The sequence below is a fragment of the Rhipicephalus sanguineus genome, chromosome 1 (genome assembly GCF_013339695.2).
Source record: "Rhipicephalus sanguineus isolate Rsan-2018 chromosome 1, BIME_Rsan_1.4, whole genome shotgun sequence".
NCBI classification, from domain to species: domain Eukaryota; kingdom Metazoa; phylum Arthropoda; class Arachnida; order Ixodida; family Ixodidae; genus Rhipicephalus; species Rhipicephalus sanguineus.
In genome coordinates this window covers 219,519,734-219,657,272 of record NC_051176.1, presented here as the reverse complement: position 1 = coordinate 219,657,272, position 137,539 = coordinate 219,519,734, and the positions used below count along the sequence as shown (strand labels likewise).

Sequence of the window (137,539 nt, the reverse complement as noted above, 5' to 3'; positions counted from 1 at the left end):
CCGAGTACTTTTATGTAATAGCAAATGCCTGCAATTTTTATTCGTGAGCATCATATAAAGAAATGAAAATTCATGTCATTCAACCAAATATATTCATTGAGCATCAACCAAAGGAGCACGAACACGTGCAAGCAGTGAAAGAAAAAAAGCAAGTGGCTTTTTCTTTCACTGCTTGTGCATGTGCTTGTGCCTTTTTACCTTTTATCGACATGTAGAAACTCGTCCAGCAACTAGTTACGATAGACTTGCAAGACCTTATGCAGCAAATGGCATGTTACTGTAAGAGTTCGTACGCAGTAACTGTCATGGAATCTAAGAGTACGTATGCGATTTGCCCACTGTAGGTACCTCTGCCATGAGCTTGTGTTGCACATCTGCATTTATGATTACTGTTTTGCAAGGTATAAGAAGCAGCAGACTGCTCTGCTCTGACAGTTCATTGAAAAAAGTAACATATTTTGTGCATATTGAGCCCTACTGATGTGGATGTGTATTCCTGGAACTAGCCTTATGCATACAGTGAAATCTCAGTGATACGATCACGGCTCACGACTTTTAGGGTGATGTGAATTTTTCGTTAGTCCCGGCGAAGGCCCATTGGCCTGCAATGTAATGGAGTACGGTTGCTGCGAACCGATTTTCACCCAGCGACGTTTGTTACGAACATACGCTACCGACCAGGCACGAAGAAGTGCTGTCTGCATGTCACGGAAGACGCGCCGAGCACGTGCGAGCGCGGGAACTCAAGCGTCGGCATGCATGCGCACCGCCAAATCGTCAGAATCGCGGTGTAAGACAACCTTTATTAAAGGTGGACGAGGACTGAAAGAAGGCGAGGACGGTCTTGGCGAAGGAGTCAGGCCTCACAATGTCAACATGCGCAACCGTTGAGGTCACACTTGTGCAGGCACGGTCGTAAATCTCCCCCAAAAAAACGTTCCGAACACCTACGCGATTACAAAATCAGAACACAGGACCGTGGTTCTGTAATTTTGTGGCCTTAGCCCATCACGTCAACGCGCTTTACTTGTTGCTTCGCTGCAGTACTCTGGTGCCATGCAAAAAAGCATACTAAAATTTGGAAGGGGCTACTGCTGTTGCGGGTCATAACGCACCTGGTTTATTAATTACATACGCGCGTACAGACTATATTTACGAGTGCTGGTATGATTGCCGACATCTAAAAACTTAACTGACAATCATTCAGGGTTTTTCCTGACGTTGCTGCGGTCCTGCAAAACAATAGAGTCTTTTAGCAAGTTACGGAAATACGGTACGCAAATACGGTAAGGCAGCACGGTACCGCTCCTCCTTTCCCGGTCGTTGAGCGGCCAAAGCACAACCAGCGGGAAAGGAGGAACGCTACCGTACTGCCTTACCGTATTTGCGTACCGTATTTCCGTAACTTGCTAAAAGACTCTATTAAGTGAAAATGTATGCCAGCTTTCTTTTGTCGCATGCTAATTTTCCATGCTTTCTGGTGATACGAATTTTGGGTGATACGAATATTTTTGGTGGTCCCGTGAGATTCGTATCACCGAGGTTTCACAATATACAGTTGAAACTCTACTTAATGAAGTTTTGACCATCCTCAAATTATTTCATTACATGGAGAAATTTGTAAAATCTAGGAATGTTTTTTTTGGTTCGAAATGTAAAATTGTAACATAGTGACAATCGAAAGCTACCATGGCACTTTATTTGCCACAAACACACACCTGCACGTGCGAGTAGTACGCGAGGGCAGCCCGGACATGGTGCCTCCCATACCCGGCCGATACAGACAAGGTAGACAGTCACGTGAAGCTATGATAAGCTGCTGATCTGCAAAGATGGAGAGAACGATTGCAGTGGTTGTACAAGCAGGCAGAGCAAGAATGTTGCAAGGAGATGATCAGTGTCATCTGTTGCATGAACCATTAAATAACGGAAGCAACCACCGTGTTCTTGTGGGAGCATTTACAGGAACAACAAATCACTATCGCCCTTAGCGTCATTTGGTACGCAAGAGAACTACCTTAAGTTCGTTGTTCCGTGCATTGGTGCAGCGTGCAGGCTCATCAAAATAAAACTAGGACCATGACTATGGCAGCTAGATGTTTCAACGTGATAACAGTACAGCGTACGGCCAAAGAAAAAAACCCGTCTGTGTCAAAATTGGAAAGAAATCCTTTACTCAATTATTTCAGGAAACATTTCGTTAAATCGGGTTTAGTGCTGTGATAGCTTCATTAATTCGAGTCTATGACAACGTTGAACCCTATGGGTTCCTGCCAGGGAGTAGAAATCTCTTCGTTGGGTCGGAAAATTCGTAAAATCGGGCTTCATTTTATCACGTTTTAAATGTATGGTTGGTTACGCAAAAGCACACACAAGATAAACCTGCCCCCATCCAACTCTTTCTATTCCTTTCTTGGCTTCTGAAGACAGGATCTGACCACCCCATACTCCCATACCCTCCCCGTACCTACCCTCCCCATATCTCATAATTATATCGTGGTTTTGGGACCCCAGAAATTAATTACCCCATGCCCTCCTGTACCTAGGCCCTTAAAAGATAAACCTGTCGCCAACTGAGCCTTTCCATTCCTTGCTTTCATCTGTCTCTTTCTTCTCACAGAAGTTTTCAGAAAAAAGAAAGGGAGGCAGGCAGCTATCACATATCTTTACTGTCCTGATATATACACCAGAATGCCTGGTTTGAGGAGGGAACTCTTATTCATATAACTTTGGTGTGAAATATTTGGTGGACAAAAACTTTATTGAGCACTATAATGCGAGGAGTGGGGACAAGTTCAAGGTTCCAGGCAAAATGTATCATATTTTCATTACACAATGCACAATGAAAAATAGTTTGTCAAAATTCTATGTAATTGCATAAATGTGCAACACTTGATCAAAAAGAAATGTTGATGAGAATGGAGCATAGTAGGGATTGGCTGCTCTCTGATTAACGTTTTGAGAGCCTGTAAAAGCTGTTCGGGCAATCGGCTTGTTTGCGAGGAAAACCCCTAGCGCCCTGTAGGGAGCAGTGGAAGAACTAACGTACATTGAAGCATGTCGAGGCCCAGGTGGGGGGGTGAGGAATCACCTATTGAAACGAAATGGTAGTGGGAGAGCCAGGCTGGATGGGTCATCAAGGAGCACAAACTTGAAGCATTTCAAAGCATCGAAGTAAAACTCATGGTGCCTTCTATAGAGTGGCAGAAAAAACTAATGTATTAGAGTGGAAAAAATTTGTAAGCGGTGCCGGGGTTTGAACCTGGACCCCTGCGCTCTGAAGGCAAGTATCTCGACCACTAGGCTGCGCACCCGCTTTTGTAAAGTGTGAATATATCAGAATGGGGTTGCCATCTTACCACTAGAAAAAAACGGCTCTTTGGGGGGATTGGGGTACTTATACAGATGGCTGAATTTATACTTGGGGGGGGGGGGGGGGGGACAAAAAAAAAATCTCTCCATGTTCGGTCTTTGATGTGCAATGTGATATATTGTAACATTGTTTGCCTTGTCAGAAGGCAAGATAAGGTACATGTACAAAAAAAAAAAAAGGTAACCAACTATCCTGTTGACATAAAAATAAATGCCATCTACATATATTCTGGGAATGTCAAGACCCCGAAATTATTAATAATACGTCATTCACGGCCAGGAGCCAGCTCTCACTTGCAGGTTGATATCGCTAGTCTTTCAGAACAGACGGGATCATTTTCGCAGCTTCAAAGGCGGAGAATTTGCTCTCATGATGCAAGCATGTAACCACTGATGTTGATTTTCCGCTCTATTTGAATGATCGGTATAGCTGGAGGGATCAATTACTTAGAGTTTTTATGGGCACAAGATAGAAATTGGTTGAACATTGCATGAATGCTTTGGTGACTGACGAAAAATATTTAGTATTTTCGAAGTTGCTGAATTTACGCTTATAAAATTTTAAATATAATAATAATCGCGATACGATGGCAAAAAAAAAAGCGGCCAATGACGGCCGGTTTTAGGTGCAGACCGGCAACCGGCCCACTGTCTAAAAAACCGGCCGGGCTGGTCTAAAACCGGGTAGGTGGCAACCCTATATCAGAGCCATACGAATGCCTTGTGAATGCCATATGAATTAATCAAACAATAAAAAAAGGGTCCTATGGTCTTGATATTTTATATAAAGATGGCTCATATTGGCCCTGGAAAAATGTCTTCCCAGCAACATATTAGTGTTTGGAAGTGAAGTTGATTTAAGGGGGTTGGGCATAAGCTTTGTTTTTGTAAGCTGGCTTTTGACATTGTGCGTTGCAGTGCAGCCTACTCATAGCCAGCATCGATGTGTTGCAGTAGACTCTGCACAGTGGTTTGATTGTTGATGGGCACTTTCACAACCTGAGCTTCGATACCAAACTGGCCTCTGCTCTATCACCTCTGTGCACTTTGCTAAAGTTTCGCTGGTCATCCACCTTCACAATGTGGAATGGCTCACAAGATTTTTTTTTAAATGTGTCTTCAAGGGTATATATTTATTGCAGACTTGAAGTCTTGAGCGAATGAATCTTGGCAATAACTTAGCAACAATGTTTCGGATTGACTTGCCTGTTTTCCTCCTCCTCCACCCCTTCTGTCTCTGTCATTGTGCATGGGTGTGTATATATATCAATGGGGATATATCGAAACGCTCTGCCTAAGGTCAAGATATTGTTGAAGGTTAATGAAATCTACATGTTATAATTGGTGTGATAACATGCAGATCATGAAGGTTGGAAAGATCAATGTAAGGATTGTTAAGGTTATCTATTCAGAACTTTTAGAAAAGTTCGTCTGTAGCAGTCACCTTTAGAAAGGTGACTGCTACAGAGGAAATTTTATGCCCACAGTTTGTACAATTTAACATGCCCATGACATATTGGAGCTTAAGCTTTGCCAGTGGACATTAAGTTGCCATACTCCTGTAAACAATGCTAACAGTGCAGTGAGAAAAGTTCAACGAAATTGGTAAAACTTTTTTTTAGCATTTTTATTGTTAATTATTCACTACAATACATCAATGGGCATTGTACAGCGAACAGAACCTTATTGACCTAACCACAGGAGCACTGGACGATCCGCATGTTAAAACATTTGGTGTTGCGAATTAAAAGCGCAATAATTCAAAAATATACTGTCATTGTACTGCCAGTATTCCACTACACACCTGCAATGATATGGCTAATGAATACTAACTTTCCTTGGTTAAAACCCAATTCCAAAAAATATTGGATGCATTTTATGTTTTTCCTTTGCACACGCTCAAAAAGTAACACCAACACCTAACCTATTCAAAAGTGTGGTTGGTCATCTTGCCCTGCCATTAAAGGGACTCTAAAGAGAAACGATGAATTGGTTTAGATTGATAAAGTGTGCTTGGAGAACTCTTGTGTAGTTTATTTCACCACCATAGGTCTATTATTAGAGGAGAAAACCAAGTTCAAAGTTTCATTTTTAAATTTCGCGCCGAACTTTGTAATTCGTGATGTAAAAGATTTCAAAGAGCATTTAACGTATTTTGGCGCCACTGGCTCAACGAAATTTCCACAAGCTCTTTGTTATGTCAAGTCTCTGGCCCTCTCAGAGGACAATGTACTTTGATTTAATCGATTAGGAACTACGCAGGCCCAAGCAGGCGCCGTCAAAAATATGTGACGTCACGTCAAATGGTGCGGGAATTCCAAGGTGGCGTCGCCACCTGTATTTTCTTTTTGCGCGTTTTCTCACTTATTAAACGTCCTCGCGCAGAAAGCGTGGTGTTTTTAGTATCGTGGAAGACTACTTTACTAATGCGAAAAAAAATCGTTTTGCTCTTTAGTGTCCCATTAAGCATTAGTAGCAACTGACTTTTGCCTTTATGGCAGCTATAAAGGGTGGCAATGTATGATGGCATGTTAGAAACCAAGTTCAACCATGGCCGGACTGGAAAGGCATACATGTTCCGTCTTACGGCCTTCGCAATGCGTCTGTTTCCGCCTCCTGCCGTACCACCGTGTTGTAGCTGCGACCCTGCCGTTGTGTTCGTGACTGCAGTCCACGCAAAAGTAGACGCGAGCGTGCGCTTGCGCCCTTCTCGGCAAGCTGCAAGCAAGCAAACAGCAAGCAAAAACGCCTATAACTACAGCAGGGTTGCTGTGCCCCTCGCGGTGAGCAGTAGCGCTAACCGTGGAGATACGCTGCAATTGCGTTCAACTCGATAGCGAAGGCCGTAAGGCGGAACGCGCACGCCTTTCCAGTCCGGCCATGGTGCAACAAAATTTGGACCATACAAAAGGCCTAGTTTAAGATAGTGTAGATACAGAGGAGCCACCTTGTAAAATATGTTTGAAATACAGGAAGAAGCATCATGAAACGCTTACTGGAAAAATTACTTTTTGATATTGAAGCTGCAGAAAATGCTGCCATTTCTGTTGCGAGGAATAATGCATGACGTGGAACCAGTGTTGTAGGCGTTACTAAACAAAAGTAACTAAATACTACATTACTGGTTACACTAACGAAAAAGGAATGCGTTACCACCCTACAATACCTACAAGAAAAGGGTGACACGTTATTGTTACCGTTACAGAAAAGAAGTAACGCACATCTGCCGTTACTTCATGGTCATAAATGTTGATCTGTGCATGTTCGCTGCGGAAGCCCACAATAACAATTTTATAAAGCTCATACTTATATTCCATGTGAAACTACTAGCCCAAACGATGATTTTACCCGACATACTGAGTTAACTGTAATACTTTGCACAAATGTGCCTGTCCTTAGCAATATTATAGTGGCCTAAAGTTGCCTGTAGAGTTACATTCCTAACTCTGTGGCACATGGTGAAGCCGTTTTTCTCAATGTGGCATTAAGCACAAAATGAGATTTCATCGTTGACACTTTCTGCAAAGAAAACATCACTGAACTCTTTTAGAGTAATTCTCGATCACACTGTGCTTCTACTAACAAAGTATATGCGCAAATTTTCTAGCAATAAAGAAATGCAGAAATGACATATTTCCGGAACAGAATTATATTTGCACACAATTGTTTTCTATTTAACCTGTTTAATTACTGCAAAAAATTGCAAATATTTATGTGAAGGTGTCCAGGGTCAGTCTTGCTCACGCAGGAATTCAGTAACCAGAAATGTAGCTGTAGTCACAGATAGAAAGAAGCACATTTATTTTGAAAACAAATTTCATAAAAAGCGCTAGAGTATTGCAGGGACAACTTTCTAATAACTACTTTTTGTTTAATTTAAGTAGCAGCTACTTTTGAAAGCTGTCATCAGACAGCTTGCTTTGCTTCTTATTGAATAAGTCCACATCTATGCTAAATAGGTGCTTGATGGATGCACTAAATGGTACTCCTATTGTCAATGCCTGGCAGGCTGACAGCAGTCTGCTGCTGCAACAAAAGAATGTCGGGGTGAGCTCTGGGTAAGTGGCACCTATGAAATGAAGGAGTTCTGTGTACAACTCCCAGGATAATTGGAATAAAAAGTAACTAGTAACGTGACGCCTTATGTTACCGAAAAATATTAACGTAAGTACGTTACCCATTACAGTTCTGAATTGGCAACATTACTAAGCTACCGAAAAAAAAATAATGCATAACCGGTAACGCCGTTACATCTAACATATTATCACCAACACTGCCTGGGACCTGCCTGGGACCAACACTGCCTGGGACCTGGGAACTGTCCCTCCCATAGAGAGTTTGCATAAGTGCTCTTTAAGCACTTTTCTTCTTAAAGTGCATAAGTATTTACATTAGCCGAGAAAAAGTACTTGTGGTTAGACCGGAAACCAGCCAGCGCGACTGTCTTTCACAGGTCAAGGGCAAGGGCACTGCGGTTCTGTGGGCAGAGCCGACGTCTTTTCTTAGGTTGTAATCGAGCACAGCAAGTAAACTACAAATACCACTTCGCGCCTTTGCCAAGGTTGTGTCGTACTTTATAACAAATTTTGCCAAATTGATGTTCTGTTCCACTTGGCCTTTAACTGTATTGCAAAACCAAGAAGATAGTCATCTTGAGGGTGCTGTTCATCTTAGATTGGCATTCTGCTGAGTATAATATATAGAGAACTTACTGATTACCCTGTATTTGACAGCGAGTATGATTAGCTGGTCTGTATGGTGAACTTAGTGTGTTTTCAGTGCGCATAAATTATTTACATATAAGTTTGTTTTTTTTTCTCTTTGGAAATTGAGTTGGGTGAGTTGGAATGCATCCACTGTGCATCCACTGTGAGTTGGAATGCATCCACTGTGGAAGAAATGCACAAAAAGAAGAACAGCTTTGTACAAAAGCAAGGTCAGACAGGACGCACTCGTGCATCCAGGCCTTCCTTTATTTCATTTTCATTCACCAATCGCACCCTTTATGTTTCCCAATATTTCTTTTTGCAAATTTGTAGGCATTGTATTATGTCTGAAAGTGCTGATTACCCACAAGATAGGTCATTAGCCCCTAATATGCGACTGAGATTTGACATTAGTTAATCTTAACCACACACACATCTTAACCCTCACATCTTAACCCTCTGTGGGGCAGTGGTACTCATATGTCCCACTTTTTTCTTCGCCATGTTCAAATTTTTTAGAACAAAACCACTGAATTGATTGCTTTCAGACTTTTAGTTCGACCGTGTGGATGTTCTAGAAAGCGGTTTTGGTAGTTGTTTTTATGGTATCCACAGGGTGCCAGCACATACCCGTGTTCCAAGTGAACCATTCCGCTTGCACGCGCTGTATTGTTTTTTCATCAGATTTTGGTGCACTCTCCACTCGATTCAGCATGAGTGGTAAGCTCGAAAAGTTTATTTCATACTCATGAGTTCCTAAATGTGCTATTATAGTGATTTTATTTGTTCCTACCCATAGTTTCCTCAAAAATTTGTGCAATGCAAAGTTTACAACCTTTCAGTAATATATTTTCAAAAACGTAGCCAGTCTAACATTGTGTGCAACTGATTGCAGTATCCAATTTTCATTCTGCTTCTCGCAGGGAAGTCTCTTCCAGTGGAGGAAGCAGTTGAGCTTCCTCCACTGACAAAAATTAAGACTGTTGCAGGCATGCCCAGTACTCATATCTGCTGGTCGAGTGCCGTTAACAAGCGGACGTACAGTAGATATTTAGTTGAGTGTTTTTTGTGTGATAGGCGTAGGTATTTGTAGGCTCTGTCCTTTGTGGTATGTAAAGAAGCAGCAAGTTCGCATAAAAAAATAAAAGTACTTTTTTTTCTGAAACGACTGTCTTTCAGTGGTCAGTGGGAAACATATGTCCCACTTTTGCAGATACACTCATAGGGCAGTGGGACAATATGTTGCACTTTTTTCTCGAAAACCCTTGACAATATAGAGCTCAAGTTTTGTACATATTATAATAAGCTGATAGAAATGACAATGCCGCCATCAATAGGTGGCGTGCGTTGTTCATAACATTATGCCCCATAAAGGGTTAAGCAGGTTTTGTAAAAAACAAACAAACAAAAAACAAAGAAAAACACCAGCAAAAAACAAAGAAAAACACCCACTGGTTAGACAGGTGAAGTAGTGTCTAAAATGAAAGCGAAAAAATTTCCCTATAGAACCTTATGCCCAAACTGTGACACTGATGACATTGAAGCAGCATAGTGGATTTTTACTCTCAGCACCACTACTTGTTTATCAAGCCTCTGCTCATACTAAAACTGCCCAAATGGTTATGTAGAAGTGCAGTCTAACTTATGTTTGACTTCAATGCCTTTGTAAACATCACGTGCGAGAACATGCTCATGGTAGTCACTGCAGCAAGTTTTGAGGGTTCAATGATTACTCTAGGAATATAAATTCTAATTATATGAATGTGAAGATAATGCGAGTAAGTTCAGCTGTTCTTATGAGATCACCTATTCAAAACCACGTGTTTCGAGACTCAATATGGAGAGAGAACAGAACTTTATTCCCATGATCGGTGGAGGAAAATATCTGTATGAATAGCTTGACTGTCCCTTTGCCCCTTTGTGGATACAGCAGACTGTGCAGAAGAAGTGTTCTCAAAACAAAGTGACTCCAAGTACAAGTGTCAAGTTTAGATAGATACATGCTTGAGAAAAACTTGACACATGCACGCACACGTACACATGCATATGTGCACACACACACATACGATCCTGATCATATTCCAATAGGTGAATTTAAACCTTGAGAATAAGATTTCATGTTATAGACAGCTGGAGTCAAAAACATAACACTATCTGTGAGAGTCAAATCACAGCACTCTTGACATATAACTCGTAAAATGAGGATGTCACCTATTGTTAAAAAAGCTAAATTAGATTTTAATGTGTGCGTTTTCTAAATGGAGGACTGAAAACTTCATTTACAAAAACAATTTCCTTAGTTTCTTTGCATTCATGCTCATAATACCAATATATTTCTTCGAGAAATTGTTTAGCAAGGTGGGAATGTACTCAAGTGATTGTGTTGCATAAAGGGCTTGTGGCTTGTCCTCTTTTTGTCTGTCCTTGGTAAAATTTTGCACAACCTACAATGGATCATTACCAACTAGTCTGATCAAATTGCATGTTAAGTTGCATACATAGTTGGTGTGGTAAGCATCTACTCTCCAGTATTGTGGATTACATGTGCTGTATTTATTAGCTTTTCGAACTGAAATTTATTAGCCTTTTGACCTTTAGCAAGCCTAGTTTTTTTGTAACGGTTCTACTGGAGAATCGAATGAGTAATGAGCTGGTACTATAACTTAAATAACCTTTCTTTGTAGTTTGCTTGATTGCATGTCTGTGTGGTGGTGGAAATGGTGATCTGTGATTTATTTCACGCAGCTGGGTATGCTCCAAGTCATGCAGCACCTGCCCTTTTTCTGAATTTAGGGATATAAAGGCCCACCCATTGTTTGCTGCTAAACTTTCTACGACTGTAATTTTCAATTGGCATGCAAAATACAGCACTAGCAGCGCAAACATGGTGAGACGTGCTGCTGTTATCGTTTATGCTTTGGTGACTGCTGGATTTTGAAGTTGACATGACAGGCGTGTGGGCGACTTGTAAAGACGGAAGGTAGTCAAGTAATGACACCAAGAAGAGGAAACGCAAGTAGATCACAGAGGCAGTTATTATTCAAGCAAGGTGATAAGAGAGGTGGGCTAATTGGTTTGGATTCATTATGTATTGTGCAACACAGTGTCATACTGTGATGATCAAATCTTCTGGTGTTCCTGTTTCTTTATGCCGTGTCACATGATATAATGAAAAGCTGTTATCGGTTCGACATTGGTATAACTGGCCTCACAAATGGACAAACTTTGTAGTGAACCGGCGTATACAGTGTTCATGGACTGAAACACGTCATCAGAGCAAGTATGTTCATATGAACGAGCAAGTTGAAGCATCAGAACCAGTGGCGGATCCAGGGGGGGGGCGATTGGGCGATCGCCCCCCCCAAAGCTATAAGCCAACCCCCCCCCCCCCCCCCCCCCCCCATCCTGCTTTTCACCTCACCGAAGGCCATTTTTCAGAACGTAGAATTTTTTCAGGCGGTCGCTGTGTCCATCCCAATCCGAGACTAGGGAAGCACCCCTCACACAGCCCAGCGCTTTTGTTAAGAGCGAAACAGGCTTTCTAGAAAAGATTTCTTCTGCGTCCTGCATCTTTCAAATAGGCACCGACGAGCACAAGCCTCAACTATTTTGCTAAAGCAACTGCTGCCTTTATGGAAGCGAGCTAAAGTTTCCTCCCCACTCCCAGGGCCATCAGCTCTTCAGCAAAGCGAGGGGTCTTCAAATTCTCCCATCTTTTTCTCAGAGACAGGAGTCTGTTCTGTGTCATTCAAACTGGCATCTTTCGTCCCACCACGGCCAGGCTAGACTGCACGTGCGCGCTTGAGCGCGCACGTGCAGTCTAGCCCGGCCGTGGTTTCACAAAGCGTGCAGAACAAGTTACCTTTTAGTCAACCTTCAGCGGCTGGTCCAAAAAAAAAAAAAAGAAGGAAGACAGGCAGTGGTGCTGTGAATTATATTCGCCGAAGTACCGAGCAAGCCTCCGAGAGCACGTGCGCGGGGTATAATCGAGCGCGACTCCGAAAGCTCCGTTTGACCGTCCTTAGGCTGCGGAGATAGAAAGGGCATTTTCTGGCAACACGACCGGCCAGAAAAAAAGGCAATGGGGAGGAGGGGGCGGGGTAACAAAGGGAGGCTTACTCCGAAACTACGTTCAAGGAATACTAGAGCTCGCCGTTGTGGGAATACTCATTTATCGAGCAGGTGGCCTGCCCTTCCCTCTTTCACCCTCCTCTTACCAACAACACTGATACGTGTTCCCCAATGTTTAGCGGAAATATGCGAAATTTTAGATAATGAAATGGCACTGAGCAATGCAACTGAGAACAAAAATAATGAGCATTTGGTTACTAACGTGAAGTTTTAAAGTTGGGCAACGCCCTTCTCCCCCCCCCTCCCCCCCCCCCCCCCCCCCCCCAACAACCAACCGCCCCCCCCAAAGCAAGCGCCTGGATCCGCCCCTGATCAGAACTGGTATGTATAACCACTTCATGTTGCTATGAATCTGGCTGCTAAAGTGATGGCTCTGATGTGAGTATACAAGCCAATATTACACCTATGTGACAATGAAAAACTAGAGGCAGTGGAAACGACTACTAAATCCTGAATTAATGCATTTTTTATACCATGAGCACTCTACGTTATGAAGAACTTTATTTAAGACATCTTGAGAAGTGTCACCCCTTAGGGTGACATCGCGGGGCACTCCCACGTGGGGACAGTTAGACCTAGCCTGTACATCGAAAAGAATGTGAGTGTAGAAACCAAAATTTTTTTTTCTGCATAGAAAAAGAAGAATAGCATTGACTTCTATATGTAAACTATTTAGCCTTTATAGTGGGCCTTAGACAAATTTTTAATTGATTTATGTGCAGTCTCACTCTTTTAATATACTGAAGGATCCTTCATCTAAGAATGCAGGAAACTGTACTTTGTTATGTTCAATAGTTATGCCAATATGACTTAAGTCCAAAGACTGGTACGGCGAAAATGGTATTTTTTACTCTGAATTTGTCCATCGGAACTTAAACCTAAGATAAATGATAACACAGAGCATAAGCTGTTTTATGAGATATGACTCGCACCACTATATGATGTGCACAATGCACATTAAACCCACGAATATTGTCTAGAAGGGAGAGCACAAGCTGCTTGAGGCCTGAGTGAGAGTGCCACCTTAAAGGGCCTGGCAACCAAGTACCTGTTTTCTTTAGTGCAACAGAAAGCTTGCCAGTCAGAGTGTCTAATCATGGAGTGGTAATGCAGAAAATACCGTGAAACATCTTTTTATCAGAATTTTTTTATCTGCAGTGCCGACGAAGTCGTACATGCAGCACATGCTGCGAACAGTGGTAGGTGAGCATGACAGTGGTTCGTGTTGGTGCGCTGCTGTTTGCTGCGCATGCACCATGGCTCTACATGGTTTCACTAGTTGCCATGAAGGCAACACCGCTTCTCGGCATCAACTTCTTTTACTTCGTTATAAGCAAAGAATAAAGCAGCGATGCCAATAATATACAGACTGTAATTTTAAGCATGAATTGTGGTGCTCCTAAACAACAGCAGACTACGTACAGCAACCCGAATGATTCATTTGAGCAGTACCAAGGCTTGTCCCCCAGGTGACATGATGCGACATTCAAATACAATTCAAAAATACAAATCGTATTCAAATTGCGGAAAGAATGCTTGATTCTTTCACTGTAATTCACAGTCTTTCCACATCCAGCAGTGTCGTGTGACATGCTCTTGCCATTTATCAGTCCCTGAAGCTGAGACAGTGTATGTACACTATTACACTGAAACATTGTGGCTGTGTAGCAGTGAAGTTTTGCCATGTTTCTTCCACCTCAGAGAAGAAATCAAGCCATTTCTAGCAGAAAAGAGCAAACATGAGTCATTGCTGTCTAACAGTGGGTGAGTTGGGTAATTCACTTTATTGTTGACCTGACAGCTTCTGCAAATAAATTTAATGCAGCGATCCAAAATTGTTCATTAAAGATAATTAGGCAAAATTGAAAACACTAGCCTTCTCGATTTCTTGCATGATTTTATGCAGATGATGAAGCAGACTTGACGTTCTTATTTGCGGTATAAATCTTTCGGGGCCCATAGAAGCAGTTTAGGGAGTTTCTTTAGTGAGCTCAATGAGAGACTGCGGAAAGTGAAAATATTTCACAATCTCTCTATCTGCTGTGCTAGCAGGCTTCCAGAACAGTTTCACCTGCAAGCTTTGACCTGCTAGTCACGTGCTTACTGGAAGAAAAGTAGTGGTAAGAGAATTTTACACAGTTGTACGGAGGCCTCAAGTCTGAGCAGTCGACAAATCTGAAAGAATTTATCGGTGTTATGTTTCTGTTTTCTGCATGGGTGTACCTTGATAAAAAATAATTATTAATGAAGTGCATCAAATCTCTATAGAGCACTAACCTCTTGGAACGAAGAATTGTATCAGTGAAGAGTGACAATTAAATGCTCATGTCACAAACAATAAAATAAGAGAACCCACCACATGTCGACATACTGTTGTCTAGGCAAACACATCCTGCAAGTTTTTTTGTTTTTTTTTTTCGATGACATTATTAGCACATATGAATTTCAAAGCACAGTTTCATTATAACTGTTGTAAGCTTTAGAGGAGGGTTTTAAACATCATTGTTTGAACGAATACTTTGCATTTTGAGCCATTCTCTTGGCATATACAGTTGTGTGCACAATAACCAGAGCAATTATTTGACAATATTCAATTTGACATGTTCTGCTGCTCTGACTATTCTATCCGCATATGGCTACTTCAGCAAGAATTTTTAAAATAAAACACGATTTAATTATTTTGTTTCAGTATTTAGTTATTGAATAGTATAGTCAGAAAATTATGCTTCTGTTCACCAAAGACTCATGTAGACTTCAGCACTAAAAAACCTAGAGATTATTATTAAAATGTGGCCCTTGAGACCTCATAAGAGACCACTGATGTCCTTGGAAAAAAAAAAAACTTTCATAAGCTTATTTCAGAGTGCGAGTTTCTCCTTAAATTGTGCAAAATATTAATTATGGGCACAAGTTTTACACTCTTTGGGAATACATAACAAAATCTTGAAGAGGGCATGAGGGTTTAGCACATTTAGTAAGTTCAAAAGAAGATTGGCGGCAATTAATTTGTGGGTTTGCATGAATTCAAATGGAAAGCTCACTGCATTTAAAGCTTAAGTAAAAAATTTGTTCTCTTTAGGTTTACTTCATGCTTACCTACTCATGCAGAACAGGATCTTGTACCTATGTTTATTATGTTAGTCAGAAAATTATGCTTTGGTTCACCAAACCCTCATGTAGACTTCAGCACTAAAAAACCGAGAGATTATTATTAAAACATGGCCCTTGAGACTTGATAAGAGACCACAGATGTCCTTGGGGAAAAAAAATGTTCATAAGCTTGTTCCAGAGTGCGAGTTTCTCCTTAATTTGTGCAAAATATTAATTATGGGCACAAGCTTTGCTCTCTTTGGGAATACATAACAAAATCTTGAAGAGGGCATGAGGGTTTAGCACATTTAGTAAGTTCAAAAGAAGACTGCATTTGCCCTGCAGACAATGGACAATTGCCCTGCAGTGGGGAACATTTCTGCAGCAGCCTCTAAATGTCTTCCTCTACTATGACAGTGGACAAAAACCGAGAGGCGATGCCCTCAGTAAAGAATTGCCCAGGGCCCTTGAGGTCCTGGGAGTAGACCAGAAAGGCTTGACAATGCTGCAGTGTCCTCCCTTCCTTGATGTTTGGTGGCAGAGAGATCCGCTCCCCTAGGGCAGAGGATGCAGTGCTTTCCAGGATCTGGGAAACTGCGTTCCAACTGTTGGCGAAGAAGGGGCAGCTCCACAGCAAGCAGTGTGTTCTCCCCAGCATGGAAGGATACTGAGGACAATTCTGACATGGAGGACCAGGACCAAGTGACTGCCACCTTGATGCCTGCCACAACTTTTATTCCAATAAGAGATGTGGTGGGGTGTGTGACAAGAAAAGTGTTGCTTCTGCAAATAATTTTCCCTGCAAAAGTCACTGGAGATGGCCCCCTTATTTCATATATTCCATTTTGAATGGAAACTTTAGTCTTTACTCTTGATCAGAAAGAAGTTGCCACTGGTTAGATGGGAATGTTGATGCACTTGAAGATATGGGCATCGGCGGCTGGCTTATCTAAGTGGCCTGACCATTTGTATGTTAGTCCATTACGATACTGACAGGACAATATTCATTAGAGTGTTTTACAAGGAGGGAGTTCTCAATCAAGTTCTTTCCAAAGCTACATTGATTGGCCTTGCAAATGGCTGAGCTCCCAGTCATGGTAAAAATGATAGCATATGTGGATGTCGTATGAATAGGGTCAACTGAAGCCACAGGTCTCCAAGTGTAAGGGCCTGCAGCTGTCAGTGGAAGATAGGCCGCACTTGCGTTTACATTAAAATAAGTAAGGATATTCAATCATTTTAAGAGAGGAGCAGTGATCTCTTCTCTAATGCACTGCACTTTCCTTGGTGTAGCCATAGACCGTAGGCTATTATTCCAGTAAAGAAACGTTGCCACAGTGTGGTTGATTCTGAACAGTTTGGTTCAAATCCTCTGCACTGTTGCAGGCAAAAACTAGGTGGGGTTCTTTGGAAGCATGGCCACTCTAGTTGTACTGCTTCAGATCATGTAAGGGTTGTGTATATATGCTGGAGAGCATTCAAGCTGAAGTATTGCATACATACTTGAGCCAACCACAATGAATGTCAACCAATCTAAATATCGCAGAAGCTTGTCCCTGCACTATCAGTGTATAGTACTATATGTGCACCATGTGTGTCTTCAAGAATACCCTTGCAGTGGTGTATCAACTAGTTCACAAGAGGGGGAGGGTTTCCCTCTCTCTTCATTTAGTACTATATAGATCCTATAGTTGTGTTTAGTTTAAACACATTTGAACGCTTCTTTAACACACATTCAAATTTCCTTGATCAATGTCACTACTGATAAATTATTTGCAATGAAATTTAAGTGACACACTAATAATTAACATATCAATTGCATTTTACACGCTTTAGGGCACATGTTTTTGTCAGAAAGATGAACAAAATCATAAAAAGTGGGGGTGTTTGGAAATTTTACTGTTAAAATGAAATTCATATATATTATGTAAAAAAAAGTAATCATTGAATACCAAATCAAATACAGAATACAAATGGACCTTGACAAAACAAAGATAATTTATAATGGTAAATACTTTGCTTGCTATATTACGAACATTTCGCCGAGGTGTGATGTTTCAGTGGGCTAATGACGTCACACATCACAATCCTAAAGCCATACCTACATTTTTGGTCATGCATTTTGGGTAGGAGGTAAATGTCAACAGCAAAAAGAAGTATCACTGATACGCTTATCACCACCCCACCATATGAAGTATGGTTCTATAGCCGGATACAACTTTAGAAGGCAGCGGCATTTCCTCTTCAAAGCCGGATGAACACAAGCCTGCACCAATGGGCGTGCACTCGGGACTGACGTCATGAGCGGGACGGCCGGTGGCTCTGCCTTCAGAGAATATCGGCGCGTTCATGAGCGGGATCATTTCTTTAGTCGCGTAGGCGATCGGCAGCCGTGCTTCGGTCGTCTGGGCGGGGGCCTCTCCTGCCTTCTTAAGTTGTATCCGACTATAGTAAGTGTGCTTCTGTCATGTCGACAAAGTGACTAGCTTTTAACCTTGACATTCAGATTTATCTAGCGGTTTTTAGATGTGTAGGCGATTTTGTGTTCATTTAAATAAATGAGACTTGTCTAAATTTACAAAAATTTTTTTTCCTTGGTAAAACTTTGTTGTATTGAAATTATGGCACTGCATTATATCGATGAAATGTATTCAATGGGAGCAAGAAACAGTAATGGAAAAAATTTCGATACATCACTAACTTCACCAGATAGAGGCTCTATTGTATAGAAATGAACTAAAGTGCAGTGGATATATTGGGACAATATTTCATCCTTCGGTTTGTAAGTTTGTGCAGGTGTCTGGATAAAAAGTGACTCCAGATTAAGGCACCGACTCAAATTTCTTTCAATTCTGAGGATAGTTGTGCTGTCCCAGTATATCCCAGCTTGTAAAATGTTTTTAACTTTGGCCTGACTCTATATTATTCTCTGCAAAGATTCATCCTGACCAGACCATATTTTGTCAGACTGATGAGTGCACTGGAGTGTGCAGCCGGCAATGCCTGCTTTCACAAGTGGGGGGAAGGCGGGAGGCGGGCAAATGCTCTGCTTGTCTTCCCCAGCAAATACACTCATGCGAGCAGTGCAAGATCAAACTTGCTTTGACAGGATCTGCTCAGTGGTAGCCTCTGCAATGGTGTGCAATGTGTGAAAGCATTGTGCATGCACTGCAAAGACCCTACCACATTTCTTAATGAGGCACAAAAGACAATCTTCACTGCAGAAACAGGGGACACCCTATAAAAATTCATTAAATATGCGACTGCTCTGCTGTAAGAAAACTTCTCCCCAGTTGTTGGACTTGCCAGTGTACAGCTGACAGTGACAACTTTCAAAAGTGGAGGGGGTGAGTGCCCTTACTGCCCCTCGTCCCCCTCTTCCCACAACACTCTTTTGAATTTTGCCTGGACCTTTAGTCAGACTTTCAACTGGTCAGTGCTTGCCTGTTCAAAGTACTATAGCATGGATGAACATCAAATGTCGCAGAACATTTTGCAGTCAGGGAGGCAGTTTGTTTCCTTTCCAGGGTGTCCCGAAAATTCGTTCCAAGTGAATAAGTCTTGTGAACTCATAAATTGCAATATATACAACAATGTAATTACAGTGATTCCACTCTTGCGCCAACTGCGCCAAAGTGCGCCAAATTGTATTTACTGCGCCAACCTGATAATATCGACGAAAATTGCGCCAAACTGCGCCAAAGTCTCGGGTTTGGGGGCGTCTATCACCGGCAATCGCACGGCCGGCGCGTCAGAGCATGTGCAGCTTGATCTTGGGGCTGCCAAAGTCGCAACCATGGACCAAGAATTATTCCGCTGAATAAAGAGCGCTCGCGCGTGCGTCCCGAATAAGCCACGATGCCATGCACGGTGCCGACGCAGCTTCTGTTCTGCAAGTCGGCTCGACAGCAAAACGCGCTCTCCGCAGAGGCTCGTGACGTCTAGGCCTCTCGGTAGCGAGAAAGTGCGACGGCGATTCATCGGCGGACGTCGTCTGTTCTAGAAACGCTGCTGATAGCTCGTTTCAAGCGCCGCATGGCACGTAAGGAAAGCAATGTTCAGTAATAACTACATGTGTGCTGCTAAAATGTCTGTCACTTCTGTTTCCGGACATCGCGGAATGAAATCTGGGATCGCTAGCAGTATATATAAGGAACAATATCGAATTTTCCTTGCTTCGCGTTTATGGAAGAGCACGCGAACGGTGGAAACGCGTTCACACTTTTCCTCAGATATACTTTATCCATGGATCTTCATTCAGAAGAGCTTTTTCGTAATTGCTTATACCAGCACGTCCGAGTTTAATCACTTTGCGGTAAATACCCCCTAAAAGGCCCTGCCCTTTCGAGCTCACGTGCTAGGGTTCCAATTCGAATTTTTTTGCTTGCTTTTTAAAAATGTCATCTCATTAATAAAAGCATATATCCTGGTGGTCGGAGCAGCCGCAAATACGCAGCTGTCAGTAGCGGGCCCGTCGCTGACGGCCCACAGGGAAGCGGCTACCCCATGTTACACGTCCGCCCCTCGCTTTCGGGGGTCAATAGCTGACGGGTAAAAAAAACTCAGTTTCGCTTAAGGGCGAAGCAATGAATGCGATACCAACAAATTGCATTGTTAAACGGAGTAAGGCTAGCAGCTAACTCTTTTGGATTCGATCTCGCGTAACTCAACAAAACACTGGTTTAAGGGAATATGGCCGCTCCAGGAACCGAAGCGTTTTCTTACTCTGAGTTCTCTGAACACGAAGTAAGCGTTGAGAGCACAGCAAGTTTACGAGCGGTCTCCTGATGCCTCGAGATGGCGCGCGCGCAAGCGACAGTGCCCTTCGAACGAGGCTGTCCCCTCCCCCCCCCCCCCCCCCCCCCCCCCCCCCCGCTTCCCTGGCGTCCTTTCATGCTCCTTACGAAAGACGGGCGGGGGTCGTTTCCTCTCTGTTTGATGAGCAATCGACGGCAGGCCCGCACGCGGGAAGATGTTATCTCATGCGCTGCCCGTGCGACGGAGACAGACGGCCGGATAGCTTAATCTCCTCTTCAGCCGCGTTCGTCGCCAGCGCTCGCGAGCTTTTACCCGCGGCTAGAATGCGCGTGGTGATGTTATTAATTTGGTCTTTATACAGAAAATTACGGCAATGGCGACGGCAAAAATCCGCGGAGAGCGTCCATATAATTGTTATCACAATAAACATTTTAAAAAAGTTGAGGAGCCATTTCACTCTGTGAAGTGGATGATAAGCGAAGCTGTTTCGCGCATGGCAAGGAGGTGACATGGTGGAGGACAGTTTGGTATGTAAGGCCAGGTTGTTAACGTTCAATATGCAATATTAATGCGAAAGCATCAGATGCTTTATCAAACACGAAAATTGACCGTCGGTGGCTACAATCGATTGATGCAAAAAATAATCATGTGATAGCGTCATCATCACGTCATAGATCGTCAAAACTTGTGACGTCATCATGGCGTCATATATCGTAGTGTCATGTTATGACGCCATCACGACATCGTCGCTTTACACTGCTTCCGTAATCGGTGCGCCGATCATGGAGCTAGCGCAAAACCAGGTGAGGTGCAGATAGCTTGCAGAGAAGGAGGGGGAGGATCAACCCGTCGATCGAGAAGAAAAAGAACCTGGCTTTCGCCTTGCAGTTTTCTTTTGGGAATGCATTAGGGACAGTGTGGCTCTTTGGTATTGAGGCACTGCTGTACATCACGGCGTTTGTCTACAATGTCTGCTGATAACCACATAGATGTATTTAGAGTGTTATTTCATAAAGTGCAATTTTATTGATCTGGTATTCTGTTTATCTGCTAGTGTCGAAAATAATCGACGAAGAGGTTAATTCAGAACACTCAACTGCATGAGCTGTTATTTTTTAATTAGCGAGCGAAGTATGGAGTTCTCCTGAGGTGATTTTTTTCCATGAGATTTGCAATAAATCGAAATATTTCTAACCTTCATAAGAGCCCCATAGTAATATTCCGGTGCTTGAATGTTATTGCAATATGCTTCTGTAGTGCACTCCAGGATGTAAAATTCGCTGCTCCAGAGTGCTCCCACATGCAAAATTATCTGCTCCAAAGTGCTCCAAAACGAAAATTTTGCTGCTCCAAAAATTGCTCCAAATCAGAAGTCCTCGGTAGCATCACTGTAATTAGCAAAAAAATTAATTTATGAAATTTTGTCAATTAGCCAATTACATACTGTTTTATGGGCAAGTAATACACCTTTTCCTTTAATTACAGTTCATGGTTTAGAATTATTATGTCATATGCTATTTAAAAACACTTTGCATTTCGCTGTTTCCTCATGTCATCAGCATGTGCTGAAATTGTTCAAGTTCTCATATAAAAACACCAAACTATTCATTGTAAGCCACTTTTAACATTCCGGGGTTACTGGGCTATTTAAAAAGAAAACTCAACCACAAATGTCTAAACAGCCTTTGCTTCCCCAGTTTGAGAGCTTTATATACGCCAAAATTGATCAAGGGATAGGAATCTGAATGTATGTGTCCTTTGAATCATCCAGAAATATTTTTTTGGGGAAGAGGGTGCAACCATACTTTGTACGTGTATTTGTATGTGTACGTGTATATATGCACATGCAAAATTGAAAAATTTCCAGGGGTGGTGTGTACACCCCCACCCCCATCACCTCCCCCACCTGGCTATGCCAGCCGGTCCGAGAACTGGCTAACCTCCCTGTCCTTCCATTTTTTCTTTTTGTCCAGTGCTTTAAATACATTACTTACAAGCTTGACCATAGGCGTGCGCATGAGGGTGACAGGAGGGGGGGGGGCAGTCGCCCCCTCAAATAACCTAACAGGGGGGCGCAAAGTCTGCCCCATACTTTTATCAGTTGGATCTGTCCCGTCGTTAAGAGAGAAGGGTTATGGCCATACAGGTTTTTGATAATAATGGTGGCCAAAGGCCGCTGATGTTGCTTTCCAAGAACTGTTCCCATGTTTACTTCAGAAAAGACAGGGTCCAAAGGCAGGCCTTTGTGAGAAGCACGTCATCGCTTTATTTTCATTTTTTTTTTCCCATCCATTATGAAGGATGTTGTCCTTAGGACTCAAGCAACGAGGGGCGGTGGGAGGGGTGCGCTGGGATAAAGCTTTGCCCCTCCCCCACCCCCCTTCCCATAATGGAGAACCCTGCGCACATAGGCGTGCGCAGGGTTCCCCATTATGGGAAGGGGGGCGAAGGTTCATCGCAGCGCACCCCACCCTACTAAGTCAATGTATGGGGCAGATTTCGTGCCCCCCCCCCCTCTTAGGTGACTAGAAGGGTCAATGTACGGGGCAGATTTTGCGCCCCCCTCCCCCTTAGGTGATTAGAGGGGGTGGCCGCCCCCCCTGCCCCTCCTGTGCGCACGCCTATGCCTGCGCATGCCTATGAGCTTGACAGTAAATAGCCAAGACTGTATGGCTTATCGTGTGGCTAATTTATGTTGTGAAAAGGCAACACGATTGAAGAGAGCTTTCACGCTGCAGTGCTAATGAAATCTGTCACAATACAGCGGGAATAGGCACAGAAGATGGCACACAGCTGAGCCAGGCTTACCTGCTGCTCTTGCATGGCTCTGCGGTGCGAATGAGGCAGGCAAACAGACTGGCTCACAGCCTCCGAAATACTAGTGTCAATGAGATCTCAGGCATGCCAGCTACACTAGCCTTTGCGGCATGCCACATCAGAGGTGTCGGCAGGATTTTGTTTTGGGGGTGCAAACCCGTGCTGCACCGTGGTGCAGGAAGGGGCAGGTGTGGCTTAGGGGGAGGGGGCAAGTGTCCTTTTGCACCCCTCTGCCGACGTCCATGTGCTGCATCGAGATGCACTGCCGTTCATAAAAATGCTAGCCACACACTGCATGGACTGGTGCAAGTGAGCGATGCTGGTGTAACCTCAGAGACTGCATTAGTATGATCTCCAAGGCTACGCCTAGCTGTGCAGTGTGCCTCTTGGAGAGCGAAAAGTAATATGATGGTGCAACAGTGAGCTGCTACTCTTCTGTGACTGGAGCACTGCCAAAGAGAATGTTGCTTGCTTCAATATACCAAGATCAATCCACACCAATATGTGACCACACAATTCTAGGCTAGCACAGCCAGTTACGCATCAAATGCAAATGTTCTCAATTCAACAAATCAGAAATTTTGGCTACACTACCTGTTGCTAGTGGAGGATTGATTTCTAAGAAAAGAAACCTTTCTTAGAAACCAATCTTAAAAATATATTCTTTTCTCAGGAAAAATTAGTGTACAAAAACCAGGTGTTAAAATTACTGTGTGTGAATGTGGGACCATGGAAAAAGTGTGCAAATAGCATTTTGACTCTTGCATGACTACTTGGCATCACATCCGAAAGTCAAAAAGCAATGTTTATTTACTTTGGCCTGAATAGTATGTCACATGCATCAGAAAAAAAAAAGAGCACCGCTCAAAATACAGCGGGGATTATTCTTTATTTGTGCAATGAAAAAATGCAGGGACAAAGTATCACTGCATTTTCTCTTCTTGGTACTTGTAGTACAAGTCCTTGCAGTCTTCTTCACTGATGCACTCCCAGCCAGTTTCTTTCACACGGTACACTGCACAAAAATACAGCAGAATTAGTGATATCCCTGGCACTTACCGAGTGGCTGCCTTGGTTTGGACGTGGGCATGAAACTTGGTTTCAGCATATGTTGCAAGAAGAACTTCAACCAAACCCAGACAGAACTTTGACAGGAACTGAAACAGAACCCAAACAGGTTTTCCGAAGAGTACCTGAACCCAAACAGAAAAAAAATAATGTTGGTTGTTGGTCTAGAACAAAGCAGTTCGAAGTTTAAAGGAGTACTGACACGATTTTCAAGTGCAGCAAAACGGACGTTTTTGGTTTCCTTGGCATGTAGTGTTAACGCTCTCCCCACACCGCATCCGGGAAACTCGTATAAATATTTAAGTTTGATTTTAAAGTTTTCATCTCCCAGCATCTGCAAGGCAGCTTCACCGCATGGAGAGCCCTATGACGTTTCAAGTCAGCTCACTTGGTTTGCGAAATCTGGGTTCTGCATGCAGCCTAAATCACAGAAATTGCTGTCGGAGGCACTGGACGACAGTTCACTCATCATGAACCACGTTCGACTGACAGCAAAGGACAGCAGGCGCACATTTCGTGGGTTGCAGTCTGCCCGCGACGTCACGGGCAGACTTGACACGTCACTATGAAGCCGCCCTCTCGAAACCGAAACCAAAACTGCTGGTTGAAAGAAGCGGTATTAAAAATATATGCAATGCATCCCCAGGCACCACAACACTCTTTTTAGGGTTTTCGACACCCGTGCTTTCATTCAGAGCAACAACCCGAAAAATTTTGAAATTCATGTCAGTACTACTTTAAGTGAGAACAGTTATAGCAGTCTATAAGGAAAGTCCCATTCAAATGGCGAGGCTCATCTAAGCGATTCTGGTGCATTCATCTTATTGAACAAATACATGGTCACGTATTAAAAACCTGCTGTTGTGCAAGCACGCCTCGCCTTTATGCAGCCTATCAATTCCCTTTCTTGATGTCGACAAACCAATTTGTTACCTTAACAATCTCAACATGTTTGCATTCCTTCAAAATGATGCACAATGCCGTAGCCTTTAACACAACCAGCACTGCAGTGCACACTTGATGCATGTATGACGTACTGCTCATGTTTTTATCCTTCATTTCTTTAAGACCGTCCAGTTAATCCTGCCGTATTACATGTGGTGTGCATGTATCAAATTATGTAAAGAGTTTTTGCTTGATATATTATGAAACTTTTCCTTTTAATTTCATCGAGCATATTACTTTTTTGGATGGTCGTTTTAAAATGTCGCTCTCTGAACATCCGTACAAACTTATGTTGTTTGGCGCTTCTCAGTGTGATTAAAGGGATACTGAACAAAATTTTCACCGCCGAGATAAATGGCCCAATTGAAAGATTGGGTGCTGAAATTTGTTGAAACAACCTTCATTTCAGCCAGAGACTAGCAGAAAATAATGAATTTAATGCATTTTTTGCAAATTGGCGCGTCTAGCGGCCGCGCCGCGAACTAGAGAGGAAGTGACGCAAAGCTCGGCGGATAATGACTCGCCAACCGTGCTCGCTGCAAAATCGCTTACCAATCGACATCGCAAGCCACCACCCGCTGCCGCGCGTCTCTCTCAAAACGTGTTCTCACGGTCGGGAAGGTGTTCTTGAGAGGAGAGGTGGAGAAAGGGAAGTGGCAGGGCAGGAGAGAGCGTGCCGGTTGCCCCCCTCTTGCTGGAGCATTTGACGTCATGGCCGTCGACAAGCGCAGTGGTGTGCAGCCGCCGCGCTCTCACAATCCACTAAAAATACGGCCAACTGCTCGAAATTACGTGAAATAAATGCTGTTTATAGGAACAGTCGTGTTGTCCGAGTCGAATGCAAGTGTTTTCGTAGCTTTTTCAAATTTTTGTTCAGTATCCGTTTAACAATAGAATGAAACAGGGGAAAGAGAAGGCTCAGGGATGGACACATTGAAGGGCTGCAAACACTTGCCATGGAATGGTCATGTTCACGAGTCTGCCTGCTGTCGCTATTTTCACTAAATTTCACTGATATTAGTTTAACATAGCTGTTTGCAATGTTTGCAATCTGCCAATGGGCTGATTTCTTCCACCTCCTGACAAAACTTGTGGATGTACCATTTGCTCGGCACAGCACGATTAAAAACAAAAAGGAAGTTAAAGGACAACAGACACCCAAATTTCAAACTCGAGATGCTTGTGCTGTTCCATTCTCCTGCATACATAGGTACCCCTGACCATGTATTAAAGGGACACTAAAGGCAAATATTAAGTCGACGTTGATTGTTGAAATAGCATTCCAGAAACCTCGTAGTGTTGTTTCATGCCAAGGAAATGCTTACTTTGAAAGAAAATCACATTTTAGTGGTCCGCACGGCGTTAGCGCACTTCAAATCACCCGCCCGAACGGACCTTCTGACGTAGCAGTTGCCGTGCCCAACGTTGCCCGCCTTCACTGCCCGGCCACCGAAGCTACGGTTTCTTGTGCAACAGCGGCCATCAACCTTGCCAAGACGCTGCCACGGGCCACTCCGAAACTGTATAGTTTGATCACTGTAACGGAGCTTAGCTTGGCCAGCAGCAGCAGTAGAGTAGCAACAGTGCGAAAATGGTGCGAGCCAAGCACACGCAGCAGTACGCAATACCGAAACTACCACTGAGATGCGACTGCATGAGTGAAGCACAGCTCGGCGAAAATAAACTTTTGAACCACTTGTGCCGTTCCCCATGGCAACGCCAAGAGGTTCTTTTTTCCATGATTGAAGCAGAAATGAACAAGCAGCATTTTGTTATGTCTTGTGATGCACGTTTTATTACTAGTGGTTAATTGTACTCGGGACTCATGAAGTCATCGGGATCATTTCCAAAATGACCCACTCGTGGTGCACATCGTGTCCTACATTTATCTTAATTTCTCTATTAGTAGAGCACTGCTGTTGATAGTATGGACGTTTTAGATGTTCTCACACATTGACCTTTCACTCTGACATATTGTTATTTTCCTTTAGTGTCCCTTTAATAATGAACAGAGCCTTGAACATTATTTAATATGGTTTTATGGCAAGTGTCAGTTGGCAGCACCTTGCGACATCGTCATTAGAATGAAGCATTAAGTGGCTGCTTGGGCTTCCTGTGACATTTCGCCTATTGCGCGAGCACTGATGTCATCTCGAACAAACAAGTTTGTGGAACGCATGCAACGCCACCTAGATTGGCACAAGAAAGGGCCTTTGTGCCTCTCCTCCCTTGCTCTGTTGTTGGGCTAATCTTCTGACTGCTTACACCAAACAAGAGGGAGTGCACACTCTTGACTGTGAAGATGGAGCTGTGCAGGTGGATGTGTTGCGTACCATTTTATGGCAGACAGAAATTTCGGCAGCAGGACGTGTCTGGATCACACACTGGCTTATATTGAAGCACCCAAGTTGTTTCCTTCCTTTCACACGCAGGGCTTCCCATTCAAAAAGCACACACTCAACTTCACTGAAGGTTGAAAGCACGTGATTTAGTACTCAAACTTTTAGGAGAACGTAGCAATTTTTAATGGGGCCCTGCAACACTTCTTCAGCATGGTCAGAAAACACTGATGATCAGTAGTTGAGGCTCCTGAGAACATGTGAGCCAAAAATTAACCCTCACCCTACCAAGGTTCTTAGCCAAAAATGACACAAAAAGACTGATTTTTTTTAAATATGCCTATTTTATACTACGCATCTTGAAACTAAAAAAGACACCGCTTTAAAGGCACTTTATTCACAAGATAAAAGCAATATATATATATATATATATATATATATATATATATATATATATATATATATATATATATATTGATGCGTGTATACATGTGGACGATGACGACGACGGGGGGGTTTTAACAGACACCATCTAGTGGGGCTCTGGATGTTTGAAGACGAAGACGACGTTTCTCCTTGTCAGCTGATTTTCAACACAGTGTTTCACTGCCGAAAGGTGTTCTCGTCTTTTCCTCGCGTTGCATCGCGACACTGGTGGAGGTGCTGGACCGCAACCCCGCCTGATGCTCCACACCCCTCCTGGGAGCCGTTCATCCAGACCGGACGCATTGTCACCTATTGCAACTCCCGTGCATCGCTTCAGTCGGAGGTTGCGAGGCCTTGCTCCAGAGCTCACCCCCTCGCAGGAACCTTCTCTCAGGCGCCACTTGCCTCTACCAATGGCCAACGCCAGCCCACAACAGGCGCCCCAAGGCGGCTCTCTTCCAAACCCATCCCAGGTGACGCTCTTTCCACCATTGGTGCCTGATCGCTTTAGTGGCGGTGCCCATGAAGACGTTGGACTGGCTTGAACACTATGAACGTGTTGCCAAGATCAATCAGTGGTCTGATCAGCAAAAGCTCTCCCGCACCTATTTTTACCTTGACGACAGTGCTCCTCGTACTTAGTATGAGAATAGAGAAGCCAGTCTGTCAACATGGAGCGACTTCCGACAGCAGTTTGTTGATACCTTCGCCAACGTCGACCGACGGGACCGTGCTCAGCAGCTATTGGAGCTACGGGTTCAAAAACACAATGAAACCGTTGCGATGTTCGCGGAGGATATGACTCGTCTCTTTCGCAGAGCTAACCCGAACATGATTAATGAAAAGAAATTGAGTGTAAAGGAGCAGCTTTTCGCCGGGCTTCTGCGCAACCCTCCAAATGCCGTGGCTGACTTCATCAAGAAAGCTACGGCTATCGAGCGGGCACTTCATCAACGATGCAGGCAGTATGATCGCATGTCCAGCAGCGCCCCAATCAGTGCCGCCGCCATGACGTTTGAGAATCAAGGTGCCTTGCGCGACCTGATTAGGGAGATTGTTCGAGAGGAACTTCAGAAGTTGCGGACACCAGTAGATGAAACACCCATGGCGTCCGTTGTCGAAGTCGTGCGCGACGAAATCCGGCAAGCATTCTCGACAGCTGACCCTGATGCCGAGCAGCGTCCCATGAGCTACGCCGCCGCTGTTCGACGTCCAGCACTCGCAAAGCCGTCGCTGCCGCCATACCGCCAGCCCCCATCAGCACCTTGGTCACCGCCGCAAGAGGAGACCTTGAGGCGACCACCCGTCTCTCCGTACCGCCAGCCGTCCACAGCCGCGCCATGGGCAGCGTCGCAAGAAGGGATGCTCAGACGTCCACAGCTCCGAAAAACAGACGCATGGCGCACAGTAGACCGGCGACCACTTTGTTTCAACTGCGGAGGTGCAGGCCATATTTCCCACCATTGCTGGCATCGCGGTGATTCCTTTCGACCTCTTCGGCCATGGTTTGACGGCCGACGCGCCACTGACGAATACATACCACGCCTCGACGACGCTTCTTTTTAAGGGCCACCCCGTTCTCATTTTGACGACTGCCGTACCACTGACGCAGAGGCAATGCCTAATCACCAGGCGGGTTTGGGACGTCGATCACGCTCTCCCTCTCCCGCGCATTCGCCTTCTTTGCACCGACGCACCTTCGCGGACATTAATGGAAGGAGGTCACCCAGCCCACGCCGGGGAAACGCCGGGAAAAAAAAAAGGTTGCAGGCCATCAAGACGACAATAAAAATCCCCCATTCCTCCCAGTGCACGACGCCGTAAAGCCGACAAGACGAGAGATCGACGAAGTTGTGACCGCTGAGCTTACTGTTCTTCTTGACGGACAGAGAGTGACAGCCCTAGTTGACACTGGTGTCGGCTTCTCTGTTATAAGCCAGGACCTCGCCGTCCGCCTCAAGAAAGCGAAAATGCCGTGGACGGGCCCTCATATCAGAACAGCAGGCGGCCAGTTACTAATGCCTACTGGAAGATGCATGGCGAGAATTGAGATAGGAGGTTCTCCTTTCGTCGCGTCGCTCGTCATTCTCGCGGCATGCTGCAGAGATCTAATTATTGGCATGGATTTTTTACGAGAATATGGTGCCGTCATCAATATCCCGGACAGATTTATTACGTTCCACAACAGTTCTGGCTTAGTTCATTGTCCAGAGGCGAGACGTAACCCTCTGTGTCTTACTGATGACGATGTGGTCCTCCCTCCTAGGTCATGCACGCTTGTGTTCGTGGCAGGTGATGGCCCGTTTGACGGCGAAGGAGTTGCAGACCAAATAAGCTCGCTCCTCTTTACCCACGGCATCTCTGTCGCACGAGGTATCGTCACTGTCACTGCTGGACACACGGACTTGGTGCTGACCAATTTTAGTCCTGAGCGCCGGCACCTCCCAAAAGGCACGGCCGTCGCCTACTTTGACGAAATCGTGGATGCCGAAGGCTGTTTGTCGGTACTCGACGAAACGCCAATCCTTGATCCAGCACCGGTACTTGACGTTAGCACTACTTTGCCCAATGACGAGCGACGGAGGCTCCTTGAGCTACTAGCGGAATTCCAAGACTGCTTTTCGTCCACATCAAGAGTTGGCCGCACGCCTCTTACCAAGCATCGGATAATTACCGAAGACACTGCGAGACCTATCCACCAGAACCCTTATCATGTGGCTCCAAAGGAACGCGAAGCGATACAACAAGTAGACAGAATGCTTGAAGATGACGTCATTCAGCCATCAAAAAGCCCCTGGGCATCGCCTGTGGTCCTAGTCAAGAAAAAGGACGGCAGCCTTCGCTTTTGCGTGGACTACAGGAAGCTAAATCAGATGACCAAGAAAGATGTGTATCCGCTTCCCCGTATAGATCACTCTCTGGACAGACGTCGACATGCTCGTTACTTTTCTTCAATGGACCTGAGGAGTGGATATTGGCAAATCGAGGTAGACCCGAGAGACCGCGAGAAAACCGCTTTCGTGACGCCAGATGGCTTATATGAATTTAAAGTCTTGCCCTTCGGTTTGTGCTCGGCGCCTGCTACCTTTCAAAGACTCATGGATACCGTGCTTTCTGGGTTGAAGTGGAAAACCTGCTTAGTCTATCTTGACGATGTCATAGTGTTTTCCGCAACATTTAACAAACACCTTGAAAGGCTTGCAGTGGTTTTACGAGCCATACGGTCCGTGGGTCTAACGTTGAAGCCAGAGAAGTGCCACTTTTGCTTTGAAGAACTGCAATTTCTTGGTCATGTCGTCAGTCACGCAGGCGTTCGTCCAGATCCTGAAAAAATTAGAGCCGTAGCACAGTTCCCCGTGCCGTCCGATAAGAAGGCTGTCAGGCGCTTTGTGTTCCTCTGTGCCTATTATCAGCGGTTCATCACGGACTTCGCACGCATTGCGTCACCGTTAACTCGCCTTACGAGAGAAGACGTTGCCTTTGAGTGGAAAGACGAGCAGGAAACTGCTTTTAATGATCTGCGCCAGCGTCTACAAACGCCTCCAGTGCTTGCCCACTTTGACGAGGGAGCCCCTACGATGCTTCACACTGATGCCAGCAATGTAGGTCTGGGAGCTGTGCGTGTGCAACGGCAGGATGACGCGGAAAGAGTAATCGCCTATGCAAGCAGAACGCTAACACGCACAGAGGCTAATTACTCCACGACTGAGAAAAAATGCCTCGCCGTGGTATGGGCGGTTATAAAATTTCGCCCACATTTGTATGGCCGCCCCTTCAAAGTTATTAGCGACCATCATTCTTTGTGCTGGTTAACAAATCTTAAAGATCCTACCGGGCGATTAGCGCGTTGGAGTCTGCGGCTCCAGGAGTTCGATATGACAGTCGTGCACAAGTCGGGGAAGCGACATATGGACGCTGACGGTCTGTCCCAGTCACCGATTGAGTCGGCTGCTCTAACCGATAAGGAGGAAACAGCATTCCTTGGTGTTCTCGACACGTCCACCATTGCACAGCAGCAACGTGACGACCCTGAGTTGCGTGGTCTAATTAATTACCTAGACGGAAGATGTCAGAAAGCACCTAGGGTGTTTGCAAGAGTATTGTCATCGTTTTGCTTACGAGACAGAGTACTCTACAAAAGAAACTTTTCGCCGACCGGATCCACCTATTTGCTCGTCATCCCGGCAGCACTACGCACCGAAATACAGTAGAACCTCGTTGATACGTTTCCGAAAAAAACGCGGAAAATAAACGTACGATCCGGGAAAACGTACGATCCGAATCCAGTAAATATTGAGGCTGACAAGCCCATATTGAGGTGCAAGGGTAAAAAACATTTATTTCTCAAAAAACATGGAGGGACTCTTCGATTTTCGAACTCCTGGCATCTCGCTGGCCGCCAAAGGTCAGCCAGTTAGTTCCGGTCCTGACCGAAAATCACGTCGTGGTCGTCAAGTGTATTGAAACCCCGAGACAACCCGAATATTGCAAAATCGAACTCTGGGACAACCAGAGTAAACGTAAAGAAACGCTACCGCCGTGTCAGCAGACGAAACTTTGCGCCGCATGAGTGTCGGTTCTTTCTGCATTGCCGCTTGGAAATATGGGGCTCGGTTTGCCGAAGAGCAGAAGTGATATTCTCGAGCATACGCATTTGGGATACGATCACGTACGTTCGCAAGATCACGCACGACTCGCCCCGTCCGTGAAGAAAACTGCCGTCCCTCTAAAGGCTTAACAAGCTCAACTCTTCGCAGTGCACGTAACAATCGCGGTACAACACGATATGCGAAATCTCGCGAAAGTGATAAGCGTCCCCGAAAGCGACAGCTGCTCGCGGCTATAGACGTCAGACTCTGGAGTTTCCAAGACGTGTGGCGCCACCTGTCGGAGAAGTATTGAGTAGTGCATAGACCGACTCCCTCGCACAGTTTGCTATGGGACCAGGTGCAACTAGCGAGTGCGAAACAACGATTGAGCTTAATGTCCCGTTTGTTTGCGCATTTAACACACAGAACGAAAGCTGTGAATTGCTCTCCGCTAGTCGGACGCACCACCGTACCGTCGTGAAGTGCTTGCTGGATCACTCGCCAGAACGACGGCGAAAACAGCAGCAGACGAGACCCCTCCGCACGCTACAAAGAAACGCCGCAAAAGACGCACTGTTGCGTTGTGAATTGCCACGGACGTAAAAGACTGAATAACAACGTTCAGTTTTAACGATTTTCATAGTTGTCGTACGAAGAAGAAAGGCGAGGGCGCTGGATATGGGATGTTGCGAGCGTGTTCGGTAAGCGAAGTACCCGCGTTCTCCACAGCCGGTCGCATGAGAAAGTGTGATAATGACTTGCTCTGCTGTTGTTTTGCGTAGCCCTGATGGAGAACCGTGGTAACCTTGACTATGAAGCTCAGCAGAGGCTCTGACCGCGGTGCTTGTCGTGTAACACGAAGTGAGCAGCTAGAGGCAGTCTGAAGACGCGTGATACGCACACCGCAATGAGTTGGTCGTCACAACACATCATCGCGGACGTACGTTTTGAAGGCTCAGAGTTCTGGTTCTAACTATAGCTAACACGTGCGCCATACAAGTAAATCGCTGAATGTTGGTCGTGACCACCTTCAGGTTTGTTTCGCCCGTGTCCTCCGCGGTTGCCGTAGCTATCTCGGAGGCCACGGTTTTGCCTTTGGTTGTACCCCGCGATAGTGGGCGCGCACGTATCCCCATTTGCAGTACACACAAACGGAAGACGACCATCAAGAGACCATTTGAGGATGCGTAATAAAACAGTCCAATGCACAGGAAGCGAGAGATGAATTAACGGAAAATGCAACTGCAAAGGCGAAAATCGCCGGGCCCATTCGTCCCTGATGAACGGAGTTTTGTACCACTGATCGTAAGATGCATAGCTAAGTAAATTGATCGTGTATGTACTTTATCGCTGTGGCATTACGTATATAACCGATTTTAACGCATTTAGGCGCTAGAGAACGGATATCGGAGGGCTTGCCTCGAATTCGATGTCGTGTGATGCTCGCTCGTACTTGCGAGTTGCAGCGCGCGGGAATAACTAAAACTTATTTTGCATTGTACTCGCAGTTCGCTTTGATCAGTTTCCTTTGTTTCGGAAGCGTGGATTGGCGGAAGAAGCTTTCCAGGTCCTTGATTTTCAGGAAACGGCGCCTGGACACCAACGAAAGAGGAGGGATATAGTGTGGCCTATGCACATTCGCTTGCAGGCGGCTCTCTTTGCACTACCCAGTTAGTGCCAGGGCTGCGATGAGGGCGCTGGTGGCGGTGTTTTTCGCAGCGCCGCCTGGGCAGAGTCTGACGTCTATCGCGTACTACGTCGCACACTCGCGCTGATCAGTTTGCGTTCTGTCTTAACTTGAGACATGCGCTGGTATGTTTGCCGCCACTCGTAATCGCACCATCTCACACGGCGGAACGGGCTTTAAAAGATAACGTCCGGCGTAATGGCAACCGAAGGTGAAGTCCCCAAGCGCCCGCGCTGCGATCTGTCGAGTCCTCACAAAGATGGCGGCGAGCGCACATTGTCTCGTTTTGGCGTCTGATAACCAGAAACCTCCCAGATATCTTCCAGAACAAATCTTTTCTGGCAGCTTCTGACGACCCGCTGGTAGACAGAATTGCCCAGCCAGAGAAATACGAACGCCGACTGGAAGTGCGCCGGGCGGAGCAACCCAGAAACGAATGCGCTCCGGGAGAAAAGTGTGGAGGAAATTATCGGCAATATTAACTAGGCACAATGGCGGCGTTGCTATGGTTACGGGTCGCGGCGTGGTGTGCAGCGGTGGCGATGCGGCGGCGGCATGTGCGTTTCCGCGGCAAGCCGTTTGAACATTATGACGGCCAGCGTCGCCGCCTGCCTTCGGGTCGGTGTGTGGTTGACAGAGAGCGGCAATCGAGCAATTCGGACAAAACACGGAGCGATCGAACAATGCGGAAGAGACGTGGAGGGGACAACTGAGCAAAGCAGAGAAATCACGGAGAGGGGGAAAGGTGCTGCGGAGAAGCTGCCGTCGCCGCGCGGCGGCTGTCTGCCACTTCGCGCTTCACAAGTACACGAGAGGGCCCTTTTTGCACACCGGAATGAGAGTTTTTGAGTACAAAACGTATCATACGACCACAGTTTTCCGCGGTGCTGAACGTTGCTGCCGAATAATCATATTTTCCTGGAGCGTATTAACCGGAACGTATTACACACAGCTGTATTGGGTTATTTTTAATTTTCGCGATTTCGAGCGTAGGAGCCGGGAAATCAAACTAAGCGGAAACGTATCAACGAGGTTCTACAGCATGCGACAACGAGGTGACTGCTGGCCACTTAGGATGCACGCGAACATTGGCCAGAGCGCAGCAAAGGTACTACTGGCCACGACTCACCACATCCGTGAAGCACCACGTTCGTACTTGCCTCGACTGCCAGCGACGCAAGTCACCCCCGACTAAGCCAGCTGGCCTCCTGCAACCCGTTCAGGTCCCATGAACACCGTTTGACCAAATTGAAATGGATATTTTGGGTCCACTTCCTACTTCAAGTGCAGGAAACCGCTGGGTTATCGTCGCAACCGACTATCTCATCCGTTATGCCGAAACAAAGGCTATTCAGAGAGGCACAGCAGCGGAGGTTGCACAGTTTTTCATCAAGAACGTTGTGCTGAGGCATGGTGCACCAACTGTTGTGATCACAGACAGAGGAACCGCATTTACAGCAGCTCTTTTGGATCACGTCTTGATGCTGAGTGGAACAATTCATCGTAAGACCACCGCCTACCACCTGCAAACGAACGGGCTAACAGAGCGTCTAAACAAAACGATTGGAGACATGCTTTCAATGTACGTAGATGTTGAACATAAAAATTGGGACGAAATCTTGCCTTATATCACGTTTGCGTACAACACGGCCAAGCAAGAGACGACTCGCATGACTCTGTTCAGCCTCGTTCACGGACGGGAGGTACGGACATGTTAGACGCGATGCTACCGCACGAATGTGACGACACTGACACGAACGCCGATGTGTTTACGCAAGGCGCGGAAGAAGCTAGGCAACTTGCCCGCTTGCGGATCCGCCAGCAACAAGACTACGACGCAGGCCGCTACAATGCTCACTGCAGAACAGTTGTTTACTAAGTCGACGACAGAGTGTGGGTTTGGACGCCGAAACGAGGACTATCCGAAAAGCTGTTAAGGCGATACTTCGGACCATACCGAATATTGCGACGCCTGAGTGATGTCACCTACGAAGTTGTCCCCGACAGTCCCTATTGTACGAGGCGCCGCCAGCACCGTCCTGAAATTGTGCATGTAGTGCGCATGAAGCCATACGTAAGCGAGTGACTGTGCGAGTCCTTTGTTTAAAAAAGAAACTGCATTTCTGATTTGGCATCGGGTCGATGCTCTTTCAGGGAGAGGCAAATGACGCGTGTATACATGTGGATGAATACGACGATGGGGGGTTTTAACGGACACCATCAGTGGGGCTCTGGATGTTTGAAGACGAAGACGACATTTCTCCTTGTCAGCTGATTTTCAACACGGTGTTTCGCTGCCGAAAGGTGTTCTTGTCTTTTCCTCGCGTTGCATCGCGACAATATATATATATATATTTTTTTTGAAAATACCCAGAGGATTGGCTGCACTGCACCAAGGAAAGTGTCCTAACCTCAAGTCTTCGGTGCGGAAAATGTGTCTTTGAAATATAAAAAATGATGCGGGACAAGGGAGCCCGAGGAAAAAAAAAAAAGAAAGAAAGAAAGAAAGCCTTGGACGCACCGGTGGGGGTTTGGTTACATCTATCGGCGTCCACTGCCGATACACTGAGACGCAGTCGTCGTCCAAATCCGGTGACTTACAGAAAATATGCTGCTCTGTCCAGTCGCTGCCCCACTCGCAGGACTGAAATTCTTCATTCTACAAAACTTCGGCGAACAAACGTTTTTCTTTCTACTTTTTTTCTGAGCAGAACTGTTGCTGGCACGCGCACGCTGCTCGCGCACAGAGGAGGACACCATTTTCTAATTCCGGTTACCAGAATCCAGTACTTTCTAGATCAAAATGCATGCTTTGAGCACGTTTTTAAATTTTTTTTACTGCACTATCTGCTCAAGCCAAAGAGAACTAAGCAAAATGAATCAGACTAGCTTAACTGTGGTGCTCCCAAACGCTTCTTTCAGCATGGACGAGCCCAGCTCGTCTTCAGCAGCTCGTTTCAAGCACTGTACGACCTATAATTCGGGCAGTATCTATTAGTAACTGCAGCTAAAATATCTGTCACATCTATCAATTTATGTCTAGACAGAAATCTGCAAAATTTAGAATGTACTAGGCGGTATCACGAATATGTTGCGTCCATAGAAGAGCATGTAAACGATGGCAACACGACGGAAGCGTCATCTGTCGTGCTGCGGCGAAAACCACATTTTCTCCGTGATGATATTGCGCTGCCCTCGCACGCTGCGGCGGCTGTGCAGTTTCTCCTCCTCAAATACTTATTTCTTAGTGTTACGGACACTGGCAACGGCGGCGGCAGACAGCTACGACACCAAAAACGGCTGTTGTGATCTCCTAACAGCTTTTGCTGTAAAACACATCATCAGGCCCAGACCACAATTTAGTTTACTTTGCTTAAGTGCAAACAGTGCTGAGTAATGAAGACACCATGCAAAGTATATGCTCAGTGTCCTTCACAGTCTTTTCAATGCTATGTAGTATTGTAACACAAGAAGTGTTAATGAAACGGGCTTCTTGCATTGCACTTTGTCTGTGGGGAGCACTTGCATTAGCATCTGCACTTTTTCTTGTTTAGATTCCGTGATATTGTCTACACGACCTGCTTTGTGCAAGCGGCGACACTGTGTTTCAATTGCTGAGCACTGTACAGTTCTCACGGATTGAAATGCGACAATATAGGGCTCAGTAATGCACATCTTCGTTTTCAGTTCATGTCGTATCGGCATAGGTAATTTCGGCTCGAACATTTACATCAGAGCCAACATTATTTTTGGTAGCCAGTTTCGTAGCAACATCACGCAGTGATCTCATTAATTGTGCACATCAGTAGTTATACTGAAAGTTTTGATGTCGCATTGCAATCCGTGAGGACTGCACGTTTTAAGAAAACCAACATACTATCTATGATGGAACATGCATACGATGATGTCTAAGTAACACCTGCAGTGTTCACTTCACAAATGTTGCATCCATGTTTCCATGACGCTTACAGCTCAGCTTTCCACGAGATTTTGAGACTGCATTCCACGCTAATGCATTGATCATGTACAAGAAAAGCACTGCTCACCATATTTGGAACAATGCTTCCAGTTTCTATGTCTTACAAGCCCATAAAGGTCACTTCAAAAAGTCAGTACTACTACTTACCGCGTACAATGCCTCCACTAGCAGAGTCCCTGAATGTGGCATGAAAAATGGCTTTGCGACCCAGCTCAAAGGCATCCTCATCTGACATGTCATAGCTGTATCCATTGTCAAGAATACCGTAGGCATAAGTTGACCCGGAGCCGCATGAATACAGACTGCCCGGAAGCCGGTTGCCTTCATTATCCACATAGTAGAGCCCAGGACCCTGCAAACACATAATAGGAAGGTAGGTTTATTATTATTATTACTTTGCAGTGCAAAGTGCACTATCACTTCTCACAACTTCTCCCTATGAACTAAGGAATCGCCACTGCAGCTTCCAGTTCGTGCTCAGGGTATCTACACAGTTGATGTTTGCAGATTCATCAACTTTTTCTGGTTTTCTTGCAAGTGTTTTTGTAAACTTCCCCGAGTGGCACAAATCCGTTTCATTTCAAGACGGGCTGACACAATGATGGTTACTTTCTCCGTTCACATCAGGATGCTCACAATGTAAGGAATGCAGAATATTTGCTCACAGCACTGCCACCCCCAGTCAAACAAAAGAAAGCATACACCAAAACACATGGATAACATCAACCACCTTGCTCTATTATGCCCATAGGTCGGCAAACTCTCTCACGAGTAGACTCACTCAGACTCATATCGAAACGCGGGTCTGAGTCTGAGAGAGTCCGGGTGAGAAAAATTATAGTGAGTCTGAGTCCGAGTGAGTCCGGATGAGGAAAAGTTTGGTGAGTCCGAGTCCGAGTGAGCCCTAAAGGCAAGGCATGTTTCGTGAGTGAGCCTGAGTGTGCTCCACATTTTTTGCCAACCTATGATTATGCCTGCCATACGCTGTCTGTGGGCACATAGTGAAGAGGGCTCCTAGCTTACAGTTTCATTAAACAGGGCTGAAAAATTATCTGCAACTCGCACAGCAATTTGGAAGCATCACAATTTTGGCCACCTTGCAGAATATGTCTACTATGAAAAACAAGGTAACAGTTGGTAAGGCCATCAGTAATCGAAGGGCATTCTCTTTATGCCTAGCACGGTCTTGTCAGTGGAAGCGACTGCTACTCAAGCATGGAGCAAAGAAAAAAATGTATTTGAGCGAGTGTTAGTGACTTTCCCTCTCCTTAAATAAAATTATTTACATTTAGCAAACGGCCCTACTTTTGCACGTGATCCCTGAGGAGATGCAACAACTCATCGATATAAGATATAATGTGTTATACACAGGTTCAATATATTTGGGTTCGACTGTCTAGCTAATTTTCTATGACATAAGCACAAAGTTTCAAGATTTTCCAGACTATTGAAATTTCCCCATAGTTCTGTTTTCCTGGTGAGCTTCATCCGACCAGTCTCCTTTTCTTTTTCCCAGAAAGAATGGGCAATTGGTCGTTATCATGACGCGCTGGCACTGCAAGGAGCATGTGACATGCTGTCTGTGTGTGATCGCTGTGTTGCAGTGACGCACATCTCCGCAGGCACACATCTCAGCTGTACGCGAGGCAGGCCACGCAAACCCTTTTTTTAAGTTTTGCGCTTGCCACAATGAGGTTGGGTTGTTTTACCTATCAATCATCAACATTGCTACGAGGCACTGCATGGTGGCTTCAAAGGAACGTAGTTTCCCTGGGTTTGTGGCAAAACTAGAATCTGCAATTGCCACATACTCCCCCAAAATCAGGCTGGTTCAGGCCACTGCGTCAAATTATCATCAAATTTACATTAGAATATACAGGACAGCAACAATTCTTCGAAATAAGTGGGATTTTAAAATAACAGAGTTGAAACAATCGCTGTTTTACCGTAAAGCTATCAGATCAAGTGTTTTTTTTTTTTATGAACTGACGCGCAGTGACTACACAAGACAATGGTCTTTGAAATATATGTCCACGCACACGTTTACAAACAGCGTGCAAGAAACGAGATGTTAAAGACTGGCTAAGCTCTACTGCACAAGCTGTATGATCACAAAATATGCAACATGTTAATGGTGCTATCTCGAATTACAGATGTCTCAGGAAGGAAAGAAGTGTTAATTTCAAGGGCTCGTTTTCTTTGTTATACACAATATTAATGAGAACTAACAGACAATGTTAGTCTGTTCTCATTAATAGATGTCTCAGGAGAGCTTTGTGAAAGACGAAGTGATGATAGTTTCTGTGCACTATAAACTGCTTTCACCATGGCACTTTCAAGGCCACTTTCACATCTGGAGTGCTCTGTAGAAAGAGCACATAAAACCTCACCTATATTAGTGCAAACAGTTAGATTGAGAAGGCGCTTTTGTGCCTATAATTGTACAAGAAAAAATTTTTTTTGTTAACAGTGATTTGATCTGCTGCAATTCTATCAGAAACCAAGAGCAAGGAGGTGGAAGCCAAGCTTACTTGCAAACATTCTGTCTGCCACATTTCAACGTGGTATCATGTTCTAACACAATGCACACGTGATGTTCTTAAACAATACCAAAAAACATCAAGCAACAAATGTTTTTCTTACCCGTTTGTCCCAGCCACAGATCATGACACCCTAGAAACAAAGGAGGAAAAGGAAACATTTGTGCATATAAAACTGACACAAGAGAATGGTATGTTAAGGCAGTATCTATCCACATTAAAGAGGCCCTAAATCACTTTTTGAAAATAAAGAAGCACTGCCAATCTGTATATGAGGTTAATTTGAACATGTCAGTAAAATACTAAAGTGTTGCAAGCATCAGGGAATTTAAAATGCCATGCCTAAACCTCTTGATCTCCCTCGTAATGTCGTCATCAGCTAAGCAACAAGCAAGCTCAGCAGGTATTGGCCAAGTTCTAGATCAGGGATCTCAAACTCGCCTCAGCGTGCGAGCCGCAGTCACAAAATTTAGTCGGTTGGAGCAGGGGGGAAGAGAGAGAGGCTTGCACAAGACAGTTAACGCTGCCATTTGAAAGAAGGCCTTTTCCTATATCTCCTATATGGGTCATTACTGAAGGGTATTTGTCGTCAGAATTCGAGAAACGTACCGATACAGATTTTCAGAACTACTAAAATCTGGAAACACCGATCCTAAAATAGTTTTTCATGCCTCACGAAAAAAAAAAAAAAAAAAACATGCTTGAGACTCTGACAAGTCACGTCTGTGTATCTCACTGAAATAAAGTGTTAATAATTGTAATAGGCCAGAAAATAATGCGGTTACCATTTAGCAAAGTCCTAAAACTTTACTCCTTGTGAAGCACAAAATAGTGGCTGAAGTTGCAAACACGCTGACCTGATGCCTGACAATGCTTAGCTGCGATGAGAGAAGAAATGCCCATATTAACTTCTTGTGTGGAGGCGATCCTCACGGTTGATCGCAGCTGTTCATCCTCGACCGGACTTGTTCACCTTCAGCAAGGAGAGCAGTTGTTCGCACAAGTAGGTACTTCCGAACATGGCAATGGCTCTAGCAGCCTGTCGACATAGCGCCTGGCCGTGGCAGGCCGAAGGTGAAAGCATGCAGCCCGCAGGCCGAGTGTTTGAGACTCCTGTTCTAGATTGTGAGAACATACTCAGTAATATCGTTATTGCGGATTTTGAGTTAAATAAATGAAAGATACATGTGTGTGATTTCAAAGATGGATTTAATATTTGCTCTTTCTATCTTGATTGAGTGGTCATCCACTTTAACATCGTTTTCTTATACATGCGAGGCTGTGAGGTCGCCATTTTTTACTAGTATGAGTGCTAATTGCTGAAATGGCATCAGTGCTTGAAACATATAACGGCACAGTTTAGGGCACTACGTTGTGCAATAATAATAATAATAATAATAATAATTGTTGGGGTTTTACGTCCCAAAACCACGATATTATGAAAAATGCCGTAGTGGAGGGCTCCAGAAATTTCAACCACCTGGGGTTCTTTAACGTGCACCTAAATCTAAGTACACAGGCCTTAAGCATTTTAGCCTCCATCGAAAATGCGGCCGCTGCGGCAGGGATTTGATCCCGCGACCTTCGGATCAGCAGATGAGCACCATAACCACCAGACCACCGTGGCGGGTCACGTTGTGTAACGATGGGTTTGTTGCTACTAAGGGAAAATTTATATTTCCTGTTTGTTATCATACTGGCAGTATCCCTGCCAATGCACGTGTGTGACAAGCGTTTCCTGTGACCAACAAGCTCCTTAATTTAGACCGCCACATCAGCCCTTCTGATGTGATGTTGACTTGCACGGTTGTAGGCAGTTAAAGGCCAACTCCGGCGATTTTTTGGCCATGTCAAAGTAATGGTGCTTTTATGTTCCTGAGACGCTCCTGTTACGGGCCCGATAGCATAAATACTCGGCAAATTGGAGAATAATTTTAAATAAGCAAAAAAGCGCAACACCGAAACCGAAACCCAACCGAGTGTGCTGTCTACGTATGACGTAGACGTTGTTACGAACGAACCGGAAGTCGTGCAAGGCATGCCGGTCACGCCGGCGCCGATTATGAAAACTGTGACAGCCGGGACAACCAGCGAAGCGCCAGCCAAACCAACGCTGTCTGTCGCCTTGTGCACAGCAGACGCTCGCTGTAGCAACCGAAGCGCCGACGTTAACGGTGCCCTCAACTGCGTCACTTCCGCCGCCTTCCCAATACTGACGTCACAGACGCAATGTTGCCAATAATTGTGGGAAGCCAGGAGGGCGTTTGCAGACAATCTTTAAAATTCATTTGCAAACAATCTGCGTATGTCTCAAGCCTGTAATTTGGCATAAATGACGGAAACATGCAAAGGAACGTACCCAGCGAATTTCATTGAGATCCATCGACCTCGAAAAATCGCCGGAGTTGGCCTTTAAGGGGGCCCTGCACCCCAAATTACACATGTTTTTGTCATCTGTTTGCTTGCTATGGGACTTCATGATCACTGTAGCACCAGTGAAAGCAGCAAAAGCAAAGCGTTTAATATTTTAATTTGTTCCTGAAGTCTGTTTCTGCGATGCCTACAGCATCGTACATAACAAAATCTGAGAATGGAGTGTATGCTGGGGGCTTTGATTGGATGAAAATAAAGGATATACTATAGTGCATGCTTACGATGTAGTTACTATGAGGAATTTAAAAATGGAAACATGTTTTATGCTTGTTGAACCTATGAAAACAACAGAAATTTGTGTTACTATTTCATTTTCTGTGCAAGTGACACAAGGAGAGCTTGTGTCAGTTGCACAGAAAATGAAACAGTAAAATGAAACAAGAACCCACGCTGGACTGTCCGTAATGCTTCGCCGCTTTCAGATAGTGTTTGCGAGCAGATATCTGAACACACCTCAAGCACACAGAGGTGAGCGTGCAGACACGCAACAAGTACTTGAACCCTGCCGTAGTAGTTATTTCTGTCGCGCTGTTGCGCACCAACAGAAAAGCAATAGCGAAGTGCAGGGTAAACACAAAAATCTGTGTTTATTTATGGCAAAGCTCCCCAGTTTTACCGTACGCTCAACCTAACTGCATTATTTGTAGTTTTCAGATGGCAGCATAACGGCCCTCGCAATGACACCTTCAAAAACTGCAGCGGCGGCTTGCAGTAGGAAGGCCACCATGTGCAAAAGGGTTCCGGTAGCACAAGATGTAAGCCACGTTTTCACTGGCCGAGTGAAACGTGAAAGGCTATGAGAATTTCTGCTGTCTGCTCTTATTCTGAATTTGTAACTTTAATAACTTTTATTTGCCTGAGTCAACCTTCAAAATTCTTTCAGCATCCATCTCAGGTCGATACAAGGAAAGCGTTGCAATGCAAAACTTTGCGGGTAAAAGTTTGGATGCACGACCCCTTTAAGACCTGCCTCAGCCTCCCTCTCTCTCTTTTTTTAAATACTGCACGCACAAAGACAACAGACTAAAGCAGCCCATATCCCTGTAAAATCTATGGACTTTGCAATATGCGGGAAAGATGCCAGCAATAGCATTTTTAATAGCATAAACAGAAAGAGTGCGACATAATCTACAGAGGCAAATAAAAAATATTTGTGATGACTTCTGCACTGAACCAATCTTCATAGGCACTCCTTTGATGGTACTTCACTGAAACCACAGCTGCATAATGATGAACAACCAGCAACATCACCTCAATTTCACTGACAAAACACACTATTTCAACATTCATGCTGAGGTAATGCTTAAAGTATGTCTGAGTATCACTATACAAACAAACAAAAAAAGGCAGTATCTATCTTAATTTGCATTGGAAGTTAGTGTATAAAAACAACTTCAAGTAAACATCCAGAGCACTTAACTAACCAGAGAGAGACCCATGCCCTTGTAGTTGTAAAGGATGTTTGCCAGTAGCTTGGACGCAGCTGCCACAGAGATCCGTTCTCGGTTTCTCAGTTCATATATGCTGTAAAAAGGGAAGGCAGAGAGGAGACGAAAATGCAACACAACGGTTCATATTGAAATGCAGCTTACAAGTGAAGTTGGCAATTAAAGAAATATTAAACAAAATAAGAACGCACAATATTAAAGGTAATACCATAAGCAAACGATCACAGATTTCGATCTTTATGGGTAAGAAGCTTCTGGCTTCTTACCCATATGGTTTTATGGGCAAGAATGCTTTCTGGCATCATTTGATCAATGCACACAACACAACACAGCACGAAATGGAAAAATACGGATAGGAAAGGCAACATTGGTGTAATTTGCATGGATGTTGCCTTGTACAAAGAGGAAAAATATGTTACTTTAGCTGATGACATGTGTAGCAGCCATTTGTGCGGTAACAGCATTGTATGAACAACATGTTTCTTCATTGTATGAACAACATGTAAGGTTGACCTGCATTACTATGTGCAGTTGTTCTTATGTGCTTCCATACAATCTGGATGTAACGACTCATAATCTTGTTGTGCAAATACCGCAAGCTAATAGCAATTATAATTGTCTTGTTTTTAATTATACATGTGTGATAAATCACGAAAAACTGCCTAACATAAGCAAGTCAAATAGTAGCACATGCTACTAGTTTCCTCAACACTTCTGATCAATGTACATAGTGCTGCCATTTATTTATGAATGAGAGAGAAAAAGAAGTGTCAAAAAGGTATAAAACCAAACTGTCGGCACATACAGTAAAAAATTAATGTTAACGGGGCAAATTTTAGTTTTGCCCAGTTATCTGAAGGCATTGAATAATAGAAGGCAGTCAGAGTTGCACCTAGTGCACCCCTGACTGCCTTCTATTATTCAGTGCCTTCAGTGCAGGACCAGGTACACACTAGTTCATAAACATCACCAATGGACAAGTGTAGCTTCAGGTGCTTGTCTTCCATACTGCACTCTAACTAGCAAACAAACAAAAATACGTCCTACCGGCACCGTTCAGCAAGAACACGCTGCCAGTAGACACAGTCTGCAGCCCCACCAGCCATGGTTCCCAGCAGGTATTTGTTGATCACAATTATCTTCTTCACGGTCTGCGAGCCTGCACATAGGTAATGATATACAAGAATATTGCTGGAAAGGAATTTAAATCCCTCGTCGGATACAAACATTACAATTACTGTAGGCTGCAAATCGAAGCTGAAATATAGCAATTTTGAACTAAGAAAAATCAGAGACGGAACTATGGTAGTGTCTCTTGGGAATTGTTGACCAACACAGCAACAGTTCAAAACAAAACACCAAGAGTGCTCGAATGGCAAAATTTTTCAATTAAACTGAATATCAGCATTCACTAAATTTAATCAAATTGAATAAGGAATTTCTTGTTCTGGCTTCCACTGACATCACTGAAGCCGCCATGTTGAAGCACCAGCATGGGGGGACGCGAAGTTTGTGATGTCACATTAATGTTATCAAAACATTGCATGCGGGTTCTTCCATTATTTACGCATAGAGGCGTTCTTGCCACGTCGTCATCACGGTGAAACAGGTTAACCGCAACTTGTTTGCCATCAAAGCTGCCATCTTGGAGTACCAGTACGTTCAGAAGCTGTGTCCATGACATCACGTGCAAACTATATCCAAATTGCAAGGAGTTCCTCTGACCAAAGAAAAAAAAAAAAAATTATAGTCTTTTTATACACATGATTCCATTCATAGCTGCACATCTGGTCAACTCAAGAGCTTGTAAATATAAGAAATAACAAGAAGGCGATTACAATAACCTCGTGTACGATAGTAATGGCACTGACAGAATAAAAGAACATCACGTCACTAGTTGGGTGAGGTGGTGTTCCTTTCTTAGCAATACTATTCCACTATAAATTTTTTAACGTCGTGCAGATGTACCCCTGCATTTGATAAATGTCCTCATAAACCCTCAGGTGACACAAAAACCAAAGAATGTACGAAACTACAAGCATACGCGATGCACAGAAGACGCCTATTCTTGCATAAGCACACCATCACTTCGCTTAACCAATAAAAAGTTTCAAAAGGTATCAGTAAGCTCAATTTTCAACCCTTCAACATTCCTGCCCCCATTTCAACCATCAAGTGATGTAACCCTTGACTACCAATGGTAGTGAAGGTTTACATGAGCTCAGTGTGTCTGTAGAGGAAGTTTCTTAGAGTGCGTAGGTAGAGGAAGTTTCCAGCTCCATAGTTTATTGTTCTATAGAGTATGCTGATGGCACCATTACCATATAATGAAAGTTGCAATCTAATGAAAAGGGTGTGGCAACAACGTGTCTAAGTCTGCTTGAACAGCAGTAAATAGTACATATAAAAAGAGGTGACAAGGCTACTCCAAAAGAGTCCACGTCATCATTTTCAGCCTATTTAAGTTCACTGAAGGATGAAATACTCTCCTCATGATCTCCAGTTTATTTAATCTTTCACAAGCTGATTTAATTTTATCCCCGTGAACCTCCTTATTTCATCACTTCATTTGGCTCACTGCCTTCCTCGCCTGCATTTCCCATGCCTTGGTAACCATTCTGCTGCTAAGAAGAATTTTCACATACACTACTCATGTGCATTCTCTACAACATAGAGCATTGCAGAGAGGCCAGAGGAGAAACAGCATCCAGATCCTCTATTGTTTTTTTGAAGTTGTAATGCTTTTTCTTTTCTCTTATGATATTGTCCGTGTATGGTAAACCTGCAATTTTGCTTTTAACCAATCACAGACAGGCATGTGGCGATGTCACTCTTCCGGTATAAATTCCTCTTGCCAGCGTCACTAGTCAACAAAGTGGTGAACCATGATGTAGTGATTTGTTTGTGGGATTAAAGTATTTTATGTTGGTGCTCTGACCTACCCTAAAAGCAGTTATAACCACCAGTCTATGCAACCTGCAACAGAAAGGCTGTTGTTTAAAAAGAATTCAAGAGCCCCTTTAAATGGGGCACGGAAAGAAGTTTAAGAACACAAAACTAAGGAAGAAAAAAAAAAGAGAAAGGAAATGCACTGTGTGTTACAGATTCAGTGAAGTAAATAGAAAGTATTTTTAAAGGGTTACGATCACCCGCACGGTGAAATGAGAAAAGAAATACTTTTTAGGGCATCAGTCCCTGTCAGGAACATTGACACATGCGAACTACCATTGAAGGGCCTAAAAAATTTTAACTATCAGTGAACTGGCATTAATCTAGTTTCACTACAGCCACTAGAAATTGACAGGACAACTGCAACGTAACCATAGTACAGACACTAATGACAAAACGAGTATTGATTAATCGTGCAGCATAATTAGGCTGTCATCAGTGCTCGCACTATGCGACAAAAGTCATGGTTAACGTCGGTGTGTTAAGAGAGGCAACTGCATGCTACAATCGCAAAACAAGCTGGCCGCGTCATGCGTCGCGCTTACCAATGTACTCTCCACCGGTGGCCCGGGAGTCTGCCGCCACAATAACTCCACCCTTGTACTTGAAGGCCAGCGTGGTCGTACCCTTGTCGTAGTGGATCTTGATCTGCTTTCCCGAATCATCTTTCAACAGCGCTGCCATTCCTTCCTTAGGCTGCACATCATACCAGTAACAGCGTCAGCAATGAAAGCAATTTCACACAAGACTTACTCACATTTGCAAACGGAGGCAAGGCCAGCTGTGTGTGGCATTTGAAGTTAGACCCAAAGGCATCGCCAAAAGCAAGAAGGTCTTGCTGATCAAACGATGCTTTGCCAAATCCAGAGCGCAAGTCCACCTTCAGAAATTCTTCGAGGGCCATGATACAACACAAAATACGGGCGGCTGGAAGATTCCCACTAGCATCCACAGGCGCAACCAAAGCAACCCATAATAGTTCTGTGGAGCGCTGCAAGATTGTTGAAATAAAAACACGAAAAGGCTTTGCAATTTTGTGAACCTCACACTTCAATATTATTACAATATTTGACACTTAGCGTATAACACAAGAAGTTTACTTTTTTATAAAATAAGTAAGAAGGATTAGAAAAAAAATTCACTACACGTAATGCAGATGTGGTTGGGTTGATGGCGCTTATGTTCATCGCACAATATGGCCACTTCCACGGAATGAATGCGAGCGATATTTCGCTAATCTGAAACAACTATTCTATTTGGTTATGAAGAATGTTAAACTTTTTTTTAGCAATAGTGTCGTTTGTTTTCGCCTTGTTGCTCGTCCTTTTGCTGGTGGGCATAGGTAAGCACACGGATATTCACGCGTCATAGAGAAAGATGGGCAAACAAAGCGCGTATGCATTTTGGGGCGATGTTTTACTTGGCACTTCGTTATTAAACTTTTGAGGCCATGGTAATATACTATACCTAGTATAACTTTGCTATACTGTACCTAATTTAATTCGTAGAAAAGCTAACATGCACGTCGCTTAATGTTTCTTGCGTCTAGAATTAGATTAATTTTAGATAAGCGCTGTTTCACTCTTCCTTTGTCTGACACTGCTGTCACACGGTGCTCTGCGTATCGCGATTAAGTCAGATCGGGATCAAATTTCTCATAACTGACTGGTTTCCTTCTACACTTTGCGTGAAGGAGCCAATCACGATCAAGCATTGCGATCCGGATCGGGGGCGCAATCGCGGAACGATGCCTTTTCCGATGCCACTTTTCGTGCTTTTCGCGCTTGGTCAGAGCGACGGTCCGTCCGCGTTATCAACGGGATCAGCCAGTCGCGAGTGGTGGATGATAAGAACAGCATAGAATAAGGCATCGCTCTGCGATAGCACCCAGGCAAGGTCGCGATCAAAAGTGGCCGTGTGGCATCGGTGTAATACGGGTGTCCCAATAGCAATCAAATTTCTTGACTGAAATTCGCTCGTTTCCGTATTTTGCACGAATGAGCCAGTCAAGGGCAAGGCGCGCGATCGCAATTCGAAGTGCATCGTCTAAAAAACAGCTGCTGTAGGCTTACGTATATATGTTTATATTGCAGGATGGTACATTGTGTGGAAGCTGTTTCTCTCACGGTTTCGATTTGTGCGAGAACTTCTGGTTGCAAACAACGGTGCTTCGGAAGTTCAAGGAACGCCACGAACCCGGAACCGCAAGCCTAGAATTGACTGAAACATGGACTGGCGAGTCTCGCCATGGCACATACCCAACAATGTGTATTTTGTTAAACGGCTTAAATGATGACCATGATTGTGACGTAATGCTGTGCCGACTGAAGAGGGTGCACTGCAATGCTGTGGATGTATTCTTGATGGTGTCAATGATGTGCAACATGTGCCATCACTTTTTATGTCCTGGTCCCCAGCGAAGTGTTGCGCGTACCCTCTAGCGGGGCGAACCGCATTTTATTATGACTTGTGCGTTTGGTATACATGCAGCTGTACATGGCAGGCATGCTGTGGCACAGATGCTCAATTGAGAGTGACTTTTTTTTTTTCGCATCGCTTGTTGTGTTATGCATGCATGTGATCGCTCGGTATGCAACCCTACTTCTGGGATATGTGTATATATTTACATAAATATCCTAAAGGAAAGGAGTAGTAGGTTACAAAAAAATGTACAGATTTGTGAAGTTGGTTGATGCTAATCTTTCACGTCAGTGCTATTTACTGAAACCTAGTTTTTGATAGATTTCTGTACTTGCATCTCATTCATGAATGAAGCAAGTTGCTTTAAACCGATCTTGTATACATGCGAGTGATGTGTAATAATAAATATTTTGAGTAACATAACCTCCTTGTATCTCAATATCTTGTGGACGCGGCATTGCCGTAGGGGTTAAAGCGCGTAAAGGACGTGCTTCAGTTATTACAGCAGCAAACGTTCCTTGGAACGCCTCTGCCGCGCGGGAACGAGTTTGACAGCCACCCAATGACGCGGCGGAAGTAGCAGACGACAAATTCACCTTTGCCGACAGGAAGTTCGTCTTTGTCCAATAGCGGACCGAGTTTCACCCGACGTCACGAAACGTGCGCACCTTTTCTACGACTCTTTATTTGTTTTTCATGCCTGATGCGGCTTCCGCGCTTAAAGGTAGGTCTGCGCGCGTGGGCCATGTAGATACGTGCATTGCTAAGCTAATTAGTGAACTGCCTGCTAATTTTGTGTATCGAGAATGCGAGTTTGGAGCCGCGGTTGTGAAACTTGCAGCCGAGTCCACTTATCAGCCGTTGGTCGCAGGGTTACGTGGAAAAATTCCGTGGGGCCGCCTTATCGCAAGGCGGTTGGATGGAAGTGCCTCACTCTCCCTTTACCTAGCGTGACGCGCGCCGCGGCACACGGCCTCCACGACCCGGTGGGCACCTACACGTGACGGGCCTCCACTTCAAATACCTGTAGGAGAACCACGTAAAACTGCACACGATGAAGATCATCACATGTCTACCGCGGTAAGCCTAAGAACCAACGTTGTGTGACTTTCCGCCGTTGAAGCGTTCGGTGCTCGCGTGTGCTATGATGTGCCGCCATGCACTTGTGCCGGCAAAACTAGCGCGAAATAATCTGGCAACAGCTGTTTGAAAAAATTGTCGCAAGCCTTGACAGGTGTCACTGACCGAAGGTACTGTACTTGCGTCGTTGCCGAATGATTAAGGATGACGTGCGTCTACGGAATTCGCGAATACAAACCAGAAAGCGTCATTTTGACAGTTTGGGACCACGCTTGCCACTTTGTATGTTGCGCAACCCTGGTCTGCCCGTGAAGGTGCCTCTTCGCGGCCACCGACAACACGTTGCAAATCGGCCTTGTGTCTCGCTTCCGTTCTTGCCTGACCAGCTACGCAAGTGTCTGCCCGCCTTACTTGCTCGCAGTATAAACACGGGATTTTACGTGCATCATGTCTAGAAGTCGGGGGAAGGGGGAGCGCGGCAAGTGCAAATTGTTCATCTGCTTATTCAGTTTGTCTTCTGCCTTTGTTGTAACCGTCGTGGGTTTCATGCTATCGCCTATCAACTCCGTGCCGTTAAAGCTGCTGCTTCGTATCAATCGTATCGCTACGGAGCCCTTAGGCAGGTGGACAGCCACTTTTCTCGCAAGATTAAGCTTCGCCTCCGCCCATTTACCGGCACTCACGGGACACTGTAGTTTTATGTAAATGGAACTTGCCCTTTGGAGCCAACAAAGCGAAAAATTTCCCTTCAATTTTCGGTATCTTTCCGTGACCGCCGAGCGGTTGCCGCACTAGTGTAGCCGATTCGAGCAAATTTACAAGCGTCTTCCAAGTGCCTGACTGACGTTCTGAGCGTTCTATTAATTGAGGCCACTTTTTGGTGGCACGCCGCAGAAGAGGGGATTTCGGCGCACGTTGTGCAAGAAGTGATGTTTTTACAAGTGGCTTTCGCCGAGGGCCTTTCAAGAAAGAAGAAAAACTTGTAGACGCTATTCGGGGAGCTGAAAAATTGTAACTTCCTTCGTTTGGCTCGTAGTAGGTTCCCTGCGCCTGCATTTTGTGTGGAGTGCTTCGAAACGATAAAACGTGAAACGCACTTTCATACCGCCAATTGGGTATATTCTTTATGTGGAATGCATTATGCCGCTGATTCTTGCCGTTGCAGTCCATCAAGTCTTAACTTTTAAAGTTAAGTTAAAGTTTTAAACTACTTGAGAAGAAACTGGAACAGAGCAGACCTCCGAACACCATTGACATCTACGCCGACGCCACAATCAGCAATGAAAGAGCCAACATGGCCTGGGTTTGCACATCTGCACCACAACACAATGGCTTTCACAGTTGTCAGCTTCCCGGGGGCGCAACTCTGCACGCCGAGTTATTGGCAATATGGGGGGCCGTCAATACTATTCCCCTCGATTTGGGAGGCATCAATAGTAAAAAAATTCACTATCGCATCCTCAAAGATTCGTACGAAGCGGTAACTGAACTAACAGCGCCAACGACTGAAGATGCTGTAGCCAACGACGCCAGAAGAAAGCTAAAAAGAATTCAAGACATCGGGACAAATGTTGAAATTCTCTGGATACCGGGGCACACTGGCACGGACGGGGGAAACGCAGCCGCTCATTCGGTCGCCGCTCAAGCAGGTGGGCTTGATCACATATACAATTCCCCACACCCCAGTTCCTCGCCACACCCGGAAGACCAAAATCCCTATATTAAGATCTGGGCAGAAGGCTCTCCTAGCAGAGCACTGATGTATTACATTCGCACTAAAATGAAAGCAGACAGCAAAAACAGACTATTAGAAGCTACACCGACGCGCATACTAAATGACAAGGGTGGGTTTACTCAACAAGAAATCTTTTTAAACAAAGTTATGGCTAACTCTGCATACACACCACACATACTAGACAAATGGCAGCAAGCTACCCGACCTTCGAGTGAAAATATTTCTACGCGATGCACACACTGTCAGAGGCTGTGCCGAGCAGATTTAGAACATCTCATGTGGACATGCGCAGCTTTCTCAAAAGGCAGACGCCACATTGAACACCTGCTACACGCCGACATGACAGCTCTACGTAACTTAATACAGTCAGACCATAAAGCCCAAAAAGCTCTCGCAAGATACGGTAGTCAAAGTGGCCTGTTTCGAGTGGTGTAGGAGAGGTCGACTGATTCGTGCGAGGACATGACGTGAAGATGTTCATGGAGACAGAAAAGTTTGTGGAAATAGTTTGGGGGCCACTTAGAAGGAATTCATTTGACCAGTCCATTACTGCTGTCCATAAAGTGGGTAGTGCAGAATTATTGCACTTTATCTGTACTAACAGACAGTGCAAAAACTTGGATGATAATAAACCTAAAATGAAGTTGATGACTGCACAGCACAGGATTGAATGGAAAATGATAGGGGTAACATTAAAGGGACCGACAACTGATTTTTCTCGAATCAGTTTTTTACGGCGCGACAGGAAGCTTACCCTTTGTAGCGTTTGTAGCTGCAGTGGTTTATCCTAAAAGCACGTAGTTATTTTATAAGCAGTATTTTTCGATCTGAAAGGCTCCAAACATGCATGAAGGCTTGCTCCAGCAACGCTGAGAATTGATAGCGATGCCGCTTGCCCTTGTGAAAGCTGTCGTTCTGCTTTCACAGGAGTTACTGTAACTATGCTTAACCACCTTTATTTTGAGCTTTCCAACCATTTTTGAAAATAGCAAGCTGTTACAATGAGATGATGTGGCTTTATACACCTCCTCGGTATTTGTACAGCGTTGTGTGCGCCTGCGCCCAGTTTGGTTAAGGTTGCGTGCGCCTGTGTCAAGGCTGCCTAGGCCAAGCAAAGGCAGCGCCACTTTGTTGCATACAACTAACGCAGGTTTATATGTACATTTTTATGGAGTAATATCTTTTAATATAAAGAAATGAACAATATTTCAGTACTAACAGAAAAGTCATCGAACGCGTACACCAATCAACGGTCACGTGACCGGCTTCATCGGACCATTTATGATTTTGCCGCCAGAGGCGCCAAAGGTCATTTTTCGCGACTTTCAATGAAGAAATAAAAATATAAATCCACCTCTCACGAGATAAACTGGGTTGGTTTAAGTCAATGCGACGGACAATCTTTTCATCAGTGCAGTCATCTCATTTCATGTTCTCAGCAGTTGTCGGTCCCTTTAAGGGGCATAGTGGGTCAGAAAACAAGCAGGGGTCACCGATATTCTAATTGACATTAGGAGAAAAAAAAGTACCTGGGCAGGCCACGTCATGAGAAGCAATAAGCATTGGTCAGTTAGTGACTTAATGGATACCAAGATATAGGAAGTCCAACCAAGGACGGCAAAGGGTTGGGTGGGGTGGTCACATCAAAAATTTGCAGGCCCGGTGAGTGATAGCTCTGCAGGACTATCAATAAAGTTGTTACCAACCAACCAATCAAATGGAATCGGCTCGTGCAGAACAGGGTAATTTGGTAATTGTAAGGAGAGGCTGTCGTCCTGCAGTGGCCATGAAATACGCCAAGATTTTGTGTGTGTGTGTGTGTGTGTGTGTGTGTGCCTTCAGCAGCTTGTTGGTATATCATTACCGGTGTGATCTTGTCTAGGCCATTCTACTTCATTCCCCTGTGCATACATCTGATAGATGTGATCAAAGGCGTGCGTAGGGTTCCCCTTGGGGGGGGGGGGGGCAGGTTTACTGTGGCCCCCTCTCACCCCATCAGGCATAACATTAAAAATCTAATTTTAACTTGCAATTCTTTCACATATGGGTACAGTGCCTTATGCTTTGCATTTGCTTCTCTGTGTTTGTTCGCATGTGTACCTCTCCTCAGCCACAATAGTGGACCTTGCAGAGCAGTCGGTAGCTTTATTTTGCATTAATGTGCATTCATTTGGAAGACACAGTGTGCAAAACACTGTAGAAATGTCTGGCAGCTCCGCAATGTCATAAGGCTTGCAGCAGATTCGGTGATGAATGCACCTTATAACTGGCATCTTTTCAGTTGTAAGATGCATGTGCTCTTTTTTATAAGTAAATTGTTGCTATGTGACTTGGTTGATGTGGCAAGCATCTTGGAAGTGATGACTTGCTTTAGGAAAGTTTGTTAAGGTGTTTTATAGCATCTGTCTTTGTAGTTATACATACATTCATGTCCTAATGGTTGGAGCATTAGGCCACTTTCTGCGCCATGGGAACGGAGTTGGACAACGCGCAGCCAACACAAAATTTTTTGTGTACATGCGTGTGTGTTGTGTGCGTGTGTGTGTGTGTGTGTGTGTGTGTGTGTGTGTATACATACACACACACACGCACACTGTTGGGGTCACCTAAGTTCCTTATCTGTCTGTCTGCATAACCATGCCATCACATGGTGCATTGCATTCCTACTTGCACCATTTTTCAGTACTATGCAACTATGCTGATCTATGTGTGGCAGTGCCATCCAAGAAAGATGGATTTCATTAGTCATTAGAGCGATGCGGGGAAGACAACCTTAAAGGATATGATGGTCGAGCATCCTCGCAATATATTATTGTGTGCATATTGGCATGACACTATTCTTTAGTTGTGGGAGTGACTGTCACCGTGCACATCTGCAGGTAAATTCGATTATACTTTAAAGGGATGGGCTTAACTCATGAAATGTTGGGGCTCTGTTCACACAGAAACAGTTTGCAGCCTGTGGGATAGGCTTCAGCTTTGTGGTAGGCTTTTGCTGCTGGTTTGGAGGTTTCCTGTTGCGAAATTCCTGGCTCCATTCAGTTCTGTAGTTACTTTCTTTGGCGGTTGCATGCATCCCTCCCAGGTCCTGCCGTTGCCTTACCAGATCTTGTGCAACTTCAGAAATCGTTCTAGTTTTTAGTACATAAGTGGTTGCTTCTTTGAAATGGAATGTCTTCAATTCTTGACTGGCTTGTGCCACTGGTTGGTTTTCACTGTATATCTAGCTGTGTTCAGCTACCCAGTTAAGCATTACTGATAACGTACTGTAGTCCACAGATGGTACGGACAATTTCTTTTGTCAAATGATTGCAGGTAGCAGGCCCGTAGCCAGGAATCTTTTTGGGGGGGGGGGGGGTGGCACTTGCTGAAAGCCTTGACTATATGAGAAAAGCGGCTATTTTCATGATTTATTTTCATAAAACACCGTGTCATCAAAATTGCCCCCCCCCCCCTAGCTACGGGCCTGGCAGGTAGCATTATTTGCGAACCAAGCCTGGCCATGTAGTAAACGAGGACTTAAAACAAAGTTTTGTGTATGTTTACTTTAATTCTAATGTAGGTGCTATGAAAATTATCTTTACTTTTTTTTTGCAATAAACTAACAGCGGTGGTGGCCGGAGGGTTACGGACAAGGCATCAGTTCCCCGCCTCCCTGATGCCCCCCCCCCTTAAAACAAATCCTGGTGCCACCCCTGTAAATTAAGTTGCACCCTTTCCCACACATCACATCTTTGTTGCTTATTTTCATCTAGTGATTCATTCCTTGTTTCTAATGTAATTGAAAACAACCACCTTTTTCGTTGCTCCTCAGTTAAGCCTTCCCTGGCTTATCGCCCCGCCCCCTCTAATTGTCTGGCCTCCCAAAGAGTACTTTTTCTAGTTTTAATGCTTATTCTATTACACTAGTGCACCATATGCTGCGTATGTCATGACCAAGCCCGTATCCTTCTCTTAAAGTGCTAAGTTTAAGTACTACATTTGCTGTCAGCCTTTTCTCCCTTGCAAACAAGGTGTTATTTAGTTTCTCGTGCGAATCTTGCATTGCTTGGTCATGCTCTTCTTGTGGTATTGCATGTGTCCATTCTTGAGCATTTTGTCATTAGGGCTTTCTTTTTGACTGTTGACTTCCTGCTGACTTACTTTCGTATGCTTCTGTAGTTAGTGTTACAAGTACAATTTTTGTTTCCTGCTGAGCATGAGGCTGCAGCTTAGATTCCCTGCCCTGGCAGCTGAATTTCAACGCAGGCCAAATGTAATGAGATTGTGTAATGAGCTTTGGATGCAGGTTAAATGATGCCAGCTAGTGATAATCAATGCGGAACCCTCTGCAGAACCTCTTATAGCCCTCCTTCTGGGTGCTTAAAACACACTAGCAAATTGTTCCACAGTTCACATGTTATTGCCTATGTCTCTTAGGTTTGCATTCTTTCTGTACTGCTACCTTTTCCTTTTTTACAAAAAGGTTTTACAAAAAGATTGGCTAACTGAAGCTCAAAAATGGGCATGAACTAATGTGTACCACAAAAGAGTTTGGGAATAAACAGGATTGTTGCACTTCCAGGAACGATTACATGGAAAGTGATAGGAGTGGAATGGATTGTTTAGCTCTACAACTTTGATTCTTCACAAGATCGGCACTGTGGCTTCTTTTTGTACAGTAAGTCAGCAGTGCACCAAAGACAGGGGATCGCTGACTGTTGTACCCTGCGTCATCATGATGAGAGAATACAGCATTCACTGATGACAGGGTAGATGATGTGTCATAGCATGTTATCCCTACCAATATATATATATATATATATATATATATATATATATATATATATATATATATATATTAGAGGGTGAACCCCTTGTGTAAACACTTAGAAGTGTCTGGCATTTATATAACCAAAATGGCTGCTGTAGAAAGCCAGGTAGTGCCTTTATATGAAATTTAATATCGTATGCTGAATTGCCTTGGACCTTCGCCTTGGTCTGTTTCTTTTATGGCATGGTCTTTGGTTGCAGGAGCATATTATCTAAAGTGTTTGACTGTACGTAATGCTAAGGCCTTTCTTCAAGATTTGAACAATAGCTTACCACATACAGATTTCTGAGTATGTGGGGAAGTTAAAAGGTAGCTTCTGCTCTTAGGGTTTTAGTGAGAATCATTTACAAACATTGCGAGAAACATTCACTACCATCGCCCTTTTACACCGCTCGCCCTCTATGCACCGTGTGCCAGCTCTGGACAAAACAAAATTGACTTAAACTTGTCAACTGAATTATTTAGTGCAGGAATGTGCCATTTGTGTTCGGCATTGCCTATTACTGCGTGTTTTATATGAAGGAAGTTATACTTAAAATGGGGCAGTTCTGTCATCGCCCACCTATGTGCAGCCAAAGTTCTTTGCCCAGCTTGCTGACACTGTGTGAAGTGAATGACCAATCTGGGAAATCGTTTGTCTTTTATTTGTGTGTGTGTGTGTGTGTGTGTGTGTGTGTATGTGTATATGTTTATTTTTGAGTACTGGAGGAGAAATCTCCAGTGATTTGAGCAAATAACCGATACTCGGTTACAACCTAAAAAAAAAAAAAATTAGGCTCCGCCCACAGCCAAGCTGCCCCTCCCACAGAGAATTTCCGTAAGTGCTCCTTCCAGTAGCGCTTACTCATTTTCGTGACGTCAAGCGCTCCTCGAGTGTTTCATAGCCAACTATCCCATACAGACACACGTTTAGGTCCGGAACCTTTAACGTCCTGGTAAATTTTGTCAGGGACTGTGACATCGCTGCTCAGCCAAAAGTAATGTTTCAGATAGTAACGATGACGAACCTCTAATTGCGTAGCATTTGCATTAGCCGAAAAAGTACTTGCAGTTCGAGCGGAAACCACCTAACACGACTGTATTTCACAGGTGAAGGGCAGGGGCGCCGCTGTTCTGTTAGCGGAGCTGATAGTTTTTCTTAGGTAGTTAGCGAGTGTAGCGAGATATGGTTCAACATCTACAAATATCGTGTGGGAGCAGCATATTCTTCTTCGTGCATACTTTCACGCTTCGTGCCGCAGGCCGGCGGAGGGAGTTAGTTTTGACATGGCAGTGTTTGCTAGTAATCCTTTTGTAAATAGCCTTGTTTGCTACATGGCCTTGTGCGATGTACGTTACGATGATGCGTACTGCAGAGCCTAGCGTTGAGGAGCGTGCGGCTGGAGTAGCTCGCGTCGTCGTGACAAAAGAACGTGTGGGGAGAGATGAGGGCCTCGTTATCGTCATCGGTTGTGCCCGGTGGGGTGCGTGTAGTCGTTGGCACCCTGCCACCGCGCGCGCAGAGGACAACCAGTTTTGTCCAGTCCCGGCGCGCGCTGACCTTCGCTCGGGATTCCAGGCTGTCGGGTTCGCGCGTATGACGATGTGATCGGTTGTCTGTAATTATACAACGAAAGAGAAGCATACACACGAAATGTGGTTTATCAGTTTCGGCTGGTGGGCCGGCCCTCGTCGGAATGAGCCAGAATGGCAAGCCCACCAGCCGAAACGATAAGACTAAACCACATCTCGTGCGTGTATCCTTGTCCTTTAATTATCCATCGCACCGGACCCATCGCGCGCACGCACGCAGCCTTTACGGTTTTGTCCGCGAAATCCTCGAAATAACGGAACTGCGATTATATTTGCTCGTTGTCTTCGGCATTACCTCTTCTGTGGCGCGGAAATTTTAAGGTGAGACATTAAGTACGGCAGTGATTACAGAAATTAAATTAGGCAACCTTTTAGGGAAGTCGGGCGGTCGAACCAAATGGCAGAATTGAAGCCCTTCCTGCGAAGAGCACATTGCCGCTTTGAGGTTTCTAAAAAGCTGTCGCTTGGAATTCTCGCGGTGTGATGAAATCCGACCATTTTTGCCGGCGAAACCGAAACTCGAAAAAGCGCAACTGCCGTACTCTTCCGATTAGCCTCGCAGGTGTGGGGGCTGCGCATGCCATGCATGCGTGGCGCACGTAGATTAACGAATGCGGAACTGGCACCACTGCAATCGTTGTCGGAAACAATGTCTTCATTCGGGGCGTCTGCTATGGTATGGCACTTGCGCTCTTTGGCGCTTCGATTTCTGTTTTATCGGTGAGTTTGGTCGAATTTTATCACTCCGCAAAAATTACCAGCGGCCGCTTTTTGGAAGCGGCAATGGGCACTTCCTAGGGAGGACGTTCTCCTATCTGACCCGACCGCGGGCCTCCTCTAAATAAAAAATTATTTGAATTTCTATAATTACCGCCATAATTAATATCTCTAGTCATCTTAAGATGCCCAATAAAATTTGTTGCGGGGCTAGTTGGTGCATAGTTAAGTATAAGACGGTGGCGCAAAAAGGGACAAGGACGAAACAGGAAGAAGAGACGTATACAAGCGCACAAATTGTGCGCTTGTATACGTCTCTTCTTCCTGTTTCGTCCTTGTCCCTTTTTGCGCCACCGTCTTATACCTAATCATCTTAAGATGCCCACACAGAAATAGTGCCGAAGATGGTGAACAAATGTCGCAGTTCTCTTATTTTGTGTACCTTCGGGCATATTTCTTGTCACACCGGCCGGTATAATGTATACAACGTGGATGATCAGAGCATGTTTTCGCCGTGTTGCTTGTGTAACTGCTATTGCTAATGAACTGCGCGATCACTGCTGGCACATCGCGCCATAGGGTTCATGCTGTGTGCCCTTCCCCGTTTTTGGTCCATATCGCAAACCGCTGAAGGGCGCGCCCGACCGCGCGGAAGTGTGCCGGTGCAATGAATCACGCTTAGTCACTTCCGGCATTGGCGTAGCCAGAGATGGGGCTCGTGAGGTACAACCCCCCCCCCCCCCCCCCCCCCGAGATAAATGTCTGGCTACAACCCTGACTTCTGAGGAGTCCCATTTGACACAAAGAAGAATGGATATCGGGTCAATTTGGAGAAATTACAGATTTATCCGAATTGTGCTTGTCACTGATCCCGTTAATGGGGACGGCGATCGCCGGGCGGATTCTAAGGGCTGGCGTCAAGGCCCTCCGAAAACGCACCACGAAAGCGCGGACAATTTAGAGTTGGTCCTTTGGCGCGCCAGCGAACGCCGGTTGTGGTCCAAAGACCGAGTCAGAGCCGAGAGTCGATAACACAAACGAAAACGAAATATATTCTCGGTTAAGGCAATACAAATAACACAAACACGTGCACACTCGGCTGGTACCAGTTACAACTTCACAATATAACTCAGATGGTGTTTACACAACGGGAGCTAAACAAACAGATCACACGCAACCAATGCAATCACATGCATTAAACTATTCGATGACCGTTAAAGTCCTGAATAGATAGTGACGTATCCAGTCCACAATACTTGGACGGTAAACGAATGCTTCTCTTCAGGGAAACACTCACGCCAGCTCCAGCGTTGATCGTCGTAGCTCAACCGTCGTCGTGACTTGTCACGGCTCACACGGCGTCGTCATCGGATTCTTCCAGATCCACGAGCGATTGACCGCACACCATCATAAACACGTCTTCTTTGGCTAACGGAGCCACACTTAGCGTAACTTCACCATCACCGGGCCGACTGACTCGCTCACTGACTTGCCGACTCCCTTCACTGACTTCACTGCCTGCACTGACCCACTGGCCTCGTCGTTTGCACGCTTTTATCCCTTCTTCCCCGGTTTCTAGAAGCGTCGGGATGTTTCTTCTGCGTGCAGTACAGCTAAGCCTGGGGAAAGGGCGAGAGCTTTCTCGTATGTTCGAATCGCGGCGGCATCGCGCGCGGATGCGTCCCCCCCTCCTTCCAGAAACATCCAGGATTTGCCGGGCGTTTGATCGCGTCGTCTGCGCCTGGCTCGATTGGGTGAGGAGGATGCGGCGCGCCGGCGTCTTTTGATGCTTGTTTTTTTTTCGTCTTTTCGCGCTTCTTGGCGAGCGGTTCGCGCCGTTCTGTCTCGTAGCAGTTTGAAAGCGGCCTCGCGCGCGCTTTATAACCCGCTAATTTGTGACAGTGCTCGAAGGGCGTGTCGATGTGGCGAGCGTCATGACTGTCTGCACGAGTTGTTTTGCGAACAAGGTGATGAAAATAGTTTAAGGCATACTAAACTTCGTATGTGATTCATTGATGTTCGTAAACCTGCACACGAATAGAAACAAAATATACTCAGGATGGCTGCCATCTGTGCACAAAGCGCCTAGATAAAAAAAAAAATAATAAACGCGAGAAGCAAATGACGTCTATCGAAGTGACGCGTCTGGTTTGAGCACTTCGCTGTACGTTTGCCGTTATAGTTTGGTTAACTGCAAATAATGTGCGTCAGAGCATCCCAATCGCAGTAGAACAGCGCCGGCGAAAACAACAGACCAGACGAGGAGAAGGACACGTAACACAAGGCTAGCCCAAAAGTACATCTTGACGAGCATCCAAAACACTTCTTTCTGCAGAAATTGAGAAAATTCTGTGTCGCGCCGGAGTGATCACCGAGGGCCCTTGCGCGCCTTTCGCGGATATCTACGTCATAATTACGCTGAATAGGCTGTTAGGGCTGTACCGTATGTACGTGTACTGAGCACCATATGGCTGACTTGTCAGCATTTAATGGTGCAGCGTGTGTAGTGTTGAAACCACACACGACCATATGTTGCTGTTTCATTCATATGAAATTTTTATAACGCAGCGCGCCGAATCAGCAGTCTTCGCACAAACGGGAGCGTGGCGGTGCACGAGTCATGAACGAGAGTAAAGAATGAAAAAAAAACAACAAACAATGAACGTTAGAAAATGTGCTCTGTTATTCGGTGTCGCGCATACTGATTTGTATACGTCGGCGCGTACACGCGCTGGCTATGTTCATTTTCCGTCGTATGTATTTTCAAATTCCCAAACGGCGGCAAGCCATTCGTTGAGGCCCTGAAAGCCCGTTGGGCCAATCGTATAGGTGACAAGATGGTAAACATTATGCAGAACATCCACAGGAGTTGTCTTTGTATGCGTAAGCATTTGGTCGATGTATCCGGCGCTTATCGAACGCGATCGGACATTCATTGGATTCCATCAGGCCCGAGCCGAGTCTGATTAAACCTCATCGGACGCATCCCAACCTAATCGGCCCTTATTGAAGTTGTTGGATTGGATTGGAAGAACTTAATTAACAAAGTCCGGAGGCGTGTGCCTTAGCACACGGCGGGCCGCTCCCACGACGGGACAGTCAGGCCGAGACCTACCGCCACACCGTGGGCCCTCTGGACAGCCCAAAGTTGTGACTGAATGTCCGGACTCCTCAGAGCGGAGCCCCACTTGCTGGCCGATGCTGTATCAGTGCCACGTACCGAGGGGCACTCCCAGAGCATGTGGTGTAAGGTGGCTAAACCGCCACATTTCGTACATGAGTTACTTAAGTAAACATCAGGATAAAGCTTGTGTAGAAAGGCAGGGTTAGGATATGTTTCAGTTTGCAGCAATCTCAGTGTCAAAGCCTGCGCCCTGTTTAACTTCCGAGCTGGAGGCGGGAAGACTCTCCTACTCATAGCGAAATGTAAAGTAATTTCATTGTACGTGGTCGGTTGATCCCTATTTACCAATCCTCCAGGTTGACCCAGAAGTCCTCCATGGTCGCGGATAGTTAACCCTCGCGCCCTGGAGTGGGCCAGCTCATTGAGATTGATAATCCCTCCTACCATGGAGCCCATATGAGCAGGGAACCATGTAAGGGTATGAGTTGTAATTGACTTCTCACCGAGTATTGCTTTGGCCTCTTTGCACACAGCACCAACACTGAAAGCGCGAATGGCCGCCCTAGAATCACTATATATATTTTCGTGATTTTCATCGAGGAGAGCCATGGCGATGGCAACCTGCTCGGCTGCATTAGCAGTTTGGGCGTATACCGACGCCGCATTAATGGTAACCCCCTGCAAACCGTTATCTGGCCTTATCAACCTTACCGAACTCGATCCGACCACACGGATGTCCCTCTGTCTCTCCAGCACTTTCTCTATCATCCGCCTGTTCCACTATCGAACGTAATCAGACCTATATAATATAACCCCTTATCAGTATACTTACCATAATCACTTCTTGTATACATATCGATTAGTTAACCGTCGATAGGACTCGTGAACCTGGGCGCTATGCGGTATACAGAGCCCATGCATTGCTGGGGAGGAGCGCATCGTGTTACGCGTTACCGCCGCTCATATTTTCTCGAGGGAGTCTCCTAATAATCCGTACGCATTAAAGTAATGGTCTGCTATTTGACAATATTTAGAATAGTATCCACAGTTTCATCAACGTCGCTGTGCTACACACGATGGCTGTTTGGCTGCCGTCGGCCGGAAGATTGTGAGACGTCGGCGCACTGTTCAGGTCCATCGAGCGCTAGATTACGTAGCCCACAGCTCATAATTATAAGAAGGCAGCTGCACCCCTGTTTCTGTTCGCCGCTAAATGTCACCAATGAACCATGTTGCGCTATAGGCTGCTTGCTACGATAATCTTTACGGTCTGCCGCGGTTGAGGGTGGCTCAAAGGCTAGGGGCACGTGGCTGTGGTGCAGGACGTGCTTTGTCCAAGCCTCATCGTATCACAGTCCACACGACCACGTTTCCGTAGTGGATGTGGAGTGACTGTTGCGTGCATGCATGGAGGGGCAGTACTATCTGCTGTTGGTTATGTGATACATACCATGTAATGACGAAAGGCGTGCTCTATGCACGTAATGTTTCCGAATCGAGGTTTCGACAGAGAAGAACCGCAGATCTTTGTGTAACGTGTATCAAGACTATAAACGTGGCTGGTTGCGTGCGTACATCAGGTGGTTTATAGTGGAAGACGTTTGTTCCACCCGCGCCTTTCTGGCTTGCGACTGAGCCCTCTCCGCACGCCCGTGTATCGGTGTTGGTACTGCCCACGATGATTCAAGTGTTCCGTGGTTGCGTCACGACGTGCACTGGGTCGCTTGTATCGCAGCCAAGGTGCAGCCAGCGGAAATGGCGGATAACGGTGGAGTTGCGCGTACCTGCGCGTTCGGTCTTGTAGATACCGGTGGGCAAAGGGCTGTTTTTTTCGCGTCGTGCGTTTTTACGGCTGTCGCGATGGCATGAATTGCGCGCCTGAGCATCTAAGCGCTCGTTAGGCCAGCCGGCGCTCCCGCGTTCAAGTGCCTCCGGCTATTGTGAAACCGCGGTCGTGGTGGCCACGCTCGCTTTTCTTTCAGGCTTGCCATTTCGCAGTTTTCTTGGTCTTGGAAACCGGTTGCGGAATAAATGGCGATTCTCTGCCTTGCGGTCTAATTGGGACTTGCTGCGCTGCATAGTTTCCTGAGATGATTCCTCTCGCATGCTTCCAATGCTTCCACGCAGCACTTTGGCCGTGCTTCGTACTAAGTTCGCATAAAAAAACGAAGTGGACGAATTCTGCAGAAATTTTGGTGTTGCCTTTTTCTTTTTTCCTTTCGCGATTTTCTTTTCGGTTGTACTGGTGCCTTGAATGCACGCGTGTTGTTATCCTTGTTGCATACATTACGCAGCTTGAATTCCTGGGCGCATTAATCCATCGAACATCGAACCCGTTCCTGCCGCTGACGCCCACTGGCGCTCGGCCAAATCGTTCAGCTATTCCTCAAAGCAGTGGTAGCAGGTCTCTCATTTTGCGTCATATTACTATCACCTGAAGCGTCTGTGCTCGGTAACCTCTGCTATGACCCTTGCACTGTTTGGTCCCGCATCTCGCGAATGCATGCGCTGCAGGACTTCGGCGCGAAGGACGGTGCGCGACTTCAGATTTCGAAGTCATCGTCGTGATAAGTGTAGCTGCCTTACGGAGAAGCTCCCCCAAGGCCGCTGACGGAGGCGCCGTCAACAGCGCCGGAGGGGAGGGGTTATCTGACCGACGGCAAGGTGACTCCGGTGACGTGGACGGTGCAGCGCTTATCGTTGGGACTGCCAGACGGCCAGACGGCCGCGTGGCCAGCCTTGACGCGTTTCCGTGTGCGAACAGGCGACAGGACACGTGAACGAGTCGGCCCACGCCGTGATAAACCGCAGTGGCTGCACTCTAGAGGACTCACGCGAACCGCTTGAATAAGACTTTTACGCGTGGTTTGCCCTTTCGAGACGCCCGTTAGATAACCTGGTCCGGCACTCAACGGAAAATCTGGCAGGTGCCATTGGCTCTGCAGGACTTTTTATCTTTCGCCTCCTAATATAATAATTAGAGACTCGAGGGCGCTGCATCCTTTCCGCTTCTCTCGTCGTCATTGAGATGTCCTTGGCAGGTGCCAGCTGTCGAATTTAATCTTCATAAATTTTTAGTAAAGCATCTTTAGTATGTCCCCGCCTGATGAAGTGACCCGTGGTAGCCGTCGCAGCTTGACGGCGTACACATGAGGACTAGCTTTAGCAAGTTGTGGATATACAGTACGCAAATACGGTGCCGCTCCTCATTTCTTGCTTGTTGCGCTTTTGCCGCTCCCAATTCCAGTGAAGGCACCCCAACACCACAAAAGCGTTTTCAGAAATTACTGTGGGGTTGTCACGCCTCATTGTTGCCTGTCAGCCTACGCATTGTTAACGAGTAACCTGTCGTTCGGGGGACGCACTGTCACTGGAACGAGAAAGGAGGAGCGCTACGGTAATGCCGTACAGTGTTTCCGTAACTTGCTAAAATTCTCTAATAATTGTTAGGGTTTTACCTCCCAAAACCAGTCTTGGGCAGTAACTAGTTGCTAGTAACGCGTTACCGGTAACTAGTCGTAGGCATCGGTATGACACGAAAGTGAACCGTGTCTTCACAGGAGTATAGTTGATTGTTTATTGTACATTGATGTGTGACAGCTTGCACATGTTTGTTGGTGTTTGGAAGCTATAGCACAGTTTGACGTGGCTTCACCCCCGTTGACGCTTTGTGGCACATCTCCATCCCGACGCCTAACGCCAAAAATTATGATTTAACCCTTGTGGTAGCTGAAGTGGTTAACATACACGTAGACACAGCATATGCTGAATCCCGTGCAAAGATGGCATCAGCAAGCACATAACATTGGTACACGATATGCACTCATTCAAAGCGTCGTCATTCGAGGAGAGAAACACCAAGGTGTGCGCTCCCCTGTACAGCGCTTCAGAACGCGAGAGGCGTTCGTAGCATGAGCCGTGAACGCGGGAAAGCGTTCCGTTTCCCGGCTTCTCGCTGGCATGTCTCTCGCTGAACCGAAAGCTGAAACTACCGAAGCGCTCACTGTCGGCGCTCGTTAGTGTCACGACGCAGTACTTCAACGGTCCCAAACGGCCACATCGCCCCACGACGACCAAGGTCACTGAAAGGGAGAAGGTGTGAGAGATATAAGGCGCGTTTGTGAAGCATCGTGCATGAGCATCGGTAGCACAGTGGGTAGAGCGCCCGGCACCTATCGTCGCGGACCGAGAGGTCATGGGTTCAACTTCCAGGTCATCCAATCCAAATCAACGAAACTTATTCTTTTGGTTTTTCCTTGCCATCTGTATTTCACTAACGTATTGGTCTTGGTAGACACCGGGATAAAACACTTCCGTGTTCAAAATGGAAGGTCACACACAGAGAAATATATAGGGCCAGTAAACAACCCCGCAATACAAAATATGTGATCAAGCGATAACGCCGCTCTTGTACGATCTGAACATGCTGCCACAAGAATTCTGCGAACAAGTGCTGTAATAAGGAAGTTGCAGGGTATAGAACAAGCTGCCTTGACTGGAATTTCAGTTTCTCGCTCGGCCTTTTTCCACAATATTCGCTTTTGTAAAATGAAAAGATGTCGTCACTGTCGTGTGATTTTGTGTGCGTATATGTGACCGATCCTGGAAATAAAATTTCGTTGTTGAAAGTGAGCGCTTGTGTTCGTGTTGTATCTCCTTCTGTGTCCTCGTTTGTTTCCGCTCTATGCTACAAGCCACTTCACTCTTTCCACCCTTCTCGGCAGCCAAGAGGGGTAGGCGTAGCCCGCTGTCGTGACCACACCCACTTCGGCAATGTAACGTGACGTCGGCGAACACATCAGTACGCAGCCAACGACCGAGCAAGGCTTCCTCCACGTGTCGCTCGTGTCAGAGCGGCACAGCGCTAGGGTCACCCTAGCAGCGCGGTAAATGCGCGTTCAAAGCCGCATCACGGCAGGGCCAAGGCGCCGTTTCGTAGTGCAGAGGACCAATCGACGAAGTTGGTGCTACGTAATGTCGCTCATGGGCAAGATTACGTCACTCCATGTACGATGAGGATTGGACAGACGTGGGAGTCAGTTTTCGAAATGGAGCTGCGCTGGGCGTGGCACTGTGCTATTCATAAAATGCGATCACTGCGGCTGTCTGCACTAAATGGCGAGCTTGTTTGGGAGTTCTAAAAAAAAAAAAAAAAAAAGCCACTCGAGCCGTTTCGCGGCCGGTCAAGCAGGGGTCTGAAAACTCGCCAGGTGCCGTAGCTGTGCGCGCTTCCACTCGTTAGTCAGCACCTCTAACAGCCGCCTCAGGAGGATCACCGAAACGCGAGCTTGGCATTAAAATATTGCAAAGGAAAATTTTACTGATGTGTACAATCCTCCATGTCGGCTCTACATCGTGTCCTGTAGGGGGCGTTTAGCCACAAAATTCAGTTAAGCCTGCATAGAAAGTGTTCTTTCGTAATGTTTTGCACCGTGGGTACAACGCGTTCATATGGTTGCGATACACGTGTTCACATTCATCAAGCATGGGTTAGTGTAGTCGAGTGGTAAAGACACTTGCCTTCGTAGCATGAGGGTGTGGATTCAAATTCCAGCACCGGAAAGAAAATATTTCTTATTATTCATTTATTTCTGTATGGCGATTATCGACCCAAATCTCTCAAGACATTATCGGTTTGACCAGCCGGCGCTGACAGCAGTGCAGTATAGCTCGGCCGCGTGGCCCTACGGGAGTGTCTGCTCATTACGTAAGTGTATTTCTCTATGGGTAAGAGGTATCCGTTGCCCCTCGATATCATTCTGATACCGCGGGCTGTAATCGCATATTCATTCGAATTTTTAACGAAAACATGTAATATAAGCTTTTTTGTGGCCTTGATCATACGTGACTGCTATCAAAGCGTATGCGCGTGTTGCTCTATGTGAAGCGGTTCTTCCAGCAATCAAGCAACATTTGCAGTGCAGCGCTTGTGTTAGCGCCTTATTTGAGTGCGTGAATGCGTCTTATTTGCGCTGCTTTATCGATATCACAGCGTAAGCATAGCGCGTGTAATCTCAATGGTCTTCGTTGTCGTTTTCCTTTTCAGAAATCTGTACAGTGTTCAATAGTATTTATACGTGTGCCAGCGTCTTTTGTCATCTCTCTCAAGCATGGAGAAGAAACGGCCCTCGCACAAGCTTCGCTAGCGCGTTTTTATCTATCCACTCCTGCTCTGCTGGGGAGCCGATCGGGCCATGGGCTATTTTTGTACGCGCTGTCACTTCAGCCTTTGCAAACTCCTTGGTCTAGCGATTTCACGAAGAGCAAATGCTTGCATTGAATGCGCTGCTATCGCCACAACTCGGCATACTTCGCGCGTTTTTCGAAGTAAGGATATTAATTGCCCCCGTGTTGCCACCTATGTTCATACCTCCGTTACCTGGAAAACCACTTGAGTGGTTCATCATGCGAACTTAGCTGCACATGCCATCATCATCCCAACCGACCCGGGGACAGCGCCTCGTGTATGGTATGTTATACATGTGTCACACGGGCACTTTTGTGGGGGCCATCCATTCGATGGCCATCGAAACGCCACAACTTTATCGACTCGGTGGAGTTGTAGCGCTGCTATACACGGCAGCTTCGAACGGCCGTTGAGTGGTTCAGGCGTTTATCGCAAAAAAAATTGTGTGCCTCTGCAGATATTTATTTTCGTATTCATGTGACCTAAAGTTAAATAACATAAATTCACTTAACCCTTTGTTGGACAGCGGGACATGTACGTCCCACTTTTTATTCCTCGTTTTCGGCGCTGTAGCTTCTTAAGGGAGCTCGCGCTACCACATCCAAGCCACTAACTCCATCTATTGAGCATACTAAAACGTTATTTACGCAGTTTCGTGACATTTTCGCTAAGTGGATGCACGCAACAAGTCACGATAGGGCGCCTCAATGCCAGCGTTCCTTCGTACAGGGTGGTTTCACCCATTGTCCACGCCGCCGCCATATTGGGTCAAAAAGTGGAGTTATGGCGTTGTGTGATGTTGCTCCATATTGGGTCAAACACTGGACGCTGTCACCATCCTGCACGAAGGAACGCTGCCATCGAGGCGCCCTAAGTCAAGAAGCACTTTTTCTCTCTTCGTGTCCGCATTTTAGTTTTTGTGTATTTTTGTGGCATAATTTAGGCGAAGACAAAAATGTCGGGTGAATAAATGTTGTTTCTTGCACTACAGTAACCACATAGCCAAAAGTATCCGCAGTTTTTTGTGATGTTTAAGCAGGAATAGAAAAGCTGTACGTGTTTTACGAAAAGCGGTGTGATTCGCGTGCTCCATGTTAGGCTTAGCGTGCATAGCGATAGCGTGGGGGCTGTTCGGTCCGTATTGATTGCATCGTTTTACAGCGGAGCTGTTCAGCTTTTCGCTATGGGAGACCAGCGCTGGATAGGTGGCGCGCCGAAAAAGGGCGCCTGGCGGGGTGTCGCGACATAACTCAGCCGCTCTCATGGCCTCCGCGCCGCCGGCTAATCTCGGAGGCCATGCCGCTCGCGCTCAGACGACCGACCGCACTGTACCGCGGTGAGCGCACGCGCGTACGCCGTTCCCGTGCTTCATTTTGGCGCGAACAGCTCGAGCAGCCATTGCGCCAGTAATACTGCTGTATGGCTTAGAAAAAAATAACTTTGTCTGAAGACTACTTTCTCAGGAAAGCACTGGAAAACGTAGAGAAGCCCTGCACAGCAGACTACGTCTGTGCATACGGCGTCGAAGGGACAGTGCTGTGCCTTGGTGGCGACTCCGTCGTCCCCATTTTCTGGTTACGTCCTGGGATTTGTGTCAAGCTAGTGCAGGCTCACAAGCCTCCACTGATAAGTACGTGCTGCGTCGATACCAGCTGCCCAATACTGCAGTAAAAAAAAAAATAAGAGGCAAGGAGTAGCTGCGTCAACGTTTTTCTGCCGTGGTATGTATGCCCAGCCCGCGGTATGTATGCGCGCGGACGTTGATCAAGCAAACCACCGTGCTAGCATTGCACGTATGGTGCCGCGCTGTTATCCTCGAGGGCGCGGGATAGATTCCCGGCCACGGTGGCCGCATTTCGATGGGGTTGAAATACAAAGAACACCCGCGTACTGAGATTTATTCGCACATTAAAGAACCCCAAGCTGTCAAAATTAATCCTGATCCCCACACTTCGGCGTGCCTCATAATCATACCTTGTTTGGCACGTAAAACGCTAGCAATTGTCGATGTTGATCAAACACGTTTATTCTAAGCAGACACACGCAAGCGAAAAAACTAACACAGTACGTTAGGCGAATTAAACGGCGAGTAAAAACCCAAGATATTTGACCCTTTTCTAGCGAGGCATAATTGCGATGTCACTTCCGCCGCGGCAGCTAATGCAAAAAGAAGCTTTACCGGATCGGCTGTCTCCAGAAAGCTAAGCTTTGAGTAGTCCGCTGCTTTGTTCGTGACGACAACTGTATCTGTAGCACAAGTGAAGTTTAACAGTTCAGCGGCTTCGGCGAACGTGCCCCCGTACACATCTCGTAGACATACAGCTTTCCTTCTGCGTAACTGTTTGCAAATAATGCAGACTACCTGCCTATCCTATCATTCACTGCACGCGGTGTCATCAGAAATGAACGTGGTGGTGGTCAGATGAAAAAATTGTTACGTATGCCGCATGCTGCATAATATATATACGTTTTATTAATGAAAAAAAAAACGATTAAATTCTGCTCGTTGGCCCCGGTTTCCACTGGTGGCGCTCACTATCGAATAAATCTAGCAGACACGCGCAACTCGGTTTAGAAAACAGCCCGACGCCGCTAAACAGGAGAGCAAGAGCAGAACATACTGTGCTCGCCTGACTGCCGGATGCAACGCCGCATTTATTCATGTGTTTTAGAAGGAAAAACATAGAAAAACACGTCCTCCCTCATTTCTACGTATTGTGGCAGTTGAATGCGCAACAGTACCAACAGTACCGCCAGCATCCTCTTGTTTTGTTTCGGCGATACGCGCCCGCATCGCCTCAACCAGCCGCCACTCGTCCGCGGGAGCGGCTGGAGTATGCGCGCTTTGACCGCCAGGGCGGCACTGCCCACACCGCGGAAACTCCAGCGCTGGTTCCCTATGCCGTGTGGCGACACCAGAAAACTATGAGCATCATGAACCGGCACGTGCACTCTTGGCCATCTTCTGCTTCGCTCCCAGAACACGTGCGCCGATTTCTTCCGCGTGGGATGCGATAACTCTGATGGGCGAGAGAACGAGCACAGAGAGAGAGAGAGAGAGAAAGGGAAGAAAGATGGGCAGGCAGAAAGATCGAAAGAAACGGATGCATGAAAGAGATCGAAAAAAGGGAGAGCAATAACAGGGGTTGCGAAATGGAAGTGAGGGTGAGGAGGAGATGAGAGGGTAAAGCATAGCATAACCTTCTGTGGTATAGTAAGGGGTGGGAAAGGGGAGTGAGGTTGAGGAGGGGGGCAACGCCACCAGCTCCGCTGGTTTGTTAGTCTTCGCACGACTAGTGCGTAACCGCCCCATTTTTTTTTTCTTCTAAAGATAACAAGAGGCTGCTGAGTTAGCACTTGAGCTATTCTAGAGCTTGCCAGAGAATTCTGACGATGGATATTGTTTTTGTTTAAACATTTCAATAAATTGTTTATTTGTAGTTACGAATACATATTTAGTTTTTAAGTTGTTGAGCGGCGAAACTGTGGTGAGCGACACACGGCGATTTGGCACGATGAAGACAAGCGCGTTGCTGTTGTCGAGAGTATGTGCTGATTGCACTTTTCATGTGGCATAATACTTTATTAAATAATTCGTAACACTCACATATACTGCTTTTAAAACATGCTGGTTATTAATTTTTATTTTGTAATCGTGAGTACGAGCTCACTGTGAACAACAGGACACGTTCGCGCCGTTTCCGCTTCCGTTGCTCAGTGGCTATGGAAGTTTCGATAGAGTTGTGAGGTGCTCCGTTGACTCGATATATCGACTATTGACTCGGCGGCCTTCGAAACGTCCCGTGTAACGGCTCGCGCAATAGACAATCAGTTGGAAGGCCTTCCAAACGCCCGTGTGCTTGGGTGGGCTGGGGTGAGGGGAGATTGGCGAGTTCAGCACCCCCTCCGCCGCGTAAATTTTCTACACCTATAGTTTGTGTAGTATGCCGTATAACGCGCACGCACGCGTGAACATCCACCCGCTCTGGAACACGCCAACACGAGTTCCATTTTCCAAGTTGCTCGTCCAAGTTGCTTGTCCCGAATTTTCTATTGTTTGCTTGTCTCTGCTTGCAGACAGTGCTCTTTTTACCGCGCCTTTATTTATTTCGTTATGGAGTTGCAGGCCCCTCGAGCTGCGCAATGCAGCTTTTTTGCCTGGTCATCCTCGCAACCTAGTTGCGAATAAACACAATTCAATTTAATTCAATTGTGCTTGCATTTTATCATTTCTTTAAGTGAATAACTATCGTAGAAGCTGAAAAAATTTTCCACGCGTGTCCAAAGCTGCTTCTACGCATGTAGGCATGATACTTTTTTTTGCCTTTGCCTTCTCTGCGATTCAGGTGCATTGAGCGCACCGCATTCAACCGTCGAACCCTGGCTCTACGAGCTGTGGCAGCGTCATAGGAAAGGAAAGTGTTAGTCTAATTTTTCTCTCTTGGGGGAAGGGGGTGGGGGGGAGCATTCACTGCTTTCTGATCTCCGAAGCGCAGCTCTGCGCAGCTGCCGTTTCTGGCAACGCTCCCGATGAGACAGGCGCTTGGCCTTGGCCTTCGAATTTCCCGTCACGGAATGAGACTTGCTTCTCGCCAGCGTACGGCTGCCAGCGAGCCCTTCCGCGCCGGTGACCAAAACTGCTCGAAGCGCTAACAACCACTCCCCCGCTTTCTCTTCGGCCTCCGCGATATGATCCGTGGCGATACGAGTGAAGGGTGAAGGGATGCACGCGGGAGCGCCAAGTCGCGTCGCGACGTTCGGCGCGAGTCGCGGCATCTCCGTGTAATCGTGTGGTACATGTATAATGGGGATCGCGAAGCCAAGTAGTTCAGCGGCGCTCGTGCTTATAAAACCCGTTGACAAAACAAGCTTGACCGAGCTCGTTCGGCAGCAATTTCCTGGTTTAAAAGGCCACGAATGAGCAGGCGATCGTATGAAGTGACGCGCGGTGACTCCACGGGCTTCTCTCCCGTAGGGCCCGATGAAGGCGAGGTACGTGGGTACTGCGCTTACGCTTTGGGAGGTTTAGAAAGCTGCTGCGAAGAAACTGGCGAACCATCATAACTCGCGGAAGATGAGGAATGAAGCAATTGTGCGAAAAGCGGGCTAAAAAGCGTTATGAGTGAGCGTCATGTGAGTTTGGGGTCGATGTGCTGTGGAAGTGTTGTGATTAAATCAGTTACTACGTCGTGCGTGGGGTTTAGAGATGGTGCAGATTCTGTGCCTCAAGTACACAAGCCGCACGGACCGAGCGTGGGCAGCCTGTGCGATTCTTATTTAGGATCGGACCGGGCTCGTGACGACAAGCATATTTCGTCGGGCGTGGCGTTCCGGCATCGTAGCCCGACTTGGGCACGAAATTCTTGCGGGCAGTCCTCTTCCAGAAAGTCGGGTTACGCGTCGGCTCACTTGCCTGCCTTGCGCCGGCGCACAGTTAATGACATTGCTCGCAGCTGTATATAGAGAAGGCGTAACTTATCGAAACTCGTATCACATTCATGCAGGTGCGCTAAGGAAGAAGTAAAAAACATCACCTCGCGACATCTGCCTTCACTAACTAAAGCCGCGGGCTCGCTTTTTCACGATTACTGTAGCTTTGTGTGTCGACTCGGCCGATTCGCGGTGGAGTCAATGCAGACTTTACCAATCCCGGAAATGGTCAAATACGGGGCCTACCCGCGGCAAATGTAAAGCTTCCCATAGTTCATCACTGCGCTGCCCCGTGGCCCGATATTCTCCCCTTTCCCAGTACGTACGAAGATGCAGAATGCGCAGTTGTGTGCTTGACAGCGACGGGCAGGTGTGGCGCGATAACGACGCATAACTTCGTGATATATACTTGAGCACTCCGTATACTCGGAGGAGACGCGTACAGCCGCCAAAATCTTGAGAACTATAGCGTGCGCGAGCGGCGACTTTTCTGTGCGTCAGCGCCATGTAACGGTGCCAGTTGAAAACAGGGTGAGGGTAAGCGCATGCCCACGAAGCGCGCATACCTGGGCCCGTTGTCTGCTAGGCTGTTCCTTCTTAATGACGTCGCCCCATATTAGCGCACTAGTGACGGACAGGCAGCGCGGGTAGGCGAATGGTTTTGCTCATATTTTATGTTTCCAAGGGTGAACGTTGCAGAAAGCAATCGAGGAAACAAAATACAATGATACCTCGGTGATACGAATCTCACGGGACCACTAAAAATATTCGTATCATCCGAAATTCGTATCACCAGAAAGCATGAAAAATTTGCATGCGACTAAAGGAGGCTGGCGTACATTTTCATCTATTGTTTCTCAGGGCCGCAGCAACGTCAGGAAGAACCCTGAATGATTGTCAGTTAAGTTTTTAGATGTCGGCAATCATACCAGCACTCGTAAATATACGGTCCGTACGTGCGTATTTAATTAATGAACCAGGTGCGTTGTGACCTGCGACAACAGTAGCCCCTTCCAAATTTTAGTATGCTTTTTTGCATCACACCGGAGTACTGCAGCGAAAGTAATGAAAGAAGCGCTTTGATGCGATGGATCGAGGCCACAAATTTACAGAATCACGGTCCTGTGTTCTGATTTTGTTATCGCGTAGGTGTTGGGGGTGTTTTTTGGGGGGAGATTTACGACCGTGCCCGCTCAAGTGCGACCTCAGCGGTCGCGTATGTTGACGTTGTGAGGCCTGACTCCTTCGCCAAGACCGTCCTCGCCTTCTTTCAGTCCTCGTCCACCTTTAGGGAAGTGTTTTTCTTACTACGTGATTCTGACGATTTGGCGGTACGGCGCGCATGCCCACGCTTGCGTTCCCGCGCTCGCACGTGCTTGGCGCACCTCTTCACAGCACCTCTTCGTACCTGGGCGATAGCGTACGTTCGTATCAAACGTCGCTGGGTGAAAATCGGTTCGGAACAACCGTACTCCATTACATTGCAGGCCAATGGGCCTGAGCAGGGACCAACAAAAAAAAAATCGTATCACCTCGAAATTCGTATGAGCTGTGATCGTATCACCGAGTTTTCACTGTATAAAGATACGCCACACGCCCCCACACGTGAGATAATGAGATAAGCCGAAAATATGGGGTGCCGTCCGCAAGAAGGAACTGCCTAGAAGACGGTGGGCCTATATAGCTCAGCGCGCTTTGTGGGCATGCGCTTACCCTTGCCTCCGTCGTACCGACTCGTACGGCGCTGACGCACAGAAAAGTCGCCGACGCTTTGGGCGGTAAGGTTTGGTGGCTGTACAAGTGGAAACGGTGACGCGTTTCCACTTGTAAAACAACATTTCGTATCCTTTTCTTCAATCTATCGTACCGGTCCCATCGATCTTCATACCATATATATATATATATATATATATATATATATATATATATATATATATATATATATATATATATATATATATGGAACAAGAGAGAGTACGACGCACGTTGGTTTTTGCGGTATGTTTACTGACGTTTCGGCTGGTGGACCAGCCTTCGTCAAAGTAACAAGTACATGTCAACGAGTCCGTGTACTCGTTGACATGTACTTGTTACTTTGACAAAGGCCGGTCCACAAGCCGAAACGTCAGTAAACATACCGCAAAAACCAACGTGCGTCGTACTCTCTCTTGTTCCTTATTCTACCGGGGCCAACGTGACTTCCTTGCTGCAACTATATATATATATATATATATATATATATATATCCGGTCACATGTACGCACAACCGTGTATACATAGTCTGTCTGAAAATTTCCCGGATTTTTTCTTTTTTGTTTTTTTTTTTTGTTAGCTGGCAACGCCGCTTGGCGGGGCGGCGCTTTGGGCGGATATAGAGTTACTGTATATGCTACCTTTAGTTACTGTATATGCTACCGTATGGGGCATATATAGTTGCTCTAGGCGGAGAAGTTGGAGGATACATATATAAGCTTCAAAACGAGTCTGGTTTTGGTTGCCTGCCGGCAGTTGTTGTTGGCAGGTCATACTGGCCAGAGGTATCTACTGCACCTTCGTCAAGAAAAACAAGAAATTAGGCCAGTTTTTGGAGCAGCGTTATGCAATCAAGTTTTGTGTGAAACTGGGTAAAAACGGGGCGGATATGCTCGAAATGCTTCAGAAAGCCTACGGTGACGACGCGATGAAACAAAACCAAACTTTCATGTGGCACAAGAGGTTCCGCGACGGTCAGGAGTCTGACGACGACCGCTCGGGACGCCCGTCGAAACCACAAACAGACGACTCGGTGCCAAAAGTGCGCCAAGTTTTGGACAAGGACCGGCGATTAAATGTTGGGATGACCGCAGAGGAGTGTGGAATACTCAGAACAATCGTTCGTTGTGTTTTGACGGAGGATATTCAAATGATGAAAGTCTGCGCGAAAATCGTGCCAAAGGTCCTGACGAATGAGTTGAAGCCACACTGCGCTGATTGTCTCAGCCGCCGTACGGCCTCGATCTGGCACCACCGAACTTCTTTTTGTTCCCAATGATCAAAAGAAGCTTGAAAGGAACTCGGCATGGTACAATGGAGACGATAAAAGCATCTGCGACGACATCACTGAAGGTGACTCCTGTCGACGGCTTCCAGGGTGCCCTCAAAGATTGGGTGAAGCGTCTGCAACGGCGCATCAAACCAGGGGAAGGGTATTTTGAAAAGTTCTGAAAAGATCGTAAGGTGATACGGAATAAATTATTTATAAAACAAAAATTCCGGGAACTTTTGGGACAGACCCTGTATACCTTTCTCTGGTATGACACGCAAACATAACGCTACACACATATATTCATATATTGGGCAATTCCCGCTCACGGAAGTTCCGTCTTAATTTTTCAAGGTGTTTTTCTTTCTTTCTTTGAATTTATTTTGTCGCTTGCCATGCACACTTTAGTGCTGCTCAATGCATAAAGTTCGGTCCAGTTTCTATACAGAAATAGAAACGACAGCTAGCGAAGCAGGTTTGTCGAGGGTATACGACGACGCGTATGGGATGCGAGCATACTGCTCGCTATGGGAACCCAAGCTCAAGTTTGGGCGCAACGCTCGCGCGGCTGAGCTATGCGTTAAGGCCGAAACAGACGGTAGACGCTGACCGCGGAGGCGGTTTGTCGCCGGATTTGCCAGCGGCGGCGGCAAGGACACGTGCGCGCATGCGCTCTTCATACGGCCCACAGCACTGCTAGCCGTCTGCAACAGTTGCATTGTGACGCACCACAGATGCACCCGAGAGCTCTGCGCGTGCGCGGAAGCGGGGGTGGCAGTGTTGTGGCCGTGGATGCCCCCATTTGCGATGAGAGCAGTGGCGCCGCTCGACGTTGCTTTGTAAGCCTATACCAGGTGTCAAGCGAGCAGCACGCTTGCAGCACAAGGCGGTATTTTCCTACTATATCACGTTACTTGCCGGCGCCTGGCCGATACGATCGACGTGTTTGTTTTGTAATACATTCCATTCAATGGTTTTTTGAGCACCTGAAATGACAATATGTGTCTCCTACGTTTGCGCTATCTGCAATGGCGACGGGCGGTTGTACAAGTGGAAACGCTCTAGCTGTACAAGTGGAAATGCTCTCAAGGTTCTAGATAGGCAGACTGGAAGAGGGTCGCCATAACCTACAGTGACGGCGTTAAACAGGCCTTGCGGGACAATTCAGTATACGAACGCGTTGTGAACGCTTTGTGTGCCCCGCCACGGTGGTCTAGTGATTATGGCGCTCGAGTGCTGACCCGAAGGTCGCGGGATCGAATCCTGGCCGCGGCGGCTGCATTTTCGATGGAAGCGAAAACGTTTGAGGCCCGTGTACTTTTAGGCCCGTGGTCGAAATTTCCGGAGTCTTGCACTACGGCGTCTCTCATAATCCTATCGTGGTTTTGGGACGTTAAACCCCAGATATGATTAACGCTTTGTGTCTGCACGACAAATTACTCATTGCTCTGCAGTTTTGACCGCGCACAGGCGTTAGGGTCGGGACGGCTCGCAAAACGAACGCGCTTGCGTATCTCAAGGCCACGTATGACATCCATCCCGTCCAGGGGCGTAGCCAGAAATATTTTTCGGGGGGTTCAACCATACCTTATGTATGTTCGTGCGTGCGTTTGTATGTGTGCGTGTATATATACGCAACCAAAACTGAAAATTTTCGGGGGGGGGGGGGGGTTGAACCTCCCAACCCCCCTCTTGGCTACGCCCTTGATCCCGTCCTATCTTTGCCGAGACCCTTCAGGTATGCTGACTGCAAAACCGTTTTCTACTGAATTACGCAGTGTTACAGCAAATGATACTTAAAATATCCTTATTGCAACGATAAATCCCTTATCAGAGCGTACCTTTATCTGCCTATCTCCCCTTGGTTCCGGGTGTAGCCCGTCTGCTTGGTCAGACCTTCGGCGAACTAAGGGGTAGCTTACTATATTGCAATACCTAACCAATATACCAGTCATACGAGATTGATGCCGAGTGTTCATTCTAAGCAAATGTATAAAAACTAGGGGTGTGCGAATATTCGAAAGTTCCGAATATTCGTCGAATATTACATTCGAAATATTCGTATTCGATTCGAAAATCGTGTATTCGAAAAGTTTCGAATATTCGATAACTTCGAATATTCGAAAAATTCGAATATGCGATTCGAGTATCATGCATAAAATAACTCGTCTTCCACATTTCTGCTGCGTTCGTATAGCTAAAAACGTTGCCGAGAGGAGCGATAAACATCGTAAGTACACGGGGGCACGATCTCTGCTTGCGACGAGCGCCCCAATACGTATGATTTATTGCTGGTGCATCTCCGACGTGCAGCGCTGTTGGCGATCACGTAACCGTACATTTTCAATATTATGCGGCCGTAACGTGCCGCACTACCACTCGTTCACTATGCGGGACCACTTCTGAAGAAAGACAGTGACCCATGTGACTGGTGGCGGACTGTAGCCACCTTCAGATACCCCAGTCTGGCAAGGCTTTGCCCCATGTACCTCCTTATACCAGCCACTTCTGTTCCAAGCGAGCGTGCCTTTTCAGTGGCAAGGGGGGGGGGGGGGTCTCTGTTAAAAGGGAGCGCCTACTGCCTGATCATGTGGAGCAACTCATATTTCTTCATGATAACATCTAGTCATTACTTTCATTGTGCCGTGATATTTGCTTGCGTTGTGATGTGCATTGTGCTAGCCTGGACATTGTGTTCTGGAGATAGCAGTGTATGTTTTGTTGCCAGTCAGTCTGTTAATGTTTTTTTTTTTCAAATAGCTACATGTTAAATAAAATATTGTTACTGTGGAGGCATTTTTCCTTTGATATTCGATATTCGATTCGATATTCGAAGGTGGATATTCGTATTCGATTCGTATTCGAAAAATTTGATATTCGCACACCCCTAATAAAAACTAAAGCTTTTTATTTTAGTCGCGTCGTGAGTGCTCCGTTTAATAGAGCGAAAACTAATGTTAGCGAAAGTGGAAGGTGAGGGAAAACGAGATGAATAGGTGTTGATCCTTCTGGTCGCAGGGAAGCGTCTGGGTGATGATTAATAACTTGTGCAAAGTAGATCTCAATGGTGGTCGTACACTCGTGCTGTTGCCCGGAGTCATCAGCTGCTCGGTGGTATTTGAAAACAGTAATCTGAAGCATCGGCCCATTCTAGTTGCGGCCACTGTTGATATGCTCAAATCGAGAACTTCAGCCACTGTGGGTGTGCAGTTGCGTATGCGATAATCCTTAGCCAATTCCCTAGAAATCGAACCAGATCGTGAATAGAACGAAGAGCGTCTAGCTACACCAGAATGTGAAGACATTTCAGCAAACACGAAAGAAAACTTCGCTTATGGAACTCGAAATAGCATTGGTTCTTTGACAGACGCCAGTAGTGCAATTTCCCGCACCAATGACCCCCTCTCGCCGCCTTTACTTCCGCACGCAAGTAACTGAGGCGCTGCGCTTCGTTGCGCAATATGAGTATGGGATATAGACACTGTATACAGTGTTGCCTCTGTGTTGCGGAAACACTTATGGTGAGTGCACCGGACTTTCTCTACCTTATCAACCGACTGATTCGGTGCTTGTCCTTCGTTGTGATTGTCGCATAAGTGAATGGCATTACTGGACTGTACTGTCTCTCGCGTTTATATCGCGTTTAGTCATCAGAACACTGCACGGGCTACGGGTCAATTAAACTGATTACTGGCATCGAGGTTCGACGCCTGTGATGCTGTTACCGATGTTCCTCATTGCGCCAGCGTTGCGATATGCCTTGTCTCCTGGCGCTCTATTCCTGCCGCGCAGCCGAGCGTGCTGTCGCACCATGTCACTTCCTCGTGTTGTTAGAACACCGTGCGCACAGCTCGAGCGCGAAGCAATACCATGTTATCGTTGTCAATGCTTCGCCTTCGGGCGAACTTCTTTTTACACAACCGACCAGGCGCTAGGTTGTGTTGGGTACTCATGACGTGGTTCTGGATGAAGGAAATGACGTTATCTTCTGCAACCCCTCCTGAGCACGACGGCTTAGAGCCAAAGGGGAAGTGGAGCTGGGTTTTTCAGAGATAAGGTGCCAGGTAACCGGGAAGCAGGTGCCCGTAGTGCCCCTGTGTATGTATGCTCCCTCAGGAAGTGCCCAGGTGGGCAGCGGTCCTAGCAGCGGTGTCTGGGGCAGGCAGGCGGTGAAGCTTCTGCGGCGAGGCAGCTCCATGTGGTGCCGCAACCTCTCGGCTGGCCACTGGTGTAGGCCTGTCCTTTCCGCTCTCTATCTTTTTCTCCCCCTCCTCCCACGTCGCTACGCCGTGCTTCCTTATGTGTTGCCGAAATTAGCGTCTTTCCTAACCTCAAACCAATATCTCCACAGACCGGTGTCCTGGACCTATTGCCTTGAGGGTCCACCCCTCTACCACAGCCTTATTACAGTAAAACCTCGGTGATACGAATCTCGCGGGGTTACCAAAAATATTCGTATCATCCGAAATTCGTATCACCAGAAAACATGGAAAATTATGTGACAAAATAAAATTTGCATACGTTTTGATTTAGCGTTTCTCAGGGCCGCAGCGACGTCTTGAACAGCTCTGAATGATTGCCAGTGAAGTATTTAGACGTCAGCGATCACACTTGTACTCGTAAATGTACGGTGCATGGGCGCGTGTGTATATAATGAACCAGATGTGTTGTGCCCCGCGACCGCTAGTAGCCCCTTCCTAATCTTACTACGCTTTTCTGCATGACAATAGAATACTGCGGCGAAAGTGACTTAAGAAGCGCTTTGCACACGATACATAGAGGCCACTCTCCTTCGCCAAGACCCTACGCTTCGTCTCTTGGGGTCTTCGTACACCTTTAATGGGACTTCATGACGGAACCGCAGCCCAAGTTTCAGTCTTGTTTAATAGAACGTTTGATTGCGGGAACATGGCTTGCATCGACGTGGCAGGCACGTGTTAACAGCGTACAAAGACGCTGCTGCCTCGAGCATAAGAGTCCGCGTCAACGCGTCGGAAAAAAAAAAAGCGCGACGTCAACGTCATCTGTAATCTAAACGCGAAAGCGCCTAAAGGCCTCAAAGATTCGCATGCACTACCTCGGAGGCAACGACGCACCGTTGATGGTCGCGCAGCGCGCATGCCCGCGCCCGCGCGTGACTGCCGGGTCTTCCGCGACAGCGCGGGCAGCACCTGTTCGTACCTGTGCGCTAGCGTACGTTCGTATCAAACGTCGCGGGGTGCAAATCGGTTCGCAACAACCGTACTTCAATACACTGCAGGCTAATGGGCCTTGGCCGGGACCACAGAAAAATTCGTATCACCCCGAAATTCGTACGAGCCGTGATCGTATCACCGAGGTTTCACTGTATTGCTGTACTGCCTTGAAGACATGTCTGGAAAAGAGAAGCTCCGTGCTGAGATTCGCAATAACGCGGTTCGGTAGGGTTCGAGTTGGTCATCCATAACAGTAACGTGTATTAGCACGGCACATATAAGAAACACGACACACACGTAGTAGGTGCTGCGATTACGGATTATGGAACGTGTCTCTACTTGTGTGACGTGTTTTCTTTTTTTCTTTTTTTTCTTTTTTTTAGGGGCGAAGCTCCTTAAGGCGACACCCGTTTATCCCTCGTAGTTGTCGTAGTCGTAGTGCGTAACCAGTCGTAACACTAGTACCAGATCTTGACCTCCAAGGTGGTGCCGGTGGGAGATTTTTCCTGTGCGTTGTTGAACAATAAAAAATTCGCAGCGTGTGCGTTAACTAAAAGCCGAATTCTTCTGTCTCTCATTCCCCATTAGCAGCCATTGGCATGTTCCAGTAGGAAACGTTAGTAGAAGTGTGTTAGCTAAAAGCCGACTTCTTCTGTCTCTCATTCCCATTAGCAGCCATTGTTTACCTCCAAGGTAGTGCCTGGTGAGATTTCTCCTGTGCGTGATTAAACAATAAAAATTTTGTTCAAAACGCCGTTGATTGATGAAATAAACCAACGAAAGACGCCAGATGTTTTCTAAAAGCAAAACGAAAGAACGCCAGATGTTTCTAAAGCAAAACGAAAAGACGCCAGCTGCTTAACGAAAGACGCCAGATGTTTTCTAAAGCAATGGTTTTCTAAACAATGAAAATTCACAGCGTACATGTAAAATTAAAGTGAGCTGCAAGTCGTCATAACTCATCGAACCTTTAGTATAAACGCGCCCGATCTCATTTCGGTGATGATGTACTGGGCAGAATTCACGGAAGATTCACGGTTTACCGATGAACCTCCGCAGCTTCGCCCACTCATCATCATTCACTCCGTGGATATGCTGTGATTCTTTTTTTCTGTGCCGCGCTAATACACGCTACGATTATGCTGTTCGGTAGCAATCTCTGTAATGTGGGATCCCTTCCCCACCGTCAAGACATCGTGGTTGCTTAATCCACACAGTTTCCACGGATTGCTGGAGGATAAACGCGATTCGAAAGGAGCAAAACCAGCCTGCTTACATTTGGCTGCGTATGTTCGGCTGTTTACGTTACGCTGCTGTTCCACCAACAATCCGGCTGTATGGGAAAGCTACATGACGCGCGGCTCGTCAGCTAATGGCCCCCGCCAGGGATTTATAAGCTTCCGATTACGCACACGATACAAAGCTTGTTTTGTTCACAAGTTGTAGTGTTTGATATCGCCGAGGTCGACGCGAGGCAGCAGTAGAACGTCGCGCTGAGTTCGATCGGGTCTATGCCGCCGCACATGTACACTTTTTCTTCATAACGCGATTTTTTTATGTTTATGCAACGCGCATGCATTCGCGCTTAAGAACGTCGACGTCAAAGCAAGCACCAGTCGATAGCAAAAAGAGACTGCGAGCCAAGACGGAAGGACCGTTTACCCACAAAACATTGCGAGCTGATGAGCGACAATATGGTGACCACCGTCCATGGGCGACACTATTCGCCGCGAGATCGGGCTACAGGTGGCAGCACCGTCGCCGCGCTAGTGTGGATAGGCGGTTGTCGGCGCGTATACAAACGCACACAACAGCGCTTAGATGTGAGCGATTTGACCCGATTTCCGGCAAAGAAAATGCGTTGACTGCAGCTTTCTGGTAATATGTGCGCTATTCATTCCCGAATTAATGCACGAAGCGCGCTGAACGTTACTATTACTTGTGAGAGAAGCGCATCCTGCCAACGAACGGGTTGCTCGCCTTCGGCAACAGTCGGCGTTTTCTCAATGGATGACGTTTTCTTGTTTAATTTTACGTGTTTAGCTTGTGTTCCACCTACTACGCACTGTTGTAGCGCGACTGAATTATTTACTTCTTGTTCATCTGGATACCCCACAACAAAAAGAAAGCCCGTATTCCTGCACGATGAGTTCTAATAGCACTTTGTGCCCGGCGTGTTCAAATATTCATCCGCATTCCTTATTCAGTTCTCCATGAAATGTAGGACAGTTGATAGGTTTACTGAGGAAAGCTACGTGGCTGACCGCGCTTTAGGGCTACGGAGACGTTTAACACGCACACGCTTAATTTTATTCCAGTAACAGTGCACAAAGGTAACTGTACAGCACGGAACTTTCTTCGATTGATTATTTGCTCTACAGTAATGCAACAAAGGACCGGTTATTTCACGGGACCAAAGTACGTTTTTTCTTGCGAATAATGTCCGCTGCCTTCCGTCAATCTATAACAACACAACACAAACGCTCAAGATAATGTAAAGAAAAAAAGATGTGGCTTCGCGTGAAATTCCTACGACATAAATATAAAGTACGCCGTTTGGATTAATTTTGACCATCAGGGCTCTTTAACGCGTACCTTAATTTAAGTACACGGGTGTTTTTGCACAAATTTCGCCACAAGTTAAAATTGCGCAAGGCAACTCAGTTTTGCGATTTCCGTGTCATTCAAGTTTCTGTTCTTTTTAGGGGACAATTTAAGTACCGTAGTGTCAGACGTGACTTGACAGAAATATTTCTCTGTAGTGGGACGAGGACCGTATGCAACTAAAGCTCGTCGCGTATCCTATAAACGACAGTCCCGAAGTTATACACCTAACCACAACGCGCAAGTGCATGAGAGCCTTTTTTTACCACCGAGCCGCTAAAAGGCTACATTCACATGAGATTTAATAGTTCTCATCTTTAAGACAACGCCAAGTGCCCTCTGCAATGCGCTTGAACCACAGAGCGGCACCTACACCGATATGACTCTCGTGAACGGAGGGTACGACGACCACACACAGCACTCTCGACAAACTTACGCACTCACTGATCTTATTACAGTTCATATACAACCGATGAAGGCCAAATGCTTCTTTAGATCGTGTTAGGCATACGTACGAGCGATTAAAGTTGCACTAACGCAACGGAACAAACCGCCTTTTGAGGACCTGCATGATGTACGCGCACATGCAAACACAACGTGGCTAGCAGACGACGCATGGCGCAATCCACACTAAGCGCGGTTCAGCCAGAAGCCGCCAGGCGGCGACTCCGCTCGATCTCGCGGCCAATAGCGTGCCTCGCGGATGACGTCAAGTGCATACCCCCTCCCCCCTTCACTGTATGACTTACCCTTTTATATGTTCGCCTCTGTTCATTTCCAGTAATGTACCAGATAGGTGACATGAGAAGTGGTATTGGTGCTTGATTGACTTCATGGGCAATTTCGTTTGGTTCACTTAAGTAGATTTCGGACAGCTAAATCGTATTCGCAGCCACAGTGTTTTATTTGCAGTGTCCTCCGATATGCTGTATAAAACTTAAAGAAAAAACTAATTATGATACTAAAAAACTCACAGGGTCCCTTATGCGTCCTTCTCAGTCGACTCGAAGGCGAAAGCCATCTTTTTTTTCTTCTATGTCAATGTATTGAACCTCTCGCTCCCCCCTCCGAAAGCTTTCTGCAACTAATTACCCTTGTTTTGCACTGCCTCCGGGATCAGCATTGTGATGACGTCACAGTGACGTCATGATGACATTGCAAAATTTTGGCGTCTCTGGCGTCATGGTGACGTCATCACGTTATGATTTTTTGCATCACTCGTATTGACGCCACCGACGGGGGACGCCGGTCAATTTTCGCGCTTGATGAGGCACCTAAGGCTTTCGCCTTAATAAAAAAAAGTAATGCTGAACCAGTTAAGGCTGATAAGTTATTCTTTCCAGTATTTTTTTAGTGTTTTAGAAGTGTAATTTACTCGTTTGAGCTGTATTCGCGAATAAACTTTTCTAATGACATTTAAAGTTCCACTTTTACCCTGAGCATCCTGGTAATCTAGAAAAGGCCGCGGACGAAAGACGGCTGGCGCCACCGCCTTGTAGCTCACCGAGATGTCTTATATAGTAATTTGACGGCGTCTGCCACGCATATAGTTATCATTTTTTTTTATGGGTAAAGGTGTCCTACATCATAATATATATTGGACCACAGTCTAAACTTAGCTCGATTCAAGAACTTAGCAACAAGTCCCCAGATAAGGCGTCATAAGCGTACGAACGCGGAGATTCCGTTGCGGAATTCAATAAATTTAGCCATGACCTTCATTTGCTTATTCATGGTAAACAACCTTTTATCGCAAAATGAACGAAACTATTTGTAACAAGTAGAGACTGTCGGTCTAAACTGATTTAGTGTTTCTCATTACATAGGTCCCTTTAGCTTTCCTATTGCAGGCGGCAGACTTTATAATTAAAAAGGCCTGTGTAGTGGCGCCGCCATGTAAAGCTTTTGAAGGTTAAAAAAATAATAATAATTCGGGCAATGTTAGGTGTTCATAGGTATAGGTCAGTGCATTTTCGCTTGACAGCTTTTTCGAGAGCAGCCCTCTTCATGCGGTCGTTGAACAATACATGTCATGATGGAACACCTCGGAACCTGTTTTTGCTGACGAAAATCTTGTGAACAGCACGAGGCCCGTTGTAATACGAACGTAGTAGCGCAAGCGTTTCGCCATAATTAACTGCGAACCTAAATCGGCGCAAACAGGTCTGTCCGAGGTCAACGGCGGTACGGTTCAAAGAACTGACGTTAATTGTGCTGTCAAAATACATTCACATCTGTGCAGCTCTGGAATTTTACTTGGACAGATAGGCGCAGCGCGATTGGCTGTTTAATGTACTGCCTAACGACGGTCAACCGAGCAAGCTATCTTGACGTTGGCTATTTGAAAATTGCCGTAGAATTCGCCAGAGCTTGTATACTTCAGCAAGAGTTGTCATGTAGTTGTGGAACTTATTCCTTCGTAATTCTTCACCCTTAACCTACCTAATCCGAAGTCACCCGAAGTAATGTATCTTGGCTCTTGGATACTTAATTTCTTTAGTTCAAAAATTTTTTTTAATCAAGACAGGCAGACGCCAAGTGAAGCGACTTGGAGCGTGCGCTGCTGCATGTGGCGAGCTTGAACATTCTTAGTAACTGCGAGCACACGGCTTGTGCGCGGGCTTCCTCTTTTGCGTAAACCGAGACTGCCCATTGTTTGCATTTTAGATGAGAAGTATGTGTGCCGTACTCGTGCCGGTGTTTACCACTTGGCGAGGTGGTAGCACGGTGCAGCTGCGCGCTGATCGGAAGAGCTTGCACGGGGGACGGCGTGTACGTGATGCAATGGTGCGCGCTTTTGCGTCGTACGCAGGTATAGCATTGTCAGCTGTTCGCGTCTATATGTGCGAGGTTTTCTTTTTTTGAAACGTTTTACTTTTTTTTCCCCACTGCAGTTTCGCACGATGAGCTTTCCGGGCTGTCGCATGTCTGCTTGCTGGCGATCTTGTTGTTGTTTACGCGGCGAAAAAAACCTTATCTCCCTGCTCGCTTACGTCAGCCTTCTCTTGCGGCATAGATTTCCCGCGGGTGTACAGACGGGAGGTTGCGAAACTGGCCCGAAGCCAGGCACCAAGCTGTCTGTCTCATAGCGGACCCATGCAGAGAGAGCGTTGCCGCCAAAGCCGAGCCACGGCGAATGTAACCTCCTCGCAGTGTGGTCAATCGGAGCAATCAGCCTTGTTGCCTAGCAGACGGCGGAGTCGCGCGTTTTGCCTTGTCGTTTGTGTGAAAGCTTTTGGCGCTACGAAGGGCGAAGAAACGCGACAAAATGTTTTGCTGCTATGCGCTGTTGGGGGACACATGTTCACCTTGATGGCAAAATATTCTAGCGGAAGTCCGGTGAACAACGCAGTGTTTATTCACTGACTGCTCGGTGTGACGGCTGCGTGTTGCGCACATCTGACTTCCTATCGCAAGAAGGGAAGAAAAAAAAAAAAAAAAACTACCGTGCGAGTGTGATGTCAGACGTGAAAGGTGTGCGCTTGCTTTAAAACAAAAAAGAATCCGTGTCATGCGCATTGTGTGAAGCACCGGGCCTCTAGCACACGGCTGCATTGTTAGGCAGTTTAGCCGGCTTTGCGGAATAGCGGGATCGAAACCCGCATGCGCAGTACGCTAAACGACCCGTAGCGTTTACCGTACGCATGCTCTTTTTCAGATTTAGCGTTACCATGTTTGCGTGGTTAACGTAGCGTACGTAAAACATGGCGGCTGTTTTGGACGCCCTCTTCGAACTGAATTTAGCGCTGCTCTGGGCGGATCCAATTCTTTCGTAGCAAACGACTGAGTAAAATGGCTTCGCTTGCCTTCAGAATAGCTTCGACGACCAAGTATTACGGATAACTTAGTGTAGTTTTGATAACTTAGCGTAGTTTCGCTTCCCATTTCGAACGTCCCTAGGCCTAACTAGCAGATCGGCGTAAACAAATCTGCAACATAAGAAATTTCGCTTTTGGTGCGTGCTGCATATTTATTTACTTTTATTGTTGTAATATTGCTGCGTGCAGGTATACAGGCGAGCACGCGCAGTTTTTTATTATTTTCACTTTCTTTAACGCATTCACCCTCCGCTAGGTGACGCCTGTGTGCACGCCTGGTGTGCACGTAAACGCTATTCTGCTTTACTAAAACGCTCTGTCCTTAACGAACGTTTGCGGCACGGTAACGCTATTCCCTTAACCCCCGCTATCACGCTAACGCTAAACTATAACTGCCTATTGTTTGAAGAGGCTGTTTGCGAAACTCGCGTCATCCTTGCTAATTGGTCGTGTTCGTACTCGTACGGATGATTTGTTATTGGGCTGCAGGGATTCCAGCCGTCATGTTTTACGTGGCATGACCTAGACCGGGGGTCTCAGACATGCGGCCCGCGGCTTCACAAGGAATAAAGCTTTGTGACTTCAGTAAAACTTCATGTTGGGCTAGTTGGTGCATGCTTCAAAAAATTAGAAGATGCAAACCACCAAGAAGGATATACCCTTCTTGGTGGTTTGCGTCTTCTAATTTTTTGTGACTTTGCCAAATGGTACTCGCATTATTTTCTCGCCCATTGCAATTAATAACGCTTTGTTCGGGTGAGCTGCAGAGACAAGACTGGTCTCAAGCATCATTTTTTTTTTTTTCGTGAGTTACCCCTTGCGGTCAGTCGGAACATTACCGTGGAACGAAAACGTTATATTTCGAAATCGGCATCCAGATTTTAGCCATTGTGGCGATCAGTATCGATATGTTTTTCGATACCTGACGTCAAATCCACTTCAGAAATGACCCAAATATGAGACATGGGAAAGGCGTTCTTTCAAATGGCAACGTTAGGTGACATTTTGTTCAAACTCTCCATACCCCCCCCCCCCCTTTTCTCCCCTAGTCCAACCATGTTCGCGGTCCCGGCCCTTGAGAGAGAGATAGAAAACATTTATTGCAGAGATATTTGTGAGTGAAGGTGGGAGGGTCCCTTATTCCAGGAACCCTCTGGCCTGGATCGCCCGCCGGGTCGGGCTTGAGGGATTAAATTTTGTGACATCGGCCCGCTAGCCGAGGTGAGTTTAAGACCCCTGACCTAGACGAACGCTGAGAACTTGTTTTGCAAGAGTTCTTGTTCTTGTGTATACCGTGTACAGCAGGGGCGTAGCCAGGCATTTTTTTTTCGGGCGGAGGGAGGGGGTGGGTTGACCCCCCTTCGGCTACGCCAATGGTATACAGCGTGGAATAGCGTTTCAAGTCCCACTGTTGCTGGCTGCCCCGAGTTACCGGCTGCTATTGATGCGTCAAGTCCCAATGTTGCCGGCTGCCCCGAGTTACCGGTTGCTATTGATGCGTTCCCGCGCCTCATTTCATCACGGTGCGCAGCGTGTACGGGCATCTCTGTGGAATGCGCAGCGGTCTGGGGCCTTAGCAACCGAATACGTTGGGCATCTGTAACGCTAGCGCGGACACGACGATACCGCGTCTGGCCAGGCGCGGCGAGCGAACCGTCTGGTGGAACGCGTGAAGACAATGGCCGGCGTATTGCTGTGGGAGACGTCGCTATCATTGTGCGATTGAGACGTCACAAGGGGTGAAATTTAAGATGGCTGTTTCTACCCGCAGATAGCCATTCTAGCTGACTGCTGCGATGCCCGGTCTCTACTTCCTTGCCATATACATCGGGTGCTTTGCGCCGGCGCCTGCTCGCTGTTCTGCTTGCACGGACACGCATACATGTCTGGGAAATTTAGCTACGTGTTTTGCTTTGTAGTAATGATTACTCGAAGATATAACACGCGCGCTCAGGTCCCGCGATGGTATAATAGGTGTCTGCGGCAACAGACTTTTTTTTCATTGTGGTACTTGCGCGAAAACAAACGGGGACGAAGAAAGAAGACACACGGACAAGCGCAATCTAACAACTGATTTATTTTTGGAAAAAACGTTTGCTTAAAAGCCCAACGGGATCTGTGCGCTTGTCCGTGTGTCTTCTTTCTTCGTCCCCGTTTGTTTTCGCGCAAGTACCACAATGAATTCGTTCCAACTAGGCCGGCTAGCAGTTTCGCTTCAGATTTTTTTTTGTTTACAACTTAACGCGTATCGAATAATATCCCTCAACCTGCTTAAATGTTTTGCTTTCGCCTTTACCAAGTCACTTGTTTATGGTGTGAAAGTTATAGTATTATAGTGACGTATGTGAAAAGCTTCGAGTGGTTCGTTATTGTCTGACTGCGCTGTTATTACTTGCATCAGTGAGGGAACGATTCTGAACATATTTTATGGTAACAATAATTAGCTCGCCTAAATATTTTGTCATAGGTGACAAAATAGCGTTACCTTTACTCTTTTCTATGGATCATCGAAACGCCGATGAGGCCAGATATATCGTTCATGCTTGGTTGCACGTAAACATGTTTGGCTGCGAAATTTGGATTATGTGCGTTATAAAATTCGCCAACTTGAAATAAGCGTGATGGATCGGGCCAGTTCGTGTCTTTCATTTGCGTTGCTACACAAGCTGACCCAAGCCCCTTGGGCCTTCGGACTTTCCGGCTTTACATGCAAAAGGATGGGCTGCTTATCGTTATCTGGAGAAAGCGATTTCCTGCGGTTTTACACGGTGTTTGATCTGTGTAGGGAACGACAGTCGTTCACCTGCCATTGAAGTTTCAGGCATGGCAAGATAGTGTCGTGCTTTAGTGCAAGTACGGTCAAGGATACATGTGCGTGTTTTTCGCAATACCTGCCTTCAGCGCGTGCGTGGCATGTCTCGGTGATTACAGGCAGATATTTAGCCTTGAGTAATTCTACAGGCGTCATTGTTATTTGTGACGTTCTTTGTTGAAACAGTTACGTTCCATACGTACGCCTTGTCTTTGCCGTTCACCACGGAGTCCTGGAGTAGCTAGCATATGCTTTCGAATAATACTCGGTCATCTAGATACTGTTTGTTGAGTTGCAGGGGCGTAGCCAAGGGGGGGGGTTCGGGGGGTTCAAACCCCCCCCCGAAATTTTTCAATTTTGCTTGCGCATATATGCACGCATACATACAAACGCACGCACGAACATACATGAAGTATGGGTGAACCCCCCCCCCCCCCCCCCGAAAAAAATTGCTGGCTACGCCCCTGTTGAGTTGCATACTGCCTATTGATTTCAAATAACGAAGTGAAGTTCTCGATGAAATGTCCGAATATCCGAAAACTCTGTGCGTTATTTTATCTTCACGATTGTTTCACTTCCCTCGGATTTTGCTATGGTAAAAACAGGGGCCGCATTCACCCCCGTTTTGCGGCTTATAGTGAACTAAATTCCTAGCGCTGAATTTTTGTAAGCTAACACATTCATCGTTTACATGGGGGGCATCGTGAGCCCTCTCCCCCCAAACCAATGTGGAGAGCGAGATAGCACCAGAGCACTATTGTTGCAGTTTGACTTAGCAGTGACTCTAGCGTTATTAAAGCCGGGGTCCATCGTGCCGCAGTCAGCTTCCCAGCTGTGCGCGATGCCACCGATGAGGCTCGGAAAATCTTGTGCGATGTGATTTTCTTTAATGGTATTTAAGCTGCTATTGATTTCAGAAGTCAAATTTGTTAAGCCAGTTTCCTCTGATTCGTTGTAGAGGCCGAAGTTTAGGCTTTTAGGTGGTGCCTTCAGCATTTTTGTCGTTTTGTGCATGGCTGTTCACGTTCAGTAGGTAAGAGTGAGCACCTGCAACTGTCATTTCAGCGTACACCATTACAGGGCGGGGTTACCACCCTGGATAGGCGATATGCACAAGCACATCTGAAGTTTTTCCAGGGTGGTAATGGTATAGAGTGGTTACAGTGAAGCCATTGCTGCTTAGGCCGTCACGGGTAGTTGAAGAATGACCTCTTTATTGCTCTACGCCAAAATGTGCTCTCCCGCTGCCTGCAGGACAGCTGGCATACAGTGGAAAACCAGCACCGGTCTAGTTTAGCAGTGATCGCCCCAAGAGAATGTACAGAGGCGCACAAAGCACGCCGCCTTGCGTGGCGCGGCTGCGTCCAGGCAGGGATGCTCGAGCGTTTCCGCTTTTGCGCACCGCTGGGCAGTTCTCCTCTCCCTCGGTCTTTCTGTCGACAGGGTGTATATAAATCTCAGCTTTGGACCCGCTCAAGCGTGTGATAAGCATATAGGCTCGCTGCAGTGTGCCCACCTGCTCAAGCAGTAGGACAAGCCTTATTTTCTTTTCGGACTATGGTCTAAATAGCTCGAGTGCCGCGTGGCAGGACGCCGGTGACCGTTTGAGCGAACGCTTCGTGGGCAGGTTCCGCTCCTGAAGACTGTCATTTCTCCTCTCGGAACCGATGCGCCCTGCACCAACGTTTATAGAACTATAAACGTTGCCCTGCACGGCGCGTTCAGCGGGTCTTTTTGTGCGCAGCCTTCCCGGCCGTGCGTCGAGCAAAGCCGCTTTAGTGTGTGGTTAGCTGGAGCTGTAACGCATTTGCACCTTGTTCTTCAGTGTCGCATCTGTGTGTTTGGTGAAGAGCAGAAGTAGTGCTTGCTACGCAGAGATTCCTTCAGTGCTTGAAGTTAGCGACTGCCTTTAGCTGTTCTGCTGGCGCGTGGCGCTTTTCTTGCAGGGCTGAGCATGTTAAAAGCAGGCTCACGTTTTGATCACACCCGGCTGTGCTCTCGTACCTGCCGCGGTGTGTTCATCCGACTCTGCATTGTTTTACGCATTTCGCATTCATATACGCGCGTGGTTTTACTTAAAGTGTAGCGGCGTGAGAGAGGTAGGCATTTGTCAGGCGCTCTTGACACACACACACACGCACACGCGCACACACACACACGCACACACACACACACACACACACACACACACACACACACACACACACACACACGCACACACACACACACACACACACACACACACACACACACACACACACTGTACCCTCACGCGCGATCGTGAGATTGTGGTTTTGTTTTTGTTTATCCGGTTTTTTTGTAGAGAAGTATTTCGCTTGCGTTCATATCGGTCACCATCGTGATATTGCTGCTTGATGTAGCATGTTCATTAGAAGGCAATGACATGGGTTGCAGCATAAAGTATTTGCGGTTAACAACCGTGCTTTTTTATTCACTGGTATACAGAGCTTTGATGAGGCGCGCTGCAGGAGCACCTGTTTTATTATTATTTTCTGTTTTGCTCTTTCTTGCGAGCTCGCAGTGCTTGAAAAGTAATCTTCAATAATTCACGCATGGATCCGTTGTGTTATTAGCAGGCTGAGTATTTTTACCGCACGCCGACCCTTATCTCAAATCAATTTTTCTTCGGGGCCACTGTGACCCCGAAGACTGTCTGTGACCGCATCAACTGTGACCGCTAGTAACTCGCTCGCTGCAGTGGCCATGGGGGCCGCATTTCGGTGGGGGCGAAATACAAGAAAACCCGTGTACTTGGTTTATATGCGTTAAACAACCCCAGGCGGTCAAAATTGACCCGGAGTCCCCCCACTGCGGCGCGCCTCATATATCCCTGAAATGCTTGCAGGTCCATAATTACCCCATAATTTTTGTATTAATAGTATTAATTTACGGCATGGAGCCTTTTCTTGAAAAGCTCAGGAGGCTGACAAGGTGCGTATCCGCCCTTTATTGCCCCAGCAACTGCATAGGACCTGCCGCTTCCTGTGCGCGTCAAGAGGCCTTGCTTATCTTCAGTTCTTTCTTGGCTCACTTCTTCCTGTTTAACACCACGTAACTGTCGTAGAACAAATACGTCGTCAGCTAAAATCCAGGAAGGATCGCACGTGGGCAGCAGCGCTGTCGCAAAGGCCTTGTTCCGCCTGTCTGTATCTGTTTTTGACATTCCTTGATTATGTCATGTGAACGCTGATGCTACGCGTTAGTAGACGCAATAGGGCTGAGCGTCTGCCAACTCTTCTTGCTTGTTTTCTTTTTCGGTCTTCCTGTGTAGTCGCGTTGATATCGCGCTGCTACACGAGCATGATGAGGCACTGTTTGGCGAGGTTTAATCAGTGTTCCAGATGATGTCCCTTGCGGGCTGCAAAATAGCGAGAGCATTGGGGATCTCGCCGGCGCGAAAGGGGAGAACAGATACGAAAAAAAGGAAGCAAGTCACGAGGATAAGGGGCCAACGAAAAAAATAAATAAACACGGCTAAACCACTCGTTTTCCACCCGCGCTGACGTCGGGAGGCAGTTTCACTTGAGCACTGCGTCGCAGCGTCACCGAGTGTGTGACGTCGCATCAGCCGCCGGCTGCCATTGGATCAGCGCTGGTGGGCGAGGAGAGGGGCGAGGGCAGAGCGGCGCTATAAGAGCAGCCGGTATGGCGCCGAGACGAGCTAGTGATGAGCACAGCCAGGACCGTAGCCGCACACTCGAAGCATTCGAAGTCGCGTGTAGTTCGGAAATGTCTGCCTCCGGATCGACGCAGTTCATGGTGCGCCAGAGCACTGCCGCGACTGGCCTGCGCGTAGGCCCCACTTCGGACGGCATACGGGACAGTGGACGGTGAGGAGAACGCAATCTTGCCGGCTCGCCCTGTTTCGTCGCGCTTTTGCATGAATGCGCGCGTTGATCGTTTCCTCGGTTACCCGTCGGCGCTTGATGGCATGCCGATCTGTGCGCTACCTATTTCCAGTTGCATAATTCGCCTCAAATTTGTGGCTGTAAACTTTGGATCAACTTTTTGTACTGAATATATTGGTTCAATTGCAGCGTTCAGAATGATCGCCCGAAATATCCGGAGCACTCCACTACGGTGTCTCACATAACAGGAGTCGCTTTGGGACGTTAATTCCCACAAACTAGCCAACCAGAATGATAGCTGCTTAGAGGGTTGGCAAGTGATACAATGCTGAAATTATGTGTAATGGTCGGGTATGAAGCGTTATTCGACGTTCAATACACGTAGGATCGCGTTATGGAAGTAACCTTTCAGAATGCGCTTATTTTGTCTTCCCGAGTCGAGCACAGAGAACCGCAGCTTTTTTATTTCCATTTGATTTCGGCGCCAGTGCTGCAAGACTGCCGTTGCCACTTGTGGTTTGTCCTATAGACAAAGCCGACCGCAGTATTCGCGAATACTGACCTACTCACGCGCGGGCCCCTGATCCGAGTTGTACTGTCTACAGTTCGAATTACCATTGCAGACATCTCTGAGTTGGGACCGGGTGGGGGCGAGGGGGATTACTGTACAGAGTGGCGGTTGGTAAAATATGTATTTCCTTGCCTATTTATTATGTGCGGTGTTGTAATTCCGCAGCGTAACATTGCAGTAGTGCATGTTCAATGCACGTAGCATAGCGCCTCGTGCTGTTTGGTATTTGTTCGCCCAATAGAACACACAGAACACAAAGGCGTTGAGGCACAGCTACTAGTTTGTGTCCACGCCTTCCTGTCCTATGTGTTCTGTTGCTCCAAGGTAATCATTTGTTGTGTATTTCTCGCAAGGGGCTTTAGTTCAAGCTGAAGTTATCCTTGCCTGCAAAACCTGTCAAATCTGTGGGTACTCTCCGCCGCTGCATATCTGTCGAGGGCAGATGAAGCGCAAATTTTACAAGGCTGGAGCAGCTCTGGTTGGTGCTACACGTGAATTCTATAGTGGCGGCTGGCTACGAGTGCCGTGATACCTAAACGCGGACGAATAACCATCTCGATCAGCTTTAGCGAAGCAGGGAATGCGGGAGGCGCCCGCAATATCCAGGATAATTCACAACGATTGTTAATTGTGCTCCTTGGACAGGCCGTGATTGGTCTCATGTTGAAGTTCCGTATATTCTCGGGGTGACCTTTCATGCACAATCGAAGCTGCGCGGCCCTCTTTGCAATGCTGCACCGGCTGACGCTTTCGGGCGTCACATTGCGTCTACGCTCATCGCCTTTGTACGGTCACTTCCCCGGTCACGTTAGCCGTTAGCCGCACGTTAGCCGTATGTAGGAACCGACGCGACGTTTAACAGAACGCTTGCTTACCTTTGTTTAGCGACCTGTATGCAGCACTTGTAGTATCGGGTCAGCGAAGCAGTTTCGTTTTTCGTTTTTTGTGATGTATCTACGCGAACCCTGTCAGTGACCTTACTAATCGTCGTTCAGATAGTTGTTTCATATGTTCCATCGTAACATTTGTCTAGACTGGCGTCTGCACGCAGCCTTTTCTCGGCACGTCGTTCAGTGCTTCTTTTTGATCATCCTTTTTTAAGCTCCTCTATCTAGCCGTTAGTCGCTGCAGACGGCACCTGGTGTGCACGCGCGGCTCTTTTGACCGCTGGGACTGACCGACCGCCTTGACACAACTCTCTCGAAAGAAAGTGCACTTGGCGACTGCCGCTTGTATGCTGGCGGTTTTCATGGAAATTCACGGGCATTCGTCCACATGGACTATCGATAATATAACGCGCATCCTTTCTTTGGTGGAATAAGGTGACGTCTGATATCTTCTAGACTCGTCGTCTGGATGGTATCAGGAAGCCACTTGCACGAGCTTATCTGTGCGCCTCTTCGGCGTGAATACGCTACCCACCTTGAATAAGCGTCCTCAAGACTGCTGGTGCGATAACAATGTCTTCTGCGGTTGCGTAGACGCTGTGAAGGGTTGATGCGGTTCCTCTGTTCTCAGCCACATGTATGGCAAGACCTTTAATGTTGCAAATAAGTGGTCTGTCCAGTCAGCGCTGTTTCGATGGCGATACATTTTCCACCTCTGGTCCCACACTCGGTGGGCAAGTTTGGCCCTCCGTGGAAAAGTTTGGGGGCGGGCGCCCTAGCTGACCCCTCTGGCCTGGCTCTGTCCAGCTGCATAAAAGGTACGATGGGAATGATGGACAAAGCTGTACGTGCGGTAATGGCACATCCGTGTTTCTTTAGAAGCATTCGGAAATGCAGGAATTGAACGTGAGCTGCTGTTAATGCAACTTCGTAGCGCATGAGCGGGCACTAGAGTACATGACGTCTGAACAGCCTGACACTTAACATGCTGCAAAGTTGCTCGTTATGCGGGTCACGTGTTTTAGGGCAGTTGCAGCCCTCGACGTTCTCTGAACTGCAGCACACTGTTCTGTGCAGGTCCCTGAAATGCTTGCAGTCGCAGCTGGCTCCCGTGAGCGCGTGCGCTCGCGCGCTGAGTACGTCGACGACACTCCATCAACAGCCTCAGCCTGCCACGCTGTCGGCGCTACCAAATCATGTTCGCGCCTACGTCGAGGAGAAGCAGCGCCTGTGCCAACCCAGTGCCGTGCACATCTGCGATGGCAGCGAGGCCGAGAACAACCACCTGCTCGACCTCATGCTCAAGGCTGGCAGTATCGTGCCACTGCCAAAGTACCGGAACTGGTGCGTGCCACATCTACTCTCAGCAGCTTCTGCATGCAGGATTCTAAGTAACATATTATACAAAGGAATGATTAGTGAGGGTTAAGCGAGGCTACTTTCAAGTAGTGATAGTGAGCGTTGTGATACGGCATCATTAGAAAGATTATTCCAGTCTATAACATTTCTTGGGAAAAGGAATACCTGTAACAATCAATTTGTGAAGTTAGGAGTTATCGTCTTACTGTGTCGCTTACGAGTGGCGTAGCCACAGGAAAACTGAATAATGTTACAGTTGTCAACATTTAAATCTCTGTGCAATAATTGATAAAAAAATTTGTTTAAATATGCGGTTTCTATCTACAATATAATTGTAGACTTGTTAATAATTCAGACTGACATCCACCCATATGAGTTATAAATAGAATGTAAAGCTTTCTTTCGCACTTTTGTTGGTCAATATTACGCTTAGTGAAAGGGTCTCATGTTATTATTGCATATTACTTTAATGGTCATATAAGTGCTTCATATGCTAGCATGTGTATAGGAGGGGCAGAATACTTTGACGAGTGTTTAAGAAATAAAAGTTTACGGAGATATTACCCTGTAATTGTCACTGTGTTTATCTCAGGTTAGATCATTTGTTATCCACAATCCAAGGTACTTGTATTCCGAAAATTCTGTTAGACTCGTTATTAGTATCGTACTGAAAACGCAAAGGATTGCTGTTTAATGTGTTCTTATAAACGGTTCTGTGATAATTTATTTCCATTTTCCATGATTTGCAGCAATCAACAACTTTGCCAAATTCATTATTAAGCCTAATCTGATCCTCCACTTAAAGTAATCTCGTGTATCACACGTAATCATCTGTGTACAACCTCGCATCAAAAGAAAGGTTAGTGACAATGTCATTAATGAACATTAGGAACAGAAGAGGTCCCAAGTTGGAGCCCTGGGGTACACCAGAAGAAACAAGAACTTTGCAAGAACTGGTTTCATTTAGGGAACGAATTGCTGTTGATTTTCAAAATGTGATCTGGTTTATTCAGTAATATTTTTATGTGAAACTTTGTGAAATGCTGTCTGAAAATCCATTGAAATGATTTTATATATATACATACACACACACAGGGTGTTTTTTTAGACAAAATAGATTTTTAATAAAAATCCTATGGCAGTAAGGCTCCTGTCGTTTTTGCACACGAGCTGTACGTTGAGGCAGAAATACTTTGCCACAGCTGAAATGACCCTGTTGTGAATAATGAACAAAAACTCTCTAACTTTTTAATTATTGGCTTGGGGGCTGTTGTTTATGTTAGAAAGTTGTAGTGCATGACAATTTATGGCGTACCCATTTTTTAGACATCGCAAAAGTTGCACGCAGTTTGAAATATTCATCAAATTGCAAGGGCAATATAGAAACTGAACGTGTGCGAAATGTGACGGCTCTGTTACGCCAGACTGGAACTACCCGCGACAGGTAGGTGACGAAATTTGAATGAAGGCACGTCATGGCTGTAGCTTTTCTTGAAAAGCTGCAAGTCTCCTCGCTTTCGCCAGTGGATCGCCTTAATATCTGGGGTTTAACGTCCCAAAACCACGATATGATTATGAGAGACGCCGTAGTGGAGGGCTCCGGGAATTTCGACCACCTGGGGTTCCTTAACGTGCACCTAAATCTAAGTACACAGGCCTCGGACATTTTCGCCTCCATCGAAAATGCAGCTGCCGTGGCCGGGATTCGATCCCGCGACCTTCGGGTCAGCAGTCGAGCGCTATAACCACTAGACCAGCGGATCGCCTTACCTTTGCATGTGGTGTTTGGTCCTTATCTGTTTCTCTTGAGCTGTGTGCAAGAAAAGCGCAGTGTCAATGTTTTCTTTGTCTGTGAAACATAAAACTCGGGAGAAGCCACTGCAGCGCGTCTACTTGCAGGCACGCGAAATAGTTCTTTGTGCCTGTTTGTAGTTTATGAAAGAAAGTGATAAGCATCACAGATTGCACCCAAAAAATAAGCTAAGAAAAGAAGCTCAGACCAAAAATTTCAGAATGATTGCAGATTTTTGTGACCGGGTTCAGCTTCGGTGCACCTTGATTCAAATTTCGTGACATCCTTGTCACGTGCAGTTCTGATCTTGCATAACCGAAAGGCTGCGTTTCCTGCGTGCCGGGTGCCGTCAGTTTCGGTATCGCCCTTCAAATTCGATGATGAATATCTCGCATTATGTGCAACTTTGTGTTTCTAAAAAATGGGTATGCCATAAATTAGCACGCACTACAACTTTTCAGTATAAATGACTGCCGTCAAGTCAATAATTAAGAAATTAATTAACGAGTTTTTGTTAATTAGTCGTGACAGTTTCATTTCAGCTGGGGCAAAGTATTTCTGCCTTGATGTAGAGTTTGCGTGTAAAAATGACAGTTGCCTTGCTGTCACAGAATTTTTATTTTAAATAAGTATATATGTATATAATCTGTATGTATTCCGAGAAGAAATGCATACAGCTGCGCAATGTTTGACAGTTGTGCTTGTGTTGCAGAGCTTTCATCTAAAGGTTGTCCAATAACATCTGTATTTTGTGCATAAACTGTGCTATTGCCTTTGTTAACCATATATTAATACAGTAAAACCTCGATGATCTGATCACACTTCGTACGAATTTCGGGGTGATAAGAATTTTTCTGTGGTCCCGGCCAAGGCCCATTGCCCTGCAATGTAATGGGGTACGGTTGTTGCAAACAGATTGTCACCGCGACGGTTGATACAAACGTACGCTGCCGTGTGGAGGTACCAACAGGTGCTGCCCGTGCTGTCGTGGAAGACGTGACAAGTATGCGCGGGCACGTGTACCCAAGCGGTGCAGACATGCACGCCATGCCGCCAGTCTGTAAAAAAGACTATTCCTGAGGACGCGCACACCTGCCAGTGCCACTGTCAGTTTTGCTCGAGGGACTTCCGAATTTTGAGCAAACCACCCGATTGTGTGGGTACGGCTGTAAATCTTCCGAAAAACAACCCCAACACCACCGCGATCATAAAATAATTACAACAAAGGACGGTAGTTCTAAAATTTTCTGGTTTTTATCTACCGCGTGCAAAGTGCTTCATCAGTCGCTTTTGCTGCAGTACTTTTATGTCAAGCGAAAAAACTTACTTGGATTAGGACGGGGCTATCGGCTGTCACGGCCACAGCCCACCTGTTTTTAAGAGTACGAGTATGACAGTCGACGCCTAAAAGCTTTACTGGAAAATCACTCAAAGCCCTTCGCAATGTTGCTGCTGCCCTGAGAAACAATAGTTAAAGTACGCCAGTTTTCTTTTGTTGCAAACTAATTTTCCATGTTTTCTGGTGATAGGAATTTCGGATGATACGAATAATTTTGGGGACCCCACAAGGTTCGTATCACCGAGGTTTTACTGTATCTTGCAATATTGAAATGCAGGAAAGCTTTCAGTACACATGAATAATTGTTGAGTTAGGTGCTCATTTATGTAATGGATACTGCTCTTTCAATGCATAACCCATTCCATATAATCATTTGGAAATTTATGCACTGAGGAAATCTTGCTTCTTTCCTGATACTTAATATTCCTGCTCAAACTCTTCCGTTTGCATTAGCTACTTGGCTCGTACAGACCCAGCTGATGTTGCCCGTGTTGAGAGCAAAACATTCATCACTACGGAAAGGCGGGAAGAAACCATCCCAACACCAAAAGAGGGCGTCAAAGGCACCTTGGGCAACTGGATGTCTCCAGCAGATTTGCAAAACGCCCTCGGTGAACGCTTTCCTGGTTGCATGAAAGGTGAGCAAACGAGGTAGCTTCTTCGTGTTTATCGAGGAGTACATTTAATTGCGCCACTTTTTGTTCATGCTGGCTCCTGTTGTGCTGGCTACACAATAGACCTTATAAGTAGTGGTGCAGCTGTTGCACCTGCCATTATGCATTCGTCGCAAATGCAGAGTTCGGGAATGTCTTCATTGTGATCTATCATTGTTTGTGCTGCTGTGCAGGTCGGACCATGTATGTGATCCCATTCAGCATGGGTCCTCTTGGCTCTCCATTGAGCAAGATTGGAATTCAGCTCACAGATTCGCCGTATGTGGTTGCCAGCATGCGCATCATGACTCGCATGGGCTCTGAAGTGCTGCGGACTTTAGGAAGTGGCCCGTTCATCAAGTGCTTGCACTCTGTAGGACAGCCGTTGCCCATGAAGAGTGAGCATGCAACACCCTGTGTGCACCCTCTGCTTTGTACTTAATGGAGTTCAAACCAATTTGGCTGCCCTCCGCTCTTCACCTGTGCTTCCAATTTTTAACTTTCCTTTGTGAACACTAAGCTTGGAACCTTGCATTATTGTGTGCTGGTTTTATAAATTTACACTGTATTTGTAGAAACTAATAGTGACTTGCATGTTGCAGCAGCAGATGGTCGTTCCCAGATATTTCAAATTCTTTATTTTAAGCAGTTGTTATATCCTTGGAAATCCTTCATATCTTGACAGACTGTCTAATGCCTGCAGAATTTTCAGATAACCATATGTGAATTATTCATACATTAAGTTGTTTCACGATCCCTCTCGAATCTGATACGTCTGGATTTGACTGTGCTTGCTTGCCTGGCTAACAGCCTAGGACTTGCCCATTTGTATATTTTATTACATTCTGTAACAAATTCGTGCACGGTTTGTTACTTGGATACTTGTGTTGCCACAGGCTTCACAACGCTGTCACTCACCTTGCTTTACTTCAGCAAGGACATATAATTGCTTACTTTGTCATGCTTGGCCTACATACTTACGCACTCGCACTCCTTTTTTTTTACGTTTTCAGCACCTCCTGTGAACAACTGGCCTTGCAATCCTGAAAAAACTATTATTACACACATTCCTGACAACAATGAGATCTGTTCATTTGGTAGTGGCTATGGTGGCAACTCTCTGCTTGGAAAGAAGTGCTTTGCCCTACGTCTTGGTTCCATACTGGCGCAGAGGGAAGGCTGGTTGGCTGAGCACATGCTGGTAAGTAACACTGAATATACTTGAGGCTATTTGCAGAAAAGTTCGGCAGGGAACGGCCATTGACCATTTTTTCTTTTCTTTGCTCCCCCCCAGTGTTCAGGGCAGTACGATTGCCTAGTTTTGATAATACAAATCCCTAGGATTGAATCGTATAGTTAAGACAGATGCATCTTTTACCAGTGAACTCTGTTTACCATATATTTTGTTGAAAAATACAAGCTAGTAAGCTATTAACAGTGTATTACTGCAGAAACGGCCCTCTGCACCTGCTGGTAATCGCATTGTCATGCAAAAGAGCATGGCTCGACTAACTTTTTTCTCGGCAGTCAAACATCAATTTTTTTTATTACGATAGCAATTGTATGGACCGTCTCGACGGGTTTTTGCCGTCGCCGTCATGTCCCTTGCGTATGAAGTCCAAATTGATAGGATCCCCCGTGCATTGTATGTTCTACCGTGGGTAAAAGCGCACGAGTGGGGCCGACTAACTCGGCCAGCCGAAGCCGAGATCAAACGAGCCAACGACCAACTCGAGGTGGGGTTGTCGCGCGAGCAGCCACTACTTTGAACTTTGAACTTTGGATCTTAGGGTGCAGTCGCGATCGCTGGCGCGCGCACTATCTTGACAGCCATCACAGTGGGCGGCTCGTATACCCTTCTACGGGCTGTGCTCTCAACGCCAAGTGACTATGTGGAGAGCATCTCTCCCTGGAGCGGCCGTATTCTCTTACACCAGTGTTTTGTAGTTACGCGAGATTGGATGCAAAATCGTTAGCTGCCAGCCTCGCTTCGTATAACACTACAATTTGTTGCTATCGTATTCATTGGTTTGCCTTTGCTGTGAAACTGACTTTTTTATGAAGACTACATTGTGCCTGAATGTTCTCAGCCACATTTATCTGAACAACCCTTTTATTAAGTAAAGCACTATTTGATAAGCAGTCTATCATGTTCCAATTTTGTTCAGCACATGAGCAGCAGCTTGTGTAACGTATCCATTGATTTTCATGCGGTTACATGTGGCAAGCCCGTTGGTGAACTGTGTGCTTTTTTGTAAGTGTTCTTTATACTAGTAACATTGCTTGTGCATGACTGATATGTGAATCTGTATGCACAGTAAATGTTGCATATAAGTTATTAAAGGCTTGCTTTTGCTATATTTTTAACAAAAATGCTTTTAATGCAAAGTATAACTGTTTCGATGACATACTTTCTTCCTCCAGATTTTGGGCATTACGAATCCTAAAGGACAAAAAAAGTACATTGTTGCTGCATTCCCCAGTGCATGTGGGAAAACCAACTTGGCTATGATGACTCCGACTCTCCCTGGTTACAAAGCGGAATGTGTTGGGGATGACATTGCTTGGATGAAATTTGATGAACAAGGTGTACTCAGAGCCATCAACCCTGAATATGGATTCTTCGGAGTGGCTCCTGGTTCGTGCATAATTTCCTATAATTTAAAGCTGTGGAGTCGGTGTAAATTAGGTGTGTTCAGATATTTTAAATGAAATCTGTATGCTCTTAAATGGGGGAGGAAGACCTCTTGTACTGAACAACATGCCAATGATATTATGTACAGTGTTATAGTATTCTGAAGACTGCAAATCTGTGTTTTCTGTGTCTCAATTGTAAAAAATCTCTTCATGTTATAATAGTCCATCTTAAACCTTTGCAGTCCGAAACCTTTTCCCACCTTCTGTCTGTCCGTAGCAGTGTTGCATTTTTGGGCAGGGCCCGACAATTGACCATAATGGGCTGAATGAATCATCCCGGAAACTCCACCAATAATTAATAAGCATCCGCATGTGTGGTCGGCATAGCACCGAGAGTAAGGCTTTTCTGTGGATTATGCCACTTACTTGATGGCAAGCATATGTATAATTTTCAATGACAGTCCATTATTTACAAAATTTCGCAGAGTTGCAAAGTCAGTATGGCTGTGTAATATCGGCAAAGATACATGGTGATACCCAGACACAGCAGACAGTGCAGATGCTACCTGCTGTGTTCAGTTAACTGTCCAAAGGTATTAAAGTTTCCACTAACATCCAGAGGATACTATATTAGATGGTCGAATTTATGCTGGAAAAGAAAAACACTCAATGTTCAGTCTTTGGCACACAGTGTCATGTATTGTAACATTGTTTGCCTTAGTCAGAAGTCGGCATAATACGCAAAACCAGAAAACAGAGCTAAACAAAAATAAATGCCATCTACGTATATGCCGTCTGTTTGGGACGTAAAGCCCAATCTATTATTAATACATGCCATCTACGGCCAGGAGCCAGCTCTCGTTTTCAGGTTGAGATCTAGTTTTTCAAAACGGACATCGACGTAATTTTGGCTGCTTGGAAGGTGGAGAATTTACGCTCGTGATGCAAGCACGTAACCACTGATGATTTTTCGCTCTATTTAAAGGATCGGTTAAGCTGGAGGGAGCAGTTACATAGTTTTTAAGGGCACAAGATAGAAATTGGTTGAAAATTGCAGGAGGGTTTTGTTGACTAAAATATTTAGTATCTTCGAAGCTGCTGAATTAGCATTTATAAAATAAAAAATAACTAAATAATTGCATAACGATGGCCAAAAAACCGGCCAGCAATGGCCTGTCTTAGGTGCAGACCAGCAACCGGCCTACTGTCTAAAAAAACTGACCGGGCCGATCTAAATCCGGGCAGGTGGCAACCCTACCACAGCAATGGACCTTATGACTAGTCGCAGTGTTTGCAAACTCTACTTCCTGCATGTGACCAAAATCGCTAAAATTGCTGTGGGGTTGCTGGTAATTCATTCTTTGGTGCTTACATGCACCATATGCAACTGACAGCAGAAAGAGCTGCTGCTACTACTTCAAGAGTTGCTATCCCCGTATGACTTAGTCCTACTTCAAACTGTGTTGATACGTCGCTGTGAAACTGTCCCCTTGATAACTAAATCAAAAGGATTTTTTAAAGTAACAGTGCTAAAAATATATGCGATGTGTTCTCGAGACGTCACGATACCCTTTTTAGGGTTCTCTACACCAGTGTTCTTCTTTAGAGCAACATTATAAAAAAATTTCTGAAATTTTTGTTAGTACTCCTTTAACCCTTTCACTGCTAGGTTTTTTGGCACTGCTGCAGACTTCATGTCGGTTTTTTTTTTTCTGCACATGATGCAGATATTTTCTGTTAGCAATGCAGTAGGATGCTGTTAAGGACATGTAAACATTTTTATAGGGAAATATCTCGTGAAAATCAAAGAAGCTCTCATTACAAGCAATGAATTATTTAACAAGATAATTATACTTAATAAATGACTACTCATTAGTTCAGTCACTGAGACACTAATCCATTTTATTCTTAGTCCGAATTAGTCAAGAGCTCCTGAAGTTCTTCTGTCCAATAGTGCGTGCACATGGCACGCTGGCTCGCCATGGCTCCGCTGCTAAGACACTGGCAAAGAGACGCGAGCCAACGTTGATGTGCAAGCATGCAATCCCTCCGTTGTAAAAAATTTCACTACAAGTTATATTTGTTTGTATGGTCTCTCCATAGACAATGGGACACTCGCATTACCTTTTTTTTTTTTTTTTTTTTTGAGTTGCCTCTCAAGTGGCAGGGAGTGATTTAAAGAAGCAAAACGAGTATACCCGGGATTGGCAGGCCTTGTGCATGTGTTGTCGCCCAAGTTATCTCGGGATTGGCAGTGAAAGAGTTAAGCACTGGTTTGATAGCTGGCAACATTTCAAGATGCAAGGATACGCATGAAGTGTGCATTCCTTAAGCAGCGTTCTTGGTTTTCGGTTGTCAATGGGGTTGCATGTGCATGCAATGTGAATACATCTTGTCCAGTAGAAATTGAGAAGCGAAATTGTGGTCTTCATTAAAACACTAAATTGAGGTTTGCCTGTTCATGTGTGCAGGCACATCCATGGCTACTAACCCCAATGCAATGAAAACGATAGAGGAGAACACCATCTTCACCAATGTGGCTGAAACCAGTGATGGTGGCTTTTGGTGGGAAGGAATGCCTGAGCCGAGCCCCGGCATTCGCATCAAGTCATGGCGAGGTGAAGACAACTGGACCCGGGCTTCTGGAACACCTGCTGCACACCCTAACTCCCGGTTCTGCACTCCTGCTGGCCAGTGCCCGATCATTGACCCTGCGTGGGAAGACCCTAAGGGCGTGCCTATTTCTGCCATTCTCTTTGGGGGACGCAGGCCTCAGGGTGAGTCATTTGGCTTGGCCACCCTCGTTGATCTTTCTGGTCCAGTTTGCCTTTCAAGCAACTTGTAGTTGCTTTTGGTGTATGTTCCTGCTGTGTAGTGTACGAAGTGCTAGATTTTGACCTCATTACAGGAAAGATTAGGCTTTCAGAATCTCTTAACAGTCTGCCCTGAAATATATTGCAGGGGTAGTTTCCTTACTTCAATACTTGTGTAAGGCTTGAATGACAACTCTTGCTTCCAGAACATTATTCCTTGTGCCGTGGACTCGTTAACTGGAAGTTCTGCCGCCCTTATATCTTCCTCATGCTTTCCAGAAACTTGATTTTTTATCTCTGTGTGTGTGTGTGTGTGTGTGTGTGTGTGTGTGTGTACCGGGTGTTTAAAGTTAAGCTTTATGGTTTTGTTAAAAGCACTGGGAAGAACGTGAAAACCACATATGAAGATAAGTTTTGTATCCAGGGGGACACAAAAGGAGACAATATTTATCACTGTCAGCCACTCAATTAACTAAGATTGAATAATTTACTTTTTAATGGGTGCAGCAAGCGGGCATGTTTGTATTGAAAAGCAGTCGCGTTCCTACACAGTTCCACTTGGAAGAATTGTTCTAGCATGTCTGTGCCCAGAGATATCCCGCTGCAAAGTTTAATTTCGGTTTGCATGATTACGCATGCAAGACAGTGAGCACTGGTGCAAAGCTCCTCCCCGACGTGCCGCAGCAGTTTTGTGTGCCGCTTAATATGACAGCGGGTCGAAGGCATAGGCAACGATGATAACGGTTACCCTTTTGCTTCCTGCTGGCGATAGCAAGCAATGACTGCTCGTCACATCGAGGAGGAGCTTTGCACCAGTGCTCACTGTCTTGCCTGCGTTATCATGCAAACCACAATAAAACTTTGCAGCGGGATATCTCGGGGCATAGACATGTTAGAACAATTCTTCTAAGTGGAACTGTGTAGAAACGCGACTGCTTTTCAATACAAACATGCCCGCTTGCTGCACCCATTAAAAAGTAAATTATTCAATCTTAGTTAATTGAGCGGCTGACAGTGATAAATATTGTCTCATTTTGTGTCCCCCTGGATACAAAACTTATCTTCATATGTGGTTTTCACGTTCTTCCCAGTGCTTAATTTTAACAAATCCATAAAGCCTAACTTTGAACACCCGGTGTGTGTGTGTGTGTAAACATGCAAATTTAGTTATCCTGCACTTTCTACTACTCTGGTGCTGCAGTGTTTTTGCTGACAGCCAATATAGCCTTCCTGTTATGTGCAACTCAGTGTGTGGCTTGTTTTGCTGCCATTGTGCTGTTCACTTAAAAGTTTGAAACCAAATTCCCATGTGTGCACATTGGGGGCCCATCTTGCATTTGATGTGTGCTAGTATAACATTGCAGTATGGTTTTTCATACTTTCTGCTTGTGTGCCCCTAACACTTTATTTCGGTGCTTCACTTGCAGGTGTTCCATTGGTCTATGAAGCTTTCAACTGGCAGCATGGCGTTTTCATTGGGTCAGCCATGAGGTCTGAAGCTACCGCTGCTGCGGAGCACAAGGGTAAGTTGAGTAGCAATTTACCTTGACAGTGCATGGCTTTAATGGTAGCAATCAGTGCATCGTGCTTACTTGAATTGAGAAAGAAGATATGAAACTGATATGGCGAACCATGTGCTTCTACGTATTAATCTGTTCTCTAATAGATCATTGATAAATGGTGAAACACGGTGCTTTATCTGGCCATTTTTAAGCACTTTGTTTCACCTTATTTAAGGTCAACTCCGGCTATTTTTCGAGGTCGATGGATCTCAGTAAAATTCGCTGGGTACGTTCCTTTGCACGTTTCCGTCATTTATGCCAAATTACAGGCTTGAGACATGCGCAGATTGTTTGCAAATGAATTTTAAAGATTGTCTGCAAACGCCCTCCTGGCTTCCCACAATTATTGGCAACATTGCGTTTGTGACGTCAGTGTTGGCAAGGCGGCGGAAGTGACGCAGCCGAGGGCACCGCTAACTTCGGCGCTTAGGCCGCTACAGCGAGCGTCTGCTGTGCACAAGGCGACAGACAGCGTTGGTTTGGCCGGCGCTTCGCTGGTCGTCCCGGCTGTCACAGTTTTCATACTCCGCGCCGGCGTGACCGGCATGCCTTGCATGACTTCCGGTTCGTTCGTAACAACGTCTACGTCATACGTACACAGTACACTCGGTTGGGTTTCGGTTTCGGTGTTGCGCTTTTTTGCTTATTTAAAATTATTCTCCAATTTGCCGAGTATTTCTGCTATCGGGCCCGTAACAGGAGCGTCTCAGGAACATAAAAACAACGTTACTTTGACATGGCCAAAAAATCGCCGGAGTTGGCCTTTAAGGTGTGCCTCAAGTTCACATTGCAAAGCAACGAACTTGTGCCAGCTACTCATTGGTTACACATGAACGTAGATAAATGGTCCAGTAGAAAATGTCCAGACGAGACCCCATTCCCCATTGCCAAGTGTATTAAAACACAATGAGCAGAATAGGGGAAGGGTATTATTTTTGGTATATGTTATACACGTAAAATCACGAGAATAGGGATAACCCTATCTATAACCATCTCCTATCCATATCTAGGATAGGGGTAGTGCGTATGTATTTTGGGCTGCAATTACTATTGAGCAACGCTTAGTTATTTTTTGCATAGCTTTTGGTCTGTAATTGTTTCTGTTGAGAAATCATTTTGCTATGCATCAATGAATTGGTGCTAACTGCTTTTGCATAAGTTGGTTCAAAACAAGAATCTCATTTTCTGCCTTCTCGGCCCACTCTAAATGATTTTTGTCCTTGCTACTGCAAGGACAAAGACAATTATTGGGGGCTTTGAGAATTCAAGCAAATGCTCTGTTGTGCAAGCAAATTTTTTACAAGTACAAGCTTAGTCTGTTGAACTACTACAAAGGTTTCCGTCGTCGTTTTGCAGGCAAGGTGATTATGCATGACCCATTTGCCATGCGGCCATTTTTTGGATACAACTTCACCAACTACCAAAGGCATTGGCTGAGTCTTGGTACGAAGGCGGGAAGGAAGCTTCCAAAGATCTTTCATGTAAACTGGTTCCGCAAGGGCTCTGACGGAAAGTTTTTGTGGCCTGGATTTGGTGAAAACAGCCGTGTCATTGACTGGATCTGCCGTCGTGTGGATGGTGAAAATGGAACTGCTAAGGTAAGCTGTTCCCATACTTCTGGAAGCTACTAGTTGATAAACATTTGGCTGGCTAGATAGGGAGGCTGTACGTAAAATGTTGTCAAATCCATGTTGTGGATGTTTTAATACAGACTGGAGTGGGACCTTACAAATCTTCACAATCTTTTGCACATTAGGAATCTCCTATTGGTTACCTTCCTTCGGATGGAGCTTTGAACCTGGATGGCCTACAAGATCCAGTGAACATGAAGGAGCTGTTTGATGTGAACAAGGACTTCTGGCTTCAGGAGTGCAGCGAAGTTCGCAAGTACTTTGATGAGCAACTTGGCAAGGAGCTGCCCAACGAAATTGCCCAGGAGCTTGACCAGCTGGAGCAGCGGGTGAAGGCCATGTAGGCTGCGTGTGATGCAGTCCTCTCTGTTGTCTCTCCCATAGCCAATTTAGCCTTTGTGCCATGACAAATCAGCTCAAGCTGCCTCATGACTGTAGTTGCCAATTGCCGGTGCCAGATACGTGATTTTCGGCACATTACCACTCTGTACGATATACTGTTGATGAGCAACATTCAAGTGCCTTTTGGGACCACACCTTATATAATGCGAAGAGAATTCTGACATGTTGCCCTGGCAGTTTCACATGCCAATGTTTTAAACAGACTATGTGGTCTAGTCTATTCCAGAAACTTGTAAATAATGTGAAAATGGTTTTTATTTATGAACATTTTAGCTTTTGGAGCAGGTTCAAGTGCCTCTTCGGGCATTTTCTGGAGAATAAAGTATTTTTTTATGCAGAGCATATAGTTCATTTTCGCACCCTTGTTCATTCATTCACAGTACATTGGTATGCAGTGGTAGTTTGGCAGCTTGTGCGGCTTGAAACTACATTGCACGGTGGTGCTGTATTATGTTGTTTTGCAGTTACTATGCCGCCACCTTTAACATACATTTCAAAAGCTTTTTTTGCCTTGTGGAGTTAGTTGGAATAAAATTATTTGTTTTCGTTATTGTACTGCAGTTCCCATAGGGAGTTTTAGCAGGGAGGAATTGTGCATTTTTACATATACAGAATACATTTTGTAGTTCCCTTTCTTTCACTAATACACAAGTTATTGAAAGTGTAAACTTAACTAAGGAATGATAAGAGCATATCACTGAGCCACCATAATTGCCATGTTTCTATGCTAAAGTGTTATTATCATAAAAGATTGAGGAAGACTACTTCAGGTGCACTTTTTTTCAAATGTTTGCTCATGATATGACACGTTACTGTTTGTTTTCGGCTCTCGTGCTTCATTGTACTCTTTGTTGTATTCTGAAGCTATTGGAAGAAGTCTAACTGCAAAAAAAAAAAAAATCGTCGCAGTCGTATAGATTGGGCCCCTGCTTTTGTGCAAACTTCTTAGGCCCTCGTTCTTTTCTTGCCTGTTTTGTATACCAAGCTGACTGATATGCAGCCTTCCTCTTTCTGTTTGAGGCATGCCTTCGTGTGGTAGCCAGGTTCAGTGCCCGCCTCCTTCATATCTGGTGTGCCCTTATTTTCACCACTAATCTGAGTGACAGCTTCGTTGAGCATGAAAGAATGTGGAGGCTTGCATGTAGCAGGTTATTCCGAACAACAGAATGCTGGAGTGCCTCGTGGCACCCTAGCCGAAACAGTGGAATGATTCTGTAAGGTTTTGGAGCATGCATACAGCAAAAGATGGCCATTGCTGTTAATCTGTACCAATATTACTGGGGAGACTGCACATGACAGTGGCTCTTCGTATTTGTTTCTGTTGAGTGGAGGGGCTGGAAAAATGATCAAAATTGTTTAGCTACTTGAAATAACGTTCGTTTTGCTAAGTAGTCTTGAATAATCAGAAAACTTACAAACTTAAAAAATTATTTTTTCAGAAAATAGCTTTAAAGTACTAACAATAACTTTAGAAATTGTTGCTCTAAAAACGCTTGTGAAGAGTTCCCTACAATAGTTTCGTGGTGTCTCGGAACGCATCGCATATATCTTTAATGCCGCTTCCCTAAGAAAAAATAAATAAAAACTCGATATCGAGGGGGCGGTTTCATAGTGACGTGTCAACAGTCTGACTTAGGTCTAAGTGACGTGGGGACAGCAAGTTTTGACTTAATAGCAGCAGCTCTGTCATCTGCTGTCAGTTGCACATGGTACTCGTAAACAACGATGAGTGACTTGTCTTCCAGTGGCTTCGGCAGTGATTTCGGCGACTGTCACTTGTCCCGTTAATAGGGAGACAATGGCCGGGCAGATTCCAAGGGCCTCCCGAAACGCAACACGAAAGCGCGGACAATTTAGAGTCTGTCCTTTTAGTGCACCAGGAAACGCTGGTTGTGGGCCAAAGACAGTCTGAGCCAAGAGTTGATAACTCTTGGCTCAGACTTCGCTCAGTTGATAACACAAACAAAATATATTCTCAGTTAAGGCAGTACAAGCATTACACAAACATGCACATTCGGCTGGTATCAATTACAACTCACAAAAAGTCAGTTTCGCCGCAACGGCGAACCAATGATTGCGATAGCAATGAATTGTAATGTAACGCGAAGAACGGAAAGCAGCTCGAAATTGCCAGCGCATCGCTCGAGCCCAAAGGACGCACGAAAAGAACGCACACAGGACGAGCGCGAACTAATGCGTCACAGCTCGGCACTTGGAGCGCACTGCTCAAACACAAAGCAGGACGCACGAAACAAACGAACAGGTACACACAAGACGAGCGCGAACTAATTGTCACAGTTGTTGCTTATTTCTGTTTGAACAGCGCGCTCCTTTCGCAAACGCGGCCGCTGCAGCGATCGAAGCGAAGCACCCCACCGGCCGCCCCTTCTTTCCTTGAGATAAGCGCACGAAAGCGACGACGCCTTGTAGAGCGAACAGCAAGGACGTTCGCAGGGGCGGGGCGACGATCTTTAAAGGGATGCTGAAGTGGTTTTACAATTCGGTAAAACTTTGTTGTTAACAAGCACCAACATTATTGTCGACGATGGCGTAATTTTTTTCGCTGTTGTGGCAGCAGGAGCTTTAAAACACGCGAAAGAAAAGTTCGTCTTGCTCCGCCCACGCGAACGCGCCGAAAGTGTGGGCGTGACCGGAACTACGTCATCGTCGGTAGTTTTGGCCACGGTGGTAGAATAAAGGCCGAGACAGACGGTACGATTTTTCATGCGATTCGACGTCCGACACTGCGGAGGGGAAACCGGAATGGTGACCTTTCATAGCATCGTACAGTTGCCGCCGCTTTTCCGCAAGGTGGCAGCAGGTATACTCTGGGCCGATATCTCTGCTCCGGCGCATTTGAAATCATGTGGCCAGTGTGCGTCGCGAGAATTTAAACTGCAATTTACATCTTTAACTTTTGAGAAAGAGATTCGCGGTGTATTTATTACACCAGAGAGGCCTAGAGCAACACTGAAGAGTTGCCGCCTCTTAGAACGGACGCGCCACTAATGAAAGCTTTGCAGCGGCGTCTCTTCCTTTCTGCTTGGTCATCTTCGATAAATGTGGAGGCGTCCGTGGGTGCAAGCGTCCGAAGAGCAAGAGCGTCCCTATGTGACGCTACCAGCGTCGCAAAGTCGCAATCAGCCTTCGAGTCATGATCACGGCCAGATCACTGTGGTCGTGATTAGGTGATCCCACGGCTTGAGATCCGCTCTGATGCGTCGCGTTTGTTGCGCTCTGTCAAACCAACGTGCGCGACCGCATCGGTGTTTCCGCTCACTTTGTAAGCTGGAGCCACGGCTGAAACCACGGTGGCTCGATCTGTGCCGCTGATGCGGCGGCCACCATGGGACGAAAATGCTTCGCTCCAAATTGCAAATCTGGCTACAAAACGTGCAAAGAAAAGCTGTGTCTTTTCTCCGCGCCGAAAGACGAAAAGCGACTGCAGTTGTGGAGAAATGCAATTCCATGGAAAGATCGCCAGCTACAGTCCTCCGACATACATACAATAACGTGAAAACCAAATGTTTTTTTTTTTTTACTCTGTACACTCGCCGGTAGGAATTTTCACGCTTTCGAAAAAAAAAAAAATACTCGCACGTCTCTTGCAATTGGCACACCCTGTGACAGTCATATCGGGACTACCCGCGTCGATTAAAAAATTTTAAGCTTCGTAAAGCCTGGCGCTCTTTTGCGGTCGAAGCTGGCAGACACCACTACAAGCTAGTAAAAGCACAAACAACCGTTTAAAGCCACAAAATTAGCTAGAGAAACCGGTTTTTACAGCACAGCGAGAGCTTGCGGTGCGCGTCTTTCGGCCCCAAAACTCGTCGCGTACCTAGCGGCGGCCGCGAGCAACTCGAGCACTACGGCGACGCGCTCGCGGCGCTCGATGGGCCACCTGTTTTATTCTACCACCGTGGTTTTGGCGGAGCCGTGGCCTCCGTGACTACTACTGGCTGCGCGCGTTGGTGGAACTGATCGCGAAGGCCATCCTTTTACAGAGCTGATGGCGCCGATGACGCGACACACCGAAGTTGACGTCACCGCCTTCGCTCAGCAGTTCAAGAAGCCCTGCGGTTGCAGCCGCTGTTTTTTTGCCAAGAAATGCCATTTGCGTTCCCTTCTGTGAACTCTTACATTGGTTTTCGTATTCAGCAAGGATCAAACTATGATTACACATTCCCGAGTCATTTTTTTTTTAAAGTGCTTCAGCTTCCCTTTAAAGCGCGCAACACGCGCGCACGTCGCGCCATCTATGTGGCCACTAAGAAAGCATGCTGAATTACATGGTGTGTATAAATAGCTCGCCGTTAGCAGGCTGCGAGGCGGTGCTGTCGTGGCCGAACGTCTAACGCGGCGGGCTGCAAAGCGAGAGGTCGCCCGTTCGATTCCGCGCGTCGGAAAGAATTTCATAATTATTTTTCTTTGTGGCCTTTCTATATATATACATACATATACGGTGAATGACGGCGACGGGGACGGACATTTTCCACCCGAGACTGTCCATATAATTGCTATCGCAATAATATAACCTAGATGGTGTTTAAACAACGGGAACTAAACAAACAGATCACGCGCTACAAATGTAATCTCATGCATTGCACGCTATTCAAGAACAGTTAAAGTCCTGAACCACGTATCCAGTCCAAAATTCTTGGACGTAACTTGAATGCTTCTCTTCCAGGAAACACTCACGCAAACTCCAGCACTGATCGTCGTTGTTCCCTTCCGTCGTCGGTCCCGAATGTTTCTCTTCCAGGAAACGCTCGCGCAACTTTTCACTGCTCATACGACGTCGTCATCTGATTCTTCCAGATCGACGATCGACTGACCGCACTACACCATGAACACGCCTTCTTTGGCCGACGGAACCACACTCAACATAACTTCTCTAGTCCGACTACTGCCCGCTGGCCGTCGGTGCACGCTTATATCCCTTCGCCGCCGGGTTCCAGAAGCGTCTAGTGTGTTTTTGGCGTGCAGCACAGCCGTAGCTATAGGGAAAGGGCGAGTTCCATTCGCGGTGGCGTAACTCGCCCTCACATCATGTGTTCTTTCTAGATTGTTCCAGACTTTGCCGGGTGTTTGATACGAGCCTCTTGTTCGACGGTGTCCGTTTCGAATGGGTGAGGAGGCGCGTCTGAGGAGGTTCCTCTGCGTCTGCTGGGCGCCGGGGCAGAAGACGTGTCGTTACGAGGTCCCTCGGGCGTTGACGCTCGACCAGGTCCCTCCGATGGATGTTGGCCTCCCGAACGTTGACGTCCGACCAGGCCAACGCGTCTTCTCTGCACCAGCTTCTGCCTCCGTCTGGTCGGTCGACGTGGCCTGTTCCTTTTTCTCTTTTTTTTTCCTCGCGCACGCGGGCACGTGCAGGGAGGCATCTTCATGATGGGTGAATACTCCTAAGTGCGCGTGCTTGCACGTTTTCGGCGCCGCTTCGTCGTCTTCTGAGCGGCGTTAGGGCACCTCATCACAAAAGCCCCCATTTGAAGAAGTGTTCTAGGGGAACACTTTAACGTGACGTGGATGCCATTCACACTGTCGACCGCACACACACTGGCACACGGCAATAGTCACACACTACAGACACTATCGTATTGTTCCGTGGAAACACTGACACACACAAAAACACTGCACCGTAGAGAGATAAACGCCCGTCACGGTCATATTACTCATGAGGCACTCAATGTTTATCCAACGTTAACATATATGCAAATTGTACCAAACGACTTATATCACCAGAAGAGCCTGACTATTTGGTGCTCATTTATGATCACATGCGGGATCACATGAAATGCGACTCAGGTAGTCGGCACCGACGTTAGTTGCCCCACTGATATAACGTACCGAAAAATCATATTCGGCCAGAAGCAAGCTCCAACGGAGGATGCGCGTATTGAAGACTTTGTTTGAGTTTATGTATTGTAGGGGCTGATGGTCTGTTTCTAATATGAAATGACGACCATACAAGAATACATGAAATTTCTTGATTGCCCATACTACTGCTAGACATTCACGCTCTACAGTGGAGTAGGCTACTTCTCGTGGCAACAGCTTTCGACTGGCGTATATTACTGGATGCAATATTGCGTCATGTTTTTGGAGGAGCACAGCCCCTAAACATTGCTCTGATGCGTCCGTTCTCAGGACGAACTCAAGTGTGAAATCAGGAGCCTTTAGGACTGGTTCCTTAGCAAGTGCGCTTTTCACTCTATCAAAGGCTGTTTGATGTTCGCTTGTCCAAGCAACTCGATTGGGTGCGCGCTTCTTTACAAGTTCGGTCAAAGGGTATGTGAGCTGGGCATACTCAGGTATAAAATCTCGATAATACCCTGCAAGACCTAAAAAGGACTGTACGTGTTTCTTTGTCTGTGGAGGCTGGGCGTTCCTGATTTTTTCTACTGTGGGATTCAACGGCTTAATGGTGCCATTTCCTATTTCATGACCAAGAAATTGAATCGAACTAAACCCTAGCTGCGTTTTTGAAGGTTTGATTGTGAGATTTGCGCGTTTCACTCGCGAAAATAGCATGTGAAGGGTTTCTAACTGGTCATCCCATGTGTCGGTCGCCACTAATACGTCATCGAAGTAATGATATATGTTTGGTAGACCATCTACTACCTTCCTGATGAGTCTTGTGAATACTGCTGGTGCTGTCTTCAGACCGAAGGGCATGTATCTATACTGGTATAGGCCTGATGGCGTGGCAAAAGCCGTGATGGGCTTAGACTCCTCTGACATGGGAATTTGCCAGTACCCCTTTGCAAAATCTATCTTTGAAAAGTATCTCTTCTTGGTCACATTCCCGAACATAGTGTCTATTCGGGGTATTGGTTCGCAGTCATCGCGTAGTATTTTGTTCACTTGCCGGAAATCGACGCAAAGTCGGATTGTGTTATCTGGCTTTTTCACCACAACAATAGGTGACGAGTATTGTGACACCGACTTTTCTATAATGCCTTGTTGAAGCATGTCATCAATCTCTTTATCTTTCGATGGAGGCGAAAATGTCTGAGGCCCGTGTACTTAGATTTAGGTGCACGTTAAAGAACCCCAGGTGGTCGAAATTTCCGGAGCCCTCCACTACGGCGTCTCTCATAATCATATCGTGGTTTTGGGACGTTAAACCCCAGATATTATTATTAATCTCTTTATCTACGGCCTTCTGAACTGCAAAAGGTATTGGATATTGTTTTACCTGAATCGGGGCCTGTGTTGTCAATTCTAAGTGACATACTTCAAGATCAGTTCGGCCTGGCTGATTAGAAAATATATCTTTAAATGTTGCAACGAGCCCGCTCAGCGATTCCACTTGTTCAGGTGTTACTTCCTGACAAATTTCTACATCATTGTAATTCTGTGTCTTCGCTAGCGGCACAAAGGGAATGTCTTCATTTTCTGATTCTTTTCCCTCTTCAGCTTTAACTGTACATGTTGCTGAAGTTCGCCCGTGAAAGACGATGTCTCGATCTTCGTAACGCTTCAGTAGATTGATGTGGAACAAGCGCTTCTTCGTGCCCAGGTCAACTAAGTAGTCCACTTCATTTTTCCGTTCAGCGATCATGAAGGGACCTTTCCATTGAAGTAATAGCTTTGTTTTTTCTGTGGGCAATAGTATCAGTACTTTGTCACCAGGTTTGAGCTCACGCGGACGGCTCTTTGCATCGTAGCGAGCCTTTTGGCTGCTTTTCGCTTGTTTCAACTCTTCTTGTGCCGTTTTACACGTCTCCTCAAGACGGTTTCGCAAGTCAACAACATACTCGTACGTAGTTCTGGTTTCCGTGTCTAGTGCGTCTCTCGTCCAGAGTTCTTTCAAGACTGTCATAGGACCTCGCACATGCCGGCCGTATAACAACTCAAAGGGAGAAAATCCTAAGCTGGCTTGTGGAGCCTCCCGATACGCGAAGAGAAGAGGAGTCAGATATCTGTCCCAGTTTTTCGGTTGCTCTTGACACATACGGCAAAGCATTCGTTTTAGCGTGCCATTAAATCGCTCCACCAGGCCATTACACATTGGATGATATGGTGTGGTAGTCATTTGGCGGATGGAGAGCAGGCGACTAATTTCTGCCATTAGCTCTGACGTAAAGGTCCTCCCTTGGTCACTCAATATCTCGCGCGGTAAGCCAACCCTCGAAAACATTTGTAATAATGCTTCTGCAACGCTTTTGGTTTCTATGGTCGGCAGAGCTACGGCGTCAGCATATCGGGTAGCAAAATCGACCATTGTTAAAATATATTTGTTTCCACTGGCAGAACAAGGCCTCAAAGGTCCTATTATATCAATCCCAACTCTCTCAAATGGAGTGTCAATAATGGGCATGTTTCCTAAAGGGGCCCGTCCCACAAGGTGTTTCGGAATCGTCCTCTGACAAATATCACAAGATTTGACAAATCTTTTTATATCTTCGCTCATACCCGGCCAGTAGAACTCGGCGGTCACCCTATCTGTAGTCCTCTTAATTCCTTGGTGTCCTGCCATGAGACCTTCATGCCCGAGCTTGAGTACGGTCGGCGTATATGTTCTGGGTACTACCAACTGTTTCACTTCCTTTCCTGAAGGAAATACGATCTTTCTGTACAAGACATCTTCTTCAACAACGAATTTGGACTCATGTCCAGTACGTGAGATAAACTGCTTGCCCAATGAGTCAAAACACTTCCGAAGCTTGCTATCTTGCTTCTGCTGTTCAATAAGCTTCTTTCGGTCAGGCTGTCTGTCTGCAAAAGGGACAGCCAGAGCGTCATTGACATTCTGTGGGTGCTTTGCAGCGGCCACGTGATGGGGTCGATCAGGCATACAGGACTCTTGTGGCTTGTTGCAATTATCTTGGGACTGCAAAGCGCCTTGGGTATCGTTCTCTTTGCTGTCTGGTGATCGTTGAGGTCTAGCCTGGGTGTGTTCCTCAACGAAAGGCTGTAGTCCAATCCATTTGTCCGTTGGAAATGCACCTTCGATGTTCCCAAGGACGAGATCGTATAAGGGATCGTCCATGCATTTGGCGACGACCCTTCCTGAAAAGAACGGTGTCTCGACATCGATTTCAGCCTCGGGGAGGTACTTCACAGTTCTGTCCAGCAAGAACACCGGGCTGCTCTTCCCAGTAAAACACTCATATGGCACAAGGTCTTTTCGTACTATCACCGTGTTGCAGCCTGTATCCCGAAGCACCTCAACGGTTCTTGGTCCAATTCGTCCCTTCGCCACGGGCAAGTTGCCGATGTATGGTGAATTTTTACCAAATGCGGCATTTACAACCGGGATTTTTTCTCCAGTTTCTAACGTTACAAAGGTTTCCTCATTTTCTTGGGGATCGATAACGCAGGATGCTTGAGGGGTACCGCTCCAACTGCGCATGCAGTTGTCAGCGCGGTGTCCATATCGTCCACATTTTCCACAGGATGAGGAAGCATTAGGCTTTGTATATCTTCTACAATCAGCCGCGTTGTGTCCAAACTTGTCGCACAAGTCGCATTTCTTTGTACTTCGATATTCATACTTCCTCGAAGCGGGTTTTGGTTCTCTATCACCTGAAGCCTTTTCATCAGTCCCGCAAGCTTGCCTAGGGCCGAGGGTTGTTTGACCGTGTGCTTCTAGGTAATTATCTGTTGCGGTAACCACTTCCTTAAGCGATGAACATTTCCTTTCCTTGAGGAAGACGACGAGACCCTTGTGGCAACGGTTCATGTACTGTTCTACAATAATTTTTTCTCTTAGAGCCTCGAACGACTTCTCTACTCTAGCGGTTTCAATCCACCGGTCAAAGTATCCTTCAAGTCTTGCTGCGAACTGACGGCCTGTCTCTCTATTTTCAGGCATTACTCCTCTGAACCGCTCACGGTAGCCCTCGCTAGTGTAACGAAACTCTTGTAGAAGTGTTAACTTCAGCGTCTCGTAATCTAAAGAATCATCCGGTGACATTCGGCCTATTACTGTTAAGGCTTTCCCCGTGAGGCAAAGGCTAAGAGCAGAGGCCCAGTTTTCTTTCGGCCATTCTTGGCCGACAGCTACACGTTCAAACCTCTGAATGTAAGCATCTAGGTCGTCCCTGTCCTCATTGAAGAGGGGGATAAGTTTATGAGGGCTGGTCATTTTTTTGCTCGGCGTTGCCGCGCTCGCTTCAGCCTCATCAGCTGTATTAGTCGCAGTTCTCTGTGCACGAAGCTCTTCAAGGCGCAACTTCTTATCTACAATCTCGCGCTCTAACTGAAGCCTACGGCTTTCAGCCTCCCGTGCTTCGGCTCTTTCGTCACGTGCTTTGTTGGACTGTTGATCTGCCCAGGTTCTAAGCTCATCGCCTTCTAAGCCAAGTTTCGCACCCGCCAGAATTAATTTATCCATGTCCATCTTCCACGCAGCCCTTCGCTAAATCACTGACTGCACTGCTCCGACCTTCTTAGTATATGATGGAGAAAGTCTCCGTCGCGGACGCCATTGTTATGAAGTCGGTTCGGGGAGCAGGTTTACTGCGTGGCGTCAGAGACGCTTGTGAGGGCCGCAAGGAAGAGGACGCCAATGGCACGGCACACAAACATATATTCTGACATCAAAAGAACAAACGACACAAATACAAAGCACAGCAATCAAAAAGAAATGCAAAGCGTCTTTTGGAAAAAGTTCAAGGAAACGACGCGCTCACGCGTTTGGGGCTTGACTCAGCGGTCGAAGCGGCGTTGATGCTCTTGGGCGAGAAGGACCAGGTGAGATGTCGCAGGTTCCTCTGCGTCTGCTGGGCGCCGGGGCAGAAGACGTGTCGTTACGAGGTCCCTCGGGCGTTGACGCTCGACCAGGTCCCTCCGATGGATGTTGGCCTCCCGAACGTTGACGTCCGACCAGGCCAACGCGTCTTCTCTGCACCAGCTTCTGCCTCCGTCTGGTCGGTCGACGTGGCCTGTTCCTTTTTCTCTTTTTTTTTTCCTCGCGCACGCGGGCACGTGCAGGGAGGCATCTTCATGATGGGTGAATACTCCTAAGTGCGCGTGCTTGCACGTTTTCGGCGCCGCTTCGTCGTCTTCTGAGCGGCGTTAGGGCACCTCATCACAGCGGGTTTATGGTAAAAGATAGGTGTGCCTCAGTGGTATCTATAAGCCCACCGCAAATTCACACGTACGCCATGAGTGTTTGTTGCTTAATTACACGGAAAAGAAGTGTCCCGTCTGAGCTACATTGGATGTCAAGATGTGGTGCCTATATATACTCGGTGACCAAAGTTTGGTTGTGAAGCGCGGGTGGCGAACGGTTGTCAGTATGAGTGTTGTATTGCTTTGCGAATGTTGTGTGCATGTTTGTGTACGTACGTGTGATCAAGTTTGCGTGTTTCGATGCTAATTTAATTAAAGATTCTGTGGTGCATGGTGCGACAGCGAAAAGCATTTTTTTTTCGATGGTTATAAAAATTTACTCCCATACTTACCTGGAAAAGCTCCCCTATGAACGTAAACAAATACTCCCATCAGTCCATCCAAAACCTCCGTCCTTAAGGGGGGTAAATTTTTTACTCCCCTGGACGGAGTATATAAAACCCCCATCGGGGCGTGCGCTAGAGGACAAGTCCATTTACTGCCATCTCGGCCTTTTTTTGCTTACAGTGTACATAGAGTGCGGCTGGATATTTCTGACGAACAGCAGCTTGAACACCATTCGTTCTGCCGGCCATCGAACTTGCACCATCGTAGCCTTGACCACGGAGATGCGTTAATTCCCATTTCTATAAGGAGCCTTATGATGGTGTCGGCGAGGGCCCGGCCATTTGGTCGTGAATTGGCACAAAGCCTAAGAACACTTCTTCGATTCCGTTCGCATCCTTATTAAGGTACCCTGCACAAACAGTACGCTGCTCGATACCAGCAACGTCCGTCGTTTCATCAGCAAGTACGGAGAAGCAGCATGCAGCGTTTACTTTTACGACTAGGCTTTCCTTGATGATTGCAGCAGAGATTTCTATATGTGGTTTTGTACATCTGGACTAAAATATGAGGCCTTATTTGGGCAACTTTCCAAATGCTCTTTTAGATCTGTGTCGCCACAATCCGCGCGCATGCGAAGCAGCGCTCTGAAGTTGCCTGTATTTGTAGAGGAGGCTGTGCTTGAATCCATGGGACCACTGTCTCTATGTCCACGGAGAGCCACACCTTGCCGCCCGCAAAAGAGAACTGTCTCAACAATAGGCTGTAACTTCCTTCGGGTCTCTCTTATTTGAATTTGCCTGCCATGGTCCAGTTGATCAACAATACTGGGCACACATCCTGAGAAGGTTTGAAGAGAACTATCGGCTACCAGATGAGCGTCAGTGTAATATTTAGCAGGGGCGTAGCCAGGGGGGGGGGGTTCAACCCCCCCCCCCCCCCGAAATTTTTCAGTTTTGCTTGCGTATATAGGCACGCACACATACAAACGCACGCACGAACATACATAAAGTATGGTCGAACCCCCCCCCCCCCCGAAAAAAATTTCTGGCTACGCCCCTGATATTTAGTGACTTCATGTGCACCGAAGACTTCGAGGGCGTGCTTCCACTTTTGAAATGGCTTGGATACGAGGGCCTTAGTGCGCGCATGTTGGCCCTTGCCCATCTCACTTCTGCTAAAAAGGACACACACTCGGCAAAACGCACCCTCTTGAAGCGCTGAGTAGCTAAGCCATCGGTACCTGTCCAGCCAAGCCACGTAAACTTCGTTCCTGCTTAGAATCGTTCATAGACTTAAACATATAGCATGGCGGAGGAATCCAAGGAGAAGCTAGCAGGTGGGTGATGTTTTGTGTCATCATCCACTTTTGAGCCATCTGTGTAGAGCCCGATATCAAACTTGCTTCTGCTAACATTTTGAGGGTCAGAAAAAGATAAACAATTAAATAAAGGATAATCAGGCTGACGGCCAATAAATCCCACCACCCGGGTGACGCCGCTGGTTGGTGGTGTATGAAAGCACGAAAAATTTCGGGGGGGGGGGGGGGGGCTGAAGCCCCATGCCCCCCCCCCCCCCCCGGCTACGCCCCTGCAAGCTATGTATACAGGGTCTATCCCAAAAGTTTCCGGAATTTTTGTTTTATAAATAATTTATTCAGTATCACTTTACAATTTTTTCAGAACTTTTAAAAATACTCTCCCCCTGGTTTGATGCGCCGTTGCAGACGCTTCATCCAACCTTTGAGGGCGCTCTGGAAGCCGTCAACGGGTACCACCTTCAGTGAGGTCGTCGCAGATGCTTTTACTAGACAGTTATAGTTTAACGGGTTTAACGGAATAGCGGGCTTACCGGAATAGCGGGATCTAAGTGCGCATGCGCAGTACCGTAAACGAACCGTAGCGTTTACGAGCGTTAGCGTGTTTGCGTGGTTAACGTAGTGTACGTAAAACATGGCGGCGGTTTTCGACGCTCGCTTCGAACTGAATTTAGCGTTGATGTGGACGGATCCACTTTTTTCGTAGCAAACGACTGTGGCGTAATTTTTGAGATCGCTTCCCATTTCGAAGGTCCCTAGGCCATCTAGAAGGTCGGTGTAAACAAGTCTGCAACATGAAAATTTTCGCTTTTGGTGTTTAGTTCATATTTATTTACTTTTATTTTCACTAAAAAAAGGAGTAATATTGCTGCGTGCGGGGATACAGGCGAGCATTCTCGGTTTTGTTCTTTTCACTTTTTTAACGCATTCACCCTTCGCTAGGTGGCGCCACCGTCCCGGCTTGGGCACGTAAACGCTACCCGCTAAACTAAAACACGCTTTCCGCAACCAACGTTTGCGGCACGGTAACGCTATTCCCTTAACCCCCGCTATTACGCTAACGCTAAACTATAACTGTTTACTGTCTCCAGCGTCCCATGCCGAGTTCTTTTCAGGGTTCTTTTGATCATTCGGAAAAAAAAGAAGTCCGCTGGTACCAGATACGGCGGCTGGCGCAACGTTGCCGCATCCATTTTGGCCAGCAACACGGAGACAATGAGCGAATGTGGCTCCTCCCCTATCTCATTCGTCAGGACTTTTTGTACCATTTTCGCTCAGACTTTCCTCATTCGAAGGTCCTCCTTATTCCACACTCCTCTGCAGTTATCGGAACATTTAATAGCCGGTCCTTTTTCAAAACTGGACGAACTTTTTGCATCTAGTCGTCCATTTGTGATTTCGACGGGCGCCCTGAGCGGTCGTCATCGTTGAAAGATTCCTGACCGTCCCTGAACCTCTTGTGCTACATGAAAGTTTGGTTTGATTTCATCGCGTCGTCACCGTATGCTTTCTGAAGCATTTCGAGCATCTCCGCCCCGTTTTCACCCAGTTTCACACAAAACTTGGTTGCATAACGCTGCTCCCCCCCCCCCCCCCCCCCCCACCAGGATGCAGTAGATACCTCTGCGCAAGGCGTGACTTGCCTCAAAAACTGCCCGCAGGCAGCAGAAGCTGTTTTGACTTGTTTTGAAGCTATACTAGGGTGGCTAGCTATACTCCACTAACTTCTCCGCCCGAAGCGCCGCCCCGCCAGGCGGCGTTGCCGACTACCGAGAAAAATTCCGGGAACTTTTGGGACAGACCCTGTACACAGTGCGAGTGCGAACTAACAACTGTCACAGTTGTTACTTCTTCATATTTGAGCAGCGCGCTCCTTTCGCAAACGCGGCCGCTGCAGCGAGCGAAGTGACCTTCGTGCGCTTTGTAACTTCAACGCAAACTTTGCGGTGAGAGCGCAAGACGTACAAACCACCCCCATAACGACATAAGCGCGCGCGCACGGGCGACCACGCCCTGTAGGGCAAAGTACAGGTGGTAGAGGTAGCGCGCGAATCTCAAAGAACGGGGCGACGACCTTTAAAGCGTGCCCTTCGCGCCATCTCGCTGGAGGTCAAGAGAACACTCTGAAGCGCTTCCGAGCTTCTGCTCCCAGCCAGCGGTAAATGGTGTATATAAATATAGCTCGCCGTTAGCATTTCGAAAGACTTGCCCTCCGCGGCCGAGTCATCTAACGCCGCGCGCTGCGGAGCGAGGGGTCGGAGGTTCGATTCCGCGCTTTGAAATAAATTTTGATGAATTATTTTTCTTTATGGCTCATACATGCATACATATATATATATATATATATATATATATATATATATATATATATATATATATATATATATATATATATATATATATGTGTGTGTGTGACGCTATGTGTGATAGACGTGCCGTGGCTCATACGCCATACTTTTATTCTATAGCACGCGCCACCTCTTCCTCGTCGGCTTCTCCTGCCATGGCTTCATGTGTCACACGATTCCCCCTCCCCCCGAAAGAGTGCGCGAGGTACTAACAAAAGTGAACGAGGAGTCTTATACGAGAAAATCAGGCCAATAGTTCCATGTCCCTAATGAGTTCAATGACCTCGCCAGTACTTTAGAACACGGTTCAGCAGTCCGGTGATGTCCAGCACAGCTCTGGTGGGCGTGGCTGGCTGTTCCACAGCAGGTGACATGGAGTTCCCCGGCGCCTGCATGCTGAGGAAAACACGGCTTGAGCTCCCGTGGAAAACGAAAACGGCTGGGAGACCTTGTAGCATCGGCAGGTCAGATGTCGTAGGCGTCGCGGTCTTTGTCGTGGCTTGTACACGCTGTTTGACTCTCGTTTGCGTGTTCGTTGACCGAAGCTGATGGAGCGATGTCTGTGTTCTTGACGAGAACATGGGGTGGTTTCTTGCTTCTTTCGTCGTTGCCTGTGGTTTTGTCGCAGTTGTCTTGATCTGTGGCGCGGAAAGCATCCTTGATGACGCTCCTTAATGCGGAGGTGTCTCAGATGTTGAAATTGTTGTCGGTTTCGTTGGTGTCTCTTCTGGCGAACTCCTTTATGCCGCAAGTGTTCTTTAGATGTAGTTTCAGTTCGTCGTTGTCCTTGTTCGAGTAACCGTTGTAGGCTCTGGGGTTCTTCGAGCGTCTTCTTTTGGCATTGCTGTTGTTGCGGGACTGGATGAGGTGGGCTTCTTGGAGTAAGATGAATCTGGTTTTCTTTGCAAGTTGATGTGATCAGCAAACAGTCGGCACTCGGTGGTCTACTGTAAGGCTTGTCTGGCGATGAAAGTAGTGTGCCAGAATCATCAGCAACCTTCCCAGGGTGTTCTGAGATGCCGTTCATTGTGGATGTTTCAATCAGTTGGCAGCGCGCAGGGTTTAGTGAATTCGAAACTTCTGCATTGCTTTGGCTCTCAGGTGAGTGATCACTGGACGCTACAGCAGCAGCCATGACATCACCAGGTTCCGATTGCGAATGTAGGTACGAAAGCGTGCCATGAGCGTTATGAGCAACTGAAGCGTCACTTGATGCAAAACCAGGTGGTGCGGCACGTATGCGATGTGACGAATCAGCTGCATTTGGTCGTTCAATAACGTCTGGAGTACTATGGTGCAGTGAAGAGGTAGAAAATGCCGATTTCTTTGCCCATGGGAAACCTGGCGGTAGGTTCGGTCTTTTGGGAAAAGGGTCTGGATGCGTTTCGGTCAGCAGATGCTTTACCTTGTCTGCTTGGAATTGTAAATTCCTAGTCGGTGTTCGAATGTGTGAGGGATATTCGGAAGATTCATAAGATGGTACAATCGTCGCTAATTTTCTCACATGAGGTCTTGTTTGGCAAATATGCTTGCTGCGTGAAGAGTTCTCGTTACTGTGATGAAAAGGCTCCAGCTGGTGGGTTATGGACAAGTCTTCATCGTACTCTTTAAATCGAATGATCATTTCTTCTTTGATTTTTTTCCAAGATTCGTTGTTTTGGAAGATGTGCGTGAGGTAAAAGCGGAAGGCCTCACCGGTGACGTAGTCGTTGAAGTTTTTGACCCTCTCCCGTTCTGACCATGATGCAGCGGTAGCGTGGACCTCGAAAAGGTGGAACCAGTCCTCTACGGGTCCATCGTCCGCCGATCCAGCGTACTTCGGGATGTCGAGGTCTGCCGATGATGCTGCCATGAAGCTGGTCACTGTATGCAGCGATGATCTGCACAGGTGGTCTGTATGTGGTCAGGGCGTCTTGTTGGGAACGTTGATGATGCGTGGCTGATGAAGTGGCTGCCAGGTCTTCATCCTGTCGACTTGTGTGACGCTATGTGTGATAGACGTGCCGTGGCTCATACGCCATACTTTTATTCTATAGCACGCGCCACCTCTTCCTCGTCGGCTTCTCCTGCCATGGCTTCATGTGTCACATATATATATATATATATATATATATATATATTGTGGGAATTCAGGCGTCCGCACCAGTTTCTCGACGCTATCTTCCCTTGGAGAATTCTCGTCTCTCTTCCCGACCGGACGGGTGGTAGCTGGTCATACGTGGCCGTCACTTCGCTGTCACCCCGCCCCTAAAATGTTAAACACGGTGTCCCATTGGCCTAATTTTGGCGAATTCGGCCCTTACTCGCGCTCGCCAGAGAAGCAGGGGCGCGGAGACGAGGTTCGGGGGAGACGACTTGAGGACATCGGAGGGTGCGTTTGCGTTTTGGCCTCTCCGGCCGGCGGCGATCCTTTGTTCATTGTTCTTCGTCGCCGGCCGGTGGTTACGTCGTCTCGTCGGGGCCCCGTCCTCGGCAGGCGCGCGCTCCCTTCCGCGGTCTCGAAGTCCCAAGGCAGCGCCTCGCGATCGAACACCGTATGTTTCTCTCAAGTGTTCGTATGTCTGTTCTATTTCTTCTGCTCTATGGTGCGAGATCGCGGGAGCGCTGGCCGAAGGGTAGGCCGGCTCTCCAAACTTGGTTCTTTGTTCGTTTGTTTTATAGGTGTGCCATTCGCGGCCACTAATCGATATAGTTTGTAACTTGTGTTAGCTAATGGTGTCATGTCTAATTATGTCAATTACGATTGGATCTGGTGTAAAACAGTTGATCTCTTCGCACTAAAATCTCTGTAATAAATCACTAATTTGAAGAGTCGCCTAGGGTCTCCCTCGCCGCGCGCGCGGACTCGCCGTCCCTTCGCGGTGATCGGCCGAGTTCTCGTGCGCAGCAGTGCGAAGAGTACACGGCGCGAGACCAGCGAGGACGCGGCGCCCTGCATGCAGCTCGCAGTGCTCGAACCCGCGGTGGTGTTTGGCGCGTACGGCCATGAGTATATAGCGAGGCCGTGCGCGCCGGGGGTCGGCGAGGGCCGATTAACAACAACAGCAAGCCCCGCCGTGGTGGTCTAGTGGTTATGGCGCTCGACAGCTGACCCGAAGGTCGCGGGATCGAATCCCGGCCGCGGCGGCTGCATTTTCGATGGAGGCGAAAATGTTTGAGGCCCGTGTACTTAGATATAGGTGCACGTTAAAGAACCCCAGGTGGTCGAAATTTCCGGAGCCCTCCACTACGGCGTCTCTCATAATCATATGGTGGTTTTGGGACGTTAAACCCCAGATATTATTATTATTAGCAACAACAGCAAAAGAAAGCAAGTAAAGCCTTAAAACCTTAAAGCATTAACACCACAATATATATATATATATATATATATATATATATATATATATATATATAGGCAGGCATCGTGGTGGAGTGGCCGTAGCGTTGCAAGTGGTCAAGTAGATCCTCCGTGAGAAGTCACAACGTTGTTTATTTCGACGTTTCAGCCAGAGTCTGGCCTTCATCAGGAATGAGGGTACAGTTTGTTGGTGCTCAGCTTTATACAATCTTAGAGGAGTGAGGGTACGCGGAATAATAATAATAATAATATTAATAATAATAATAATAATAATAATAATAATAATAATAATAATAATAATAATAATAATAATAATAATATAATAAAAGAAAAAGAAAAAAAAAAGAGAGAAAAAAAAGTGAGAACATGAGGTAGACCCCCCCCCCTTCTCCGGCCGCCCCCTTCCACCCCTCCGACGGTCACTTTTAAGATGTCCGCGGCCTGCATATCCTTCCCTCCATTAACGTATTGTTCCCGACCAGGCAGCGCCTCGTGGCTCCGGCGGTGCGGTGTGGGGTAAAAAGGACCTTTTTTATGAAGTTAAGCCTTTAACTACTCAGTGCCCCGTGGACGTCTCGTCCCCGGTGCGGTGTGGGGAAAAAAAGGAGCTTCTTTAAGAAGTTAAGCCTTTAACTACTCAGTGCCACGTTGACGTCTCGTCCCCGTAAGGGGGGCCACCGCGTATTGCCGGAAAGGCTAGCAAGCGGGCGCAATGTCAATTTTGGCCCGCTCCTGGATTCCGCAGTCGGGGGCTCCTGATTGTGCACAAGGGTGCTGTCAGACATGTCATGCTTGACACAATTGATTGGTTAGTAAGATAGAAACAGCAACAGATGACAGCAGTACTTAGAAATTAGTTACACTTGGAAGTATTTTCAGCTGTCCAGTGACCGTCGCAGCTGCAGTGCCGTGAACTCTTCAGTTATTATTGTCATTATTGCCGTTATTTTCTAATGCTTTAATTGCTGCAAGTGTACCCGGATTCTCATTTATTCCTCTTTCGAGGGTGTTAAATCGGTGGATGAGGTATGACTCTCGTTGTTCACGTTCTCGGTTTGATTTAAATCCCGTTTCTAAGAGTGTTACTGATAGTTTGTCGAATGCGTGGTCGGGAAGGTTGAGATGTTTTGATAGAGGTAGACTTGGGGCTGAGTTCGCATGGGCTCTGTGATTATTGAAACGAATCCTAAATTGTGTTTCTGTTTGTCCGATGTACTGCATACTGCACACGTTGCATTCGAGTAGGTATACCACATTAGAGGAATCGCATGTTAGGTTTCCTCGTATGTTAATCGAAAACTTGGAGTGTGTGCTGGTTGCCTTGTCTGTTTCTCGCATCGCTTTACATACAAGACATCGTGACTTTAAACAAGGTCGGCATGAATTATTAGGGGGTGAAGTATTGATCTGAGAGTGCACAAGTGTTGTCTTTGAGGTTGCGTGGTCGTCGGTAAACGACGCCAGGGGCGGATGGAAATGCGCGTTTCAGACGTTCACTTTGTTCCAGAATGTTGTAATGTCGTTTAAGGATTTTGTTTACATTGGGAAAGTTCGTGCTGTAAGTTAAGCAGAGGTTTGTCCGTTGCGGGTCTTGTTGCGGTGGCCGCTTCATAAGTAAGTCATCACGCTTCAGTTTTCTGGCTTTTTGAACGGCGTCCTCAATTACATGTGAGGGGTATTTTTGTTTATCGAGCATAAGTTTTAGCCTCTGTGAGTTCGTGTCAAAATCAGCGTATTTTGAGCAGATTCGCTTAAACCGGTGAGCCTGGCTGTATGGAATACTGTTTTTACAGTGGCGCGGGTGATCTCTCTGGTAATAGAGGTATTGTTGTCGATCCGTTGGTTTGCGGTATAGGGTTGTAGAAAGTTTGTCTTGTTCTATCGTTACGGTTACGTCAAGAAAATTTACGGTTTCTTGCGAGTAGGTGTGTGTGAAGTGTATGTTTGGATGTACAGCGTTGTAAGTGTCGATAAAATGGAAAAACGTCCTCCTTGAGGCATCTCTTAAATTAACAGAAGTCACTCTCAATCACAGTGATAAGCAGATAAAGAAACTGGTCGCTATGACCAACACCATTCTCCGCCATAATAACACTTTATCGAACGATGAAATCACCCTGTTAACAGAATTCGAACAGAAGAAATACCAAGCCATCATGACCACTAAAATTCATAAACTCAAAAGAGACCATGTCCCCAACCCCGCGTTTCCTGAGATAATCCCATACCACTACAACACCACCACCCAGGAAACCACTAACGGTACAAACGAGCACCCATCTATGAACACACCCTGTGACACTGTGATTGTAAACCTATCGGATACGAATTTGTCACCTGACGAAGAAAAACTGCTATCCAAAGGACTAAGCTTCTGCCCAACCACGAAACGTTTTGACGAATTTCACTTGCTCCGAGACCTCGACAATTTCGCTAGAGTTTGAGGTTGCGCGAATATTTCTTGGACAGGCCTTCTAACCACGAAAACATTCACCGTCGTAGAACAAATGATTGGACACCGAACAGTAACCGAGACAAGTGTCTGGACCTTTATATCACCGCAGTACAGAAAGATATAGTACATGAATACCACAGACAGAAAGGAAAGCGAGAAAACTTGACAAAATCTGAAAAAATGAGTATGAGAAATTTGGCATCTAGGACAGACATAACAATAAAACCCGCTGACAAAGGAGGAGCAATTGTAGTCCTTAATACAACCGACTACTTACAAGAAGCATACCGCCAACTAGACGACTCAAAATTTTACGAACGCCTCCCAGGGGATCCGACAGACGAATACAAACGTATCGTATCAACAGAACTAAAGAAACTGTTGGACGCAGAAAGGATAACCAACACTGACCACAAACTAATGCGAGCGTCATACCCTCGTCCAGGTCGCTTCTACATCCTCCCAAAAATTCATAAGCCCGGTAACCCAGGTCGACCAATCATATCAGGCATAGGTACAATAACTGAACCCATATCAGGGTACGTGGACAAATTAATAAGCCACATTCCATGCACTCTCGCGTCGTACGTAAATGACACCACACATTTTCTTCGAGACATTGCAGGTCTGTGTGTGCCGAAAAACTCGTACTTGGTTACTCTTGATGTGTCCTCATTGTATACAAATATTCCTCATGATGACGGCATAGCTGCATTACAAAACATGTACACAGACCATAGACAACCTGACACCCCAGATTTCTCTGCAATCGCAACTTTGACGAGGATGGTCCTAGAATTAAATTCATTTGAATTTAACCAAGAGTATTTTCGACAAATTAGCGGGACCGCTATGGGCACCAAAATGGCACCCAATTATGCCAACATATTTATGGGAAAGCTAGAATCCGAATTTCTTGCACAAAGTTCCTTGAAACCACTGTTATACAGAAGATACATAGACGACATCTTTCTTATTTGGACCCACAGCGAGGATGAACTTCTCAATTTTATCGACACTTACAACGCTGTACATCCAAACATACACTTCACACACACCTACTCGCAAGAAACCGTAAATTTTCTTGACGTTACCGTAACGATAGAACAAGACAAACTTTCTACAACCCTATACCGCAAACCAACGGATCGACAACAATACCTCTATTACCAGAGCGATCACCCGCGCCACTGTAAAAACAGTATTCCATACAGCCAGGCTCACCGGTTTAAGCGAATCTGCTCAAAAGACGCTGATTTTACACGAACTCACAGAGGCTAAAACTTATGCTCGATAAACAAAAATACCCCTCACATGTAATTGAGGACGCCGTTCAAAAAGCCAGAAAACTGAAGCGTGATGACTTACTTATGAAGCGGCCACCGCAACAAGACCCGCAACGGACAAACCTCTGCTTAACTTACAGCACGAACTTTCCCAATGTAAACAAAATCCTTAAACGACATTACAACATTCTGGAACAAAGTGAACGTCTGAAACGCGCATTTCCATCCGCCCCTGGCGTCGTTTACCGACGACCACGCAACCTCAAAGACAACACTTGTGCACTCTCAGATCAATACTTCACCCCCTAATAATTCATGCCGACCTTGTTTAAAGTCACGATGTCTTGTATGTAAAGCGATGCGAGAAACAGACAAGGCAACCAGCACACACTCCAAGTTTTCGATTAACATACGAGGAAACCTAACATGCGATTCCTCTAATGTGGTATACCTACTCGAATGCAACGTGTGCAGTATGCAGTACATCGGACAAACAGAAACACAATTTAGGATTCGTTTCAATAATCACAGAGCCCATGCGAAATCAGCCCCAAGTCTACCTCTATCAAAACATCTCAACCTTCCCGACCATGCATTCGACAAACTATCAGTAACACTCTTAGAAACGGGATTTAAATCAAACCGAGAACGTGAACAACGAGAGTCATACCTCATCCACCGATTTAACACCCTCGAAAGAGGAATAAATGAGAATCCGGGTACACTTGCAGCAATTAAAGCATTAGAAAATAACGGCAATAATGACAATAATAACTGAAGAGTTCACGGCACTGCAGCTGCGACGGTCACTGGACAGCTGAAAATACTTCCAAGTGTAACTAATTTCTAAGTACTGCTGTCATCTGTTGCTGTTTCTATCTTACTAACCAATCAATTGTGTCAAGCATGACATGTCTGACAGCACCCTTGTGCACAATCAGGAGCCCCCGACTGCGGAATCCAGGAGCGGGTCAAAATTGACATTGCGCCCGCTTGCTAGCCTTTCCGGCAATACGCGGTGGCCCCCCTTACGGGGACGAGACGTCAACGTGGCACTGAGTAGTTAAAGGCTTAACTTCTTAAAGAAGCTCCTTTTTTTCCCCACACCGCACCGGGGACGAGACGTCCACGGGGCACTGAGTAGTTAAAGGCTTACCTTCATAAAAAAGGTCCTTTTTACCCCACACCGCACCGCCGGAGCCACGAGGCGCTGCCTGGTCGGGAACAATACGTTAATGGAGGGAAGGATATGCAGGCTGCGGACATCTTAAAAGGGATCGTCGGAGGGGTGGAAGGGGGCGGCCGGAGAAAAGGGGGGGGGTCTACCTCATGTTCTCACTTTTTTTTCTCTCTTTTTTTTTCTTTTTCTTTTATTATTATTATTATTATTATTATTATTATTATTATTATTAATATTATTATTATTATTATTCCGCGTACCCTCACTCCTCTAAGATTGTATAAAGCTGAGCACCAACAAACTGTACCCTCATTCCTGATGAAGGCCAGACTCTGGCTGAAACGTCGAAATAAACAACGTTGCGACTTCTCACGGAGGATCTACTTGACTATATATATATATATATATATATATATATATATTTTGAGCGCGAAAAGTGAATGACTCTTCCTCCTCTTTACATATCATCATCACTTGTGCATCTTCGTCATCTGTATATATCATCATCAATGTGATTTTGGCTCGAGCACGGCTGAATAAAGCGGTTCCTCATAAGTGGTGGAGGTGCTGGGTATATATATACATATATATCCGGGGCATGACGGCGACGCCGACGGCAAAAACCAGCCGAGAGTGTCCATATAATTGCTATCGCAATAAAAAAGCGTAAGAAGGAAAGTCTAGTGGCGATGCAGCCTCAGAGTTCCTGCACCAGACCTCTTTGACGCGAGACTTGACGGCGTCTGCTAGGGTCTACAGTTTATCTTTTATCAACCAAAAATGTGCTACATTGTGTTCTAAAAGAGGCAAATACAACGTGGTAAATTGCGGGTAGATTCATCGAACCAATTCATTCGAAATTAGAACAAGACATCAGTGACGTCAACCTAACGTACAGGCGCTTTGTAGTTCCGGCGTGAAACTTAAAGGAAACATAACCTTCATTTTTTCTTGCTATAATTAACTTATTGTCACAAAAATAACGACAGTAGTGTTCTTAATTTTTATTGCTAGAAGCTAATTTCGCATTTCTCTTTGGGGTCTTTCTAACACCATTTTCATCCATTCCATAAGCGTGGCTTTATTTAATGGTGACGCTGTGTGGGCTACATAAAGATGTGCTACATATTGTTGGGAGCAGGGCTGGGCGAAGATATTTTTCAATTGTATCGAGATACGATACAAGATACTGGCAGAATAAATGTATGCTGTACGATACTTCGATACATTAGTTAATTCATCAATATAGTTCCATTGTTGGCGCTGTTGCAAGTTTGCAGTTTCTTGCAAACTTTTCTCCGACAATCATAGCTTCTTGCGCTAAAGAGAAGAACAGGGATGGAGAGACTACGACAGCCGATTCCACCCATTGCGTTCCTCTCTTTGCCTTTATTATTGTCTTAAGCGCAAAAAAAAAACTATGAACAGCCTCCAAGAAAACTAATTTGTGGCTCCCTGGATCTCCTCCCCAATAGGCCCCACTAATTTTGAATATTCTCTACTAGCTTGTGAGTATTTTTTTCAGCATTTCGATCAACAGCCTATCGTATCGTCACTAGGCAACAGTCTGCGAGGCCGAACGGACTTCGTAAGACAACGGAAGTACGCTGTGCAATCAGCATCTTTTTGTCTGCTGTATGTTTACAGACGGCACGCACGGTGCAGTCTTACTGGATTCCGATCATCAGTTTTTTTTTTTAATAAAGCTTCGCTTATAGCTTTGAATCTGAGATGCATACTGAATATAGGTTGCACATAAGAATGTTTTCAAACCAATTAGCGCACAGATAGAGTACAAAATACGCGACATATGCCACCAGCACGTCTCAAAGCCAAAGGGGTTCTTCATCGTTATTACAGTGATATGTTGGTTTTACAACGGTGGTTCAATGCGCTGGTAATCTTAAATAGCTCTAGGTTCATTAAAACGGAAATTTGGGCATGTTGGTCTTGCATAACAGCCGAACCACAACGCGATTTCGACAGCGGTCGAGCAAGAAAACGACAGATGACAAAGAAACAGCGCCCCATGTGTAAGTTTAAATGTTAGACATCAGTCAGAGATAAAAAGCATACCGGATAGCTGCGATAGAGAAACAGCCAACTGCATCAAGCACAAAACGCTGAAATACAAAGTGAGAAGTGTTAGGGTGATTCAAAGCTCCACGCCGTACTGCACGCTCGAACCTATTCAAGGGTGTTTCATTATCCGCATGCGGTGTTACAGCAGAAAATTTGCCTATGATGACTACTCGTCTGTAGCGTCTGCAAATGGTATAAAAAGTATTCACCATGTTTCCTTATCATGCCGAACCGTCCATGGGTAAATAAAGACGTAATTGCTCTGTCTAAGGCACCGTTGCTTAATATAGCAAAATAAAAGAAACCTGCCGGCGGAAAATATGTATGTATAGTGTAGAAGACGGCTGGCCTTGTAATGTGCATAGACACTTGAGTGAAAGCTGTCGTTATTTATAGTAGGATATAAGTCCGGAGAGGCTTGAAACAGCACGCTAGCGCTAAGAGAGATTTGAGCAGCAGTGACCGAGGTGCCGCTGCCAGCGGATTAAATGACATAAAACGTGTCTTTCTTCCTTAGCACCTGCTTTTGCATTTTGAATAATGGGAGCGGGTATGTAGGAGTAAATAGAAGAGTGCTAGCAAAGTTCAATCTGAGTACTCAAATTTGTAGTGATATGTAATGCCGTTCCAGATGATGGGTGTCTCCACTGTGCAATATACAGGGTGATCAAAATTAAGCTATATAGTTTTCTTAAAAGTAGTCATTGGGTGGTGCGTGAAGATCACCCCTGCATAGCTGTGCGTCCGGGGCGACACAAAGTGAGATGATAATTATTGCTTGCTGACTGCAGTACGCGGG

At 46.2% G+C, this 137,539-nt stretch overlaps 2 protein-coding genes across 3 annotated transcripts; one reads left to right on the top strand and one right to left on the bottom strand.

Annotated features, from left to right (window-relative positions):
* Window positions 1-23,760: 23,760 nt before the first annotated feature.
* LOC119372388 (proteasome subunit beta type-5) lies at window positions 23,761-48,255 on the bottom strand. The gene is made up of 7 exons (XM_037642862.2): window positions 48,035-48,255; window positions 47,823-47,973; window positions 45,376-45,487; window positions 44,305-44,404; window positions 40,551-40,580; window positions 38,055-38,259; window positions 23,761-23,889 (listed from the first exon to the last, which is right to left on the bottom strand). Exons 1-7 carry the CDS (start codon window positions 48,179-48,181, stop codon window positions 23,798-23,800), a joined length of 837 nt encoding a protein of 278 aa, XP_037498790.1. The 5' UTR covers window positions 48,182-48,255; the 3' UTR covers window positions 23,761-23,797.
* A 2,298-nt stretch (window positions 48,256-50,553) lies between these two features.
* Window positions 50,554-111,659, top strand: LOC119372366 (phosphoenolpyruvate carboxykinase, cytosolic [GTP]). Of its 2 annotated transcripts, none has more exons than XM_037642852.2 (10): window positions 50,554-50,778; window positions 98,212-98,478; window positions 102,078-102,262; window positions 102,472-102,675; window positions 103,291-103,478; window positions 104,702-104,915; window positions 107,386-107,691; window positions 109,155-109,250; window positions 110,646-110,887; window positions 111,046-111,659. In XM_037642852.2, the coding sequence occupies exons 1-10, from the start codon at window positions 50,753-50,755 to the stop codon at window positions 111,262-111,264; spliced, it is 1,947 nt and encodes a 648-aa protein (XP_037498780.1). In that variant the 5' UTR covers window positions 50,554-50,752; the 3' UTR covers window positions 111,265-111,659. The 2 variants fall into 2 exon arrangements, with proteins under 2 accessions (XP_037498780.1, XP_037498771.2); XM_037642843.2 differs by lacking the exon at window positions 50,554-50,778 and adding an exon at window positions 95,491-95,658.
* The last annotated feature ends 25,880 nt before the right edge of the window (window positions 111,660-137,539 follow it).

Coding starts and splice junctions, on each gene's coding strand:
- LOC119372388 (XM_037642862.2), bottom strand. CDS start 48,181: ATGGCCCTCGAAGAATTTCTGAAGGTGGACTTGCGCTCTGGATTTGGC. Junction 40,581..44,304: donor AGGGCATGGGTCTCTCTCTG/GTTAGTTAAGTG, acceptor CTTTGTTTCTAG/GGTGTCATGATCTGTGGCTG. Junction 38,260..40,550: donor TCTGTGGCTGGGACAAACGG/GTAAGAAAAACA, acceptor ATGTGTTTGCAG/GGTCCTGGGCTCTACTATGT.
- LOC119372366 (XM_037642843.2), top strand. CDS start 95,558: ATGTCTGCCTCCGGATCGACGCAGTTCATGGTGCGCCAGAGCACTGCC. Junction 98,479..102,077: donor CTGCCAAAGTACCGGAACTG/GTGCGTGCCACA, acceptor CGTTTGCATTAG/CTACTTGGCTCGTACAGACC. Junction 109,251..110,645: donor CGCTGCTGCGGAGCACAAGG/GTAAGTTGAGTA, acceptor GTCGTTTTGCAG/GCAAGGTGATTATGCATGAC.